The 134228-nt window shown below is 52.3% G+C and overlaps 10 protein-coding genes and 1 non-coding gene across 19 annotated transcripts in view; 4 read left to right on the top strand and 7 right to left on the bottom strand.

Annotated features, from left to right (window-relative positions):
* The window catches only part of Fbxl16 (F-box and leucine rich repeat protein 16), a 12325-nt gene extending 1406 nt beyond the window's left edge, over window positions 1-10919 (bottom strand). Inside the window, exons 1-6 of one of the 2 annotated variants that reach the window (XM_045161198.1) lie at window positions 10630-10919; window positions 3094-3740; window positions 1497-1843; window positions 1123-1207; window positions 746-809; window positions 1-442 (exon numbers count right to left, since the gene is read on the bottom strand). The exon at window positions 1-442 is cut by the window's left edge and continues 1406 nt beyond it. In XM_045161198.1, coding sequence (XP_045017133.1) covers window positions 294-442; window positions 746-809; window positions 1123-1207; window positions 1497-1843; window positions 3094-3726 — 1278 coding nt within the window. In that variant the 5' untranslated portion in view covers window positions 3727-3740; window positions 10630-10919 and the 3' untranslated portion in view covers window positions 1-293. Of the gene's footprint in view, window positions 443-745; window positions 810-1122; window positions 1208-1496; window positions 2006-3093; window positions 3741-10629 lie in introns of both variants that reach the window. The other variant, XM_004652130.2, reaches the window with a different exon arrangement.
* Window positions 10920-24642: 13723 nt separating this feature from the next.
* Window positions 24643-27148, top strand: Metrn (meteorin, glial cell differentiation regulator). The gene is made up of 4 exons (XM_045161773.1): window positions 24643-24740; window positions 25249-25649; window positions 26549-26608; window positions 26690-27148. The coding sequence occupies exons 1-4, from the start codon at window positions 24643-24645 to the stop codon at window positions 27004-27006; spliced, it is 876 nt and encodes a 291-aa protein (XP_045017708.1). The 3' UTR covers window positions 27007-27148.
* Window positions 27149-30144: 2996 nt separating this feature from the next.
* Window positions 30145-32901, top strand: Antkmt (adenine nucleotide translocase lysine methyltransferase). 2 transcript variants are annotated; one of them, XM_004652131.2, is made up of 5 exons: window positions 30159-31443; window positions 31997-32101; window positions 32184-32324; window positions 32443-32493; window positions 32653-32901. In XM_004652131.2, exons 1-5 carry the CDS (start codon window positions 31282-31284, stop codon window positions 32791-32793), a joined length of 600 nt encoding a protein of 199 aa, XP_004652188.1. In that variant the 5' UTR covers window positions 30159-31281; the 3' UTR covers window positions 32794-32901. The 2 variants fall into 2 exon arrangements, with proteins under 2 accessions (XP_045017674.1, XP_004652188.1); XM_045161739.1 differs by lacking the exon at window positions 32443-32493 and having other exon boundaries at window positions 30145-31443.
* Window positions 32902-32975: 74 nt separating this feature from the next.
* On the bottom strand, window positions 32976-36761 carry Ccdc78 (coiled-coil domain containing 78). Its single transcript, XM_045161314.1, has 12 exons — window positions 36702-36761; window positions 36394-36510; window positions 36222-36308; window positions 35662-35829; window positions 35468-35524; window positions 35278-35366; window positions 35080-35158; window positions 34872-34997; window positions 34372-34547; window positions 33377-33443; window positions 33205-33305; window positions 32976-33111 (listed from the first exon to the last, which is right to left on the bottom strand). The coding sequence occupies exons 1-12, from the start codon at window positions 36759-36761 to the stop codon at window positions 33000-33002; spliced, it is 1239 nt and encodes a 412-aa protein (XP_045017249.1). The 3' UTR covers window positions 32976-32999.
* A 2797-nt stretch (window positions 36762-39558) lies between these two features.
* Window positions 39559-48334, bottom strand: Ciao3 (cytosolic iron-sulfur assembly component 3). Of its 4 annotated transcripts, none has more exons than XM_004652133.2 (11): window positions 48248-48334; window positions 46459-46554; window positions 44823-44966; window positions 44408-44540; window positions 43702-43842; window positions 43213-43331; window positions 41908-42037; window positions 41375-41447; window positions 40902-41039; window positions 40338-40495; window positions 39559-40187 (listed from the first exon to the last, which is right to left on the bottom strand). In XM_004652133.2, the coding sequence occupies exons 1-11, from the start codon at window positions 48311-48313 to the stop codon at window positions 39949-39951; spliced, it is 1437 nt and encodes a 478-aa protein (XP_004652190.1). In that variant the 5' UTR covers window positions 48314-48334; the 3' UTR covers window positions 39559-39948. The 4 variants fall into 4 exon arrangements, with proteins under 4 accessions (XP_004652190.1, XP_044986241.1, XP_044986243.1 ...); XM_045130306.1 differs by having other exon boundaries at window positions 46468-46554; XM_045130308.1 differs by lacking the exon at window positions 40902-41039.
* Window positions 48335-75688: 27354 nt separating this feature from the next.
* LOC101599138 (mesothelin) lies at window positions 75689-81112 on the top strand. The gene is made up of 17 exons (XM_045130288.1): window positions 75689-75716; window positions 75832-75922; window positions 76496-76539; window positions 76882-76931; window positions 77266-77386; window positions 77921-78006; window positions 78133-78262; window positions 78345-78538; window positions 78775-78865; window positions 78949-79048; window positions 79293-79471; window positions 79572-79727; window positions 79831-79973; window positions 80049-80176; window positions 80402-80496; window positions 80739-80925; window positions 80999-81112. Exons 1-17 carry the CDS (start codon window positions 75693-75695, stop codon window positions 81100-81102), a joined length of 1923 nt encoding a protein of 640 aa, XP_044986223.1. The 5' UTR covers window positions 75689-75692; the 3' UTR covers window positions 81103-81112.
* Window positions 81113-82158: 1046 nt separating this feature from the next.
* Window positions 82159-92889, bottom strand: LOC101599432 (mesothelin-like protein). Its single transcript, XM_045161313.1, has 15 exons — window positions 92737-92889; window positions 92173-92293; window positions 90730-90850; window positions 87261-87346; window positions 86984-87110; window positions 86718-86908; window positions 86287-86377; window positions 85952-86093; window positions 84723-84910; window positions 84496-84651; window positions 84285-84412; window positions 83234-83364; window positions 83057-83151; window positions 82453-82702; window positions 82159-82358 (listed from the first exon to the last, which is right to left on the bottom strand). Exons 1-15 carry the CDS (start codon window positions 92771-92773, stop codon window positions 82159-82161), a joined length of 2064 nt encoding a protein of 687 aa, XP_045017248.1. The 5' UTR covers window positions 92774-92889.
* LOC123453383 lies at window positions 89622-89726 on the bottom strand. Its single transcript, XR_006632776.1, has one exon. It is a non-coding gene; the product is annotated as a U6 spliceosomal RNA (small nuclear RNA).
* Window positions 92890-98370: 5481 nt separating the features above from the next.
* On the bottom strand, window positions 98371-103265 carry Rpusd1 (RNA pseudouridine synthase domain containing 1). 3 transcript variants are annotated; one of them, XM_045161746.1, is made up of 6 exons: window positions 103214-103265; window positions 102429-102617; window positions 102170-102293; window positions 101866-101968; window positions 101621-101722; window positions 98371-99480 (listed from the first exon to the last, which is right to left on the bottom strand). In XM_045161746.1, exons 2-6 carry the CDS (start codon window positions 102608-102610, stop codon window positions 99077-99079), a joined length of 915 nt encoding a protein of 304 aa, XP_045017681.1. In that variant the 5' UTR covers window positions 102611-102617; window positions 103214-103265; the 3' UTR covers window positions 98371-99076. The 3 variants fall into 3 exon arrangements, with proteins under 3 accessions (XP_045017681.1, XP_004652191.1, XP_045017682.1); XM_004652134.2 differs by lacking the exon at window positions 103214-103265 and adding an exon at window positions 103063-103183; XM_045161747.1 differs by lacking the exon at window positions 103214-103265 and adding an exon at window positions 103063-103179 and having other exon boundaries at window positions 102170-102568.
* Window positions 103266-103563: 298 nt separating this feature from the next.
* Chtf18 (chromosome transmission fidelity factor 18) lies at window positions 103564-113531 on the top strand. Of its 2 annotated transcripts, none has more exons than XM_004652135.2 (22): window positions 103564-103700; window positions 103832-104011; window positions 104094-104241; window positions 104406-104574; window positions 105083-105175; window positions 105254-105306; window positions 105420-105558; window positions 105959-106168; window positions 106985-107082; window positions 107349-107472; window positions 107557-107708; window positions 107810-107903; window positions 108208-108306; window positions 108380-108510; window positions 109060-109207; window positions 110008-110232; window positions 110317-110466; window positions 110558-110688; window positions 111203-111347; window positions 111454-111582; window positions 111804-111861; window positions 111944-113531. In XM_004652135.2, exons 1-22 carry the CDS (start codon window positions 103610-103612, stop codon window positions 112078-112080), a joined length of 2904 nt encoding a protein of 967 aa, XP_004652192.2. In that variant the 5' UTR covers window positions 103564-103609; the 3' UTR covers window positions 112081-113531. The 2 variants fall into 2 exon arrangements, with proteins under 2 accessions (XP_004652192.2, XP_044986327.1); XM_045130392.1 differs by having other exon boundaries at window positions 103567-103700; window positions 103829-104011.
* On the bottom strand, window positions 112329-112677 carry Gng13 (G protein subunit gamma 13). Its single transcript, XM_004652136.2, has 2 exons — window positions 112556-112677; window positions 112329-112434 (listed from the first exon to the last, which is right to left on the bottom strand). The coding sequence occupies exons 1-2, from the start codon at window positions 112651-112653 to the stop codon at window positions 112329-112331; spliced, it is 204 nt and encodes a 67-aa protein (XP_004652193.1). The 5' UTR covers window positions 112654-112677.
* Window positions 113532-134228: the final 20697 nt, after the last annotated feature.

The raw sequence follows: 134228 nt of genomic DNA, 5'->3' as shown, positions 1-134228 counted from the left end.
GGCGGCTGTGGCATGGTGGAGGGCGGGCGTGCAGTGCGGGCACGAGGGGCATGCACAAAGTCCCCGGATGTGCGTGCGTGCGTGGGGCTGGCCCTTCCGCCCCTTGCCCCTGCGGGGACGAGGAGGCGCAGAGGGGCAGGGGAGGCACAGGGCGGGCGGGGCTTCCCTCAGCTCGCCCCACCTCTCACGCGGGGCGCGGGGCTCCGGCAAGGACGGAAGAGGGGCTCGGCGGCGCCCAAACATCCAGCTCAGAGCTTGGCCGGTTCCTGCGGCTGGGCTGAGGGAGCCCCGCGCTACTCAATGACGAGACAGCGCGGCAGGTGCTGCGAGAAGTACTTGAAGAGCTCCGGGGTGGCCCCAGGGCAGTTGGTCAGCTCCAGCTCCTCCAGTTCCTGCAGCTGCACCAGGCCCGATAGCCCCGTGGTGGTCAGTAGCGGGCAGCCTGCAAGCAGGTGGCAGCTATTCGAGGCGGGAAGGTAGGGCGGGGCAAGGGCAGCTTCCACGTGGGGCGCGGCGTGGCCTTGAGTGGGTTGGTTCTGCGCTGGATGTGAAGGGCTGGGGTCTGACAGGCTGGGCGGGGCCTGGTGCAAGACAGGACCCTAGGCTAGAGTTTGTGTTCTTCCAGCCTGTACCTGGGACACAGGGATCCAGCGGCAGGTAGGATTCTGCACAAGATACCCGAACCCGAACGGGGCTAGGTGAGCGTGGGGTCAGCACTGCCCAAGAGGCATGCAGGAGATCTCACCTGCCAGAGACAAGAGACGCAAACTCCTCATGGCCAAAAGGTGCTTCAGCCCGAAGTCCTGCACCTGGGCAGAAGTGGGGGAGGGGAGGGCGAGTTAACTCTCCACTTGTTAGGGACTTGGGGCCTCTAAAGGGGCAAAGGAGGTGGGGGTTCAAAACAGGTTTCTCAGTTCTCCTCAGAGCCAGGAAAGCGCTCTTGAGGGATTCGGGGCCCCTTCCAATTTCAGCTCCGGTTGGCTGCTGGACACAGGGGGCTCTCCGAGCCCTACGAGATCTGAGTGGAGCCAGGGACAGGTCAGAAACTGTTTGGACTGGTGCTTTCCCCTTACCACCCACTGTGACACCCCAATTCCCAGATCCCTGGAGGCATAGAGGTACCTGGCAGCACCATCGCAGGTAGAGGCTGCGGAGGGACGACATGGTGGACAGATAGCTGAGGCCAGTGTCCGTGATACGTACACACCTGTGGTTGCACCAGAAGGGAAGCTGCCCACCTTCAAATTGCCCTGCCCTATCCCCACCACAGCCCTTCCTGCAACAGCCCTGTCCTTCCCAGGGGCCACTCTGCCACCTGCCCTTCCACCCTGTGTTGGAGTTCTGCCCTTTCTCCGATCAGGCTGGTGCAGCTCAGGTTGTCATAGTCTCATCCCATCTGTCCCCTTCGCAGCCCTGCCCACCCTTGGAGCCTATGGCCCAGTGCCACCCCACTTTAAGGTACTATTTCCTGGAGACTCTGCCAGGCCCATGCGCACCTGTCAAGCACAAGCTCCTCCAGTCGGTGCAAGTCACAGGCCACATACTCCAGAGCCATGTCGGTGATGCGAGGACACCACGAGAGGTCGAGGCTGCGTAATTTGCGCAGATTCTCCGCTACAAGCTCTACGCCATCGTCAGTGACCTTGGAGCAGCCAGAGAGGCTGAGAGAGGTGAGGTTGGGCAGGCTGTGCACCACGTTGACCACTCCGTGGTTGGTGATCTCCCAGCAGGAGAGCAGGCGCAGGGTGTGGGTGCTGTGGCCCTGGCGCGCTGTGAAGTAGGCCAGCGCCGTGTCCGTCACGTGGTAGGCCTGAAGACTTAACTCAGCCAGGTTGGGCAGAAGCTGTGAGATGGCCGCAATAGCATCGTCAGCCACGTTGATACAGTCGCTCACACTCAGTGAGGTGATGCGTGCGCTGAGGCTGGACCACAGCCCAGCCTCGGTGAAATCATTGCAGCCTGACAGCTCCAGGCGCACCACTCCCTGCATCTGCTCCAACATCACCTGTGGGTGGTGTACAGGTCAGGGACCTGCTTAGGGGAGTTACCCCTGCCCTGACCCCATGCCCCTCCAACCAAGAGTGGTGAGGATTGCCTGTGTGGAATGCAAGAAGCTTTTGGGAGGCAGGAGGCAGTGGTCACTTGAGTATATTAAACTTAGGCTCACATGCATCAAAGCTGAACTCTGAGAAGTGCACTTATGCTGTTACACGTTACCAACATTCCAAAAGATGAGTACAGGGAACAGAAGACCCAGGAGCTGGGCCTGCCACAAAGCAAGTGCTTGGAGCAGTTGATTTGAATGTTAAGATTACAGTCCAAGCCAGGCGTGGTGGTACACGCCTTTAATCCCAGCACTCAGGAGGCAGAGGTAGGAGGATTGCTGTGAGTTTGAGGCCACCCTGAGACTACAGAGTGAAGTCCAGGTCAGCCTGAGCTAGAGACAGACCTTACCTCAAAAAAACAAATCCACACACACACAAACACACACAGAGAGTTCAGGTCCTGGGAGACAGAGCAGGCTGCCCAGCTGCTCCTCTGACCTATGTTCCTGAGAGACCCTTTCTAGCTGCCCATCACCTCCCTCCTTCCTCTAGCATTCTTCCTCCTACACAAGGCCAGATTCAGAGGCAGGCAGAACCCCACACATAATTGACTGCTCTGCCATCACTAACCTTGAAATTTGTAATCATCTTTGAACAAGGAACCTATGTTTTTCACCTTGTATTAGGTCCCTCAAACTATACACCCAGTTCTGCCCCCCATGCCATCCTTGCTACTGTGTGTGTGTGTGTGTGTGTGTGTGTGTGTGTGTGTGTGTTTGGGTCTTGCTCTAGCCCAGGCTAACATGGAATTCACTATGTAGTCTCAGGCTGTCTTCGAACTCACAGTGATCCTCCTACTTCTGTCTCCCAGTATTTTGAGTGCTAGGATTAAAGGTGTACACCTGGCCTTCGTACTCTTTTTTTTTTTTTTTTTTTTTTTATATCTGAGCTTTCTCTTGGGTCTCATATCCTCCCACATCCATATGACTGCTGCTTCTTGTCCCTGCCCCTCCATCTCTGTCCCCTCCTGGTCAGTTTGTGGACATACCTCTAGGCCGGCATCAGTGATGGTGGAGCGCTTGAGGCTCATGGCCTTAACCCCTTTCTTGGAAAGCGCATAGTTGTCAATGAACTCACAGATGTCCAAGTCGGAGACGCCAACTAAGCAGAAACCCTCAAAACCTCGAGCAGCAAAGCCCTGCAGGTTCACAAACTCCTTCTCACCCCCAGGCAGCACGTTGTACAGCTCCTTGGCATGCAGCACAGGCGTGAGGCCTGCCCAGAACTTGGGCTGGTAGAGCACACGCCGCCAGGCCTTGCACACCTGAGCTAACACACACTTCTCGCATGCTGAGAAGTACCAGAAGAGCCCATTGAGGATCTTCTCATCTGTGGCCAATGGTGGTCGCTCTGCTGGGGGTCCAGGCACTGGACCTGAGGTTGGTCCACTGGCTGGGGGGCATGGCCCCCCGGCCAGAGCAACCCGGGACAGTGGTGCAGCCAGGCTGGGAGGTGGAAGGGTGGGTGGGGGCGGTGGCTGGCAGGGACGGTTCTTGGCAGCAGGTGTGCCCTTGGTGATGCTGGCTGTGCCTAGGCCATTGGGCTGGCCAGGCAGCTTCACCAGACCATTTCGAGGCAAGCATGGAGGCTTGGGGTCGCCGTCGACACCCCGGCTCGACATCTTCCTTGCAAGTTCTGTAGATGGACCAGGAGGAGCAAGTGAGTTTGCTGGCCTCTGGGGAACTGGCTTCCTTCCCGACCCTAGGTATCTCCTCCAGTGTCACTCCAGGACCACCTAGCAGGAGTGCAGGCCTCTCCTCGACTACAGAGTGAGAGGCAGGCTGGCCACATCCACAGCACCCAGTGGCTCCCTGTCATATGCTCTGGCTTAGCTGTACTGCTCACAGGTACTTTCTGATGCTACAATTCCCACTTGACATGACAGAGTGTAGGTGGGGAGCTGAAGTCCTTGACTGCTTCTCTGCCTCTGCTCCTCTGATACTTATTGTTAGGGTGCACTCGGCAGGGCGGACCTGGGAAACTGAAGGAAAGGGCTTATATAGTCTCTGGCCCTTTCCTCACAGAGCACCAGCTACCTTTTGAGAGACACAACCAGCTCCCAAGTATCTCTATATCCATAATGGGTTCTGTGGCTAAACTGTCTTCCCACAGTTGACTGTAGTACCAGCACAGTGACATATGCTCTTTAATCCTCCATCCCACCCAATGAGGTTCTGTATCCAATGTTGTTCCCATCATCAAGGCAAGGAAGCAGAGGTCAAGGCCAGATGAATTGTTTGTCTAATGTCATGGCCAGTTCAGTGGCAGAACTGAAGTTCAGACCACAGCTGCTTGTTGAAAGAAGGCTAGAGTCACTCACCGACAAGGTGGGTCTGAACTACTACTCATCCCAGCCCTATTTAACCTCAGGGCAGTAAATGGGTGTCAGGGGGCACTTTGAATGGACATCATGGAGGGAAAGGGAGTTGGCCCCACTTTCAATGTGTGGTCTTGGCTAGTAGCTCCCCTTCTCCTCACCTTGAAACCTGGTAGCTGACGCCACCTACTCCCTCCAGTGGAGCAGGCAATCAGAGTGCATGACACGGAAGGACTTGAAGGGGAGAAGGAGGCTACTTCTCAGCCCCGGGGCAGAGGCAAGATTTGTCCTCCTGAGTATGTGGGTGAGTCCAGGACTGAGCTGGACCTACATGTAGGCCCCTGGCTTCTGGCCCTCCAATCTCAGGGGAGGAGCAAAAGTTGCTCACAGGCTCCCCTTCCTTTCTACCTGGTAGAGAGGGGCCATGTCCTCACCAGGAAACCTTGCAGAACACTTGAGGGGGTATCTAAGGAGGCTCCCAAGATCTGCCCAAGACTTGGGATAGGTACCGAATATGTAGACTCAGAAGAGAAGGACTCACGCCTCCTTTCCAGCTGGGGCCCCCTCCTGGAGCTGGGGGCTGAGGAAGCTCTGGCTGTCCATTCTCACAATCTGGCCTGATTTGAGGGAAGAGAGTAAGAGCCATGCAAGGGAGTTCTGTCCTCCTCTTTGCAACATTGTCTCATTGGCTTCTAAGTTCCACAAGATCCAGTCCTTGTGAGCATCCCACCTCTGGGGAGGGCAACAGACCTGTGCTGGGATTCTTTTTTTTTTTTTTTTTTTCTTTTTTCGAGGTAGAGTCTCATTCTGGTCCAGGCTGACCTGGAATTAACTCTGTCATCTCAGGGTGGCCTTGAACTCATGGCAATCCTCCTACCTCTGCCTCCCGAGTGCTGGGATTAAAGGCATGCGCCACCACGCCCGGCCTGTGCTGGGATTCTTATGACCAGCTTCGGGTCCAAAGGATGGCTACTTATCCTTGGCAGTCACAAACTCTCTTGACACTGGAAGTCCACCCAAGGCTATCAATACTCTCTCAATCTGCCCCTCCTCAAAGGTGTCATTTGATCCCTCGGTGGCAAGCCAGCTGCTCCCTGAAAGTGGTTTCCAGCCCTTGGCTGTCTCTTTGTGTGTTCAAGACCAGACAGTACAACAGTCTTGATAGCAACACTTGCTGAACACCTGCTGAGACAACTGCATATTTCAGGCTTATATTAAGCAGCCAGTCCTATGTGAGGGTGGCCTCTATGACTATCTCAGTCTTCAGACAAGGTACTTGAGTGTTCAAGGAGTTACAGTTTGTAGATCATGATGGGAGAGGTTTTAAATGGGGCTACCCCAGTTTCCTGAGGCTAGTATAGGGGAACCATTCAGGGACAACAGTATCTATGAGGGGTCAGTATGAGGCCCTTGACCACACTCATTACTGTCCCAGCGTCATAGTCCTGGGAGCTGTACTAAGCAAGGATGGAGAGGCAGACCTAGCCTGAATACCTTCCATGTCCCTGGACCCAAGTCCGCTATTTTCACTATCCTTCCGCAGCTAACCTATGGCCCAGATTGTTCAGGGCCTTGTGAGCAGCACCATGGACAGCGGCCGCGCTCGCTCTGGGACTTGCTTGGCATGCTGCACTGCCTGGCTCCAGCAAACCCAGCAGGGAGGGGCACAGAGGGTGGAGGAGAAGCCACCGGCTTGGCTAGGATCCGGAGGAGGCAGCGGAGGCGGTGCCAGGGGAGAAATAATCCAAGAGCTATGCCGATTTAGGCTGAGAATGCTCCCGGCAGCGGGTGTGCACGTGGAGTGCACAAGTTGGGGGGATGCACGTGGATGCCCCGGGCATCTACCATAATCCTCCTCCAGGGAAGCTCACATTAGCATGAGCCCATGGTCCCATCCCATGCCAGAGTCAGAGCCCAAAACAGGAAACATGGTGAGGGTAGCCCCTGGCTAACCCTCATTCCACCTTCCCCATCCAGGCCCTTGCCCTCAGTGAAAACTTGATCTCCACAGAGGCAACCCTGATGCTCCACAATTTTGTGCCCAGCTATCCCGGGGCACTGGTCTTCTGCGACTCCTCCTAATCCTGGCCTGATTAACCCAGCCATTTTTGAAGCCATGGTTCAAAAATGCAAACATGAGCTGGGCGTGGTGGCGCACACCTTTAATCCCAAAACTCAGGAGGAGATAGGAGGCTCACAGTAAGTTCAAGGCCACCCTGAGACTCCAGAGTGAATTCCAGGTCAGCATGAGCTAGAGTGAGATCCTACCCTGAAAAAAAAAATATTAGCCCAGTGTGGTAGCACACAGTAATTCCAGCACTTTGCAAGCAGAAGTAGGAGGATTGCTATGAGTTCCAGGGCAGCCTGAGACTACATAGTGAATTCCAGGTCAGCCTGGACTACAGAGTGAGACCCTGCTCAAGGAAAAAAAAATGCAAGCATTATCCCTGGGCTTGAGGTCTTCAGAGAAAGCTCAATGCACAGTGGGAAACTGAAATTTTCCTGCCAGGTAAGCAAAAGCTCCCTGAGGGGTCCAGTCAAGGGCCCTTTCACCTGGCCCTACCACCCCACTACACCATGACTCATGGTCTCATCCCAGGGGTTGAAGAGACAGGGTCTCCATGTAGCTGTGGTGGGATTTGTATTTTCAGCAGTCCTGCCTCCATTTCCCAAGTGCTAGGATTTCAGATATACATTGTTCTGTCTGGCTAGAGCCCCCCTTACGGATGCTGCAGCTCCTCTCTCCACTTAGGAAGGGAGTTGTATAGCCTGCCTGGAGTTGCCTTCCATGAAGGAAACAGGCATCTGCCAGGCTGCTTGTCCCCTCAAGAACTAACACTGGAAGAGAGGCCTTTGAGAAAGATGTCCGAGCTGGCATAACAACCGGCCTCAGGCCTGGCATGCTATATTATGGTCAATTTGGCATGGTTTTCTGGGAAGTTTCAGGGGGAGCTTGAAGTCCATGGGCCCTGTGGGGTAGGGAGAGACAGTGGCCATTTCTTCAGCCATTTTGTCTTCATCAACCAAAGCCTGGTCAAGGTGCCCCTAGGGAAAACTGACAGTGGTCTCTGTTGTCCCCATCAAACTCATTGTGGGTCTATGGAGCACAGTGGTTCCTAGAAAGACCCCAGAACTTGGTGACTTCCAGGATGACAGTCCACAGATGGTCGTGCAGGGCCACATGGACCTGCCTCTTCTTTGTATCCAATCACTAGACCCAGAAACACAAGTGGGTCTCACAATTTCCCCTCTAGCCCTGACCCCCTGCTCAAATAGTCCTGTTCATCATTCCTCCTCTCCCACCCATCTCTGCATGTGCACATCCCGGGCCCCTGCTTGCTCCATGAGCCTTCCCTTCCTCCACTCTCCAGCTGCTCATATGAGTGGTGCCTCCTCAGCTGGGATCCCTGGCTTTGGACAAACATCTCCAGGGTGTCTGTCACTCAGCACAGAGGTTTTCATCACTACCTCTCCCACGGGTCTAGAACCTTGTGAGGACATGTGGCATCACAGCTATATGGCCTCTGAGTACTGCTAAAAGAAAAGGGTGCAGCTTCCCGAGCCACAAGACGCTGGCTCAGTCGGGGGTGGGGTGTAGCTTAATCAAGAACTTAATCTCAAATGTGACTAATTATGGTCAATATTCCTAGAGAAAGAACTGAATTGGGCACTGAGGTACCAACACAGCAAGAGGAGACTCTTGATTTTTGCGGAATCTCTCTTCCCGAGCTTCTTGGCTAAGGAAGATGGCTCTCCATCCCCACAATCTGGCCTGGCCCTAGAGGAAGAAGACAGGATCCACCAAAAGAGTGGGAAGAGGGAGGCTTTGCACTGCTTCTCCCAGCACCGTCCCTCCCCGCTCCCCTATTCCTGGCTAGGCACAGGAAGCAAGGCATAGCAAGGGATCTTCCTGAACCTCCACAAAGCTGTGACTAACTTAAAGACCCTAGGGCTGTCTGATTCCCAGTGCCCAGACCAGGAACACGATCATGGTTCCTTGCTCCTGTGTCTTCTACTTTTTTGAGTACCCTGTGTCCTGTGATCAGGCTATTGGCCTGTGCCCATGGCCCTCACCCAGCAGAGTCCCTACTACAGTGCTGCTATCCTTTCAGAGGCTGCCAAACGCATACCAGTCAGTGTCCCATCCTTCACAGCTACCAGTCCAGGGGTCTTCTGCTCTGTCTTAGACATTCCCATCTCTGAGCACCAGGCAGGGATGGAAGCCAACTTAGATGTTAGGGGCCTTGGAGCTGGGCTAGGAGAGTGTAACCCAAACACTCACATGGGCCAAGTCAGCAGCGGCAGCCCCAGGGCCCATCATGACAACCAGCATAGCTGGGAATGGGGGCATACCACAGGCGGCATGTTCCATGACAGCCCTGTGACTCATGCATATCAACATCCCTGCCACTTCGCACATGTCAGCAACAGTGCTCCCTTCCCACCTCCAGCTAGAACTGCCTCTAAGGATGCAACAGGGGCTTTGGGATGGTGAGACCCTTAGCCCAGGGGTCATGTGGGCTTTGAGAAAGGCCCAAGTTGTTGCTTCAGTGGACTAAGGCCCTGTGACCAAGCTCAAGGCAGCTAGTCATGTGGCACTGGGCAGTGAACTCTGGGCTCTGGCTCATCAGCTTTCCCCCCGCCCCCTGGCTTGTTCCAGAGAACCTAGCTCTTCAAGGACTAGGCCCCTGTAAGCCTACATTGGGCAGCTGCTAAGAGAGGGAACATGGCCCACATACACCCTGTGCAGCTAGTCTAGCCATAGGCTACTCCAGGAACAGTGGTGGGGAATGTTCTGGACTACCCACTGCTCCCCATCCCAGGCTGCTTTGCTGCCACTCCCATCTATTCCTGTACTAGCTCTGGAACACGCAGCAGTGACTCCCACAGGTGGAGTTAGGGTCAGTGAGTTGTTGTGAAGTGCCAGGCAGCACCTCCTTCCTACACTTCTGGGATGTGACTGCCTCAGCTGCACGGGCTTCTGGGCTCAGGTCCCTCCCACCTCTCCTCAGTGAGAGACAGGATGTATTCAGGTGTCAGAAAGTGGGTATAAAGGAGAGGGGGCGAGCATGGAGGCTGCGGAGCCAGGTAGCAGGAAATAGGGCAGCTGAGTCCTGGGGTCCCTCAACATCGCTCATGTTTACAACCTCGAATTTCCCGCTCCGCCTAATGGCTCTCAGTCCAGCCCCGTGGCCACCTCTGGGGAGGGCAGATAGGTCCCATCAGGCCTCTACCCCGGTCTAGGCAGCCTCAGCACGTCAGGCTCTTATCCCAGCCCAGGCTAGGCTGCTGTCCAGCACTTCATCAAAGTGAGGACTGGAAGAGAGGGCCCTGTGTCCTAGATGAGCACCAGTGAGGCCTAGGTTGACCCTGGTCAGAGGGACCTGGGGGAAGATGGCAGTGAAGGAGAGGCCTCAGGGAAGGAGACAGGTGAAGCGGCATCTGCTTCTGAGAGGTCAGCTGCAAGCTTGGACTGGGAGGGGCTAGCAGGAGGGGATGCTGGGCCAGATCCAGGCCACAACAGTGCAGCCTTCTCCCCTGGGATGATGGGTAGGAGACCCTCCCCATGACCCAAAGTCCCAGAAGGACACAGAAACCCTGCCTAGCAACCTCAGGGTGCCCACTACCCATTCAAAGGTCCTCCTCTAAAACCAAGGACATGCCAGCCCACTCTCTTTGCCTCCCTGTGGGTGGCAGCTCTATACCAGCCCGTGACCAGAAGGTGTCCAGGGCTAACAGGCCACATACCCACATGGCTCCTCCCGTTAAACAGTATCAACACCTGTCACGTCGTCGGTCGGCCCAAAGCTCACAAGAACAGAATGGGGGTTGAGGGGGAAGAAACCCGGAGCCCAGCCAGTCGGCAGTGAGGAGGCTAGTGGCCTTGCAATTCCGCGTTAGGCACCGAGCTTCTGCTCTGTGGATCCGGTGGCACCGACCCACAGCCTGATCGCGTAGCCGGTGGCGAGCGAGGGGCCTGGCCAGCCCGGCCCGGTGGCCAGGGGATGAAGTGGGGAAGGGGCTGCCGTTACATAAGCCCTGCCCAGGCGGCGGCGGCGGCGGCGCAGTACCAAGCCCCCACCCCGCCCCTCCTCATTGTGGCCTGGGCCTCTGCGGTGGCTCGGCCTGCCCCCTCTCCTGCCCTGCCCTGCCCTGTCCTCCCCTGCCCGGCCCGACCCGCAGCCTGGCGGCGCGCGCACACCTTACCTCAACCCAGGCTCCTGGCTCATGCCACGCTGTCCACCCGGTAACCTCGCGTCATGGGGACCCGGAACGGGCGCCACCGAGCGCAGAGGCGGCGGAGGTGCTGGTCTGGCGGGCAGGGCCCGGCCGCGCCCCAGCCTGGCCGGGCCCCCTTGGCGGCGCCGGGAGCGGAGCTCCCCGGTGGGAGAGGATCTGCCGCCCTGAGCCTCCCACCGGGGAGGCTGAGGCTGTGCCCAGATAAATAAGGCCGCTTTGCAGGGAGCCGGGCGGGTACCTCCTCCCTCCCCGGTCCTCCTCCCCGCGCTCCTCCTCCGCGCTCCTCCCCGCGCTCCTCCACGGCCGCCCAGGCGTCGCGCCCTCGCGCGTTCCCGGCCTCGGGACCAATCCCGACTCGCCGACCGTGCGGGGGGCGACGAGGATGCCGAGTCCCGCCCCAGTCCGCGCAGCGCGCTCCGGGTGCGGCGCCGGCGGGCACGCGCCAGGCCCCGCGCGCTCCAGCACCCGGGGCGCCGCTGCCCGCACAATAACAACGCCGGCGGGCGGCGCGTCTGCAAGGACGCTCGAGGGCAGGGCAGCACAGTGCAGGGCGCGCGGGCGGCCGGGCAGCAGTCCGAAGCAGCCCACCCGCGCTAAGCGGTGGCGACCCCGAGTCCTGCGAGCCGAGGAGAACTCGGGGCCTAGGGCGCGAGCGGTTGGCGGCGGGGAGGGCTTCTAGGGTCCTATGGGCATGGGGAGGGGGGGGTCCCCGGCTCTGCGCGTCCTCGCTGGGGCTGCCACCTGCGGGGAGGAGAGGGAGGCCCGGGCCCGAGACAGCGGCTTGGTATGACCTCCATCCATTTCCCATTCCGCGGAGCCGGGGCCAGACTCCAGGGGCCCTCACATTCTGCGCGCTCCTGGTTCTGGCCGTGTTAAAGAGTCCCCCGCCTCGGCGCACACCTATAGAAACTTGCGAACAAGCGACTAAAAAAAGATCATCTCAAGAGGGTGTAATGATGGTGACCTCGGGAGGGTGGTGGCTCTTGAGAATGTCACAAACGAGCTGAGACACAACCCCCCCCCCCGCGCCCAAGGGTGAGGCAGGAGTGGTTCAAGCAGGGATGCGCGAAGGTTCTGAACCCTTGAGAAGCTTGGTGGCTTCCCTCTGGGATGGAGGAAGGTCAGGTGGTGGCAGCTGGTGATGTGGCCCAGGGCAGGTGGTTTGTGTAGAGGTCACGGCTCCTTAAGAAGCCAGGCCTCCCAGCAATCGCTGGGGAGCTAATAGTGTCCCATCCAGGGGTCTCTTGGGAGCAAGGATGTTGCAGTTACTTTCGCGTCGCTGGGACAAACTCCGGACCAGAAGTAGCTTACGGGAGGAAAGGGTTTATTTCAGGCTTACAGAATCCACCGGAAGCGCCGTCCTGGTTGAACAAGCGGGCTCACTTCCGTAGATCTGTAGCAGAGAGGCACCACCGACAAACACGAACAGCCAGAGCTCCAACTTGGCTCTCAACATAACCTGGTAGGGCTGGACTAAAAAGATCGAGCGTCCTCCCCACCCCACCCCGTGACACCTCCTCCAGCAGGCTGCTGGAGACTCAAGTTGCAAGCTTAATCTTGATCAAAAACACCGCAGGCTAACGGAGACATGCATTTACATTCAAACCACCACAAAGGACAACGACAAAAGGGACCAGGTGTCAGCAGGGTCTAGGAATAAGGGAGGAGCCAGAGGGTGGAGTGTCATCAAACAGGACCAGCTGGTGTTGGGAAGCTGGGCCAGCCGTGGGACTGTTGTGAGGCCTGGGGGTAACTGGGAAGGGAAGCCGAGAGAGCTGGGTTCTGGGTGGTTTTGACAGGTGGAGTGCTGTCCTTGTGGTGGCAGTGGGGGGCAGGGCTGGATCCGAATTGCCACAGCCTGAGGTCACAGGGCAACCATCTGTGAAGAAGCTAGGACTGGATAGTCTCACCATCTTGCCTACACAGTGATCAGTGATGATGGCCTGGTGTGGGACAGAGGCTTGTGAAGACTTCAGGGCAATGAGAGAGTACACATCCCCATCATTCAGTTATCCTGGGACAGGTGTTCTGTGAGTAGCAGGATGGGGCATCAGGCATAGGGTGCCATGCTAGGACATGTGTCCTGGCTCAGACCAGATGAAAACACACCCACGGGTGAAAGGTGGGCTTTGGGGATGCCTGAACATGGTATGGCCTTTGCAGAACTCAAATAATAGTGACCCTCAAAACAGGAGGCTGAAGTAGGAGGAGGCTGAGGTAGGAGGCTTAGAGGCCAGCATGGGGCTACAGAGTGAGTTCCAGGTCAGCCCAGGCTAAAAGAGCATTAGCAAATACAAACTATCTGCCTCACAAAAAGACCCCACCTGCTTCCTTTGTCTGTCATCCCATGAGGTTCAAATGCCTGTCTCCCTCCTCCAGGGTGAGAGCTTCCTTTTCATAGGTCTTTCCTCCCTTCTCCCTGCACTTGTTTTTTTCCCCAGAGCGCACAGGGTTCAGTTGACAAGCAGTTATGATACTGTCGCATGACTATTCACTCTGTTGTAGTATGCAAGGCCCTGGTGTTTGTGTCCTCTATCTACCAGGGAGGTGCCACACTTGCACTTGAATTACCTCTCTCACCTGGTCCCTCAACTGGTGTACCCTCCTGTCACATGTCCCTGAACGGCTCTGTTTGCCCCTCAAACTTTTTAAGAAACTTTCATTTCTATGCCCACCCCAACACCAAGCACCTCCTTTTTGTAGCCTGAACCCACAGCTCTGATGGTGCAGTTACAGTGGTCTGTTGGCTGACAGCAACCCCAGAAGGCCAGGGTGGTGCTCTTTCCCACACTGTGCCCTTGAGTGCACAGCACAGCACAGGCACTGCGCACATGTGATCGTGAGGGGGAAAGGGGGCCCATGAGAGGTTGCCACACTGTAATTCAGACCATTGTCCCTGGAGAATGGGCCCTCCTTCCTCTGGAAGATACCTTTTGAGAATAGTTTACACCCAGAGAAGTGACTCAGACAAGGTCCTACTAGCTTCTCAGAGGCCTGTAGTCTTATCTGGGGAATGTGCATATTGTCTAGGCCCGGCTCGGCCATGTTTCTTGCCTTGTCAGTCTCCAGGGACTGATGTAGAAGTAGATGTGCTGGGTGTGGTGACATCTGCCTTTAATCCAGCACTTGGGAGGCAGAACTTTTTTTTTTTTTAATTTTTTATTTATTTATTTATTTATTTATTTATTTATTTGAGAGCAACAGACAGAGAAGGAGGCAGAGAGAGAGAGAGAGAGAGAGAGAGAGAATGGGCGCGCCAGGGCTACCAGCCACTGCAAACGAACTCCAGACGCGTGCGCCCCCTTGTGCATCTGGCTAACGTGGGACCTGGGGAACCGAGCCTCGAACCGGGGTCCTTAGGCTTCACAGGCAAGCGCTTAACTGCTAAGCCATCTCTCCAGCCCAGGAGGAGGCAGAACTTTTGTGAGGATTGCTGTGAGTTCGAGGCCACCCTGGGACTAGATAGTGACTTCCAGGTCAGCCAGGTTTAGAGCAAGACCCTACCTTGAAAAACCGAAAAAAGAAAAAATAAAGTATATGTGCTCATACTTTCCCCTGGAACATCCTCACTCGAACACCCTCAACTGAAGTACCTCCTCCCTTGGATGGAACACCCCCAACCTGGAGTACCCTTACCTTGAGAACCATCATCTGGGGAACCCCTCATCTGGAACATTCTCACTTGGAGCACCCTTAACCTGAAATATCTTCCCCTGGAGTATCTGTCACCTGAAGCCCCCTTACCCTTACCTGGAATGCCCCCTTGCCTGGAGCATTTTTCACCTGGAGGACAGCATAGGGGCCTCAGCACCATCTCCCTGGGCCACCACAGCTCTGTGAAGTCCTTACACTCATGGACACTGTAGTCCTCACCTAGAGCACCTCCGCCATCAGCATCCTTGCCTTGATGCCTGAGTACAGAGGACTGACCCCAGGCCAGGCAGCTGGGGTCCGGCTCTGTAATCAGGAGGGGCACACTGAGAACAGAGGCTTCTGGCATTTATGGCTCAGAGACCAGACCTTGGAGGGCTGAGGGGGCATGTCACATCAGCAGGTGAAGGTCATCTGGCTCCCTAGGCCTGGGGTGCTGTCCCCAGATCTTCCCTTACTCTTGTCACAGGAGGTCCTCAGACATGTTCTTCAGAGGCTCTGGGGTGAGCTCTAGGATGTGTGTGCTGTTCAGACAGCATCAGCCTGTATGCTGGGTCAGTCTTCCCTAAATGGGACCTCAGGTAATTCTCATGGAGCTTACTGAGCCCTTGAGAAATGGACTCTAAGGGGAGTTGCCACAAAGCTCTCAGCACAGTACTGGTGGTGAGTATCCCTCTCCAAAGCAAAATGATTCACCTTGAATCAGATGGACATTCTGTTCTGCTGACCCCTTGTATCCCTTCCCCGCCTCTTCTTTCCTCTCTCCCCTCTCCCTCCTGTGCCTCTTCCTTCTCCCAACCCTGTCTCTGCCCAGAGGCTTGAGAGCCCTAGGGAGAAAGGTGGGGCATCAGGTGTCCAGCTGCCCTCATGGCTCCACAGCCGGAACCAGTGCCCACAGGCATGAGCACTTCAGAATTGTGGTGTCTCAGCTGTGGTGGTCCAGGGTAAGGATGCTGGGGCTCTACGTTGCCCGCAGCTCTGGCTCAGGCCTGGCCGGCCCCCTGTCAAGGCTGAGGATGACTCAGGCCCCAGCTGTCACCTCAGCAACACGCGTCGCCTAGTGATGGCGGTCTCCCAGCAACAGTAGTCTCTTAGCAATGGGATATTTTCCTGGCCCTGGCTGGAGCCAGCGGCTATTTTTAGCTCAGTTGCAAATCAATCAGCAACTGCATTTTGGGCTCCTTGGGAGATACAAGGTGTGTGTGGGGGGTGGGGGGTGGTAGCTTCTCAGCAAATGAGAAAACATGAAGACAGAGACCTCACTTCTGGGTGCCCTGAGGTGGGAGTGCAGAAGGTGGGTGGGGCTATGTCCCATTGGGTGTTCAGGAGCTTGAAGCTGCTTGGAAACTGGCCCCTAGGACCATGTCCTCGATGGGTCCCCACGCCCAAAGAGCTGACAGCTCAAACAGTCTCAGAACACACAAGTCTAAGTGGGTGCAGTGACCCAGAACACTGCTCATATTGTGCCACCGTAATGTATTACTGGGCCCCCTAGGGTACCTCCCTACCCCTTACAGCAATAGGAACTGTCTCCTCTGTTCCCAGCCCTGACTCCACCCTGGGGTGTGGCACTTTGCCTGGGTCAGCTTGGCAGTCCACATGGCCAGTCCTGGCTACAGGGGCTCTTGTGCCATGGGCTTAAATGGGGACACAAGAAAGGTAGGCTTCAGATCAGCTACATCTTCCCTTACTGAAACTGGCCCAGTTGGAGACTTGCCTGCCCCTCCTGGACTTTCTCACAGGTTCTGCAGGGAGAAGCTCACATGCATGTTCTGTCAATGGGGCTCAGGGACCAGCTTTTCCTTCTTCCACCATCCACCCTTTGTGGTTACGTTTGCTCACAGTTCTCTGGCTCTGGCACCTTTGGTTCCCTAACCAACTGTCTTTTCTAACAGTGTGAGGAGCCCAGCCAACCAGCCCTTGGCCTTGGTCAGGAGCGGTATTTGTCTGCCCCAGACCCATGACTTCCCCAGGCTCCCCCACAGAATGGCCTTCTGCCTGTGGGGGAGCTTCCTGTCAGTTATCAGCTCCCCTGCTGGATGATGCAGCTGTCTGTCCCCAGCTCCACTCAAGGCCCAGTTCACTGTGAATATACCCTCAGTGCCCTCAGCTTGCCATGACCTGTGTAAGGGGGGACAGCCATGGCCATAGGTGGGCAGGATGAGGGTAACACCCTGTGATGGTGACCAGGCCTCCATTGCTCTCTGATGCACCCTATGTGTCTCCATGTCCAAGGGTCTTCTGGGTAAAAAGAACAGGGACCAGGTCTCAGGATGAGCTCCCAGGCTGAACACTCCTTTAGGCAAAAGGGCTTCATAGCCCGGGTGTGGTGGTGCACACCTTTAATCTCAGCACTTGGGAGGCAGAGGTAGGAGGATCGCCATGAGTTCAAGGCCATCCTGAGACTACAGAGTAAATTCCAGGTCAGCCTGGGCTAGAGCAAGACCTTGCCTTGAAAAACCAAAAAAAAAAAAAAAAAAAAATTTTTAAAAAGGCTTCATGAGCTGGAGAGAACTTAGTGCTTACGGGGCTTGTCTGCGAAGCCTAAGGACCCACGTTTGGCTTCCAGGTTCCACGTAAGCCAGATGCACAAGGTGGTACAAGTGTGCAAGGTTGCACATACACACAAGGTGGTGCACACATCTGGAGTTTGGTTGCAGTGGCTGGAGGACCTGGTATACCAATTCTCTCTCTTTCTCTTTTATACACACACACACACGTCTTCAGGATGCTGCATGTCCTCTTGGCCAAAGCAGGCAGAACAGCAGATAATCATTCTAGTGTCTGCAGTCTTTCAGAAAATCACCACTCCCTAACCTCCTGAAGTATATTCTGAAGGAGGTTCTTGGGCTGAAAGATAGCTCAGTGGTTAAGGCACTCGCCTACAAAGCCTAAGAACCCATGTTTGATTCCCCAGCATCTACATAAAATCAGATGGACAGGATGGTGCGTGCATCTGGAATTCGTCTGAAGTGGCTAGAGGGCCCGGTGTGCCCATTTGGTGTGTGTGTAATAAATGGACAAATTAAAAAACAGAAGAAAATTAGCTGGGCATGGTGGTGCATGCCTTTAATTCCAACACTCTGAAAGCAGAGGTAGGTGGATCACAGTGAGTTCCAAGGCCACCCTGAGAGATTACAGAGTGAATTCCTGGTCAGCCTGGGCTAGAGTGAGACCCTACCTCAAAAAACCAAAAAGAAAAAAAAAAAAGAAAAACTGAAGAAGAAGAAGAGGGGGAGCTGAGAGAGTAAAGTTAGGGATACTCAAAGGAGCCCCAAACTGAGCATAGACAGTTGAGAGTTATCTGAGGTTCGAGATGCCATTTATCTATTTCATTCATTCTAGGTGTTTATTTATCACTTTTACCCAAGTATGTTGGGTCCTAGGTCCAGCCATGGCCTTCTGGGCTTTAACTATGAGCATTAGAACTCTGATTGCTAATGGCACTTAGGTGGCCTTTGTCCATGAAAATTGTAGGAAGCAGTGTCTGCCCAGGTCTTTGACATTGTTGTTGTGTAGCCAAGAGACAAAGCTGGGGTAGGGAAAATCTAGTATTGAGATATTTCAGGGCCAGCATATGACTTTTCCATACTAGGTCACCTCTTGGGACCCTTCTCACACCCAGGACTCTGGTTCTTTCTCTGGGAGAAAGCTGGGGTGGGAGGTTAGCATGTTTGAGGCTGGACAGCTGATACTAGATACCACCACTAGAGGGTGCTTGCAGCCCATTATCTACCCTAGTTTCTCCAGCTGCGGTGGCCACTGACCTAGGACCACTAGGTGGCCTCAGCACAGCTGTGGTGATTGATCCAGGTGTCCTGTGTGTGTCCTCTTGTGAATGCCTTGGTACCTGCTGTGCTCTCACCATGCTATGTCCAATTCCATTTGTATTTATTTATTTACTATGTGTGTACATTCCAAGGCACACGTGAGGAGATCAGAGGACAACTGAGGTACATATATGTCACCTTCTTTGAGATTGGATTTCTTGCAGCTACAGATGAACTGCCAGACTACAAAGGAACATCAGAATAGCTGGACCATGAGCTGCGGATTCTCCTGGCTCTGCCTTTGGTTGTCATAGGCACCTTGGGATCAGAGATGCTTGTGCCACTTTGCATCTGGCTTTATGTGGGTGCTAAAGACTTGAACCCAGGCTTGCAGGCTCTGCAAGCAAGCATCTTTAACTGTTGAGCCATCTCCCCAGGCCCTGTATTTATTTACTTATTTGCTGTTTCTTTTTGGAGGTAGGGTCTCATTGTAGCCCAGGATGACCTGGAATTCACTATGTAGTCTCAGGTTGACCTCCAACTCACAGCAATCCTCCTCCCCTCTGCCTCCTGAGTGCTGGCATTCCAGGACCTTCAGTCTGCTGCGAACAAACCCCAGATGCGTGCACTCCCTTGTGTGCATGTGTGACATTGCGTGCTTGTGTCACTGTGTGTCTGGCTACATGGGACCTGGAGATTTGAACAAGTTCTTAGCTTCACAGGAAAGCACCTTAACAGCTAAGCCATCTCTCCATCCCTTATTTATTTTTTGTTCCTCTTATTTATTATTTGAGAGAGAAAGAGAGAGAGAGAGAGAGAGAGAGAGAGAGAGGGAGAGAGAATAGGTATACCAGGGCCTCCAGCCATTGCAAATGAACTCCAGGCACATGTGCTACCTTGTGCATTTGGCTTACATGGGTCCTGGGTAATAGAAGCTGGGTCCTTAGCCTTTGTCGGTAAGTACCTTAACCACCAAACAATCTCTTTAGTCACTGTTTTAATTTTTTTTGTTTGTTTTTTCAAGGTAGGGTCTCACTCTAGTTCAGGCTGACCTGAAATTCACTATGTAGTTTCAGGGTGGTCTCAAACTCATGGCGATCCTCCTACCTCTGCCTCCTGAGTGCTGGGTTAAAGGTGTGCATGACCATACCTGGCTTCTGTTTTTCATTTTTTAAAGAAACCTTATTTATTTGCAAGCAAAGAGAGAGAGAAAAGAAACAGAGAGAATGGGTGTGCCAGGGCCTCTAGTCACTGCAAATGAAGTCCCGGTGCATGCGCCTGTGTGCATCTGGCTTTACCTGGGTACTGGGGAATCAAACCCAGATTGTTAGGCTTTGCAGGCAAGTACCTTAACCTCTAAGCCATCTCCCCAGCCCTGTTTTTCATTTTTTAAATCATCATCATCATTATTATTATTTTTTTTTGAGGTAGGCTCTCACTCTTGCTCAGGTTGACCTGATCCTCCTACCTCTGCTTCCATGCTCAGCTAAATCATTATGGAACCCAGGAAATAAAATCCATTATTAACATTACTGCACCACAGCTCAACTTGACCATTTTCAGATATGTGGTTCAACACTGTCTAGTACATTCCCGCTGTTGTGCAGCCCATCTGTATTGGCTGCTTTTCTAGGGTAGTGATAAAATACCCGACAAAAACAATTTAAAGAAGGAAAAGGGCCAGGCATGGTGGTGCATGCCTTTAACCCCAGCACTCAGGAGGCATAGGTAGGAGGATCACCATGTGTTCCAGGCCAGCCTGAGACTACATAGCGAATTCCAGGTCAGACTAGGCTAGAGTGATTCTTTACCTCAAAAACCCACAGAAAAGGGGGGTTTGTTTTGGCTCATGGATTAAAGGGTCACATTGCATTATGGGGGGAAAGACCTGTGGCTCACAGTACTTCTGTAGCTGGGAAGCAGAGAGGAGTGCTGGGACTCAGCCTGCTTTCTCCTTTGTTCCTTTTTTCTTCAGTCCAGAACCTCAGCGCATGGGATAGTGGTGCCCATATTCAGCGTGGCTTGCCATCTCAGTTAAATTCCTCCAGAAACATTATCACAGATACACCCAGGAATATATATCTTTTTATCTTCTCTAAATCTAGTCAAGTCAACAATGAAGATTAACTATCACAGGCCCACTTCTGTAAATTTTTATTTATTTTTATTTATGTATTTGAGAGTGATAGACAGAGAAAGAGGCAGATAGAGAGAGAAAGTGGGTGCGCCAGGGCCTCCAGTCACTGCAAACGAACTGCAGACATGTGTGCCCCTTGTGCATCTGGCTAACGTGGGTCCTGGGGAGTTGAGCCTTGAACCGAGGTCCTTAGGCTTCACAGGCAAGTGCTTACCCACTAGGCCATCTCTCCAGCCCCACTTCTGTCAATCTGATACTCAAACACATCATTTTTTTTTTTTTTTGAGGCAGGATCTCAGGCTAACCTTGCACTCATTTTGTAGTCCCAGGCTGGCCTCAAACTAACATCAATCCTCTTACCTTGGCCTCCCCAGTGCTGGGATTAAAGATGTGTACCACCATGCCCCTTTCTGAACACATCACTTATTTATTTTTTTTGTTTATCGAGATAGGGTCTCACTTCAGCTCAGCTGACCTGGAATTCACTATGTAGTCTCAGGGTGTCCTCAAACTCACAGCAATCCTCCTACCTCTGTCTCCTGAATGCTGGGATTAAAGGCATGTGCCACCATGGCCAGCTTAAATTTTTAAATTTAATTTAATTTATTACTTATTTAAGAGAAGGGAGAGAGAGGGTGGGAGAGAGAGAATGGCCATGGCAGGACCTCTAAGCCACTGCAAATGAACTCCAGATGCATGTGCCACTTTGTGCATATGGCTTTACAGGGTTACTGGGAAATTGAACTCAGGTGCTTAGGCTGTGCATGCAAGAACCTTAACGCCTGAGCCATCTCTCCAGCCCAACACATTGCTTTTACTTGTTTTATTTTTTCAAGTTATGGTCTCTCACTCTAGCCCTGGCTGGAATTCACTATGGAATCTCAGAGTGGCCTTGAACTCACAGAAATACTCCTACCTCTGCCTCCCAAGTGCTGGACTAAAGGTGTACGCTACTATACCTGGTTTCACATCACCTCTTTTTATGAAAGAGAAAAAGCACATGCGTGTGCATGCGAGAGAGGCACAGAGAGAGAGAATTGGTGCTCCAGAGCCTCTAGCCACTGCAATAGAACTCCAGATGCAAGTGCCACCTTGTGCACATGTGTGACCTTGTGTGCATGTATCACCTTGTGCATCTGGCTTACATGGTGTTGCAGTCAGGTTTGCACTGCTGGCAGAAAAAAACCTGACCAACAGCTGCTTGCAGAAAAAAGGGTTTACTTTGGCTTATAGACTCAAGGGGAAGCTCCATGATGGCAGGGGGAAACTATGGCATGAGTAGAGGGTAGACATCACCTAATGGCCAACATCAGGTAGACAACAGCAGCAGGACAGTGTGCCAAACACTGGTAAGGGGGAGCTGGCTGTAACACCCATATACCTGCTACCAATAATACACTGCCTCCAGGAGGCTTTAAATCCCAAATTGCCATCAGCTGGGGTCCTGGCAGTCAGAACACCGAAGTTTGTGGGGAACACCTGAATCAAACCACCACACATGGGTTTACAGAGTTGAACCTGGGTCCTTAGGCTTCGCAGGCAAGTGCCTTAACCACTAACCATCTCTCCAGGCCCAAACACATCACTTTTGATCATAACATTCCACCCTTGGTTTTCAAAGACTCGTTGTAATTTCATAATGCAAAATGCATTTAGTTCATCAGTAATGTTCCCTCTAGACCTCAACAGTTCTAATGTTGTTCAAAAGTCCTAAGTTGGGCTGGAGAGATGGCTCAGTGGTTAAAAACACTTGCTCCTAAAGCCTGCAGGCCCAGGTTCAATCCCCAGTATCCACATAAAGCAAGATGCACAAGATGGCACATGTGTCTGGAGTTTGCTTGCAGTGGCAGGAGGCCCTGGCACACCTGTACTCTCTCTTTCTGTATGCCTCTTTCTCTCTATCTCCCAAATAAATAAATAAAAATATTACAAAAAACCCAAACAGAATCTGGGGGCCGGAGAGATAGTACAGCAGTTAAGGTGCTTGCCTCCAAAGCCTAACCATTTGGGCTTGGTTCCCCAATACCCACATAAAGCCAGTTGCACAAAGGAGCACATTCATCTAGAGTTGGTTTCCAGTGGCCTAAGGCCCTGACACACCTATTCTCTATTCTCTTTTTCTCTGTTTGCAAATAAGTAAGTAAAAACACTAAAAAAAGAATCTAAAGTCTCTTTTTAAAAAAATTATTCATTTATTTGCAAACAGAGAAAGTATAGGCATATCAGGGCCTATTGCAACTGCAAATGAACTCCAGTGCTTATGTCACTTTGTGCATCTGGCTTTATGTGGTTACTTGGGAACTGAACTCAGGCCAGCACACTTTGAAAACAAGTGCCTTTAACTGCTGAGAAATCTCCAGCCCCTAAAGTCTCTTTTGTAGCTTCCCCCCCCCCCTAATTTTTCGAGGTAGGGTTTCACTCTAGCTTTGGCTGACCTGGAATCCACTATGTAGTCTCAGGGTGGCCTTGAACTCATGGCAATCCTTCTACCTCTGCTTCCCAAGTGCTGGGATTAAAGGCATGCACCACCACACCTGGCCACCTGGCCACCCGGCCGCCTGGCCTTTTCTTTTCTTTTTTAACTTATTTGCAAGCAGAGAGAGATAGAGAAAAGAGAGACAGACAGAGGGAGGGCCTCAGGTCACAGAAAACGACGTCCAGACACATGCGCCCACTTGTGCTTGTGTGTCTGGCCTACATGGGTCCTGGGGAATTGAACCTGGTCCTTTGACTTTGCAGGCAAACACCTTAACCACTAAGACATATTTCCTGTCCAACAGTTCTTCTTTTTTTTTTTTTTGGAAGTAGGGTTTTGCTCTAGCCCAGGCTGACCTGGAATTCACTATGAAGTCTCAGAGGCGATCCTTCTACCTTTGCCTCCCAAATGTTGGGATAAAAGGCATGCACTACCACGTCAAGCCCTAAAGTCTCTTTAACACTCTAGTAAGTCACTTAAGTAGAGCTCTTTCCACTTAAGCATGAAGGCCTCTTGGGTAGAAAAGCTCTACGTCCAACTCCCTACAATCCACATAAAAAGCTGGAGCTGCTGCTGTCTGGCTAAATGTGTATGCTTATCAAACTGCCCAGTAAGCACTTCTCTTAATGTTCATACCCTTATATTAATGCTACTCTCACTGTTGGTAGAGAATTTTCTTTTTTCAGATGGCAGTGACCTTGGGATGACTTAGAAGGCATCATGATGCTGGAAAGAAGTGACCAGAGTGCTCACTACTGCAATATCTCTGTCACACCTTCCAAGGCTCAGGGTCTGTTGCAGAAGACGTGGCAGAGGTGGCGGAAAGAATAGAATGTAAGCGCCAAAGGAAGGGTAGGACTCCTTACAATGTGCTCCCCCCAGACACAAAATGGCCTGGATATTCATGACCTCACAGTGCCTGACACTACCTACACAAGAGCATCATAATAGGAGGAAAAGATCATACTGTCAAAATAAAAGACTGAAAGGCGGAGGGGATATGATGGAGAATGCAGCTTCAAAAGGGAAAGTGGGGGGAGGGAGGGCATTGCCATGGAATTTTTTTTTTCTAAGGTAGGGTCTCACTCTAGCTCAGGCTGACCTGGAATTCACTATGTATTCTCAGGATGACCTCGAACTCTCAGCAATCCTCCTACCTCTGCCTCCAGAGTGCTGGGATTAAAGGCGTGCGCCACCACGCCTAGCTAAGGGATATTTTTTATAATCATTGAAGTTGTTAATAAAAAATAGAAGGGTAGGAGAGATGGCTTAGCGGTTAAGCACTTGCCTGTGAAGCCTAAGTACCCCGGTTCGAGGCCCGATTCCCCAGGATCCATGTAAACTAGTTGCATAAGGTGGTGCATGCATTGAATTCATTTACAGTGGCTGGAGGCCCTGGTGCACCCATCCTCTCTCTGTTGCTCTCGAATAAATGAATCAATGAAAATTTAAAAAAAAAAAAAAAAGCTGGAGCTGGGCTTGGTGACGCAAATCTTTAATCCCAGCACCTGGGGATTCGATTCCCCAGGACCCAGGTAAGCCAGAGGTGGCGCATTTCCCCTCCTCCTCCCCCTCCCCCTCCCCTCCCCTCCTCTCCCTCTCTCCCTCTCTCTCTTCTCTCTCTCTCAAATAAATAAAGAAAGATTGGCGACCCTCCCCTTCTCAGGTTCTAGCCCTAGCGGGTACTCCCGCCGCGCGCCCGCTCCGCCCCCACTAGGCCACTGAGATTGGCGGAAAGTTCAGGGCCCAGCGGCGATTGGCCAGAGAGCGGCGGCCCCGCCCCCGAGCCCGGCGCTCTGCGTGGGCCGCGCACAGTGGTGGTGGGCAGTGGGGACGCGCCGGGTCGGGCGGCGGCGCCCGGGGCTGCTCCCGCCGCCGCCCCGACCGGCCCGGGGCCGCAGCCCGAGGCGAGGTCCCACCTCGAGGCCCTGGCGCATCCCCGCACCATGCCGGCGGTAGCGCTGCTCTGCGCGCTCTGCTGCGGCCTCCTGGCTGGGTCTGCGCGCGCCGGCTACTCTGAGGACCGCTGCAGCTGGAGGGGCAGGTACTGCCCTGGGGGGGGGGGGGGGACTGAGCCTCTGCAGCTGGAAAGGCAGGGACTGTCCTGGGTGAGGGACTGAGCCCCTGCAGCTGGAGGGGCAGGGACTGTCCTGGGTGGGGGACTGAGCCCCTGCAGCTGGAGGGGCAGGGACTGTCCTGGGTGGGGGACTGAGCCCCTGCAGCTGGAGGGGCAGGGACTGTCCTGGGTGGGGGACTGAGCCCCTGCAGCTGGAGGGGCAGGGACTGTCCTGGGTGGGGGACTGAGCCCCTGCAGCTGAAGGGACAGGGACTGTCCTGGGGGGTACTGAGACCCTGCAGCTGGAGGGGCAGGGAGGGGTGGCTGTCACTCCCACCTTGGGCTGAGGGTACGTTCCCACCAGGAACTCTGGGAATAAGGACCTCAGCGTCCTGCAACTCCATAGGGTGGAGAGAGCTGTTGGTGGCGGCCGGGAAGGGAGTGTGTGGACTGGGGACATGGGCCACCCACCTCAGTGCCACTGTCCTGTCCCCAGCGGCCTGACCCAGGAGCCCGGCAGCGTGGGGCAGTTGACCCTAGCCTGCGCGGAGGGCGCAATCGAGTGGCTATACCCGGCGGGGGCGCTGCGCCTGACACTGGGCCGCCCTGACTTCGGAGCTCAGCCCAGCATTGCCTGTCTGCGGCCAGCGCGGCCCTTTGCTGGTGCCCAAGTCTTTGCGGAGCGAATGGGCGGTACTCTGGAGTTGCTTCTGGCTGAGGGCCCAGGACTGGCCGGGGGGCGCTGCGTGCGCTGGGTTCCCCGCGAGCGCAGGGCCCTCTTCCTGCAGGCCACACCACACCGCGATATCAGCAGGCGCGTGGCTGCCTTCCGCTTTGAGCTGCGAGAGGACTTACATCCAGAGCTCCCTCCCCAGGCCCATGGCTTCAGCGTGGATGGTGAGTGGCTGGGGATAGGAGGGAGTCACAGAATTCCTACCCAGGTCCGATAGAAATGAGCCTTGTCATTCCTATTCACAGTGTCATCCAGCTTGCCAGAGGCCACTCAGGTGGGGGTCATAGTGGCCACCAGGTCAGAGGAAAATGAACTGGAAATGCTCTTCCCTTCCTCTTTCCTTCTTCATAGTTCCTTCCTTCCTCCTCGGAGCTCACCTTAGGCAGGCAGAGAGAGGGTGAATGTAGAGGGGGAGACTCAACAGAGCAGCCTTGGACCTATAGTTTCTGAAAGGGAAATGATAGTCGGTGGGGAGGAGGGCAGAATCAAAGCCTGTGGCCAAAGCTGGCCAGGCCTCCCTGGCCTAGCGGTGACCTCCTTCCCCTCCCCCAGCCCACCCAACAAAAGTCCAGTGTGCCTCCCTGTCACCATGGAGACGCCTGCCCTGCCTCTCTGCAGGGCACCAGGCCCAGTGCTTTGCTCTTCTGGAGTTTGTGTAGCTTGACCCTGCAAGAGACCAGGCTCTCACTCTTTCGCTCTAGCTAGAGACCTCAGAGCTGGAGTACCCCAAAATGCCCTGCCACCCCTAGCTGAGTCCAGCAGGCAGCTCTGGGAAGTCATAAGAGGTTTTCCAGAAAAAAGAAAGAAAAAGAAAGAAAGGAAGGAAGGTTGATTCTCCAGTGCTGGTGTGAGTTTATCAGATGGGTGTGCACGAATGTGCACTGGGTGCTCAAGTATCCACCGCATAGGCATGTGCCTGCAGGGTGGCACCTGGCCTCTCCAAGTCTTCAGGCTGGGAAAAGGGTCTGGTTACCTGCTCTCCTGGCCCCTCTCCTGCGGGGAGGAGCTGTGGGCTGGGGCTAGGAGAGCTCAGGGCCTGACTGACCCCTGCCTTGCATGCCAGGTGCTTGCAGGCCTTGCAGTGACACTGAGCTCCTCCTGGCTGCATGCACCAGTGACTTTGGTAAGTGTCCCTGCTGTGTGGGACCCTGGAGCCTGCCTCCACACCCCTTGTATGCCCACTGTCCAATATGTTTCCTTGTAGTGATCCATGGGTCCATCCATGGGGTTGCTCATGACACAGAGCTGCAGGAGTCGATCATCACCGTGGTGGCCACCCGTGTCCTCCGCCAGACAATACCACTGTTCCCGGAGGGGAGCTTGGAGGGCCATGGCAAGGCCTCTGTTCGTACCCTGCTGCGCTGTGGTGTTCATCCTGGCCCGGGCTCTTTCCTCTTTATGGGGTGGAGTCGCTTTGGTGAAGCCTGGCTGGGCTGTGCTCCCCGTTTCCAGGAGTTCGGTCGTGTCTATACAGCTGCCCAAACTGCCCACCGCAATCCGTGTGAGGTCGTACTAGACTGAGGGCTGCAGGAGCAAGCCCCAGGTGAATCCCCCTGGGGTCAGGTGCTGGGGAAGGGCGGTGGGAAGGGAGTGGTCCAGATGGCATCTTAGTGTCCACTGCTAAGATGATAGGATACTCAATAAGAACATGGGTCACACCAGTCACTGTAGTCTTGGTCTTCTATGATATGCCCATCTCTGGACCTGCCTCACTTCACTTGGTCTTCCTTCTGCTGCCCTTCTGTCTTCTAAGCTTGTCTGACCTGCTGCACTAACTGACCAGTGGGCTTTGTTTGTTTTCAACTCCAGGGTGCTGCTGGGGCTCAGAGCAGCAGGAAATTCCCAAGTCAGAGATGATCAGGGTCTCTTAGGTGGTCTGGGGGCAGGGGCAGGCAAACAGATACCACATCCAGCTCTGAGCTGGGCCTGTAAGGGAGGGGGCTTGCTATCTGGCAGGGTGCCAGTCCCTTCCGTGGTGGTTGTGAGCCAGAGTCATCCTTGGCTTGGTCCCGCCCTTGGAAAAGAATGGGCCCCTCTGTCCAGCAGCCCCTGCAACATGGACGTGCTGAGCATTCAGACATGGCGGGCGCCTGAAGGGTGTGGGGGTCTTCACCGCGGGATCCCACTTGTTGTCCATTTCCGTTGGGAGGGATGCACAATAGGGTCTCTAAGGACTGTTTCCCGCCACTGGCCCCATTGTTGCTGTCCCTGCCTTCCTCCTGGGCCTCTCGTGCATAAAGGGTTAGTGAGGCTGCATGCAAAGCCCAGGGCCCTGAGGCTGGAAGCCCCTGAGAGAGGTGCGTGCTAGGGCCCTGAGACCCCAACTGAGCAGATTCCTGTCGTCTTCCCCTGTTGGCTCCTGGGAAAGACTGTTGGCTCCAGTGCTGGGAGTGGAGTCCCAGAAATGGTTCTCCATTCTTCTCTGCCCTCCCTTTCAGGGTTTTTATCCATTTCTAGGTCCAATGGACTCCTCACCTTTTGGGCACAAGATAGGATGGGAGGACAGGCTGTGCAGGGACCAGAGACATGGTCCCTTGTTCCTGACTGAGCCAGTGAAGGTCCCTGGTGGGTGCCACAGCCTGTGTGGACACTCTGGGTCACTCCAGTGGCTGCCCTCCTGTAGCGGTTGTCTTAAGCTGTATACGGGAGGGAGAGCATGCTGCTTTTACTTGGATTGCCTGCTTGTCAGGGAGCTGATAAGGGCAAGAAGAGACCACCTCTGGATAGCAGGCATCACCAATTCCTCCCATCATCTGCCACTTCCCTGGCTCTCCTGCCTCCTCTAATCTCCCTCACCTCAACATGGAGTGCTGAGAGCTCAGGCCCTCAGCAGCCAGGAGGGCAGGTGTCTTGGGGCAGCAGGAAAGCATGTGTGTGCCCAACCCATCCATTCACTTGGGTACTCCCTCTTACTGAGCTCAAGGCACATCCATTTTTGTTTTTGCTGTTCCTGGCATTCCCAGGACCCCTACCCTAGTATCCCCACAAGGGTCAGAACTCTTCCCATGCTTCACTCATCTTGGGGAGGTAGCTTTTCTCCATACAAATTCCTGAGGAAGGCTTTCCTACTGCGGCTGTATAGCACTCTTCCCTTTGGGACCTGCCCTGATTCGTTAGCCAGCTCCCCACAACCAGTACTCAGACCCACTAGGCCATACCCAGGCTCACCTCCTAGTACATCTGTCCTCAAACACTGGGCAGCTGCCTTGATCTCTTACTTCCTTTCTTTAGAAGACTTGAGCCTCCTACCTACACATCTTCCCAGAGAAGGCACTTGCTTTCAACTGGAGTGCTGTGCCTAAGACAGAAAGGACAGAGAAAAGTGGCTGTGACAACAGGTTCACATAAGCTCCACGTGCTCCCGGATTCTGGGGAGCAGAGTGCTTGGTGTGAAGCTAGTGTCAGGCAAAGATGCCAGAAGCCTTTCAGGTGCTCTGGGTCCTGGGAATACCAACAAGATCAGTAGAGACAAAAATAGGTGTGTCCAAGCAACCCTGCCTAGAGCAGTATGGAGGGGCACCCAGTCACAGTCCCCCAAGAGAAGGGATGGGTAGAGCAGAGCCTGTCTCTAGCACACACATACTTTCCTACTGCCCCAGGACACCTGTCCTTCAGGATGGTGAGGCAGGACCAAAGTGTTAAGGTGCTCTGCATCTGGGAGATGGGTTGATGGTCTTGGGTGTCCACTTTGGAAGTCATCATCATCTTTGCTGGGGATTTGAGTTGGGCCATGGATGGCTGAGGAGTGCTAGGCTAGTGTGTATGCACAGATAAGGTCCTGACATTCTTGGTTAAGTGTTTTTTAATGCTTTATATTTATTTGAAAGAGGCAGAGAGAAAGAATGGGCGCATCAGGGCCTCCAGCAGCTGGAAACAAACTCCATGCACCACCTTGTGCATCTGGCTTAATGTGGGTCCCAGGGAATTTAACCTGGGTCCTTTGGTTTTGCAGGCAAGTACCTTAACCACTAAGCTATATCTCCAGACCTTAAGGGTTTTTCTGCTTGTTTGTTTTTATTTTTTGAGGTAGGGTCTCATTCTAGCCCAGGCTGACCTGGAATTCACTATGTCGTCTCAGGGTGGCCTCGAATTTATGGTGATCCTCCTACCTTTGCCTCCTGAGTGCTGGGATTAAAGGCGTGCACCACCACGCCTGGCTCATTAAGTGTTTTTTTTTTAAATTTTTTTATTTATTAGATCAAGGCCACTCTGAGACGACATAGTGAATTCCAGGTCAGCCTGGGCTAGAATGAGACCCTACCTCAAAAAAAAAAAAAATATATATATATACATATACATACATACATACATATATAGAATGCTGGTTGTGGTGGCACATGCCTTTAATCCCAGCACTTGTGGGGCTGAAGTATGAGGATCATTATGAGTTCAAGGCCAGTCTGGTGCTATAGAATGAGTTCCAGGTCAGCCTGAGCTACAGTGAGACTGCACACGTTTAATCCCAGCAGTTAGGAGGCAGAGATAGGAGGTTCATTATGAGTTCGAGGCCACCCTGAGAGTACATAGTGAATTCCAGATGTCAACCTGAGACCTATCTTGAAAAACAAACAACAAAAAAATAGTATGCGCATGCCCGGGCCTCTTGTCACTGCAAATGAACTCCAGACATGTGTGTCACTTTATACATTTGGCTTTATATGGGTACTTGGGGAATCTGACCCAGGCCATCAGGCTTGGCAGGCAAACGCCTTTAACTTCTGAGCCGTCTCTTCAACCCAATGCTTAAACTTTTGCGATACTGGGGGCTTAAGTCCTTGTTCGTGCTAGGTAAACGCTCCATCACTGAGCCATACTTCCCCTGACATTCAAGGACAATTGTGTAGTCAGGACCCATCAACCTAACTCAAGGCTCTAGCTACCTCCACCCAGGGCTCCCCAAAAGGAACCCATCAACCCCCCTTTTTTTTCTGGAGAGGTAGCTATCTCCCAGGACTCCCTAAACTGCCTTCCACACCCACGCTGGGCCAGCTGCCAGCACCCAGCCACTCACCCGGCCCCCTCCCACTACACTAGAGTCAATGTCTGCCTCTAGCTGCGCTAAATCCTTCCCTGTAGAATCCCTCCTCCCCAAACCTCTAAATCCTTCCCTGTAGACCCTCCTCCCCAAACCTCTTCAGACCCCAGCGCATCCTCCTCTTCCTGCCTTGTCCTCGCTATGGGAAGGGCATCGTGGAACCGCTTCCGGAGTTTGGTATGATTCCAGGGAGCCTAGGTCAGCGGGACCCCCGTGAATGACTCTGCCATAGAGGGACCCTGTCTGTAACCTGGGGGTGCTGTCCCCTCCCTGGCGAGGCCTTTGAAGCCGGTTCCTTCGAGTGCACCCCATCTGCTTAAGGTGTGCACTCTGAAGGAGGAGCCTAAGGTCCACTCTTTGGGGATGTTAGCGCCGACTGGCTCCAGATAGCTGCCACAAAGTGAAGCCATGAAGCTGACCGCGGCAGATCCACGACAGGGCAAACCCTGCCAGGGGTCTGCACCTGAAGGTCCGGGTGTCGGTGGGTTGCCTAAGCCATCGCGACCAGGCGCCGCCACCCGGAACTCGCGTGAAGGCCTAGGCCGGGCTGAGCGGAAAAGAATGAGTGACGGACCAGCCACCTGAGCCCCGTGCCACTTCCGGCGCCGGCCCACAACCTCCGTCCTGAAACCTGCTGTCGCGGCGGCCTTAGTGGGAACGGGGCGGACCCGGCGCGGCGCAAGTCGGCGTCAGCGGCGGCCTCTAGTTCCAGACCGAGGGGCCTAGGCGCTGGACGACCCTGAATCACAAGCCCCGCACCCATGGAGCACGACGACCCCGGCGAAGCGTTGGCCGAGCTGCGCGAGCGGCGGCTGGGCGCGCTGGAACTCCTGCAGGCGGCCGCAGGCTCGGGGCTGGCCGTCTACGCCGTGTGGGCGCTCCTGCTGCAGCCCGGCTTCCGCCGCGTGCCCCTGCGGCTTCAGGTACCCGAGGAGCCGCGCCGGAACGCCACCGATGGTGCGGCGCTTGGGCTTGTGGGCGGGAGCAGGGATGGAGGCGGGAGCAGGGATGGTGCGGTGTCCGGCCTTTGGACGGGACCAGTTATGGAGGCGGGAGCAGGGATGGTGCGGTGTCTGGGTTTGTGGGTGGGACTTGGGCTGGGGTTGTTGGGTAGGACCAATAACGGTCCGAGACTTGGCTCGATGGGACCAAGGCAACTGGCTAGACCTGATGCGCCATGGGATCAATAATGGTGCCCGGCCTGAGTCAGTGGGCAGGACCTAGGTTTACTTGGCTGGGCAAAGCTTGCTGTGTGGAAGTGGCCCCTGTACGGCCAGGGGCGGGGCCTAGGTGTGACTGGAGAAGGGCAGTTTCTGCAATAAGCAGGGCAGCGGGTACCTCGTTGGTGTGGCAGGCAGGTTGCTGGTCAAGGAGAAAAGCCCAAGAGCTAAACAGTGTCCCCCACCTAGTGGGTTTAGGTGGCACCTTCGGGTGGACAATGGACTCTAGTCTCAGAACGTCGACTTCCCTGTCCAGGTGCCCTACATAGGCGCGAATGCACGGCAGGTTGAACATGTGTTATCTCTGCTACGAGGTCGCCCTGGAAAAATGGTGGATCTGGGCTCTGGCGACGGCAGGATCGTAAGACGTGTGTCTGTCTACTCTGTCCCTCCTATGGGCGCCCCTCCTCCACATCCGGGTCCTACACTCTCAGCTCCCACAGGTGTTAGCAGCCCATCAGTGTGGCCTCCGCCCCGCTGTGGGCTATGAGCTGAACCCGTGGCTCGTGGGGCTTGCACGACTGCACGCCTGGAGGGCTGGCTATGCGAGGAGCGTCTGCTATTACCGGGAAGATCTCTGGAAGGTAACCCAGGAGACTTCCATGCCTGATCTCTGAGTTTCTCATTTTGCCTTGACCAATATGACCCCTGGGTAAGCTGCAGTTACCTCATGTCCTCCATCCCTTACCCCACTTCCCACAGGTGAGCCTCAAGGACTGCTATAATGTGTCTGTGTTCCTGGCACCCAGCGTGGTAGGTCTAGAGTTTACTGTCTCACTAGGAGGTTGAGACCATACCCTTGCATGTTGGTTACACCGAGGCCCAGGATAGGTGCTGGGACCGTATGTGTTGGGTGGGGCAGCTGTGTCCTGCCTGCTCCAGTGCCCTTCTCCCTCTTGTTTTCGCACACAGCTCCCACTGCTAGAGGACAAGCTTCGCGCAGAGCTGCCTTCGGGTGCACGTGTGGTATCTGGACGCTTTCCCCTTCCCACCTGGCAGCCTGTGGCAGTGGTGGGCGAGGGCCTGGACCGAGTCTGGGCCTATGATGTTTAATCCTGGGGGTGCCCATCAAGGCCACTCCAGGACCCAGTTCTACCACTGTCCCTAGGACCCTTGTTTCACAGCCTGGCTGACTGGACACAATAAAGACTGTGACTCTGACTTTGTTTTGTGGAGAGATGATTCCATGGGGTGGGGGGTATGCTGACAACTCCATGCTGGCTATGAAGGGGTCGGCTCTCCATTGGCTGGAACATCTGCTAGCGGCTGCAGGTTCTTGGGCACTGGGGCTTTGTGGGAGGCATGGCCTCCACTTTGCAGAGGTTTTCTGCACCCACCACCTTCCTCAGCTTCAGGATTTCCTGCTTGTACCTGCTCATAATGACCATACAAAAGTGACCTGCATGGTAATGGGCTGACTTCCCTTTTGCCCAGGTCAGGGCTGTGGGGTCACACCCAGCCTACCTGCCCAGGTGCTGGTTGACATAGTCCTGCAGTTCAGAAACCTGCTGTTCAGCCATGGTGGCCCGGATCAGCAGCTGTGCACGCTCTCGTTCCAGCTCTGCCTGGTGAGGGTATGAGCCATAAGCCATGGCAGGGTGTTGGGAGGGGCCCCCTGCCAGGCCTTTCCTACTACCTGGGTGCTGTGGGAGAAATCTTGGAGTTTCTGCTGGATCTGTGTCCACGATGCACTGTCCAGGGCCCTGTGAGGGGAGGGCAGAAGGAAGGTCTCCAGGGAGGCTGGAGTTCCTGCTGGGTGGGTTTGGGATGGCCCTACTCAGGGTTTGGGAACATCTGCATGGAGCCCCCAGGCTAGCTCAGACACGGACCCAAGTCCACCAGTTGTTTGGGAGGTGCCCACTCTAGAACTTGCTCCTTGGATAGCTGGGAAAGTGGAGGTCCAGGGGCCAGGGCTGGCCAGGCCAGGCCACCAAGCAGTCAGCTCCTATCCCAAATTCAACCCTGTCCTCCAGGTATCACCAATCTGAGGGTAGCAAGACAGCCACTTCACTCTTCTATGATCACTACAGTCCCTGGCAGGAATTGGCCATGTTGTTTAGTGCAGTGACCAGAACCCTACCCAGTGGACAGCTGCTGGGATGAATTCTGTGCAGCTTCCTATTCTCTCAGCCTGACTCCTTTGAGATTTCCATACCCAGGGAGGGCATTCATGGTGGCTGTGATGAGCTCCCTGGGGAGGCTTCACCAGGTCCCTTCTCTGGACACAGGAGTAGGGTCCCATGTCTGCTGTGCTGTAAAATTACATGGTGGGATCCCCTGGTTGACTGAATAAGACTGATTGCTCAGAGGCTCCAAGGCTGCGTGTTACTGAGTTTGGGATGAGGCCTGGGTTCCAAGTTCTGGGGCCTGGGCTCCAAGGTAGTGGTGGGCAGTGTGGAGGGGGCATCTGGCTTCAGCCTCACCATATCTTGCAAAGATGGCTGAATTTGGTGGCCCAGTGCATGGATAGTGTTTTCAGGCTGGTGGCTGTTTGCAAAAGTAGCCCTGGGGGTGCCATATGCCCTTTGGGGATCTGCTCATGCCTGAGGATGTTCCTGCCACACACTAATCCACACTTCGGGTCACATGGGGCCATCCCATCCCAGATGTCTGGGTCAGGGCAGGGCCCACCTGCAGGTAGACAGCAGCAGTTCCTGCCTCTGGCTCAGATCTGCTAGGCGCTTGCGGTAGGCCCGGGCAGCCTGGGCCAACTGCTGCTCTCGGCTGTGGTGTGCTGCTCGGATGTCCTGCACAGTGGTCTCCAGGAATTTCCGAAGAGCTGCCTGACTTGTGCCACCAGTGGATTCCTGGAGAAAGGATGAAGGGCTGGGACCAAGTTAGGAGAGCTGGGTTTGAGAGCACTGGGTTGGAGCTGGGCAGAGCAGGCTTGGTTGCATTCAACCCCACCCCATACTCCTGCTGGCTGTACAGTGGGACTGGACCACAATGTCTCACGGTAGCCGTCTATGCTCCTCAGCATCCAGAGGCCTCTGTCTGCTGCCACAGGGCCTGGGAAGCTGCTCACCACCGTCTCCTGAGCATGGCGCACCCCTCACTGTAGCTGTCTATGCTCCTCAGCACCCAGAGGCCTCTGTCTATCTGCCACAGGGCCTGGGCAGCTAGCTGCTCACCACCATCTCCTGAGCACGGCGCCGCAGCCGCATGGCACACTCCTCACTGAGCCTCTTCAGTTGCAGCTGCAGCTGAGCATTTTCTGCCTCGGCCTGGCGCAGCTGGCCCTGGCAGGTGGAAAGTACCTAAAGGCACACGTGGAACCCTTGCTGAGCTTCTATGGGTCCCAGCCACAGGACAAAGCACGCAGGACAAGTAAAGCCTCACCATAGTTTGTACAGCCAGTTGCTGCCTAGCTGCTCTGGCTTCCTCTTGGGCTCCCTGCAGCTGCTGGCCAAGGGCTGCTCTGTGGGCACAGTGCAGGGTCAGCCAGACCAGGTGAGGGGTTCCCTCAGTTCCTTGAGGACTGCTCTGAGGGCCGGGCCCTGCTGGCCCCTCTTGGACCCAGGTGAGGCAGACACTCACATTCGTGTTTCCAGTGCCTGCTGCCTGGCCCCATGATGCTCCTGTACCCACTTCATTTCTCTCTGCAGCTGCTGCTGGCCTCCCGGCAACTGTGGGGCACACAAGGGCTGGCTGCATAAGACTTCTCAGCTCTGGGGTCTCCATCTCCACCCCAGGCTTGTAGATCCCTGTCCTAAGCAACTGCACTTACATTGCTCCCCGGCTTCAGTTGCTCGGGCTCGGGGGACAGTGCGTCCCTGCGCTGCACCTTCACAGACAGAAAGGCAGAGAGGGCTGAGGAGTGGGGAGCACTAGTCCATTTCACTGTGTTCCTGCGATCCTAGGCAGCTCCTTCCCTGGGCTCCACTGGCCCTACCCTGCCCAGCTCCTCTTGCTCATGGTAACCTGGAGTCTGCTGTGGTCAGCATATTCAGGTCCCTGGGCTTCTCCACTGTACTTTTGTACTGGTGCCCTGCGGTACCCCTGGTGGGTCTTTGCTTGGATTCTGTTTTCCTGGCTGGCATCATCTCCATGCAACTCCAGCTTCAGCACCCGGCTCTCCAGCTGAAAGACCTGTGGGCATCAAAGTGAGAAGGTGTACCTGTCTGCTGGGCCACCTAGAGAATGTAAGTATTCATCTGACCACATATATGGACACACTACACACGGGACAACCAGAGGCCTATAAACACCAGATGTGCATGAACCCAGGCACCTGGGTCCCTATGGCACTCGCCGAGTGCCCGTTCTCTGTCACTGTATGCACTCAGGCTGGTATACATGGGCTCACTCAGCTACTCCCCCCCTTTTTTTTGTTTTTTTTCAACAACTCAAAAATCTCTCTAGCCCAGACTGACCTGGAATTCACCATGTAGTCTCAGGGTGGCCCCGAACTCACAGCGATCCTCCTACCTCTGCCTCCTGAGTGCTGGGATTAAAGGTGTGCACCACCGCGCCCGGCTCACCTCCCTCTTTAGCTCAAAGACTTCAGCCTCGTGCTGCTCGTGCAGGCAGTGGGTTGCGATCTGAAGGTCAACTAGCTCCTTGGAGATCTGTGGTATCCAGGGAAAGAGACACTGCCTGTGGGAGCTCTGCGGGCTCTCTGCTGATGCCAGCACCCCGGGTGCCCACATCAACCTGCAGCTGTTGCTCCTCACTTAGCTCCAGGTCTAATGGAAGTCCTGTCTCCAGGCTGGTGGGCCAGGTTGGGTTTCCAGCGACTCCTGGCAGCCAGTCCCCAGCTCCTGGAACAATCTGGGGAGGCACCACCACCCCATGCTCAGGGAGGTCCCAGACCTAGGCTTTGGACCCCACTCTCATGGCACCATTCCAGCCCACAGATCCGAGGCAGCTCCTTTCCTGGGCAGACTGAGGAATCAGGGACCTCTAAAGGGAAAGGAAGGACTCAGAGCCCAGGGTGGGAACAGAGTCCTGGGAGGACTCACATTCTCCACAGCTTGAAGGGAAGCCCCACGTTTGGGGCCAGGAGCTGCTGCACACTCCATAGGGGATAAGAATTCTACCCCAGTGTTCCCTTGTCCCCTGGCCTAATAGTCGCTTGCTGGGTGGCTGTTGTTGGAAGTGGTGCCAGCGTTTCCAAGGCGTCTGTTGTTCTTAGCACTCCTTGAGCTGCCCACAAGGGCAAAGCAGATGAGTGGTTGGGAAGTGAAGAGAACTCTCAGCTCCTTCCATACATGGCGCCCCCTGCTTCCTATGCCCCATCTCCTCTTCTGGGAAATGCAGACCGCACTCTCTTTATCCCTGGCTCTATGGACCTCTCAGCATGAATGGCAGCAGCGGATACTGTTGTGGATCCGGAACTCATTAGACACCTTCTGCGTACCTGTTTCCGCCAAACTGAAATAGGCAGACGAGCAACAAGCTGGACACTCCCCGGCCCACGATCAGCCTGAGCAAAGGGGTACAATCAGAAACCGGGGGGTGGGGGGGGGACCTAGGGACCTAGTTCAGCCTGAGCCCTGGGAGAAAGGATTGACCATAGGTGACAGCCGGGCACTGGGTCAGAACATGCGCACCGTGCCCACGCGCGCTCCCCTCTTCCTCTTCTTCACGCTTCTGCCCCGGCCGGAAAATAGCGGCGTGCCCGGCCCACGCCCCGTGACCCGCGGTCCAAGGCTCAGCATCGTTGGTCCACCTTGTGTTCTCTACCGGCAGGTGAGGGGGCGGCAGGGAACAAGGCCCTGGGGGGTCCGGGTGAGGGGCGGGACCGGCTGAGCAGGCATGGTCTACCGAGGGTGGGCAGTCAGAAGGGACCCTGGGGCTGGAGAGATGGCTTAGCGGTTAAGCGCTTGCCTGTGAAGCCTAAGGACCCCAGTTCGAGGCTCGGTTCCCCAGGTCCCACGTTAGCCAGATGCACAAGGGGCGCACGCGTCTGGAGTTCGTTTGCAGTGGCTGGAAGCCCTGGCGCGCCCATTCTGTCTCTCTCCCTCTATCTGTCTTTCTCTCTGTCTGTCACTCTCAAATAAATAAATAAAAATTGAACAAAAAATATTAAAAAAAAAAAAAAAAAAGAAGGGACCCTGGAGTGGAGTGTTTGCAGCGTGACTCTGGGGAAGGCCCGGCTGCTCCGGGGGCGGGGCCTGAGGTGGGCGGGTGTCCCCAATGTGTGGGGCTGACCAGCATTGCTCGGTCCTGGAGAAAGGGTTCAGTAGGTTGGGGGCGGGTCTCTTTTGAAGAGAGGAAGCACTGGGCGGCCCAGGTCTGTGATCATGAAGGTCAAGGTCATCTGGTGCTTGAGGACGATGTATCGGGTCATCGAAGAGCGTACGTGGGTGCGCCCCCAGAGGGTGCCACCAAGGCGCCTCTGACCACGGGCTGCAGCAGATCTGCCCGTCTCTAATGTTATTTGACATTCACGATCCCTGCATGATCTTGGGGCTGCCCTGAGGATAGGGCTGTCTTTGCCCATCTGGTGCCAAAGTGTTCCAAACACACCTCGTGCTGCTCAGAGTCCTGGCACCCCAGTATATGATGGGACCGCTCTCCTGGACTTCTCTGTCACACTATTCTGTCCCCTCTAGCTGCTGGAGCTCCAGCCCCTGCTGGGGATGTCTCTGACCACTGTGCTGCCCACCTACCACTACTGAAGAACACTGTGGAGGAGCATCTAGTCACAAGGCTGACCCTCCCACTGCACTCATACTTGACCTTGCTCCAGCACATCCGTAGGCATGGAAACACGGAGCTGGTGCAGTTGTCCTTTGAGGCCACGCCTGGCAGGCACATGGGGAGGAGCTTTGTTTGGGTGAGTAGGCTCAGGGCAGAGAGGGCCAGAGCCCTCCCCTCCACTAGCACTCACAGGTCCATCTGCCCCTTGATCACAGTTTGGGATCATCTACATGGGATGTCTCTTGACACTGGGCTGTACCTCTGGCCACATGAACTGTAGATCCCTCCTTCACGCATGTTTAAGCTTCCGTGGCTCTCAGAAGCCCAGAAACAACAAAGACCTGTGTACGTTACGGAAGAGATGAGGGTGATGTGCTCACTATGCCTTCAACATTGAGTAATCTCCTCCTGAGGGTAGTGTGAGTATGGCTATGTCTTGAGCCTTCCTATGGGCAGGGCGCAAGCCGTAGCATTGGGGCAGCCTCCAGGGGTTGTGTGCACTGCCAGCCACAGGCTCCCTGCTGAGCAGGCTGAGGGCTGACCTGGCATCTGCAGGTCCTCCTTGGCAGTCATTTGAGTAGTTAGGAAGGTGTCTAGGGACCATCTACTGGAGTGAATTCTCTGATACCAGGGGAGGGAGTTCCTTAAGTGCCCTCTTACCATCTGCTGCCCTATTGGGCTCCACCCTCATGGGCAGCTAACCAGCCTGATTCCCCAGCATGCCCTCCCTTGCAAGAGAGCCCATGTGGGATTTACAGGCCAGGCAGCCCCAGTCCAGGTGTTGGAGGCACTCTGTTGGAAGCAGGCAAGCTTCTAGCTTGCCTTGGAGCCACTATAACCCCAAGCATGGGCTCTTCCGGCCCTGCAGTGAGCCTCTTGAGTGTACTACAGAAGTGAGTTCTGTGGGGAGTTTCCTGAACGTCTACACATCTCTTCTGACCTTGGGCTGGCTGGACCCTTGTGAAGGTGCTATACTGGACTCCCCTGTAGGGCTTGTCTAGCTGGCCACCCAGCCTTGGAGAACTAACAAGTGGTGACTTGCTCTGCTGCTCTTGGGAATGGACAAGCAGGACTTCTTGGGGCCTTGTGACCCCTGAAACATGGATGTCCAAGGGGCTCTGGATGACAAACAAAGCTCTGGAAGGCCTTAGTGCAGCTGACACACAGCAGATGTTTCCTGAGGTATCGGCCTGTCTTTATTAAGTGAGGCCAGGTGAGATACAAAAGTGGCAAGGACCAGCTGTGGAGCTAGGACCACCAGAAGGGTGTGGGACTAGGTGCAACAAGAAACACCTAGCTTCTAGGGAGCCAGGTGCTCCTTCTGCCAGGCAGTCTCCACACAGGGCAGACCCAGGCCTGAAATCTCTCTTCTGATACTGTAGCTTCAGGGGCACCCCAGAAGTGGTCTGAATCCCCCATACTCAGGCCAACAGTCAGACAGAGGAGGAGGTGTCCACAGCCCTAGGAAGAACTCCCAGGACCTGAGCTTACTGTTGACTTCCACATGGCCTTCCTTACAGTTCTGTTGCTGGCTCCGCGGTTCTCACAGACACTGGAGGCCTCCTACCACCTGATGCTGAGGCCTGAGCTGGCCTTCTCCACGGCATGGTACTGTGTGTGCAGCAGGCGGCTGACCCGCTCTGAACCTTTGCCCTGCAACCAGTACTGGTACAGCTCCTGGACCCCAGGTGTGTCCTCTGGTGCCTGGATCCTAACCATGCCATACAGTCTCTCCACCTCCTGGAAGAGCTCCCTGCCACTTGCATCTGTAGCTTTGAGCTGGCCTCCACCATTTAAGCAGCCTGTGGAAGAGCAGAAAGTGGGTATGGGTGTTCAAAGGTTGGCCTTCTGACCTCTGGTAGTGGGGAGGGGACATGCCCTTTTCCTACCCACCCAATTCTATCTAGCACTGACTGTCCTAGTAGAGCCCACGGTATGGTGCCAGGAGCTACCTGAGGGGCAAGCCATGACCTCCACATAATGGTAGGGACAGCGGCCTCGCTTCAGCTTCTGCACGAGGTTCTGGATGTTGCGGAAGCCGTAGGCCACAGCAAAGCGAAGCAGCACCTGGCCCTCCCTCTCCAGAGTCACTTCCTGGAAGTCCTTGTTCCTGGAGACAAAGATTGGATTTGTGTAGCTACACAGTGCTAGGCATGCCCACTCCCACCTGGCAGTGAAGGTCTGCTGGCGTTCAGGGCACCAGGAGGTGGTTCTGTCCTGTCCTGCTGAGACAGGAGAGGGTGACACCTCACCCTACCCTAGGCCTTCCTGACATGGGAACTGCTTTCCCAAGGCCAGTCTCAGGAACCTCAGCGCACAGCCATGCTAGGTGCCTGCAGGCCTATGTGTGCTGGCTTCTGGCTCAGGGTCTTGGCTAAGCGGAAGTCTGAGGCAAGTGCTCTGCTCTATTTGTTCACAGAATGAGGAGAGTCCCACTCACACCCAGGGCTGCAGAGTCCTCCCCCAAGTCCACCTGAGTGTTCACCCTACCCAGTGCTCCAGGCCACCCTGCTGACCTCAGAGGTCGGTACGTGACTTCATCCACATGAATCCCAAAGAGCTCTTGGGCTGCATGCCGGAACACATGGTCCAGGTAGCCCCCCGAGCCCCCACCCTGATGGCTGGTGGGCTCCTCAGCAGACACACTGCTGGACCTGGGGGAGGGGCAGGTCAGTGTAGAAGGCAGGGACTCAGGACAGCCAGGGTCTCTTACAATCATAGACATCAAGTACAATCTTGTGGTGGCCCTTGGGGCCTAGGTTTATCTGAGACACGTGTGTTACCACTGTGTCTTGGGGAGCTCAGATGGCCTCTAGATAAGGCTCATCTATGACTATAAATTCAGCCACTCTTGTGCACCAGCCAGGCTGTGGGGATGCCTGGAGTCAGAAGGCAGCCTGGGTGGGGAAGAGGGAGCAGCACATTGCACCACCCAACAGGCAAGCATCTGAGCGAAAATGCAGGTTCTCAGTCCCCACTGATGACTCACAGGCCATCCAGGGGTGCTGGCTCCAACTCTGAGAGTGAGACCCCTTCTTCCTCCAGCAGCCTGAAGACTTCCCCTGCAGCAGAAAAACCATACACACTCTAGCCGGTCTCAGAATGCCATGCTGTCTACAGCCCTGGTGGCTTGCAACCTGGCCCCAGAGGGTCACACCCATCACATCCCAGCTTGTAGAAGGATTGTGGTCCAGCTGTCCTCTGGAGACCCGTAAGAGGGTCACCTCATCCCTGTCTGGGGGCAGTGTAAAAGGAGCCTGGGCAATTGCCTCTTGAGTAGTTTATTTTCCTGTCTCCTAAGTGGGGGATTCAGGACACTTAACTCAAGCGGGGTAAAGGTGTGAGTCATAGGGTCTTGGAGTTGAGACCCTGCCCTAATCTCAGACTCACTTTGGAGTCAGCAAGAAGGTACTATTGACCACAGAACCCTGGGAGGCACAGAGAGAAGCCTCTACCATTCATGAGGCCCCAAGCGCTGAGCCCCGTGGGTAGCAGTGGCAGGGTCTTGTGGGGTGACCGCACCTGTTGTGAGGACACAGTCCACATCACGTGTCTGGTACTCCTGGTTGAAGAAGTCAGGTCTGGATGCTTCTAGCTTTTTGTCATAGCAGGGCATCACTGTTACATGGTAAACCTTGTCAGGGGTCAGGTGCTACAGAGAACATATGGCAGCTTGAGTCCCACCTGAGTAGCTCAGAAGTTGCTTTGCTATGGAAAGTGAGGCAAAATGTGGCTGCCAAGTATGACTTGGCCAGTGTGTGACTAGGGCTGTGCACCACCTTGTCCTCTTGAAGAATCTATGGATGTGTTGGTGATACCATAGGTCCCCTAGCTACAGCAGAGGAGACAAGCTTTGACTGCCTTTTCAAGAAAGGTCATAGTGGAGGATGAAACAGACTTGAGGCAATGTGGCTGTGGGCATGCACAGGGAACACAAACAGGGTTGATGTCCATGCCTGAGGCTTTGGGTACTACATGACTGCACTCCTCCCCATCCCTTCCCACTAAGGTGGCTTCAGCCTCAGACCAGGGGCTCACTGGACATGACCTCAGGTGGGAGCTGCACTGGGTGTCCTTGTTTACTCAGTACTCCATGGAAGGTACTCCTGGCCCTGGACTGACATTGGCCCCCATGCCCCCTAAACTTGGGACCTGGCTACCTCTAGACAAGTGCCTTTCTATCTGAACTGGGACCTCTGGTGACTGGCAAAAGATATGGCCTACCTGGGCGTGGTGGTGCACATCTTTAATTTCAGCACTTGGGAGGCAGAGGTAGGAGGATTACTGTGAGTTCAAGGCCACCCTGAAACTACACAGTAAATTCCAGGTCAGCCTGGACTAGAATGAAACCCTATCTCAAAAAACCAGGCCCGGAGGGATGGCTTAGTGGTTAAGGCGTTTGCCTGCAAAGCCATAGGACTCTGGTTCGATTCCCCAGAACCCACGTTAGCCAGATGCACAAGTGGGTGCACATGTCTGGGGTTTGTTTGCAGTGGCTAGAGGCCCTGGCACACCCATTCTAATTCTCATTCTTCATTCCCTCTCTCTCTCTCTTCCTCCCTCCCTCCCTCTTTCTCTGTCAAGTAAATAAATAAAATACCAAAAAAAAAAAAAAAAAAAAAAGCAAGAACAAAACAACAACAAAATATGGCCTGGGCAGTAGCAGGCCAGATGAGCAGGAGTGATAGGACAAGCTTGCTCAGTTGGCAGCCACCATCAAGCTGGCCACAGGTGATGGCTCAGTGGACTGGCCAGCAACCACCTCTGGCTCATCTCACAACCAGCTACTTCCCAGCATGCTGCTTGGGCATGGTTTAGAATTGTTACCTGCTGCTGGGCAAAGAAGTCCTTGACCAGGGCGCCCATGACCTGTTGTGGGGACCGGGCTGTGCTGACGTAGGGGAGAATGAAGCTGCCATGTGTCTTCTCAGCATAGCAGATCCAGCCTGAGCCAGCAAGAACAAACGGGTTGGTGTCGGGGGAGTGGGGCGCACAGGGCATGCCTGGGGGTGGCTCACAAACAGCCTCTCTGTGCTTGGCAGTGACATGACATTCTGGGGGTGGAATGACTCACAGGAAATTACCATGGCATTCAGCCTTCCCCTGTCATCACCGTCATGAGGAGTGCTGGAATTCGTTGATCACCAATTGCAGGTGACACCCAGGCCTCATGTACCTCGTTGGTGCCAACATCTTTAACCTGATCTGTTCCCTTCCCACCACCATCATTCCTGTTTTCCATGTCAAGCTGTTGGTATTATATTGAGTCTTAAGTTCACTTGAACTTGAATCTCACACCACCCATGCATCTCATACCTGGGCAGGCAGAAGTCAGCATGGGCAAGGTCTCTCTGGAGTTGGCCTCCTCTTGGGATCGGAATCGCCGCACAAACTCTTGCTGGTTCTCCAGGAGGCTGAAGTTCCTTGAGAAGGTGATGTCAAAGACGAAGTGTACCCCTGGAAGGTGACCAACAGTGAACATGTATCTTAGCCCCAACCACAGCACCAGGACACCTGAGCAGGTCACTGTGCAGCAACGCTGCCTACCATAGGGCTCTGCCCCAGAAATGGTCAGGTGACGCAGGGCTCTGCTGCAGTGGCACTACACTATGGCATTTCTTTTTCTGTTTTTGGTTTTTCTAGGGTTTCATGCTAGCCCAGGTTGTCCTAGAATTCACTATGTAGTCTCAGGCTGGTCTTAAACTCACAGTGATCCTCCTACCTCTGCCTCCCAAGTGCTGAGATTAAAGGCATGTACCACCATGCCCAGCAGACATTTCTTTTTTTAAAAATATTTTTGTCAGGCATGCCCATCTCTCTCTCTCTACTTGCAAATAAATAACTTAATTAAATATATAAAATTTAAAAAACAAAAAAAGTTAGACTTAAGGCTGAAGTCAGAAACAGGACAGAGTCCCCACTGTTCAGTTTAGGGTTACAAGTATTTTGGGGGTGGAAGGAGCCCCAACAACAGATGTTCTCATTTTGGAGCTGTGCTCTTCACCCAAGGCTCCACACCTACCTATCTTTTTGAAGAATGAAGTTAATTTCCTGGCAGTATCTGTGGGATCCAGCTGGAACCTGGCAGCCAGTGATGCTCTGGACTGGGGTGAGACAGAGACGACCACCAGCCGCTGCTGACCAGGTGTTGCCACCTACAAAGCAAGGAAGAGAATCCACTGGTTCTGTAGGCATCGTGTACATTCTTAGTGGCCAGTCTGGCATGGCCAGATGTTACTGGCTGACCACGGTCTGCCACACTGACACGCATTCAGAACCCAAAGTTCTCATAAGTACTCATAAGAAGTAACTCACTGAGAGCCACTGAGAGATCTTAAGATGGAGGAATCCCTGCAAGGCAGGTGGGTGAGTGGATCAGATGAGCAGCCTTTGACCAAACATGCCATAGGCTGGTGGGCTTGGTCTCTGCTGCTTACCTTATTGGCATCGAGAACCTTCCGCAGCTCCTCGTGGCTCTGCTGGGTGATAAGCACTGTCTCTGCTGAGGTGACACAGCCACTGCATGCCAGGCAGTCGTTCAGTGAGACCTTGGCCTTCTCTAGCTTCTGGGCCACTCCATCCTAAGAGGAGCAAGATCTGGAGCACAGTGTCCCTCTGTGGGACTTGGAGCTCCTGGTCTTCCATTCATACCTGGGAGCTCAGTAGGTTTATGTGCTACTCAGGTTCCACTTTTTTTTTTTTTCCATTACAGTGGCTTGAACGCTGGGCCTTGCCCATGCCAGGTGAACTAATGAGCTATATCCCCAGCCCTGACAGTTTTCAAATATTAAATAATTTTTAACAACGATTTACATACAGCCAGGCATGGTGGTGCACACCTTTAATCCCAGCACTCGGGAGGCAGAGGTAGGAGGACTGCTGTGAGTTTGAGGCCAGCCTGGAACTACACAGTGAGTTCCAGGTAAGCCTGGGCTACAGTGAGGCCCTGCCTCAAAAAAGCAAAGAAAATAATTATACAACCCTAGATGTTCATAATGGCATCAAGTTCTAACTTTTGGCACAAACTCAGATTGCACATTAGACTCAACAAGGCTGGCTTGCATTAAGTCAGTGCAGAAGCAGCAGACTCGCCTGGAGTGACTGCTGGTCCCCTACTGTGGGGACAGGCTGGAAAGGCAGAAGGAAGAGCCAAGACAATGAGAGACAAGAAGATGGGGGACAGGAGAGGAGGCTGGCCAGAAGTAGCAGATAGACTTGGTAGATCAGATCCAGGTCCTTATACTCAAACTGAGGCTTCCCGGACACTTTCAGTGGCTCTTACACAAAATGATCCCAGATTGAGCCCCTCACTTAACTAGAAAAGGAGGAGCCCAGGGCTGGAGAGTGGCTTAACGGTTAAAGTGCTTTCCTGCAAAGTCAAAGGACCCAGGTTTGATTCCCCAGGACCCATGTAAGACAGATGTGTAAGGTAGCACATGCATCTGGAGTTCGTTTGCAATGGCTGGAGGCCCTGGTACACCCATTTTCTATCTGTCTCTTCCTCCTTTCCTTCCCTCCCTCCCTATCTCTCTTCTCTCTCAAAAATATAAATAAGGGCTGGAGAGATGGCTTATCGGTTAAAGCATTTGCCTGTGAAGCCTACAGACCCAGGTTTTATTCTCCAGATCCCATGTAAGCCAGATGCACATGGTGGCTGGGCTTTGCAGTGGCTAGAGGCCCTGGCACACCCATCATCATGTTCTAGCTGTCTCTCATGCGTGCTTTCTTTCTCTCTGTCTCTATCTCAAATAAATAAATTATATATACACACACACATACTAGAAAAAAATTTTTAAAAAGGAGGGGCCCAAAATCTGAAAATCTTATACTTTATAACTGAGGGGAAAGGCAGGACCCACTATTTCTGCAGAAAGGAACCTTGCAGCACAAGTCCAGCTGGGCACCCATGCATCCTTCCAAGCCTCCAATGTTCAGTGAAGGTGATGAACAAGAGGACTGGTGGCATGTGGCATGTTTCAGGGTGACCACATCTGTGCCTGGATGAGGCACAGGAAGTGTTGTAGATTCCCCGCCCTGCCCCGCAGGACCATGTTGAACCCTCTGCTTCCTTACTGGGCTCACTTGGAAGTAACTCCCATCATCTTCAATTTGGATCTTGGCTAAGCTGCTTCCAGGTTTCTTATTCACCTTCACAGGCTTGATGCAATCCTATACCAGGAAGAAACCCAACAGTGGTGCATGCCTTTAATGCCAGTTCTAGGGTGGCTGAGGGAGGAGGATCATTGTGAATTCGAGGCCAGCCTGGGCTAGAGTGGCACCCTGCCTCAAAACAAAACAGGTTTTGTGAGGGGGAGTGGGACCTGAGGATGCCTCAGGGTTGGCTGGCTCCTGGCCACACAGTGTGATGCTCTACCCTGAGTTGCACACTCTAGGATGGAGACCACTTTCCTTCCACTGAAGCCATGCTGGGGTCTGTCTACCCACCCGGCTCTGCACCAGGCAAGGATTGCTAACATCAAAGTAACCTGCTCTGGAGCTGGACAGACGGCTTAGCAGTTAAGGCACTTGTCTGCAAAACCAAATGACCCAGATTAGACTCCCCAGGACCCATGTAAGCCAAACACACAAGGGGTGCACACACCTGGTGTTTGTGTGCAGTGGCTGGAGGCCCTGGCACGCTCATTCTCTCCCTCTACCTGCCTATTTCTGTATCTCTCTCTCTCAAATAAATAAATAAAAATATTTTTTTTTAAAAGTCACCTACTCTGTAAGTCTGGGTTAGCATGAAAGCCAGTGCTAACCACACATGGAGCTACTGTCTATAGAAACCCCAACCCTGACCTTTATCCTAAGTGCAACAATGCTCCACACAGGCCAGGATATTAATGGCCCTTCAGAGGAAGCCAGAGCTGGGTCGAATGCTTTCCTTGGAAACATGAGGAGACCACTCCCACCCGCTGCAAAGGAGGAAATTCCCCTTTTCTGTTTTTTTTTTTTTTTTGTGTGTGTGTGTGGGGGGGTATGTGTTCATGTTCATATGTATAAGGGTGTATGCGTGTGGAGACCAAGCCAACCTTGTATATCTCCCACTGGCCTTCACCTTATTTACTGAGACAGGGTTTCTAGCTGATCCAGTGCTCACCCATTCTGCGAGTCTAGCTGGCCAGCTTGCTCTAGGAATCCAACAGTCTCTGCTTCCCGAATGCTGGGATTACACATGCCTACCACCGCACACAACATCGACATGTGCGCTGGGGAGCCAACACAGGTCCTCAAGCTTCTCTCAGAACTGCTGTATGAAGCCATTCCCGCCGCCTCACCGCCGCCCTCCCCCAACATCTCTCATCAGTAATTGCTTTCAGAACCATGGTGGCCTTCCAGAAGATGGCCAGCACCAGAAAGCTGCAGGAGATGGCCCCAACTCATCCTATATGGTCAGCTCAGACACGGCACTAGGTCCTTTTCTCAAAGGCTGCTTGGGGTTCCTAAAAGGGCAAGCTCTGCTGTCTTCACTGGGCACATGTCAACCAGGTTTGACTACTGTGCTCCACATCGCACCTGCCTGGAGAGGGGCTGGCGCGGGGACAGGGGCCCAAGGGGACGTCCCACCCAAGGGTGCAGAGGTTGCCCAGGTCCAGTCATGTCCTCACGTCCCCAGGTGGGTGACACTATTAGGAGTTGTGGCAGCATGCCAACCTGTCCCCACTTTACCCCACTAGGCTGGGGGTGCAGTAATGCTGCTTGCCACTTCTGAACCCTCCCACAGGGCCTAGAAGTCACTTTAGGACATCTTGGGGTTGGGAGACACTACCTTCCCTGGGTTGGGAAGAAAACACAGGTTGGCAGAGGTTTCCCGCCACACCCAACCCTCCTTGTGCGCAACTGCCCCTGGCCGGCCCACCTGAGACGGCCCGATGAAATCATCCAGGTCCGTCAGCTGCAGCGCCCCGCTGAAGGGAGACGCCATGGCGGGCCGTGTTGCCGCAGGGCGCAGGGCAAAATGTCGTAAAACGACGCCAAAAGCTACGGCTGTTCCGCCACACTGCTGGAAAGCGCCCGTGTCAGCGCATGCGCACCTCACCCCACGGGCGTTCGACCGAGCGCGCGCCCCCTGTCGTCGATTTCGTGCACAGCGGCTCTCCTGCACAGACCTCCTGAAGACTCTCAAGACCAAATTTCCAAGTTTCAGTTTTTCCTGTCTCTTCTAGGTTGCAGTGCACAGGTAATACAGGAATTTCGGGTTCCTCCGCCAATGCACAGGTATGTCACGCTAATTTTGGGGTGTCCCAGGGCTCTCGACTTAACGAATTTAAAGAATTGAAATCCACAGATCTGGGGATAAAGTTCATAGGTTTTACTAGATGATAGATAGAACTCACGAGAAGGAAGGAATACAGAGCTAACGACCAAGAGGCATGAGCAGGGTTCCCGGAACACTGAGTTTAAGAGAAGGAAAGAAGAGAGAATCCAGAGAGGCCCTGCCCATGAGAAGTCAGGAACTGGGTAAAGCCCAGAATGTAGAGAGCTCCTGCCCATGAGAAGGTAAGAAGTGGGTAAAACCCAACCTAGAGACCCAAATTGAGGTCATTTGTAAGTTTTGATCAGGGAGCTTAGCTAACCAGCCACAATGCCAAGTTCAGGTTTAATCCTTCCAGGAATCTTAATCCTAGGAAATGGGAACTCCTTCCTTGAGAGGGACTCAGGTTGAGTTTAAGGAAAAACAGATCTAGGAACTCCTTTAGGTAGCAAGATATAGGAGAGGAGCTGGAAAGATGGCTTAGTGGTTAAGGTGCTTGCCTGTGAAGGACCCGTGTTCAATTCTCCAGATCCTACATTAGCCAGATGCACAAAGGTGAGGCAAGTGCAAGGTTGCACATGCCCACTAGGTGGCTTAGGCGTCTGGAGTTCAATTGCAGTGGCTGAGTCCCTGGCATGCCAATTCTCTCTCAAAATAAAAATAAAAAAAAAGACCAGGAGCTCTATCATCTGACCTCTAGCAAAGTGGAGACTGTAAGGGCAGACTCAAGAACATTTCCTGCTTTTATTTTTGGGAGTGGGGGAAGTTCCTGTTATCTGAAACTACCTCACAGGGGCAGACAAAGAGCTTGAAAAACGCACCTTCAGCTTCAGAGTTTAGTGGTTAGAGCAACTGGCTAGCGTGTGTGAGGCCCTGGGTCCAACCCCCAGCACACAAAAACAGAACTATATACTCATTCATTGCTCACCTGCCTGCCCTTGTGGACCCTCAGCACCCCAGCCCAACTCTGGAGCTTCCAGGCACTGTCTTGCTTTGTAGCTCAAGAACCCAGGACGGAGCTGGCCGTGGTGGCACATGCCTTTAATCCCAGCACTCGGGAGGCAGAGGTAGAAAAATTGCCGTGAGTTCGAGGGTTAGGGTCTATTATTTTAGAGGTTAGTCTGAGGAACTTTTAGAAAGCCCCAAAGAACTGTGATAAAGAGTACCCTGCTAGCCTGGCACAGTTGTTAACCTGTATGGCCACATCATGTACAGGTGCTTGTTTAATGAGGCACTGAGTCTGAAGCACACCCAGACCCTTCTGGGCCAGGCTGGAGGGCAATCCCAAATTCCCAAGGCCCAGCTGCCTTCCTCTCTTCCTGGCGCCCACCCTAATGTCCACAGCTTGTGCCTTCTCAGTGCTACCTACCTCAAAAAGCCAAAACAAAACAAAAGGTTTTGGACAGATTTTATACACATTGTGTATAAAATTCCATCCCACTCCATTGTCATTAATGCTACCAGACTGCTTATTAGAAATGGTTACAACTCAATTGTGTGACAATTAAAAATTATTAATAATAGCCAGATGTGGTGGTGCACGCCTTTAATCCCAGCACTCGGGAAGCAGAGGTAGGAGGATCGCCATGAGTTCAAGGCCACCCTGAGAATACATAGTGAATTCCAGGCCAGCCTGAGCTAGTGAGATCCTACCTCAAAAAAACAACAAAATTAATAATAATAAGAGAAATTCAGATAGTTCTTTTAGGCAGTTAGGGTGATTTGGTCCCTGAAAGTGTCTTTGCAGAGACATCAAAGTATGATCTGATTTCTTAGCTCTTTCTCAGATCTGTTTTTCCACAAACAACGTGGGCCCCTCCTGGGAGGGAGGTCTCTCCTAGGATTTAAATCTAGCCTGAACATTGTGCTTTTTAAAAAAATTTTTATTTATTTATTTATTTGAGAGTGACAGACACAGAGAGAAAAACAGATAGAGGGAGAGAGAGAGAGAATGGGCGCGCCAGGGCTTCCAGCCTCTGCAAATGAACTCCAGACGCATGCACCCCCTTGTGCATCTGGCTAACGTGGGACCTGGGGAACTGAGCCTCGAACCGGGGTCCTTAGGCTTCACAGGCAAGCGCTTAACCGCTAAGCCATCTCTCCAGCCCCCCTTTATTTTTTTTTTTTTGAGAGAGAGAGAGAGAGAAAGGGTAGCACTCTAGCCCAGGCTGACTGACCTGGAATTCACTATGTATTCTCAGAGTGGCCTCGAACTCATGGCGATCCTCCTACCTCTGCTTCCGGAGTGCTGGGATTAAAGGCGTGTGCCACCACGCCCAGCAAATTCTATGTTTTTTGAATTTTGTTTTTGAGACAGGTTGCCACTGTGTAGTCCAGCTTAGCCTTGAACTCTCTATTCCCCTGCCTCAGCCTCTTCAGCACTGGGATTAAGTTTCACCACACTTGGTGAATTTTATACATTAAGTGGGTGAATTGTTTGGATTTGTGTCTTGATAAAGCTGTTAAGGAAGGAGTGGGGAGACTCTGACCGAGGCCTGCAAGTCCTAGAGTGTGCTCCTGAGCTGCCGGCAGGCTGTGCAATGTGCTCTAGAGATGCAGTTTCTGTGAGTTGTCCCCTACGCTGGGGTGGGCTTTCTGCTGATGCAGCTGTCCTTGAGTCATCTATTGCCCCTATAAGCAACTCCTTACCCTGTTCTGTAAGTAAACCCAATAAACTCACTGGTTCACCAAATTGGTCTTGGTGTAATCCTTAAAAAAAAAAAAAAAAAAAAAGCTGGGTGTGGTGGCACACGCCTTTAATCCCAGCACTTGGAAGGCAGAGATAGGAGGATCACTGTGAGTTCAAGGCTACCCTGAGTATACATAGTTACATAGTGAATTCCAGGTCAGCCTGAGCTAGACCCTACCTCAAACAAACAAATAAAAAGAACTGCACACCTTTAATCCCAGCACTTGGGAGGCAGAGGTAGAAGGATTGCTCTGAGTTTGAGGCCACCCTGAGACTACATAGTGAATTCCAGGTCATCATGAGCTAGAGTAAGATCCTACATTGAAAGAAAAAAAAAAAGAGGGCTGGAGAGAAGGCATTTGCCTACGAAGCCCAAGGATCCAGGTTCAATTCCCCAGTACTCATATAAGTCAGATGCACAAAGTGGCACATATGTCTGGAGTTCATTTGCTGTGGCTAGAGGCCCTGGCATGCCCATTCTCTTTCTCTTGCTACCTCTTACACTCTTTCTTTCTCAAAATAAGTAAATGAAAAAAAATTTTTTTAAGGGTGCACCAGCCAGGCATAGTGGCAACCTGCCTTTAATCCTAGTACTTGGGAGGAGGCAGAGGTAGGAGGATTGCCATGAGTTCAAGGCCACCCTGAGACTACATAATGGATTCCAGGTCAGCGTGAGCTAGAGTAAGACCCTACCTCAAAAAGCCCCTCCCCAATAAAGGTGGAACTATAGTTGTAACCCCAGCATTTAGGAGGCTGAGGGGCTGAGGCAGGAAGTTGTTGTGAGTTCAAGGCCAGTCTGGGCTACATAGCAAGACCTTGTTTCAAAAAACAGTCAAACAGAAAGGAAGAAGGTAGAGCTAGAAGCCTGTAGCTCAGTGCAGCGCTTGGAGTGGCCCCAAACTCTTGTCTTAAGCTATAGGTCTGTAACCCCCACTTGAACAACAGAACAAGTTGGGTATTTCTTTTATTTTTCCTCCTCCTCTCTCCCTCTCTCTCTCTCTCCACACACACACACACACACACACACACACACACACACACACACACCTCCTGAGTGCTGGGATTAAAGGTGTTCACCACCATGCCTGTCTGAGGCTTGTAATTCTTACCCTCTCTGTATTTCTGTTCATCTCTCTCTCTCTCTGGTTGGTCAGTCCCTCAGGGTGTCTTTCATTAACTCATTTCCCTGCAGACTCTTACTCTGTGCAGATGTCGGGCCTCTGGATCCCTGAGCTCCTCTTTTCCAGTGGTTTCATCATCATCATTAGCAAATATTTACCATGTGCTTCCCCTGTGCAAGTCTCTAAGTCAGACTCTGGGAACGCCAGGTCTACACAGGTCAGAGAAGGGAAAGGAGGACATGGGGGCCAGTGGGGGACACTGAGAGAGGACAAGACCTCAAGACTGCTGTGTCTCTATTCTCCCATGTGGGCTCCCCATCACTTCCTTGGATGTACTGATGGGCTCACTTTGCCCACAGCTGTTCGCTTGCCCTTGGTGGCTGGGTAGCAGCTTCCTGTGACCCATATGGTGTGTGGTTTGCTTGTAGCTGAGTCCCTTCTCTGGGCTGTGCCAGCTTTACCCTGTGAAGGGATTGCTGTGTGCCAGTGTCTGGAGGCTGCTGTTACAAATGGGCACAAACTGGGTGCTTAGAATGATGGAAACCCAGAGTCATAGCTCTGGAGAGCAGACGTTTGACACGCAGGTCTGTGCAGAGCTGTGCACCCTCCTCAGGCTGCAGGAAGGGTCCTTGTCTCCTCATCCCAGTGGTTCCAGTTGCCCTGGACTTGTGGCTATGTGGCTCCAGCCCCTGTCTTTACAGACCATCTTTTCTTTCTTTCCTGCTTTCTCAATCTCTCTCTCTCCTTGTCAACTAAGGTCTCACTCTAGCTCAGGCTGACCTGGAACTCACTCTGTACTCCCAGGCTGGGCTCAAAAGCATAGCAGTCCTCCTACCTCTGGGTGCTGGGATTAAAGACATGTGCCGCCACACCAGTCCCCATAGTCTTTCTTTTCTTTTTTGAGCTAGAGTGAAACCCTACCTCAAAAGAACAAAAAACAACAACAACAAAATCAAATAGAAGGCCAGGTGTGGTGGTGCATGCTAGGATTAAAATCCCAGCACTGGGGAGGCAGAGGTAGAAGGATCACCATGAGTTCAAGGCCACCCTGAGACTACGTAGTGAATTCCAGGTCAGCCTGAACTAAAAAAAAAAAAAAAAAAAAAAAAAAAAAAAAGTGAGACCCTACCTTGAAAAACAAAAACAAAAACAAAACAAAACAAAAGCCAAGCATGATGGTGTATATCTGTCACCCCAGTGTTGAGGAAGACAGAAACAGAAGGATTTCTGGGGCTCACTGGCAACCAGCCTAACTGAATTGGTGAGCTCTAGGTTCAATGTCAGAAAGGTCTTGCCTCAAAAAGTAAGGTGGAGAGCAATAGAGAAGAACACTCTGTGTCAGGCTTTGACTTCCACATGAATGTGCACACATGTGCATGTACACCATATAGACATGCACCCACATGCATATACACATGTACACACACACACACAAAATATCAAAAGGAGTGATGGTGCAGTGGTTAAGGCATTTGCCTGCAAAGACTAATGACTTAGGTTTGATTCCCCAGGACCCATGTAAAGCCAGATGTACAAAGTGGCACATTCACCTGAAGTTTGTTTACAGTGGCTAGAGGCCCTGGTGTGACCATTCTCTCTCTGCCTGCTTCTTTCTCTCTTTCACTGTTTCTCAAATAAATGAAATGCAATGCAATGAAATGAAATAAAATGGGACTAGGCATGTCGGTGCCTGCCTTTAATCCTAACACTTGGTAGACTAAGGTAGGAAGTTCACCATGAGTTCTAGGTCAGCCTGGGGCTACAGAGTGAGTTCCAGGTCAGCCAGGGAGATAGTGAGACCCTATCTCAAAGAAACCCTCCAAAATAAAATGAAAATTTAAAAAATTAAAAAGAAAGACCCTAGGGGTGTAGTTCAATTGGTAGAGTGCCTGCCTAACCTGCACAAAGCCATGGGTTCTTTCTATCTATTGCCCAAACCCAGGTGTCATAGCTTATGCTCATAATTCCAGGCTTGAGAGGTGGAAGCAGGAGGATCAGAAATTCAAAATCATCTTTATTGCATAGCGAGTTCAAGGCCAACTTGGGCTACATGAGACCTTGTCTCAAGAAAAAAAGAGAAAGGATAAAAGACCCTGCGGGAGTGTTACCTGGGTGAGGGAAGATACAAAGGATGAGTAGGAGGAAATTTTGTTTCCTAAAATAAATTTTAACTTTTCTCAAATGTCTGATTTCAGTATTGCATTCTCCAGTGTTCTTGTGCTGTGTTATTGCAAGGCACCCACGCTACAGAATCAGAAAGGAGAAGTGGGGTTTAAACCTCTAAACCTGAGATGCTTCCTTTTCTCTTTTTATTTATTTGAGGGGAGAGAGAGAGAGAGAAAGAGAGAGAGGGAGGGAGGGAGGGAGAGAGGGAGAGAGAGAGAATGAGAATGGGCACACTAAGGCCTCCAGCCACTGCAAATGAACTCCAGACACATGTGCCACCTTGTGTGTCTGGCTTTACGTGGGTCCTGGGGAATTGAACTTGGGTCCTTCGACTTTGCAGGCAAGTGCCTTAACCACTAAGCCATCTCTCCAGCCCCCTTCCTCTTTTTCTTTTCTTTTTTTTTTTTTAAAAAAAAAACACAATTATTTATCTTTGTGTGTTTGGAGGGCTGTGCACCAGGGTTTCTTGCCACTGCAATGAACAGCAGAGCTTGTGTCACATGGGTGGCTTGGAAATTGAACCCCAGCTTGAAGACTTTGTAAGCAAGCATCTTGTACCACTGAGCCATCTTCCCAGCACTTCTGTGGCAGAAAAGCAGCTAGAAGTTGAACTGATTCACTGAGTTATTGTAAGAGTTAATTGCTGAGAAGCTAAATTTATCTTTGTCAGCAAATGGAAAAATCCCAAAGAGAAAACTGTCCAGGAAGGGCCCAGAGGGATGATAAGAAGGAAAAACAGGGGCTGGAGAGATGGCTTAAATAGTTAAGATGTTTGCCTATGAAGCCAAAGGACCCAGGTTAGGAACTACATAAATCATATGCACAAGGTAGCACATGCATCTGGAGTTCATTTACAGTGGTGCACTCATTTTCTCTCTCTCTCTCTCTCTCTCAAATAAATAAAAGAAAATATTTTTTTTAAAAAGAAGGAAAAGCCAGGTGTGGTGGCACTCACCTTTAATTCTAGCAAGACGCAGAGGTAGGAGGATCATCATGAGTTGCAGGCAGCACTGAGACTATATAGTGAATTCCAGGTCAGCCTGGGCTAGAGTGAAATCATACCTTAAAAAACAACAACAAAAAAAAGAAGGAAACACAGTTTAGGCTAAAACAAAGTAAAATGGAGTTCATTGTTAGGGTGGCCTGACAACAGAAATGATATACAAATTGCCATGTCTTGTTTGCTCACTTACCCCTCCCCTCAGCTATGAAATCAATAAGATGAAAATAAAATCTCAGGAAGGGGGTCAGAGCTTCTTTGGAGAGCTACCTCAAGCTCTTTTTTTTTTCCCCTGGGGAAATAAACTCCTCTTCTTTTACTCATACTGGCATTGGAGTGATCTTTCCAGAAAATTTCATCTTTTTTTGTTTTTTGGAGGTAGGATCTTGCTGTAGCCCAGGGTGACCTGGAACTCACTCATTAGTCCCAGGCTGGTCTCAAACTCAAGGCAACCTTCCCTCTATCTGTTTTTTTTCAAGGTAGGGTCTCACTGTAGCCCAGGCTGACCTGGAATTCACTCTGTAGTCTCAGGGTGGCCTTGAACTCAAGCAGTGATCCTCCTACTTGGATCTGGCCTCCCGAGTGCTGGGATTAAAGGTGTGAGCCACCATACTTGGCTAACCCTTCCTTTTATAAATTAATTATTGCAGGAGTTTGGTTACCAATGTCAATGCTGACTGCCCCAGTGAAAGTTGTGGGTGAATTGTCCCAGGTCCCTGATAGCTGTGGGGTCACCTCTCTCTGGATCCCCTCTTCACAGTTTGAGGTGTTGGCTTATGCAGGATGGGCCTTCACCACAGGTGTGTGTAATATAGTGCATCCAGGTGGCATCCTTCTCAATTGAGGGGGAAGCACCCTAAGATTTAGAGGGCTATTTGTAAGCGAATGCATTTTACTGTTAAAGGAAATTACTGTTGGGCAATAAGCATATCATTAGTGGCATAATTCACACCCAGCTTTGTCCCTCTGGGGCCAGTACATCTTGTGAACAGGTGGGCTCCCAGCAACGGTCCTGGGAGGCCCTGCCCAGGTCACAATTAGTGGCTAATGAGAGACCTGGGTGGCCTTTCAGCTAGAGCAGTAGCCTGGGTGGGATGGTCTATGTGCGCTGGTTTCCAGCCTCCCCACTGGATGGGGTGTCTGTTTAGGGACAGTGGTGACTGGGGCTTCAGCATAATTCCTCCCAGGGTTTTTTTTTTTTTTTTTTCTTGTTTTTTCAAGATAGGGTCTCACTCTAGCCCAGGCTTACCAGGAAGTATGCTGGGATTAAAGGCGTCGGTTCATTAGGCTTTGCAGACAAGCTCCATAACTGCTAAGCCCATATTTATTTATTTATTTGGCAGAGAGAGGGGGGGGGGAGAGGAAGGGGGGGGGAGAGAGAAAATGGACATGCCAGGACCTCTAGCCACTTGCAAACAAACTCTAGATGCATGTGCCACTTTGTGTATCTGGCTTTATGTGGGTACTGGGGAACCAAACCTGGGTCTTTAGTCTTTGCAGGCAAGCGCCTTAACTGCTGAGCCATCTCTCCAGCTCTTTCCAGGATTTTTTTTTTTTTTTTTTAAATTTGTGTGGTGTGTGTGAGCATGCATGCATGTGGAAGTTAGAGGACAACATCAAGGTATCTATTCTCCAACTTCTTTGAAATAGTCTCTTACCACTGCAAATGAATGTCAGACTAGCTGATCTATGAAGTTCAGATTCTTATGGCTATGCCTCCTGCTGTCATAAGCATGTTGGGATCGATCACAAAGGCATGCACTACTTTGCACGTAGCTTTATGTGGGGCTGGAAAATTGAACCAGGATCATCAGGCTTTATAAGAAAACACCTTCTGTGCTGAACCATCTTCCTAGCCCTCTGTTTTATTTATTTATTATTTATTTGAAAGTGATGGACGGAGAGAGAGAAAGAGGCAGATAGAGACAATGGGCGCGCCAGGGCCTCCTGCCACTGCAAACAAACTCCAGACACGTGTGCCCCCTTGTGCATCTGGCTAACGTGGGTCCTGGGGAATTGAGCCTCGAACTGGGGTCCTTAGGCTTCACAGGCAAGTGCTTAAGTGCTAAGTCATCTCTCCAGCCCTGTTTTTTTTTTTTAAATATTTTATTTTTATTTATTTATTTGAGAGAGGGAAAGAGGCACAGAAAGAGAGAGAGAGAGAGAGAGAGAGAGAGAGAGAGAAAGAGAGAGAGAGAGAATGGGTGTGCCAGGGCTTCCATCCACTGCAAATGAACTTTAGATGCATGTGCCAACTTTTGCACCTGGTTTACGTGAGTACTGGAGAATCAAACTGAGGTCCTTTGGCTTTGTAGACAAGTGCTTTAACCACTAAGCTATCTCTCCAGCCCCCACTTTTTTGTTTGTTTGTTTTTTAGGTAGGGTTTCACTCTAGCCCAGGCTACCTTGAAGTTCATTATGTAATTATGTAATAGTCTCAGTCTGGCCTCGAACTCAAAGTGATTCTCCTACCTCCTACCTGTGCCTCTTGAGTGCTGGGATTAAAGGTGTATACCACCATGCCTGGCTTCCTTTTTTTTTTTTTTTCCCCCAAGGTAGGATCTCACTCTAGCCCAGGCTGACTTGAATTCACTATGTAGTCTTAGGGTGGTCTCGAACTCACAGTGATCCTCCTATTTCTTCTTCCTGAGTGCTGAGACTAAAGGTATGTGCTACCATGTCAGGCCTGTTTTGCTTTTGAGACAGGGTCTCATGTAACCCAAGCTGGCCTGGAACTCATGGAAATCCTCCTGCCTCCGCTTCTTGAGTGCTGGGATTATAGACCTGTTCTACTATGCTCAGTACCCCTGGGCTCTACTGGTGTTCTGATGATGATGCCCTGCCTGACAGAGGCCCGTGAATGCTGTGGAAAGAGGCGTGGAGAACAGCTGGGAGTCTGAATGCAGCTCACCCCCCACTGCAGAGACTGGCAGGAGAGACCTGGGTGTCTGTTGTCACCACCTCCCCTTCTGCATGTGCTGAAGAGGCTGTGCAAGGAAGATGGGACATGGTGGGCAGAGGGACACCTCCAAGACCCACAGTAGAAAGAGCAGTGGATAGCCTGCTGAAAAGTGGCCACAGCCTGTGGGCAGCAGTACAATAGGTAGGAGGCCCTGGGGAGTTTGGGATCACCCTGCAGCCCTGCCACCACAAGGCACATCTCTCTCTCCCATGCATCGGAGAGGGTGTTTCCCAGGACTGGGACGCCAGTGGGATGTGTAGTAGCAGACCTCAAAGGCACAAGCAGTTCTCAAGTGTCTGTATTTGGCTGGGGAGCCTCATGGTGACTCCCACCTGCCTATCCTTATTTGGGCACTTGAAGCTTCTCCTGGGCTAGGTAACCTGAAACCTCTCCTCATATCCCTTCCATTCTTCCAAGGTTTCCTCTGTTGGGATGTAAGGTTGCAAGCTATAAGCCTTAGTGACATCAGGACAGCATGTTGAGGGAGTGGAGGAAGGGGGAAAGGAGGAAGTCTGCCCTTCACATTAGTCACAACTGCTCAGTAGCTGGGCTCAGTGTCGCACGCCTTTAATCCCAGCATTCAGAGGCAGAGCTAGGAGGATCTCTATGAGTTCGAAGCCAGCTTGGGACTACAAAATAAGTTCCAGATCAGCACTGGGCTAGAGTGAGACCCTACCTTGAAAAGAAACAAACAACAACAGAAAAGGCCTGGGCACTTTGTTCCACATGTCCACTGGAGGTCCCTGAGAGGGCATGAGAGCTAGGCCACTGGTGGCCACACTCAGCACACATCAGCCAAAAGTAGACCCAGAAACCCAGCCTTCCAGGGAGGGGAGGAGATGGCCACCGTGGGGCTGGTGCTGCTCCTGGAGCCCCTCGGTGGCAAAGAGGACCCCAGGGCACTTCTCGGTCCAGAGGCCCTCAGAAGCTGAGGCCTCCCTGCTTTTGAGGGGCAGTATTGAGAAACCAGAGCCAAAAGCAGAATCTTGGCTCACAGTACAGCTCCTGTCTAATGACAGGGTACATCCTGCCCAGAGCAACTGCTGCTGGCTCGAGCCTCCTGTGAGCCTCTGTGGGATTAGTATCAGGTGCATTACGACTAGCAAAGCACATGTGACTGTTCATCCATGCTCTTAGATGAGCTGGAAGTCACCGATGGGGAACAGATCTGGTCGTGTGGAAAAAAAATTCATGAACAAAATGTGGTCTGTCTTGTGTGTAGAATTACAACCTCAGAGCTGTTTTATGTCCTCAAATAGTGAGAAGGCCCCTGGGGCCAAACCTGGCACAGCACACAGGGAATGAAAGGTGCTCGCAAGAAGCTGAGTGGGCCTGTGGGTGCAGCGCTGCACAGAGGCCACAAAGGAAGGAGAGTCAGCCACACCCCACTCAGCACTCAGAACTCAGGCACGGTGTGCCTTCTACTTACACGTAGGAGTGTCCCACCACTGCTTTGGAATGTCAACTGCACTTACATGTATGCATCTGCCTTTTTTAAAAAAAATTAATTATTTTCAAGCACAGAGAGAGAGATAGAAGAGAGAGAGAGAGAGAGAGAGAGAGAATGGGCATGTTAGTGTGCCCCTTCTGCATCTGGCTTACATGGGTCCTGGGGAATCTAACCGAAGTCCTTTGGCTTTGCAGGCAAGCACTTTAACCGCTAAGCCATCTCTGCAGCCTCCCCTCCTTTTTTGTTTTGAATCTCTATCTCCACCCAGAAAGAAGCCCTGTCCCTAAACCCACCCTGTTCAGCTTTGAGCGAACCGCTGCCTGGTGCCCCTGGCTGCATTCTCTCTTGGATCTGGGCCTCTTGGTCTGCTCTTGTTATCTCCTGGGACTTCAACCCCTTCAGGTGGTAGAAATACCTTTCTCCTGTTTGACATCTGCCATCACTGCTGACTTGTCTACTGAAGAACTACCCTGGTAGGGCTAGGGAGAGGCTCACTGGGCAGAGTGCTTGTGAGGTCCCAAGTTTGGATCCCTGGTGCCCATGGAAAAGCTAGGTATGGTGGCACTGTGGCTTGCTGGCCAGTCTCAGCTATATACAGAGTTTGATGCCAGCCTGGGTTATATGAGACCCTGTCCAAATAAACAAACTTTTTTATACTCCTTACTGGTTCTTGCTTATGTAAGGGAATGTTTGTTTATTGTGGTAAGATATACATGGCATGAAACTCACCACCACTTTGAGCTTGGAAGATGGCTCAGTGGATAAAGAACTTGCTGTCCTCAGTTTGCTTGCAGAGTTCAGATCCCAAGAATGCACATAAAGCCAGATACTATCATGGGTGTCTGTAATCCCAGTGTGCCTACAAGTAGGGAGGCAGAGACAGGAAATTTTCCTGAAGCTCAAGCCAGCTAGCCTGACTAAAAACAATGGGAACAAGAGACTGTGCCTCAAACAAGATGGAAAATGAGGGCCAACACCTGAAGCTATCCTCTGATTTCCACATATGTGCTGTGGCACATGCTCCCACACATGAACACACATCATACACATGCACCAAAAAGAAATAACCCGCCACTTTGTGAAAATCTTTAACACCACTGAACTGTACATCTGAAAATGACCAATGTTGTGTAACTATCACCACCATCCATTTCTGGAAATTTTGTATCATCTCAAGTAGAAATTATGTACCCAGTAAACAGTAATTCTCTATAACCTCTCCCTGGCCTCTAGTGACTTCTATTATATTTTCTACCTCCGGATTTTTTCCTTTCTGGACATGTCATGTAAGTGGGGTCATGCGATACTTTTATTTCTGTAACTGGCTTCTTTTCCTGAGCACAATGTTTCAATGTTTACCTGAGGTGTAAGAAGAGCAGTCCTTCTCAAGGCTGAACAATGGCCTTTTGTACAGCATCCATCAGTGATGGACACTCAGGCTATTTCCTGAGTCCTTGAGATATAATTGCATTCACAATGCTTCAGTGTTATTAATTCTGGTGATGTTTCCCAATAACCAGCCTTTCATATTCTTCCTCTTCTTCTCCTCTCTTCTCTTCTCCTCTCCTCTTTCCCTTCCTTTCTCCTTCCCTTCTTCCCCCTCTTCCTCCCATCTGTCTGCTTCTATCTCTCAAATAAATAAAATATTTTAGAGGACTGGGGAAATGACATAGTGGTTACGGCATTTGTCTGCGATTCTCCAAGACCCACGTAAGCCAGATGCACAAGGGGGCACATACATCTGGAGTTTGTTTGCAGTGGCTGGAGGCCCTGGCATGCCCATTCTCTCTTTCTCCCTATCTGTCTCTTTCTCTGTAATAAATAATAAAATATTTTTTAAAATAAAATATTTAAAAAATAAAATTTAAAAACTCACGGTGGAGAGATGGCTTAGCAGTTAAGGCATTTGCCTAAAAAGCCAAAGGACCATGGCTCAGTTCCCCAGGACCCAAACACATAAGCCAGATGCACAAGGTGGTGCATGCGTCTGGAGTTCATTTGCAGTAGTTAGAGGCCCTGGCACACCCATTCTCTCTCTCTCTCCCTCCCTCCCTCCCTCTTTCTCTCTCAAATAAATAAATAAAAATATGTAAAAAATTTAAAAACTCACCTTTGGGCTTGGGAGATAGCTCAGCAGTTGAAAGTACTTCCTTGTGAAGACTGCTGGGCTGGATTCAGTTCCTCAGGACCCACTTGAATTCCTGCATCTGGAGTTCATTTGCAGTGGTAGGAGGCCCTGGAATCTCCATACTCTCTCTCCTTTTTTCTCGCTTTCTCTCTCTGCTCACAAATAAATAAATAAAAATATTAAAAAATGAGGGGCTGGAAAGATGGCTTAGCAGTTAAGGGGCTTGCCTACAAAGGCTAGAGACCCAGGTTCGATTCCCCAGGACCCACGTAAGCCAGATGCACAAGGTAGTGCATGTGTCTGGGGTATGTTTGCAGTGGCTGGACGCCCTGCCATGCCCATTCTGTCTGTATGCCTCTTCTTTCTCTCAAATAAATAAATAATATTTTTAAATATTTTAAGCCGGGTGGGTGGTCCATACCTTTAATTCCAGCACTTGGGAGGCAGAGGTAGGAGGATTGCCATGAGTTCAAGGCTACCCTGAACTACATAGTGAATTCCAGGTCAACCTGGGCTAGAGTGGAACCCTACCTTGAGAAGGCTAAATAAATAAATAAATAAATAAATAAATAAAATAAGAGAGATTGCTCAGTGGTTAAGGTGCTTGCCTGCGAAACCTAATGACCTGGGTTTGATTACCCAGTACCTACATAAAGCCAGATGCACAAAGTTGCACATGCATCTGGAGTTGGTTTGTGGTGGCTAGAGACCCTGGTATGCCCATTATATCTGTCTCTGTCTCTGACTCTCTCTCTGCTTGCAAATAAATAAAAAATACAGGCTGGGCTGGTTGTGGTGGCATACACCTTCATTCTGAGCACCCAGGTGGCCGAGGCAGGAGGATCTCTGTGAGTTTGAGGCCAACCTGAGATTGCATAGTGAATTCTAGGTCAGCCTGGTCTAGAGCAAGACCCTGCTTTGAAAAATCAAAATGATGATGATGATGATAATAATAATAATAATAATAAGCTTGGTGTGGTGGCACATGCCTTTAATTCCAGCACTTGTGAGGCAGAAGTAGGAGGATTGCTGTGGATTTGAGACCAGCCCAAGACTGCATAGTGAGTTACAGGTCAGCCTGGGCTAGAGTGAGACCATACCTCACAAACCAAACAAATGAAAATATATACATGCTGGGCATGGTGGTACATGCTCTCACTCTTGCTCTAGTCCAGGCTGGCCTGGAATTCACTATATAGTCTCAGGGTGGCCTCGAGCCCACAGCAATACTCCTACCTCTGCCTCCCAAGTGCTGGGATTAAAGGAGTTCACAACCATGCCTGGCTAATTTTGTCTTATTAAATGGTTTTTGGAAAAGGGGGGGGGGACTGGAGAGATGGCTTAGCTGTTAAGGTGCTTGACTACAAAGCCTAAGGACTGATGTTTGACTCCAGATCCCACATAAGCCAGACGCACAGTGATGTAAGCATGCAAGGTTGCACATGCCCACAAGGGGGTGCATGTGTCTGGAGTTTGATTGCAGTGGCTGGAGGCCCTATTGTACCAATTCTTTCTTTCTCTCTCACTTACACATAAGGAAAGGAAATCTATCTGGTCTTATGTGAAAACTTGTGAAATTCAAAATGTGGTGACCCTCAACAGTCTTGTTGGTACACCCTCAGGTCACTGGTAGCATACTGTGGCTCTGCTCCCATGCCACCAGGCAGAGTTTAAGTAGATTAACTCATTGCTTTCTGTGTCTGTCTAGTGTACACTGCAGCCACAGGAATGAAGTTTGTCCAGGCCACACGCTGCATTCTGTGTTTCAGGCCACCCTGAGATGACAGAGTGAATTCCAGGTCAGCCTGGCTAGAGTGAGACCCTACCTTGAAAAACCAAAACAAAACAAAACAATTAGATGGCTAGGGCTGGAGATGTGGCTCAGTGATGATGAGCATGGGGCTGGCAATGCTGCTCAATGGTCAGCACGTGCCCAGCGTGCAAGGGTCCTTGTGTCCATCCTCAGCAGATGGCAAAGCACTGTATTTATGATGCAGCCACACTGCAGCCGCAGTCATCACAGGAAATGTTCCCACCCCACCGGAAAGCTAGTCAGAAAAATTAGAAAATTTAAAATAGAACATATTATCATAGCAGAATATATTCACAAAAATAAAGAAAAGAAAACATGAAAATGAGGCTGCAACCCAATGCAGTCACAGAGTCTCATTTGTTAGTCAAACAAGGGAAGCCATCGACTGGTGGTGATTTAGTTCAATAGTGCTAGATTGCAGCAGCGGAGGAAGTAAGTTCAGAGGAAACAAATTTGTTGCTAAGAACAGTTCTGAATGTAAGAGCCAAAGGAAGGGGAGGGCTGCTTACAATGCTGTCTTCCAGACACAAAGTGGCCTTGATATTCATGACTTCACAGTGGCTGATACTACCTACACAAGATCTGCATAATAGGAGGAAAAAAATAGTTATGACGTCAAAATAGAAGAGAGACTAGTTGGAAAGAAGAAGGGATTCAGTGCAGAGGAGACTTGGGAAGGGAAAGAGGGAGGATGGTGGTGGGGATTGTGATCATGACATATTGTTTATGTTTATGAACATTGTCAAGAAAAAGTTTATTAAAAAAATAGCCAGAAGCCGGGCGTGATGGTACACGCCTTTAATCCCAGCACTCAGGAGGCAGAGGTAGAAGAATTGCTGTGAGTTCGAGGCCTCCCTGAGGCTCCATAGTGAATTCCAGGTCAGCCTGGGCTAGAGTGAGACCCTGCCTCGGAAAACCAACCAACCAACAAACAAAAAAATAGCCAGGCATGGTGGCTTACTCCTAATCCCAGCACTCAGGAGGCAGAGGTAGGAGGATTGTCATGAGTTCAAGGCCAGCCTGAGACTACATAGTGAATTTCAGTTAGAGTGAGGGTTTAACAAAAAGTAATGTTCAAACAGAAAAAGGAAAAAAAAATTAGTTCTGGAGAGGTCATGAGCCCTAGGAGAGTGACACCTGCTGTTGTCTGGCTAAATGCATATATTATGTCCATGAAACTGCTCTACAAGCGCTTTTTAAAATGTTTAAACCCTAGCCAGGCATGGTGGCACACACCCTTAGTCCCAGCACTTGAGAGGAAGAGGTAGGAGGATTGCCATCAAGGCCACCCTGAGACTACCTAGTGAAATCCAGGTGAGCTTGGGCTAGAGTGAGACCCTATCTTGAAAAAAAACAGAAGAAAAACCAACCTAAAATGTTTATACCCACATAGTAATGCAGGTCTCATGTCCACTCAGAGGACAGTTGGTTACCCACAGAGGCATGCCACTATTGCACCAATGTGTACTTTTTTTTTTTTTTTTTTTTTTTTGCACCAGTGTGTACTTCTTGACCGACTGGTTAATTTCACAATGGCCTGCTTTGTTTTGGGGACATCATGGGTATCCCTGGCCAACAGCTCACTGTGGGGGACAACCCAATTCTGGACCTGGGGATTTACTGGCCAGAGTCCATGATTTGATTTATTTATTTAGAGAGGGAGGGAGGCAAGCAGATAAGGAGAGAACTGGTGAACCAGGGCTTCCAGCCACTGCAAACAAACTCCAGATGCATGTGCCATCTTGTGGGCCTGGCTTATGTGGGTACTGAGGAATCATACCTGGGTCCTTAGGTTTCACAGGCAAGTACCTTAAGTTCATCTCTCTAGCCCTTAGAGTCCATGATTTTTGTTTACCTTCTGTCTGGACTGTCTCCCATTCCCCTTTATTGATGGTTATATTTTATAGAACCCTAGCTAAAGAGAGGGTTTCTTTTTTTTAATTTTTAAATTTTTATTAACATTTTCCATTATTATAAAAAAAATCCCATGGTAATTCCCTCCCTTCCCACCCCCACACTTTCCCCTTTGAAATTCCATTCCCCACCCCCACACTTTCCCCTTTGAAATTCCATTCTACATCATATTACCTCCCCATCACAATCATTGTACTTACATATATACAATATCAACCTATTAAGTACCCTCCTCCCTTCCTTTCTCTTCCCTTTATGTCTCCTTTTTAACTTACTGGCCTCTACTATCAAGTATTTTCCTTCTCAGGCAGAAGCCCAATCATCTGTAGCTAGGATCCACATATGAGAGAGAACATGTGGTGCTTGGCTTTCTGGGCCTGGATTACCTCGCTTAGTATAATCCTTTCCAGGTCCATCCATTTTTCTGCAAATTTCATAACTTCATTTTTCTTTACCACTGAGTAGAACTCCATTGTATAAATGTGCCACATCTTCATTATCCACTCATCAGTTGAGGGACATCTAGGCTGGTTCCATTTCCCAGCTATTATAAATTGAGCAGCAATAAACATGGTAGAGCACGTACTTCTAAGGAAATGAGATGAGTCCTTCGGATATATGCCTAGGAGTGCTATAGCTGGGTCATATGGTAGATCAATCTTTAGCTGTTTTAGGAACCTCCACACTGATTTCCACAATGGCTGGACCAGATTGCATTCCCACCAGCAGTGTAGAAAGGTTCCTAGAGAGAGGGTTTCTATGGAGCTGATTTACTTGAGGAATGAAATTACTATGGTTTATTATCTATACTTGTGGAAGCTATCAATAAGGGGTTTAAAAACACCTATATATCAATAAAGCCCCCAGGAAAACTAATGTGAGTGATTTGAAGCCATAGATGTGTTGAGTGCATAGCCACTGTTTGTTGGAGGAGACAGTACCTCCAGGTTAAGCTGGAAAGACAGTTGGAGGTAAGGTATGTTCAAGGTTGAGGAAACAAGTTTAGTAGAATCTAAGAGGAGCCCACTAACATGTTTCATCTAATGCTGGGAAGAGTGCATGAGGAGGAATGTAAGAGCCAAAGGAAGGGTAGGACTCCTTACAACATGCTCCTCCAGACAAAATGGCCTGGGTATCCATGACCTCGCAGTGCCTGACACTACCTACAGAAGACCATCGTAATAGGAGGAAAAGATCATGACATCAAAATAAGAGAGACTGATTGAGATGGGGAGGGAATATGATGAAGAATGGAGTTTCAAAGGGGAAAGTGGGCGGTTGGGGGAGAAGAGTATTACCATGGGATATTTTTTTATAATCATGGAAGTTGTTAACAAAAAAAATTTGAAAAGAAAAAAAACAGTGTGTGAGGAGTAGAAAAGGCCCAGGGGACAGATCTGCCAAGCCAAGATCCAGGAAGTGTTTATAGCCTGTGGTTTTTCATTGTGTTATTTTAAGACAACTTCCTTGTGAGAAGTACTTGAGTGTCTCCTGAGTTGTTGAACGGGTAGAGTAGGTTATCTTCTTCGCCATCCTTAGTTCTGAGACCTTTGTCAGAAGTCGTGGCTGAGTACACTGACTCCATGATTGGCTCTATGGGACTTCACAATGGCAGCAGTGTGCTGCAGTGACATCTCAATGGGAAGGACTGGCCTCAGCCTATGTTACCCAACACTGAATGCCTTTGGAATTCAATTTCTTCAAACTCAGTAATGCTTCTTGGGGCTGGAGGGATGGCTTACCAGTTAAGGCGCTTGCCTGCAAGGCCAAAGGACCCAGGTCTGATTCCCCAGGACCCACATAAGCCAAATGCACAAGGGGGCGCACACGTCTGGAGTTCATTTGCAGTGGCTGGAAGCCCTGGTGCACCCATTCTCTCTGTCTCTCTCTATCTTTCTCTGTCAAATAAATAAATAAATAAATAAATAAAAACAAAAATAAATAATGCTTCTTTTTTTCTGTTTTGATACAGGGTCTCACTGTGTAGCCCAGACTGGCTTTAAACTTACTATAAAGTTCAGGGTTAGCATCAAACTCTTGGCAATCATCTCGCCTCGGTTTCTCTGTTCTGGGGTTACAGTTATGAGTCATCACACCTGGTTTATAATATTTCTTAATGGATTCAACCTAAAATCACAAAGGAAAGCTTCAATTCCACAGGAGGCTTACACTGATGTTGTCATCATTTTAACAAGTAATGCTATTTTGTAATCACAATTAACATGCTTCATGTATGTGTAGATCTGAATAAGTAACCTCACCATTGATCTTTTATGATCTTGAAGGTAGGGGCATGGTTAGAAAGCCTGGAGAATCAGCCTGTATATGATATACACCAACAAAGCCATGTATTGCAGGAAGAGGTAAGCAAAGTTATCCAACACATATCTGAAAGAAAAAGAGAGAGATTGCTCTTTGCTATGGCACAGTGAAGGAGGGCTTGGTCACCTCCTTGGGCCCAGGCAAGGTGGGTGGTCCTGGCTAATAGTAACTGTTTTCATTTTTATTTTTTAAGAGAGAGAGAGAGAAAATTGGCATGCCAGGGCCTCAGCCACTACAATCAAACTCCAGATGCTTGTGCCACCTAGTAGGCATGTGTGACCTTGCACTTGCCTGGCTTATGTGGGATCTGGAGAGTCAAACATGGGTCCTTAGGCTTCGCAGGTAAGCATCTTAATGGCTAAGCCATCTCTGCATCCCTAATAGTAACTGTTTAGTGGGAAGAAGAGAAAATTCCCCTCCCCCTGCAGGAGGACCTGGGTCTGAGAGCAGAACCAAGAGAGAGGGATGACATTGGAGGTCCCCCTTCTCATGAGCCTATCTCATACTCTTTTTTTTTTTTTTTTTTTTTACAGGTAGGGTCTCACTCTATCCCAGGATGACCTGGAATTCACTATGTAGTCTCAGGGTGGCCTCCAACTCATGGCAGTCTTCCTAAGTGCTGGGATTAAAGGCATGTGCCACCACACCCCACTTCCCATTTTATATTCTGTCTCCACCAAGTCCACAATGCCAGATCTACTCTGTCATTGTCAGGAAACCAAACATTAATATCATCTTCTGCCTGCAATGGCTATAAGAGTTGTTCCTCTGAGACTTGAGTCTCTGAATTTAAAAAAAATGTGAAATATAGAGCTGGGTGTCTGGCTAAAAGTATATGCTGTGCTCACCAAACTGCCCAGTAAGCATGTCTCTTAATGTTCATATCCATATATTAGTGCTACTCTCATTTTTGGTTAGAGAACCTTCTCTTTTCAGATGGCAGTGACGTTGGGATGACTCAGAAGGCACCATGGTGCTGAGAAGAAGTGACAGAGGAGTGCTCAGCCCTGAAATATCTCAATCACACCTTCCATGGCTCAGGGTCCATTGCGGAAGAGGTGGCGGAAAGAATGTAAGAGCCAAAGGAAGGGTAGAACTCCTTACAACGTGCTCCTCCAGACACAAAATGGCCTGGATATCCATGACCTCACAGTACCTGACATTACCTACACAAGACTATCATAATAGGAAGAAAAGATCATGACATCAAAATAAAAGAAAGACTGATTGAGGGAGGAGGGCGTATGATGGAGAGTGGAGTTTCAAAGGGGAAAGTAGGGGAAAGGAGGGAATTACCATGGGTTATTGTTTACAATTATGGAAGTTGTCAATAAAAGTATATTTAAAAAAAAAAAACAAAAACAAAGCTGGGGCTGGAGAGATGGCTTAGCAGTTAAGGTGTTTGCCTGCAAAGCCAAAGGATCTTGGTTCGAATCCCCAGTTGCACAAGGTGGCACATGCATCTGGAGTTCATTTTCAGTGGCTGGAGGCCCTCTCTGTCTGCCTCTTTCTCTCTCTGTCTTTCAAATAAATAAATAAATAAGTAGGGTTAGGTGCATGCCTTTAATCGTAGTGCTCAGGAGGCCGAGGTAGGAGGATCGTTGTGAGTTTGAGGCTACCCTGAGACTACATAATGAACTCACAGTGATCCTTCTACCTTTGTCTTCTGAGTGCTGGGATTGAAGGCATGTGCCACCATGCCTGACAATTAATTTTTAAAAAATTTTAATGAGCTGGGAGGATGGCTCAGCAATTAAAGGCATTTGCTTACAAAGCCTTATGCCCTGGGTTCAATTCCCAGTAACCATGGAAAGCCAGATGTACAAAGTGGCTCATGCATCTGGATTTTGTTTGTAGCAGCAAGAGGTCATATATTCATATTCATTCTCTCTTGCTAATGAATAAATAAAATTTAAAAAACTAAAATAATAGAATTTAAAGTCATCCTCTGTTAAACAGTGAGCTGGACATTTGCCTGGGCTACCTGAGAGCTGGTCTTAAAAAAAAAATAGGGCTGGAGAGATGGTTTACTGGTTAAGGCACTTGCTGGCAAATCCAAAGGACCCAGGTTCAATTCCCCAGTACCCATGTAAGCCAGATGCACAACATAGTGGATACATCTAAATATTGTTTGTAGACACATCTGGAGTTCGTTCGCAGTGGCTAGAGGTCTTGGTGTGCCCATTCTCTCTCTCTCTGTATTCCTCTTTCTCTCTCAAATAAAATATTTTTAAAAAATAGGATCATGGTTTATTGTCCACAAATATGAAAGTTGTCAATAATTAAAAATAGAGCTGGGCATGGTGGTACAGGCCTTTAATCCCAGCACCCAGGAGGCAGAGGTAGGAGGATCATTGTGAGTTTGAGGCCACCTGAAACTACATATTGGTCAGCCAGGGCTAGAGCAAGACCCTACCTCAAAATAAATAAATAAATAAAAAAAATAAAAATAAAAATTGAAAAAAATTAAAATCCAAGAGAGAGAGAGAGAGAGAGAGATTACAAAATAAGTAAATAGTTGCTGGAGAGATGCTCAGTGAAGGCACTTGCTTGCAAAGCCTGAAAGCCCTGTTTCAATTCCCCAGTACCTATGTGAAGCCAGATATACAAAGTGGTACACATATATAAATGTTGTCTGTAGAGGCAAGAGGCCTTAATGCAACCATTTGCTCTCTCCCATTTTTTTATCTGCTTGAAAATAAATAAGTGAAAAATAAACATATTTTTAAAAATAGGGGCTGGAGAGATGGCTTAGCAGTTAAAGTATTTGCCTATGAAGCCAAGGACCCAGATTCAGTTCCCCAGTATCCACATAAAGCCAGATGCACCATGTTGCCCATGTGTCTGGAGTTCATTTGCAGTGTCTGGAGGCCCTGCTGCACCTATTTTATCTCCTCTCTCTCTGAAATAAAAATAAATCTTTAAAAAAATGCTAGGCACGGTAGTGCATGCCTTTATTCCCAGCACTTGGGAGACAGAGGTAGGAGGATAACTGAATACAAGATCCGCCTGAAAATACACAGTGAATTCTAGGTCAGCCTGGACTATAGCAAGACCTTACCTCGAGGAAAAAAAAAGAAAAGTGCTTGCTGGCTTGGGTTCAATTCTCCAACACCCATGTAAAAAGTCAGATGTAAGAGCTGGGTGTGGTCATGCATGCCTTTAATCCCAGCACTCAGGAGGCAGATATAGGAGGATTGCTGTGAGTTTGAGGGCACTTTGAGACTACATAGTAGATTCCAGGTCAGCCTGGGCCAGAGTGAGACCCTACCTTGGGGAAAAAAAAGCCACATGTAGCCAGGTGTGTTGATGAATGACTTTAATACTAGATAGAGGTAGGAGGATCGCTGTGAGTTCGAGGCCAGCCTGAAGCTACAGAGTGAGATCTGGGTCAGCTTGGGCTAGAATGAGACCCTACCTTGAAAAAAAATTAATCAAAAAAAATAATAAAACAAAAAAGCCAGTTATAAAAAGTGGTATATGTATCTGGTATGTGTTTGCAGTGGTGAGACCCTGGTATGCCCATACACACATGCACAGACACACACACACACACACACACACACACACACACACACACACACAAAGTTAAAATATTTTGCCACCACATGCCTTTAATCCCAGCATTCGGGAGGCAAAGGTAGGAGGATTACCATGAATTTGAGGCCAGTCTGAGACTACGTAGTGATTTCCAGGTCACTCTGAGCTAGGGTGAGAACCTACCTTGAAACACCAAAAGATAAATAAATAATAAATTAAAGTATTTAAAATTATTATATTTTGAATTTAATCAGTCAATAGTGTGTGCATTTGTATTTCACTATATTTTATACATATTTGGTTCAGTTCTTTTTAGTTGGTATTTATGAAAGGGATTTATTCTCGGAAGAACTTCTCTGTTGATTTTGTAAATCAATTCTTCCTGGCAACCTTTCTGAATTCTGAGTTGATTAGGGTTGGGTCCAACTGCATTAAGTAGAAACCTGCTCATGGAAAAAGGTCAGAGACAAGCACTATGTAAACTCATTTCCACAAACAGAAGCTTTGACAAGTGTGTGTGTGTGTGTGTGTGTGTGTGTGTGTGTGTGTGTATGAGAGAGAGAGAATGCATGCTGGGGAAGGAACCCAGGGCCCCATGTGTGTTAAGCACATCCTGTACCATTAAGCCACACCCTACCTCCTTGTTTAGGTGTTCAAAGCAGGGACAAATGCCATACTGGGAATTAGTGATCTCGTTATTTGAGTGTTGGAGGGGAAGTGAGCATTTTTGGCTCCACTAAGTGGAGATCTGTGGCCCAGAAGGACACCAGGGCATGGAGATGGCTCTACCTCACCTCTGGACACCCTCCAGGGCTCAGTGGGTTAAGTCCAGTGAGCCCAGAATTGTGGAGGTCCTTGTCCAGGTTTGGATATGTGTCCCAAGTTGCTCCTTACCTGTCCTTCCATGGCCACAGTGATGTCCACAGTGCTGGCTGAGATGGGAACATACTGGAAAGGAGCTACAGCCGTGCCAACCCTGCCTTGTCGTGGCTCTGGCGCTCTGCCTTATCAGCGTGGCCCTTGGGAAATAGGACAGTAAGAAGGAAGTCTAGGTCTGGTTTTACCACCCAGACCCACCAAGGCTGAGTGCAGCTCGACTCCTCTAGATGGTCCAAGCCTGGCCCCATGCCCATCTACGGCTCCACACACACATTCCCAGGGCATGAGAAGCTGCATTCCCAGCTGCCCTGGCCAAGTCTCATTTGTTCCTCTGACAGTCTGGGAAGCTGCCCAGTCTGTCCACACCCACTTTTCAGGTGAGGAAACTGAGGCAGAGGAGGTGAGTCCAGTCCTTTGCCCTGTCTTCCCAGCACACCATGGTCAGAGCTTGCTGCTGGGGATGCCCGTGGCCTGGAGACTGTGGTGGATATTAGGACTGTCCACCCAGGTGGCCAAAACTTGGGCAGGTAAGGCCCAGGCATCTCTCAGCAGCCAGCTGCTTTTCTGGAGCTAGTTTTTTACACAGACCATTGGTATTTGCCCAGAACTTACACAGGCCCACACCCTACTCCCCTACGCACATTGCACACTGACTGACTTCATTCCTACCCCATGAGACCTGGACAGAGGGCCGCCCCTCCCTGTCCTCCCCTTCCTCCAGAATCTGTGAGTGAAAACCTTGAGCCTGTGGCGCTGGTGGTGCCATGTTGAGCTAGCAAGAACCAGGGCTATCTCCGGCCGGGCTTTTCCTGGGTGCTAGGGGTAGGGCACTCAATTTGTTCCAAAAAGCAGCACAAAGCTGACATGGATCCCATGAGGATCATGGGGTGTGCCTGCTGTCTCAACATTTTCCATGAGGTCACAGTTCCTGTTGTAGGCTGTCTGGGACCAGTGTCTCAGTTCAGCAGGTTGGTGGCGGTGGGGGGAGGGGCAGGCTCTCATGACAAGGTTTCAGGTACTTTCTTGGGAACCATGTTTCCTGGGACCAACTCCAGTGTCCAGGCCCTACAGGGCCCGACAATGGCCTAGTTGCAGTGTGTGTGTAGGGGGATGGTATATGTCAATTGGCAGACATGCCCCAAAGTACATTGTGGGTAGGTGGGCATGCATCTCCAGCAGTGCTTCCTGGCAACAGCTGGTCCAGCCTGCTCTGGGTCAGAGCCGGGATGAGCCCAGCTGGTACTGAGAACTGCTAGGAGAGGAGCCAGTCAGCCCTGCCCACCATAGATGTCCTTTCCCTACTCCCTGTTGCCCAAGGGGGAATGTGTGCTGTCTTCAGAGGTCCCTTTTGCCCCTTGCCCCGACATGCAATGTAACCTTAGCTGGCCTCAGGGCATCTTTGTGCTTAGGCCGGGACCAGATAGATGACTGTGTTGAAGACCCATCCTTAGCCTTTGGTCTCACCCACCCTCACTGAAGCCAAACCTTGGCAAGGAATGTGGTCTGACTTCATTTCCTGTCACTTGACCTCAGGACCCAGGCTGGGCTGGGGGAAGGTTGTGCAGGTAGGCAAGGTGGGAGAGACAGACAGACTGAGCCTTCATCCTGTAACAGCTCAGTGGTCCAGCTGAGAGCTCTTGACTTGCCAAGAGAGCACGCAGGGAGAGCGGCCATTGCCCCCGCTGCAGTCTTGACCATTGCATTTCACACTCCACTTGGAAGAGCTTGTGATCTGAACAGACACCGAACCTACCTGGGGAGAAAGGGGGCATAGTTATTACCCTGGCAATAGGATAGGGCCGGCCTACCCTTGAGTTTCAGACGGGGTACAGCTTGTGCCTTGTACCTGAAAAGGGCCCGATATACATACAGCAGACACTCAGCAAGTATGCAGATGATACATGAACAGTGGGTGATTGGATAAACACTGGACATGGAGGACTTAGGGAGAGGGGACCCATCTGGGTGACTCAAACCCTGCCGCCTCCTCGAACCCACGGAGCCATGCTGATGGAACACGCCTGGGTGTTGTGGTTTCACACTCTGGCTTGGACTGAGCAGCACCACTGAGACTGAGACTTGTGGCTTCACAGCCCACAGTGTGTGTGTGTGGGGGGGGGTAAAAGATGCACATGCCAGGGCCCACAGCAGTCTGTAGAGACTAGAGTCTCAAGGAGCCCACAACAAGGATACTGGATCACACAAGGCTGGGCTGAGGGCTGAGAAGACCTCTGTGTTGAGGGTAAAGGGTAAAGACATCAGATCGCAGGAAGCCTTCCCTTATCCACTCCAGCCCTGTCCTCTGGTCTGGGTCCTAACTTCCGCCCATTCTCTCTGGTTGTTCTCGGCTACAGGAGCCTCCCTGCTTGGGGGACACAGAGCTCCCCAGAGATTCTCTGCTGCCTGGGCAGGCAGCTCTGTCCAGTGGGTATGGGTAGCCCAAATATGGGGGCATGACAGCCTCTCATTCTGAACCAAGGGGTCCCCACAGGGCTTGGCCAAGTTGAGCTGGTGTGTGGTGCCACCCGTGCCTAAGAAGACAGTTCTCCAGGAAGTGGATCCCACCCGTTCTGCCCACAGGACCCTTAAGTCCCACCCACAGGGTATATGGTGATCCCTTTCCATCTGTTGCCCCTGAACCAGCCGTGTCTGCACCTGAAGAGGGGTTCAGAAAAGCTGTGTCACCTTAAGGGGCCGGCAGGGGAGGGATACTCCCTGCATTGTCTATCTGGTAAGGCCCTGGGTCTGTAAAAAGCCACAATACTTGTAGCCTGGTGCCCCAGGGCTAGGGAGGGGTTCAACACAATCCCCAGCCTGAGCCACTGAATACCCCTGTCATAAATGGGGAAACTGAGGGCAACCTGAGCAGGAGGAAACTCTGCCTCTTTGCTCTAAGCTTCACAGTCTCATCCTGCCCTGTGAGGACAGCTGATGGACTCAGCTGGTTGCTGGGCCTCACAGCTAGGGGCCTAGTTGACTCAGACACAGCACCCCTCCCTGTAGGAGGGCTGGCTTTCCCAGGGGCAGGCTTGGCAAGCAATCAGTCTGGAGAGCTGGCCTGGCAGATGCTGCTGCAAGCGTCCACAGAGGTTTGAACAGAGCTCTTCATCACTCAAAGGCCCCTCAATACCCCCAGACAATGTGGGGTGGGGTGGAGTGGAGGAATGGGACAGGTGGAGACCTCAGAGTCATTATCCTCCACAGACCATGGTCTTGTCAAGAGCTCAGCCCTTGCTGGGGTCTCACAGAGGCCTCAGTCTCGGTGGAAGCCTTCTGCTGCTCCTCCTCAGCCTCGGTGAGTATGGGATGAGCTGGTCACTAGAGAGAGAAGCAAAGGCAGCCCGGGGTCTTGAGCACTGGGACCTTGGTTAGACGTTCTACCTGCCCCATGATCCTTGACCCCTAGAGCCATAGCCAGGTCGCCTGAGCCCTTGTGGGGTCATGGAGGAGTGTCTGACCACCCTGGAAGATACCTGAGGTACTGGCTCCCTGCCTGAGGCAGACTCCTGTGTCTGGGGGGCGGTGGGCTATGACTTTATGGGGTGTGAAAGCACTAACGCTTTCTATACCTGGTGGGGTTTGGCCAGGACTGGGCCTAGCTTTTTGTTTTGTGTTTGTTATTATTGTTGTTTTGTTTGCTTTTTGTGGTATCGTCTCACTCTAGCCCAGGCTGACCTGGAACTCACTCTGTAGTCCCAGGCTGGCCTCGAACTCACAATGATCTTCCTACCTCTGCCTTCTGAGTAATGACATTAAAGGTGTGCACCACCACGTCTAGCTTTAGCCCAACTTTTTATCCTTTTCCTTCCCAGAGCTGGGGTACACTGAGTTCCCATCCTCTCCTCAACCTGTGCCCTCTGCTCCACAGGGTGGCTGCTACCTCGGAGGGCCCAGACTGCAGAGACAAGGCAGGTGAGAGCCTGTGGGTGCAATGGAAGTGTTTTCTGGCCCTGGGTGGAGGTCCAGCCTGCGCTACAGACTTCTCTCTCCCCCAAGTATCAGCTCTGAGTACCAGTTTTCAAAGGCAGATGCTAACAAAGCTGATGCTGGGCCCGGTGTGCAGCAAAGCCCACACTGCCACTGGGCCCTGGATGAGCTGGGTTAGGAAGAGTGAGGCCCCTGGGTGCAAGTCATGGGCTCTGGAAGCAGCTGGACTCTAGCAGTACGTGGATCTTGAAGCAGCTCCCCTCCAGCTAAGGAGGGGCTTGAGAAGTACCTCCCTGGGGACGCTGTCAGCTAGGCCTTGTTCCCTAGGAGTCTGGATTCCTCCGTGCAGTACTAGCCAGCACCCGTGACTTTGCCAGGTGGGTCTAGGGTTCTATAACCTTCAAGGACCTTCTAGGGTCCTTGTGGACTGGATGACCAGGTACCAGCCACTGGTGTTCCTGAGCCTTCATCTTCCAATGTCTTCCCTGCCTGCTCCTGTGTCCTACTTGGTATCTCTGCCCCCTGTCTGTCTGTATGTCTCTGCTTTGCTAGCTTAGAGCTGGGCGAAGGGACTGTGCTCCAGGGGACAGTGACCCCTTCTCCTCCAAGGTGCCATGTGTTCCAGGGAGATTGCAAAGGGAATGGGGTCTCAGGGAGGGGAGGCGCCACAGGAGGGGCGGTCCCAGGTGCATACTCCCAGCTCTCTCCCAGCCTCCCCCCAGGCCTCTTTCTTGGCCTCACATGTCGGGAGGTGTCTGGCCTGAAAACAGAGCATGTCCAGGAGCTGGCCAGGGCCGTGGGGCAAAAGAACATCACGCTCCAGGTAGATCAGGTCAGTACCACCACTGGAGTCCTTGGGTGGGTTGGGGGAGGCACATCGCTGAACGGGAAGTTGGTGACTGGCCTCCGAGACCCACCCTGACGCAACTGCTCAGTTCCATCTCCACTCAGGGTTTTCTCGGGCTGGTGGATCCCTCCCTCATCCCACCTAAACTGGCCACATAAACTGATCATTAAGTGTGTGTCCCCATTGAGAACCAGCTTTCTGGGAGTCCGAATACCTTCCTCCTGGATCTGCTGCCCTTTCTTAAGTCTGAGATGAGATCTTGTGCCAGCTAAACATGTCAATCATAGCATAGCTTAGGGAGGGAGCAAGGGCTGCGGGCCTGCCTAGGACCAAGGCAGATTTGTCATTGTCTTCAAGATGGCTCTTGAGGCAGCAGGACATTCATGCCACAGGCTGTGTGGTCAGAGTCAGAGGCTAGCAGCACGTGCGGTGTGGGGTGGGATAGACAGGGTGTCCCTGGCCATCCTTGGGGGCTGTGGCCCAGAACTCTCTGAGCTGGACATCTTGGTCTCCTGGCAGCTGCGCTGTCTGGCACACCATCTCCCCAAGCATCTCACCCCTGCGGACCTGGACGCCTTCCCACCAGACTTGTTGCTGTTCCTCAGGTAGGCCTTGAGTCAGGAGCTTGACCTCACTCTCCCAGCCCTAGACAAAGTGCAGGGACTGGGTGGCTATGCCAGGGCAGTCTTTGGGGAAAGGGTACAGTGGTCACATAAACCCTGTCTCCACAGCCCAGCTGCATTCCCAGGGACCCAGGCCTGCACCCACTTCTTCTCCCTGGTCTCAAAGGCCAACGTGGACATGCTTCCTCAGAAAGTTCTGGAGCGCCAGCGGCTGCTGGCTGCAGCTCTGGCCTGCCGGGTACAGAAAGGGCCAGATGGATGTAGGGTGGCAAGGGGCTTACTGATCTTCCCAAGGTGCTGAGGCTGGGCTGTGTGTTCAGGGTGTGCGTGGGTCTCGAGTGAGCAAGGAGGATGTGCAGGCTCTGGGAAGCCTGGCCTGTGATCTACCTGGGAGCTTTGTGGCCGAATCTGCAGAAGCCCTGCTCCCCTGGCTGGCAGGCTGCCAGGGGCCTCTGGACCAGTACCAACAGGAAGCAGCCAGGGAGGCTCTGCGGGGTGGAGGGCCTCCCTATGGGTGAGTGGAGGGAGACGTAAGCACATGAGCAGCCGTGTGTGAGGGTACCCATGGCCATACTGGGTGGTCTAGGGTCAGCCACTCCCTGCTGTATCCTGTCAGACGTTATCCCTTAGGAGGCTACATTCCATGGCCTTTCTGCAGAGGCAGGGCTTGACTCAGCTCTGCTTGGGGGTCTGCTTTCTGTCTGGGGCTGTAGTTGGGGGTTCCTGAACTAGGCCCCTGTGTCTGGACAGCCCCCCATCGAGGTGGACAGTCTCTACCCTAGATGCTCTACAGGGCCTGCTGGTTGTATTGGACCAGCCCATTGTTCACAGCATCCCTAAGGTAAGGCCCTGTCCCCCCCACCCCCCAGCCTGACTTCCAAGCTACTGGGCCACATGGTTCAGCCTGCCCTGCTCTGTCTTCAGGGAGTCATAGCTGCTTGGCTGCAACGCATCTCCAGGAATCCTTCATGGCTGGGGCCCGAGCTGACGGCCATGCTCCCGAGGTTCAGGCGGGATGTGGAAAGTGAGCCCAGAACTAGACTCATAGGGCATCACTGGGGTTGAGGGAACTAGTGTTGTAGGGTTCACCTGCTTCCACCTGTGGCCCTTCCTGCCTCCTTAGCATGTTCAGTCATAAGTTCATGGGGTGGACACAGTCACCCCATTTTACCAGTGGGTAAACTGAAGTGCAAAGTGTCTTGGTAGGGGTGGGAAGAAGGAGACCCTGAGAGAAGTATGCTGCCCTTAACCCCTCCTTGCTCCCTCAGAGAGTGCCTGCCCTCCAGGGCAGAAGGCTCACAAGGTGGATGAAGAACTTGTCTACTATGAGATCTGGGAGCTGGAGGCCTGCGTGGACGGTGCTATGCTGGCCAACCACATGGACCTCGTGAATGTGCTTCCCTTTACCTATGAGCAGCTGAGCATCTTTAAGCGCATACTGGACAAGGTAGTCCAAGGCAGGCTCCCACTGGGCCACCATACCACGGACTGACTTTCCCCAGTTGTCCAGGGAGTCTCTATGGCCCTCACAGTCACTTCCCCTGCAGACCTACCCGCAAGGCTACCCTGAGACCCTGATCCGGAACCTCGGCTCCTTCTCTAGCTACATCAACCCTGAGGACATCGACAAGTGGAACGTGACCTCACCAGAGACAGTGAAAGCTCTGCTCACAGCCATCAAAGGACAAAAGAGGGATGCTCAGGTGACACTTTCCTGAGGAGACACATGCACAGCCTGAGGTTGTGTGGGCTGGTAGGAGGGGCACATCTCCCAGCCCAGGATACTTCAGCAGCCACCTTCCACAGATGGCCAGTCTGATGACCCGCTACCTGCTGGGAGGGGGCCAGCTGGACCAGGACATCCTGGCTATGCTGGCTGACGTCCCTGCCACCTATCTGTGTGACCTTAGCCTGGAGCGGCTGAGGTCCATGCCTCTCCATGTCATGTGGTGAGTTCTGGGTCCGCCGCAGGATTGGGTGATCCTCCTGTGCTCTCCACTCATTGCCTCACACTGCACCCTCAGGCTGGTGGGGCCCCAGGATCTGAACAACTGCAGCCAGAAGAGCCTGGATGTCCTCTATCCCAAGGCCCAGGTAGCCTTCCAGAATGTGAGCATGCAGGAATACTTTGGGAGGATCCGGCCCTTCCTGGGTGAGTCAAGACACGCATACAGGGTGGGCACAGCTGGGGGCACCATAGACTGCTCCCGCAGTCATACCAAAGTCCTGACACTGGTGACTCCTGTCTCCCCCTCCTCCTGGGCCCCAGCAGCCCAGGCAGAGCAGGGCCTGGGTATTCTTTAGGAAGAAGGGAATCTGTAAAGGTGGTGACCTGCAGTCAGAGCATGGGACTGGGTTGTGTTCTCACTCCCTGCAGGGGGAGCCTCCACGGAGGACCTACGTGCCCTCAGTCAGCAGAACTTTAGCATGGACCTGGCCACATTCAAGAAGCTGCAGGTTGATGCCTTGGCGGTAGGTGGGGGCGGAGCCTCACAAGGGAGCATGGTGCGGGGGCCTTGTCTCCACCGCAGGGGTCCTCCTGAGGGATGGGGCCACGCATGGACCAGAGAGTGAGGGGCTGGAAGGGGCGTGGGGGGCGCAGTTGAGCTGTGGCTGGCTGGCCTGGGCTGGTCTGCAGGGTCTGAGGTTTGCCCACCTCCGAGCCTGAAGCCTCCAGGCCTGTAGACCCTGACGGCTGCTGCATGCACTGGCAGCGGCTGACAGTGCCTGAGGTGCAGAAACTTCTGGGGCCACACATGGCAGACCTGAAGGCCGAGGAAGAGAAGAGCCCTGTGAAGGACTGGCTCCTCCGACAGCGGCAGGAAGATCTGGACAGGTTGGAGCTGGGGCTCCACGGTGGCATTCCTAATGGCTACCTTGTCCTGGACCTCAACTTCCGAGGTAGGCCAGTCCTCCTGGGGCCGATTGGGGGGGGGATGGAGGCAGGGATCTGAGTCGCCCTTTCTCCCTGCAGAGGCCTTCTCCAGGGGAGCCCCCCTCCTTGCACCGGAACCTGCACTTGCGTGGGTCCTGGCTCTGCTCCTGGCCTTGACTCTGAGTGGAGCCCATCACTGCTGAGGTTCCTGGCCCCAGCCCTTTATAGTGGGACAGAAGCATGCCCCGGTGGTCACTGTCCAACTTCAAGGGCACTTGAGTATAATAAATGGTGGATGTGCCCCTTGAGACATGCCCTGTGGTGTTCCCAGGCCCAGGTGAGAGGCTGTGACTTTGACCTTGCCTGTGGCCCCATAAATATGGTTCCATGTGTTAGGCCCTCCCATTGTCTTGGCAAGGGGATGGAGAGGTGGGCCTCCAGGCATTGGAGACCTTTTGTGAGTGTGTACATGTGAGACGCAAAAGTCTGTGTATACAGCGCGCACGTGTCTGAGACCTTGTGTGTGTGACACAAAAGTCTGTGTATTTAGGGTGTGTGTGTAGCTGTGCGTACCTTGTAGGCCGGAGGAGGAGCACCATGGGTGTCCGCTTTCATTCTTCCACTTTATTTCCTTGAGGCTTTCAGTGAACTGGAAAATGCTGGGGTTTTTTGGTCACACTAGCTGACCAGTGAGCCCCAGCAATCTTCTTGTCTCTGCCTTCCTCAGCGCTGGGGTTACAGGCATGTGTGGCCACACTTGACCTTTTTACATAGGTGCTAAGGATTTAACTCAGGTGCCCATGCTTGCAAGGCAAGCACTTTACCAGCTGAACTACCTTCCCAGCCCCCCAGTGAGGCCTTTCTGACATCAGAGCTAGTGTTCCCAAGGTGGTATTCTAGTCCTAGAGGAAGTGTGTGGGAGGCCTGCAGTCTAGGCACTGGCTAAGGTATGAGGAGTCTGCCCCTAGCAAAGACAGACTGCACAATAGCCTTGTGCTTTTTTTAGATCTACCACTGAGGACAGTGACATTGAAGTACCTACCACTAGGCCTCATTTGTCCTGGTATGGTCCAGAAGGCTTGGGCCTTGTCTGCCCTATGGACCTTCCCTTGCAGCTGGGCAGGTCACAGCTCATCACTGGCTAAGGTCCTGGGAGCTGAGACATATGGCAAGTTCAGCTTCATAGGACAGGGTACACACAGTAAGCAGATCCCCTGCCTGGGCCCCACATCTTGACTTGGGCAGGCATCCAGCTCCACCTAGCAGCTCCGTCTCTCCTGTATCTGATGCCCATGGGCCCGATCACCCTGATGTAGTGCTGGTGGCAGTGTCCAGGGTCCTGGCACCTTCTGAGCAGTGCCCACTGGTCCTGATGGTGCCTGACACAGCAGCAGCCACAAGAGGCTGGAAGGCAGAGCCACAGTGAGTGGCAGGTACCCCAGGTGGACAGGTGGGCTGCCTGCAGATGGAACAGGGAGGGGACCCATCAGCCATATGGTTTGCAGACAGAGGGTCTGGGCAGATGAGGAAGAGCAAGGGGGCACAGATTGTACCTGAGGCAGGGGCTGCTGTGCCAATCCCTGACATGCCTGAGGTATGGGCCAGATGGGGTGTTCGGCGGGTGGTGCTGGGGGGCCCACTGGTTGTGCTGGCCTGGGTGGGGCTGGTGTCCAGGCCCAGCTCATCCAGGGCAGACCTGTTGAGACTGCGCAGCCAGGACCTGATGGTTGGGTGGCTTCGGGCCTTCTGTAGGTCTCCCACATTCTGGCCCAACAGATTTGTCACACTACCCACACTCAAGTTCTGTAAGGGAAGCAGGGTGAGGATGGGACAAGGGTTCCCCCAGGGAGCAGCTGGCTAAGCAGTGATTTCCCAGGACTAAGTAGGACTGAGTAGGCCCAGAGCCAGCCCAGAGGAGCCATGCGGCCGTGCTATCTGACTCCTCTGGCGTCAGTTGTGTGGACCTGGGACCTGGAGCCCTCAGATTGGCTGGCCCGGCCCTGCCTACTCACCACAGACCCGGCCATGAGGGTGCATGCCAGTAATCCCAGCACTCAGGAGACTGAGGCAGGAGAGTGGGTTCCGGGCCAGACTGGGCTGTAGAGGGAGACTGTCTCAAACCAAACAAAACAGAGCAGGGGCATTCCGAGGGCCTACCTGAAGCACGAGGGGATTGAGGTTGGTGAATGTGTCAATATCCATAGAGACGTTGGCCTGCGCCAGGTGTCGCAGTTCCTCTAAGGGTGCCCCGCCTGGGGGAAGGCAGTGGTGAGAGAGGGCAGGGCAGGGGTGGGGAAATTGGGGGGGGGGGCTGCGATGCAGGGTGGGGCTCACCAAGGTAGGGGCGCATGAAGCGGTAGTAGGCACCCGTGGTTCTGTTGCAGCAGAAGGCCTCGCGAGCCTTCGCGAAAAGTACATTCTTCCGACTCTGAGGGCAGGAGGAGATGTCCAAGGCCCCTGCCAGCCTGGGGGCGTGTGGGACAAGACAGGTGAGCAGGTGAGCAGGCTCGAAGCTCCCTGACCTGGACAACTGGGCATGGCCTCCTCCTCCTGAACCGCAGGCCTCCTCTTGCCCTGTATACTGGTTTGAAGTATGATCCCAAAACTCATCCTTCTGGCACCTCAGAAAGTGACCTTATTTGGAAGTAGAGTGTTGGCAGGTGAAATCAGAGTAAAAGATGAAAAGCTAAACTGGATTAGGTTGGCCATAAATTTAGTCCCTAGTGTCCTGTGAAGAATGGAATTTGAAGCCGGGCGCGGTGGCGCATGCCCTTAATCCCAGCACTTGGGAGGCAGAGGCAGGAGGATCACTGTGAGTTCGAGGCCACCCTGAGACTGCAGGGTGAATTCTAGGTCACCCTGGGCTAGAGCAAGACCCTGCCTCAAAAAACTGAAAAAAAAAAAAAGGAATTTGAAGCTGGACATGGTAGTGCACGCCTTTAATCTTAGTACTTTAGAGGTGGAGGTAGGAGGATTGCTGTGAGTTTGAGGCCAACCTGGGACTACAGAGTGAATTATAGGTCAGCCTGGGCTACAGTGAGGCCCTACCTTGAAAAAAAAACAAGAAATTTGTACACAGACATACTCTGTAAAGATGGAGTCAGAACTGCAGAATGTATATGCAGGCCAAGGGGCACCAAAGCTTGTTGGCCATACCAGGAACTGTGAGGGTGGGAAGGACCTTTCAGTGGGACTCAAAGAGGCCTGGCCTAGTTGAGACCTTAACTTTGCACTTCTAGCCTCCAAAAGTTCTAGGGAATAAATTCCTCCTTTTACATCTTTCAGTTTGTAGTACTTTCTTATGGTGGTCCTGAAACACCAATAACCTCCTAGACAGGTTTCCCCTGTGGCCCTTGCCAGGGTCCTGGCTGGCTGAGAAGCTTACCGGAACTCAGAGGGCTGGATGGTCTGGATCTGCTGAGGGCTCATCCAGCAGATGCGAGAGCCCCCAATGGCCACCAGCAGGGCACCAGTGACCTTGCCTCTGTGGTCCAGGAACTTCTGTAGGACTGCCTGGAAGCAGGGCTGGGGTCAGCTGGGCTGGGTAAACCAGATGGGGCAGCTTCAATCCCATTTCCTGGCCCTGACACTCTCACCTCTGTCTGGTTCTCCAGAGCCACATCAGAGGCCAACAGGGCCACCACTGTGTCCCCAGTGGTGATATTCCACTGGTCTATCTCAGCGCCTGAGTATAGGTAGACTAGAGAGGTGATGAGGCGCAGCTGGTCTTCTGGAATGCCATGCGGGTAGATCTGAGGCAGGCAGTCAGGATCAGTTATTGCCAAGCGCCCCAACCGCCCTCCCATGTTTCCCATCCACACACCTGAGCTAACTTGGTTTTGATGACACGCTGGCATTCGGCTGGCAGCGGGTGCTGCAGCAGAGGGTTCAGGTTGGCTCTGAGCACACGGGTGCTCAGGCAGGACTCCAGCTGGGTACAGTCATAGTGTACCAGGAAGAGGTCGTCATGCAGTGTGGCTGCCGTAATGTTGCCACGGATGCAAGATCCCCCTGCAGGGTGTGGCAAAGACCAGGCTGGCCTGAGCTGAGCACTGTTGCTGGCTGTGAGATCCACCTTTGACCCTGGTCTCTGCTTTTTCCGTTTGCTTTATGGGCATCAGGATCTTGCTAGGTAACCCAAGCTGGCCTCAAACTTGAGATTCTCCTGCCTGGCCTACAGGCATGTGTCACATGGCTAGCCACAACTTCTACTTTTTTCTTTTCTTTTCTTATATTTTTACTTATCTCTTTGAGAGGAGAAAGAGGCAGAGAGTGAGAGAGAGAGAGAGAGAAAGAGAAAGAGAGAGAATGGGTGTGCCAGGGCCTCTAGCCACTGTAAACGAACTCTAGATGTGTGCGCCTCCTTGTGCATCTGGCTTACGTGGGTCCTGGGGAATTGAACCGAGGTCCTTTGGCTTTGTAGGCAAGTGCCTTAACTGCTAACCCATCTCTCCAGCCCGTCTTTTTTTTTTTTTTTTGCATGTGTAGTATGTGTGCATGTTGTGCATGTTTATGTAGGCACACATATGTGCATGTGTGTGGAGGACAGAGCTGACATTGGAATCATCAAGAACTCACCACAAAGCCAGGTGTGGTGGCGCACGCCTTTACTCCCAGCACTCGGGAGGCAGAGGTAGGAGAATTGCCATGAGTTCGAGGCCACCCTGAGACTCCATAGTGAATTCCAGGTCAGCCTGGGATAGAGTGAGACCCTACCTAGGAAAACTTAAAAAAAAAAAAAAAAAAAAAAAAAGAACTCACCAAAGCAGCTAGACTTGCTAGCCAGCTTGCCCTGGGATCCTTCTATCTTGCTTCCCCAGTGCACTGATTATAGGAACAAACCACCATACCCAGCTTGGGTCTGGGGTCCAAACCTTGTTCCTCATGCTTGCACAGCACCATTTTACCCACTGAGCCATGTCCCCATCCCTGCCAACCTCTTATCTTGACCAGGCCTTCATTTCAGCATACCACTCGGCCCACACCAGGCCAAGGTGGAGAGTCCAGACTGGAGGAGGCCTGGCATCTCTAGCCTACAGTGCCCACACTCACCTGTGCCCCGCTTGGGCCTCAATGACGCTGAGTTAGCCTTGGACTCCAGGAAGCTTGTGACGAAACGCCTGGCATCACACTGGCTGAGTTGGCCCTCTCGGCAGGCGGCCACCATACTGCAGAAGAGGTCCAGGCCCACAGCCTGGCCGGGAAGGCGTGTCCATTCCACATAAGAGGGAGAGTGGACTTGGCCCCTCCTCCTGCCTCACAGACCCCATGTGCTGTGACAGGAATACTTAGGGCCACCACTCAAGGCTCAGAGTGGCCATGAGACAACCCATGGTACTGGATGGCTAGTGGTGCCCACAGCCAGCCCCACCCTGGCACCCTCCTACCTCTTCTACCTTCTCCCACAGGTTGGGACTGATGTAGGTGGCCAGAGTTCCCAGGGCCTGCAGCCCCTCCAGATTCCAGGAGCCAGGAGGCCTGATACATAGGAAGGGGTGCTATGTTGGGGTCTGACATGTCACCCCACACCCATGGAGATGACAGGGTAGATCAACACCTGTGGGCTCAGCCCTGTGATGGTGTCCACACTGGCCTGTCCTGTGGTGGACACCCAGCTGATAGGCAGACCCTCAATCCTGTGCCCTAGAGCCTTCCTGGTCAGAGTGGGTCTGAGGGCTGGAGTCAGAAGTCAGAGATGAGCAAGAGGTCAGATGTCACTGACCTCTTGGACCCAAGTTCCAGGCTGCCTGTCATCTTATTTCAAGGAGGGAAGGCCCCCAGCCCCTTCTCACCCTAGCCCTTGTAACTCCCCACCCACCCAAGCTGTGTCCTCCCGCTAGCCAGCAGGGTGTTGAGGGCGGCCCTTTGGGTGGCACTCAGCTGCGGGCAGCGCAACAGGTTCTGCAGCACGGAGGGGTCTGCCGTCACAATCCTGGATGCGTCCATGTCACATACCAAGATCCCGAGGAGCCCCAAGTCCGAGGCACTGAGCTGCTGGCGTGGCCCCCCCTGCAGGGACGGCAGGTCAGCACTGAGCAGGAGGTCCATCCCCAGCACACATTGTGTCCCATTCAAAGCACCTACCAGGCAGGCCAAGGCTGTGTGCTGCAGGGCGATCCTCTGGTCGGGCAGGTTGGCCAGCAGCCCCGTGTCTCCCTGGGCAGCGTGCTGCATGAAGGCGCGGCAGTTGGATTCCTTCACCTGGCTCAGACTGCAGGCCGGTGGGGGCACATCAGGGAGGCAGTGCTGGGCCTCCCACTAGCCTTCCCAGGGTCTCTAGGGTGTCTGAAACCAGAGGCGGCGCCCAGCCATGGCTGGCAGGCACCTGAGTGAGCGAGGGGCCACGGTGCCCGGCACTCACTTGTAGAAGAGCAGGAGGCTGGGTGGGTGGAGTGCGAAGTCTTCTTGGAGGCTGAGCCGTGCTGCGAGGTTGGCCAGACAGCTGAGCTGGGCAGGAGGGGCAGCAGGTCACATTCTGTCCAGTGTGAACTGACACTGCCCAGCTCCTCCCCTCTCAATAGAAGGTGTACTTAAGGGAGTAATTAGACACATGTGTGAGAAAACACTGCAACAACATGGAAAGAGATGAGAAGTCAGGGGGAAGAAACATGCCTGAGAGAATAATCCTAATAGATAGGAATGGACTAATTATAATTGAAATATGGAGACTTTTAGATTAGATTTATATTCATTTGTGTGCAGCAGTTTACAATGTTCACCTAACAGGAGACAGCTTTGTAAATATTAAAGTGGGTCAACTTTGCCAGGCAAATAAATGTTTTTTCTCCCCTCCCTTCCACCCACCCTTCCTCCTTTCTTCCCCTCCCTTCCCTCCCTCCTTCCTTCCTTCCTTCCTTCCTTCCTTCCTTCCTTCCTTCCTCCTTCCTCCTCCCTCCCACCCTCCCCCCACCTCTCATTATGCAGCCCAGTCTGGTCTCAAACTCAAGATACTCCTGCCTCAGCCTCATGAGTGCTGGGATCACAGGCAGGAGTCATTACACCTGGCTTGTTTTTATTTCTTTAGTAGGTTTTGACCTATTTAGATGTTTTGCCCTTTTCTCACATGGATTTTGGCCGAATTCTGCCTTTCAGGGAAATGGTCTATTTCACCTCAGCTGTCACACTTACATGCATAGATAAATGGTCCCTTTTTGTCTGTGAGATATGTAGCAATGGCCCTCATTCATTTCAACTATTTCTGTCTTATCAGATTTTGGTTTTGTTGATTTCCTGTTTTTAGTTTCATTGGTTTTTCTCCTTTTTTTTTTTTTTTTCTATATAGAGTCTTGCTCTAGCCTAGGCTGACCTGGAATTCACTATGGAGTCTCAGGGTGGCCTTGAACTCATGGTGATCCTCCTACCTCTGCCTTCTGAGTGCTGGGACTAAAGGTGTGTGCCACCATGCCTGGCTTCAGGGTGGTTTTGAACTCATGGTGATCCTTCTACCTCTGCCTCTCAAGTGCTGAGATTAAAGGTGTGCACCACCATGCCCTGTAGTTTTCACGTTTGTATTTCTTGTCTTCTCCAATTTCCTGATAGGGAGTTACATGGTTAATTTCAGATCTTTCTCTTTTCTAATACATACATTCATGGCTGCCAGTGGCTGCTTTCACTGAATCCTACAAATTTTGATACATTGTTTCTTCTTTTCCTTAGCATCTCACCCTAGGGCCCCAGATGGCCTCAAACTCCTACTCCTCCTGCCTCAGCCTCCTGAAGGCTGGGATTACAGGCATCCAACACCATATCTGGCTATATTTTCATTTTCATTTAGTTCAAGACATTTACAGAGAATTGTCTTGACAGTGTGGGAACACAAGCCTGCAATCCCAGCACTTGGGAGATTGGAGACAGGAGGACCAGGAGTTCAAGATCATTGTCAGCTACATAATAAATTTGAGGCTAGCCTGTGGGATACATGAAGACCCTGCCTCAAAAATTCCCTAAAACATACAAACCAAAGCTTTGAGACGTCTTTGGCCCTAAGTATTACCTTCAAGTATTTGAGCCCATTGTGGCCCAAGCAGTGGGGAGGATTTCTAAGCTGTATGATTTGGTAAGGTGTGTCTTAAGGTCTCTGGGTTTGGGTGAGAAGTGAGAAAAGCATGTTCTGCTGTTGGATGAGGTCATCTGTGTGGGTCAGTTCCATACTCTAGATGGTGGAGCTGTTAGATTCTCTTCTGTGTCACATCTTCCTGCTGTGGCATCTGACTTAATCTGATGGGCAGTGTAGATGTCCCAGCTATCACTGGGTTCATCCCTTTCTCTAGTTCTTTTTTTTTTTTTGCAGGGTCTTACTCTAACCCAGGCTGACCTGGAACTCACTCTTTAGCTGACGCTGGCCGTGAACTCATAGCAGTCCTCCTGCAGCATCTTGAGTTCTGGGATGAAAGGCATGAGCCACCACACCTGGCTGTCTCCTTCTAGTTGTGTTCATGTGGTTTACACCTTGATGCGGTTGTTATGAACACATATGAAGGGACTGCTTTATGACTTCTTTGAGAATTGCCGTTTATCATTATGTAATCCACCCCCTTTTATACATATATATATATATATATATATATATTATTTTTATATATATTATATATTATATATATATATATATATATATATATATATATATATATATATATATATAATTTTTGTTAATTGCAGACATACTTAGTATGTAAACAACACATGTTGGTACCATCCTTTCTCTCATCCCTTCCCCTTTTCCAAAAATATGGAGTGCTTCATGAGTTTGCATATCATCCTTTTGCAGGGGCCTTGCTAATCTTCTCTGTATTGTTCCAATTTTAGTATATGTGCTGCTAAAGTGAACATCCTCCTCCTTTTGTTTGTTTTGGTTTTTTGAGGTAGGTGCTTGCTGTAGCCCAGGCTGACCTGGAATTCACTCTGTAGTCCCAGAGCGACCTCGAACTCATGGTGATCCTCCTACCTCTGCCTCCCAAATTCTGGGATTAAAGGAGTGAGCCACCATATCTGGAGTAATTCCCCCCTCTTTAAATTTTTTTTTTTTAAAGAGCATTTCTATGTAGTCTAAGCTTGCTTGCAACTCTATCTACTTGCCTCTGCCTCGCATGTACTGAGATTATAGGCTCTGGCTCTTTTTCTTTTCTTTTTGTTTTTTTGAGGTAGGGTCTCAGGCTGACCTGAAATTTACTCTGTAATCTCAGTCTGGCTTTGAACTCACAATGACCTACCTCTCTGCTTCCCGACTGCTGGGACTAAAGGTGTGCACCACCATGCCTGGCTCTATTTTTTTTTTTTTTTTTTAACTGGGGAAGCTGATTTCTGGTCATCTGTAGGGCTGGTTGAGTTCAGTTGGCCTCTCACAGTCTTACAGCCCTGGTTGGGGAGACAAGCTAATGGGCTACAAGAGGCTCTGAGGTGGAGGACCCATCTGTCTCAAAGGGGCGCCACACTAAGGAGAAGCAGAGGCAGGCAGATAAGCTCTCTACCACACCAGGGACACAAGGCAGAAATGCCTGTAAGAAAACTGGCTGAACTGTCCTAGAGTTGATAGATGTGTGCTTCCCAGAGGGGAAGAGCCCTCTTCAGAAGAGCTGGGCTTCTTGGAACAGTGGGGCCTCTGAAGAGATGTGTTCTAGATGGTTTTGAAGGTGGTAGGATGACGTGGAGACAATCCTCTGCTTCCAAGGAATAGGGTCTCATGCCCCTGCTGGCCTGCCTCTGGCTGAGCCTCACCCCAGCCTGCTGGGGCCACACTCCAAATCCCTGTGAACTGCCTCTCCACCTGCAGGTCCTTCTCCAGGAGCCTGGCTTCCCTCTAGGCCTACACTCTCTGCCACCATAGCACTTACCTGCCAAGCTTTGAGTGGGACCTGCAGCAAGGCCAGACTCCTTATCAGAGACGAGAGCTGTTCCCGGGGCAGCCGGCTGGCTGGCTGGCACCAGAAGTCTTGAAGGAGGGAGATGTTGACCCTGGGTAGAGGTAGTAAGCAATTAGGGGCCCAGAGGGGCAGCCCTGAGGAGAAAGGCGAAGGCTACATGATGAGATAAGGGGAGCATAGACTGAAGAAACTCAGCTGCCTCCTAAAATGGGGTGTGGTGAGAGGCAGGAAATTCCTGGAGTAGGAAAGACTCTCTTCCTCTTCTCTTCTCTTCTCCCCTGCCCCCTTCTCTTCTCTTCTCTTCTCTTCTCTTCTCTTCTCTTCTCTTCTCCCCTGCCCCCTTCTCTTCTCTCTTCTCTTCTTTCTCTTCTCCTCTCCCTCTTCTCTTCCTTTCCTTTCCTTTCCTTTCCTTTCCTTTCCTTTCCTTTCCTTTCCTTTCCTTTCCTTTCCTTTTTCTTCCTTCCCCTTTTCCTTTCCTTTTTCCCCTTCTTCCTCTGCTGGGGCCAGACTGTCAGATAAGTGGGGATGCTATCCAGAAGGGGCCCTGCCATTGCTCTTGGGTCTCAGGTTCAGCTGATTTTGAGCTCAGACTTGAACTAGCCCTGCTGGCTGCTGGGAGGTAAACTGCTGGTGACCACAGGTGAAGCCATCTCCCCAGCCTTTCTCAGGATGTGGCTTATAAAATCCATTGATGGTGCGTGTAGGGTTTCAGGTGCTATTAACATGGCTTGGCTGACCTTGGTGTCTTGTCTGACAGGTTAACTCATTAATGGATAGGCCCATCACTCCAGGGAATGGAGGAACGGCCAAGCTCAGATCTGAGACCCCTGGATAGTGCAAAGAAATGACTGAGTTAAAATGATTTGGAGCTGGGTGTGGAGGCACATGCCTTTAATCCCAGTACTCAGGAGGCAAAGGTAGGAGGATCACTGGGTTCAAGGCCAGCCTGAGACTACATAGTGAATTCCAGGTCAGCCTGGACTAGAGTGAGATCCTACCTCAAAAAACCAAAATAAAATAAAATAAAAGGATTTGGGGATTAATGGTGGTCTTGGGATCTGTGGGCCTGGCACTACCACTGAGAGGACATGGCCTGGAGCCCCAAGGGGAGACTTCAGGGGACCCTTGCTGAGGTCACAGGTGTCTGATGGTCAAGACCTCTCCTATGCCTGGCCACACTCTTGATGATGGCTGGGGACTTGAACATGGGATGTAATTGCCACAACCCTGAGGTTCAGGGAGTGGCCCTGAAGTCAGGTCAGGTATTCTATGTCTCAGAGGTGGGAAGCAGTTTCTTTACATTCAGACCCTGGACCATTAGTAGCCTCAGGACCCTTCTTTCTGCTCCCCTCTCTGTCCTGCTACAAACCAACCACAGAAAACACTTAATTTATGGGGGGGGGGCACACTCACGCAGCCCATGAGTCAGATCCACTGGTGTTCAGCTTTCCCTTGGGGAGGCCATCGGTGTGAGGATCAGAACAGGGGACAGTGAGGGGAAGGAGGAGAGCGAGACCCAGGCTTGCCAGGCCACCTGAAAAAGAGCGGCAGTGTGGGAGTGACAGGGGCTCCTTGTGACCTCCCCCTTAGCCACAGCCCCCTCCTTGAGTGGAAGAACCTGCAGGAGGTTTGTGGAGTCATGGGGGCTCCTGTGCATATACATTTGGGCTTGTCTGTAGTGTTTTTGGTGGCACATACACATGTCCACCACTGGCATACATGTATTGTTGTGCACGTTTGTGCAAACTCCTCCCTCCAGCCAAATGTCACCTAGCTGTGGCTTTGTCCTTACACTCTGAACCCTGAGACCACAAGCACAGGACCAGAGGGATCGGCCCTGCCTTCCCCCCAGCCCCTTAGCCCCTGCAGTGGGGGATAGTGGGACCTCCCAGCAGTATGAGGGGTCCACTGAGGGGGGCCGCTGCCCAAACCCTTCCAAGTGCTCAGGGCACCCCTTCTGCAGAGGTGTTGTCTCACCCAATCTGGTTGAGTAGTGTCGGTGACTGCTGGTCATCCTTTGGTGTTGCGGGCAGTGGAGCACAGAGGCCGAGGGCAGCGGATCCAGGCCTGGCTGGAGAGGAGGGCGAGGCTGACACCGGCTGCTCTTGACTCACACAGAAGGAGACATGCAGCATCTCGCAGCGTGCCTGGTCCTGCCTGGGGAGGGAAACATCCCCACAAACAAGCATCATGATGAAAGGGAGCGGCAGGGGCAGGCAGCCAGTGTACTCAGCCTTTCTTATCACCAGTTGGGCCCCAGGGACCCATTGGTGCAGAATCTCCAATTAGCACATCTCACAAACAGTAAGTCACACAGACAGCAGAGGAGAGGTGCCCCCATACTCTGTGGCCCAGGTCAGAGATGCCAGCTCTGTCACTGAGACCAGGGTCCTGGAGGAAAGGAGAGGGCCTGGCCAGTCCTGCTGGTCTTCCTTGGGCCACTGGCCCAGGCATGTGTATAATCTGATGGAGTTTGGGCTTCCTTGGCTACCTGACTCTATATGGCTCAGGAGTCCCACCCCATGCAGGGGGCAAAATAGAGACTCTCATGGGCTAGGCCAGTGATGTCCAGCAGCCCACAGCACTGTGGCCTGGCTAGTGACCTCACTCCTACTAGCCCTCACCTGAGCAAGAACACTGCAGTAGCAAGGGTGCTGTGCTGTCAGCCTTGGGGGCAAAGCTGCTCCTGGCCACACAGCCACTGGATCTGGTAGACCAGGCACTGCAGACGCCAGCAGTCCAGAGCTTGTCAGTCCACGCAGCCGAGCTCCAGGACGCAAAGATGGTGTGGGTTAGCGGTGTCTAGGTCTCCATTCACCTGCATACCAGGTTCAGCAATGGCCCTGCCTAGTTAGTCCAGTCTTGTAGTTACACCTGCCAGGCAGGCCTGCAGGGAGGAGCCTGGGCTTAGCCAGGTGACGTTTGTATCAGCCCTGTGGGCCTCAGGCACAGCAGGCACCTGCTTCCCAGCCCCTGCGGGGCGCTCAGGCTGAGCTCAGGGTTGGCAGACACCCAGCACACACCCTTCCCTTGGGAGCCCAGGCTCAGGATGTGTGTGTGAGAGGGGGCAGCCCGTGTTCACATGTGCCGGTGTCTGGGTGTACACAGATGTATCTCAGTCCACATGGTCTGTACATCCCAGAGCTCACACACATGTGTATGTGGGTATCCCCGTGCGGGCTATTAGACACACTCGGAAAATATGGTGGCCATTTTCAGGGTGCGGCCACACAGAACTAGGCACGTATGCTGCGCACATGCGCGTGTGCTTGGAGGCAGAGTGAGCTTGTAGAGAGGCACAGCCTGGACACCTGCCTCCCGGCCCCTAAATGTGCTCAGGCCCTGACAGCTGCCATCAGGTTCTCAGGAACATGACCACTTTTGTCCCTGGGGCCAGGATAGTGTTTCTATAAGGCAGGCTTGAAAGGGGGGCAGGCCGGAAGTGAGGCTACAGCAAGGACTTGCAGAGAAGCATCTCCTGGCCTGAAATGGTGGAGCCTTGCTGACTTCTGCCACTGGCATTGGCTGTGGCCTATCTGCAGCTCTTATCTTACTATTATTATTTTGTTTTTCAAGGTAGGGTCTCGCTCTAGCCTAGGTTGACCTGGAATTCACTATGCCGTGTCAGGGTGGCCTCGAACACTTGGCAATCCTCCTGCCTCTGCCTCCCGAGTGCTGGGATAAAAGGCATGTGCCACCACGTCTGACTTGCAGGTGTCATCTTAGAAGAGGCTGTGGAAGACAGGAGGGCTCCAGGGCTCAGGTCTCTGAGGCGTGGGTTCAGTGCTGCATAACCCCCACCTATACCCAGGGTATCAGGTACCCAGGGAGCTGGCTCCATGGCTCTGAAACGTGTCAATTTGTGATGGTTGTGGCCTTTGGAGGCGGAGTCTTGCTGGAGGGGGGTGTCACTGGGACTGGGCCTTGGGGCTTATTAGTCCAGCCCACTGCGTGTTAAAAGCTAGCTCACTCTTGCTGCTCTTCCCAGATGATGTGACGAGATGTGCTTAGCTGGCTGCTTTGTAATGCTTCCCACACCCCATGAGGAAACTTCCCCTGGAAACTGTAAGCCTGAATAAACCCTTTCCTCCACAAGCTGCTTCCGATCAGGTGTTTAGTCCTAGCAATGAGAAGGTAATTGCAACAGAGCCCCATGGGAAACACAAGGTGAAGACCTTATGGGAGTGGAGTTGTGATGGCCTGCCTGTTCTAGAGTCATGTCCAGCTCAGGATGGGTCTTTCTGGGCCCATGGGCCTCCAGTGGTGACAGCATACCTGGACAGAGCTGCTCCAACAGCCACCCTTGGCAGTGATGAGGGGCAGTGAGGCCCAGTGGCCCCCAGTCTGGAGGAACAGGATTCTGGGGGCAGGTTTGGGGGAGGGTCCCAGCAAAGAGAACAATTCCAGCCTTAGCCCTAGCTCTGGTCCCTGAGGTCAAGGCCAGGCTATCAATGGCATCAACTGGAGCCTGGCAGAGCCTGTGACATGAGGAGGCATCCTTCTGCTACTACCAGTGGCCTGTCCTTTGGGAGATGGGCTGAATTCTGGAGACAGAAGTGTTGTGCACTGTTTGTGACCATGGGATCTGCTGGCAGCTCCAGAACCCTGGCGTTGGGGTTAGGGGTGGGGTGGCCTTGGTGCTGGACACTGCGTCACTCCCTGCTCTAGCAAGGCCACATGGGGGACACTGGAGGTGGTTCTTCCTGCTATGAGGGCTGTATATTTTTTTCATTTTTTTTTGAGATAGGGACTCACTCTAGCCCAGGATAATCTAGAATTTGCCATGTAGTCTCAGGCTGGCCTCGAACTCACAGTAATTCTCCTACCTCTGCCTCCCAGCTCATTTTATTTTATTTTTTGTTTTTTCAAGGTAGGGTCTCTCTGTAGCCCAGACTGACCTGGAAGTCACTATGTAGTCTCAGGGTGGTCTTGAATTCATGGCACTCCTCCTACCTCTGTCTCCAAAGTGCTGGACTAAAGGTGTGTGCCATCACGCTTGGCTTATTTTTTTTTTTTTATGAGACAGGGAGAGGGAAGGCACACCAGGGCCTTCAGCCACTGCAACTGAACTCCAGACGCGTGTGCCATCTTTTGCACATGTGCGACCTTGCATGCTTGCATCACGTGTGGGATCTGGAGAATCAAACATGGGTCCTTGGGCTTCACAGGCAAGCATGGTATCCACTAAGCCATCTCTCCAGCTCTGTTTTTTTTTTTTTTTTTGTTGTTGTTGTTTGTTTTTTTGAGGTAGGGTCTCACTCTAGCCCAGGCTGATCTGGAATCACTATGTACTCTCAGGTTGGCCTCAAACTCACAGTGATCCTCCTACCTCTGCCTCCTGAGTGCTGGGATTAAAGGTGTGTGCCACCACGCCCAGCTTCCAGCTCTATTTTCTTTTTCTTTAATGAGAGAGAGTGAGCATGTGCATGTGTAAGAGTAATTTTTAAAATTTTGTTTTGAGACAGGGTTTCATGTATCCCAGACTGGTTTCTAATTCACTATGTAACTGAGGCTAACTTTGAACTTCTGATCCTTGAGTGCTGGCATTATAGGCACACACCACCATGTTCAGTTTTTGTATGTCATACTGCAAACAGAATCCAGGGATTTGTGCATGCTAGGCCAGCACTTTGAGGCAATGGCTTTGTTTTGAAAATGGTTCCTCATTCAGCCGCTGCCTTGAGGAGCATGCAGGAGTTCTCCTTTCCCCCTTCAGCACATGCCTGAGAAGTCTTGAGATAGCCCTGCCTGGGCCTGGCAAGATTGGCCCCTGAGGGCCATCAAAGTGTGAGGATGCCTTAGCCCCAGCACCTGTGGTTCTAGCCCAGTGGAGCTAGTATGTTAGGATCCAGACAAGGGATGCCATTCAGTGCCCAGCAGTGCCCTCGTGTGGCAGTAGCAGGCAGATTGCAGCTGAGCCATGGGCATGAGCTACATAAGTGGGTATACCCCTGGTGCCTGGGTCTGCAGACTCTCTTTTTAGTGCCACTCTGGCCAAGCATGTGCTGGGTGAGGGGCCCAACTCGTTGCTATTCAAAGTGAGACTGAGAAAACAGAAACGGAAACAGACTTCCATATGAGAAGGTACAGAAGTGAGGGGTGGTCAGCAGAGGGTGGGGTCATCAGGCAAAAGGCTGAGAAGAGAGGGCAGGCCCTGAGGTGGGGGCCCGGCCTCTCAAGATCCACTCTGGGCAGACAGGGAAACTAAGGCATAGGAAATGGCAAATGGACTCAGGGCCTTGTGGAAATGACTCCCACAGGGTCTCCATGGAATCCAAGTAGGTAGTGGCCTCTGCTCTATCTCACCATGGCTGCTGTAGTTAGTCCAGCCCAGGGTTGAGGGATGCCTAGGAGATGTACTGATAGGGGGAGAGGCCTGGCAGGAGACAGGGCATGGCTGGTGGCCTCAGAGGGGTTGCTGGCTGAGTGGAGCCCCTCACTCACTCTTGGACTCTTGGCAGACCAGGCTGCAAGCTGATGATAGTGGCTCTTATCAGAGACCCTGGGTAACAGCATGCTGATAAATTTTGTTTGTTTGTTTCTTCGAGGTAGGGTTTCACTCTAGCTCAGGCTGACCTGGAATTCACTATGTACTCTCAGAATGGCCTCAAACTCACAACGATCCTCCTACTTCTCCCTCCCAAGTATTCTTTTTGAGTTTTTAAAAATTATTTTATACATTTGACAGAGAGGGGGGGTGAGGGAGAGGGAGGGAGGGAGAGAATGGGCGCACCAGGGCCTCCAGCCACTGCAAACAAACTCCAGATGCATGTGCCCTCATGCATATCTGGTTAATGTGGGTCCTAGGAAATCAAACCTGGGTCCTTTGGCTTTTCAGGCAAACGTTTGCCTTAACTACTAAGCTATTCCTCCAGCCTTCTTTTTGAGTTTTTAAAAAATATTTTAATTATTTATTTGAGAGAAAGACTGAGCAGGAAAGAGAGAGAGAGAGAGAGAGAGAGAGAGAGAGAGAGAGAGAGAGAGAGAGAGAGAGAGAATGGGTGTGTCTGGGCCTCCAGCCATTGCAAACAAACTCCAGAAGCATGTGCCACCTTGTGCATCTCGTTTATGTGGGGCCTGGGGAATTGAACCAGGGCCCTTTGGCTTTGCAAGCAAGCACCTTAACTGCTAAGCCATCTCTCCAGTCCCCCTACCCCCTTTTTTTATTTTTTGAGGTAGGGTTTCACTCTAGCCCAGGCTGAATGCTGACATTTTTTTTTTTGTTTTTGTTTTTGTTTTTTTGAGGTAAGGTCTCACTCTAGCCCAGGCTGACCTGGAATTTACTATGTAGTCTCAGGATGGCCTCAAACTCATGGTGATCCTATCTCTGCCACCCAAGTGCTGGGATTAAAGGCATGCACCACCACACCTGGCAAATGCTGAACTTCTGACTGGAAGGAACCCTCTGGGGACTGGGTGCATGACCCACTTTTGCCCCCAGCAAACCCCCAAGCCCTCATTGCAAGTTGCTCACTGCTTGTGGAGAGGGGCAGGGCAGGGTAACTGCCAAGGCCTCAAGGTCTATAGTGGGTCTTTCTGGGCAGCCTTGGGGCAGAGATATCCATGTGCAGAGAGAGGGCTAGGGAAGACACTCATGGTCACTCTCAGGACTGGTCATTAAACATTTATTTGTAATCTGAACCACAGCTACAGCGAGGGTGGTGTGGCTGTGTCTGGGGTCAGCAGGTGAGGCCCAGTGGGTTCCTAGGTTAGAACCCAAAGACTGACATTGACATTTCATGGCTGGGTGGGAGCCAGACAGGTGGCAACATGGCAGGAGCTGCAGCCAGGAGCCACACAGCAGAAGCAGCATCCGTGCCCGGCCTGGAGGGATGGGTGTGTGAGGAGGGCACTGCTATGGATGTGCACTAGATGCAGGTCCCTAAAGAGTTCATCAAAGGCAAAGGCACGAGGCAGTGGGAAGCAGCAAGAGGCAGGCTGGAGGCCGCATGAGACAGAGTCCAGCCAGCTAGAGAGTTACAGGGTCAGAGTGGGTCAAAGAGCTCACATTGCAGGACCCGAGTGGGTCTGGGCCAAGGCCAGGATAGCCTCTCCCAGCCCCTATGTGGGGCCCAGGAGGAGCCTAGCTCCTAGCTTTGCCCCTCTCAGCAGGGGGGCACCTTGGGCAAGCCTGGGGTGGAGCTCTGGAGGCAGAAAGCTGTTTTAGAAGGACGAGTGTCAATTTCTTCTAGAGGATACCAGGAGCAAGCACTGTCTTCCAGGCATCTGTCCCACAGCCTAAGTGCCCTGTCTTCTAGCAATCACAGTTGCCTGTCTGCTGAGTCCAGCAGCCCTCACTGTCCAAGCTCAAAGGCTTTCAGTTGTCTGGCTCCAGTGTCCACTCTGACAGCCACTGCAGGCATGAAGCTCGCTGTGCCGCAGTCTCCGGAGGGGGCCGGCCTGGCCCAGGTAAGGGTGTAGAGGGGCTGCAGGGCCTATGCCCCTCTGCTGTGGGATCAGGATCAGTCCGCAGGGCCTCCACAAGCTTGTCAAGTGGCTGCACCAGGGTGTGGGGGCTCCAGCAAGCATCCAGGGCGGGCAGGAAAGGGTCAGGTGTACAGGCCTCCACACACTCAGCCTGGGTGGGGACGCGTAGGTAGAAGGCATGCAGCATCATGCGGAAGGGCTGGTCCTCCTGGTCCTTGGCCTGACCGTAAGTAAGGTCCCCCACAACAGGGTGGCCCAGGGCACTGCAGTGCACACGTAACTGGTGAGTCCGGCCTGTGGGGTCAGGGGTGCACGGTCAGGCTGGGATCAGCCACTCAAGGCCACATACCCACCTGGCTCTCACCACCTCCAGTAAGTTCCCTGCCGTGGTCTTATGGCAGCCCTTTGATATTGTTTTAGCATTTAGGATTGAACCCAGGGCCCTGTGTGTGCTGAGCAAACACTCTGCAATCAGGCTACATCTCCAGCCCTCTTTTTTACTTATTATTATTTTTTAGTTTTTTGAGGTAGGGTTTCACTCTAGCTCAGGCTGGCCTGGAATTCACTATGTAGTCTCAGGGTGGCCTTGAACTCATGGCGATCCTCTTACCTCTGCCTCCCAAGTGCTGGGATTAAAGGTGTGTGCCACCATGCCTGGCTTTTACTTATTATTTTAAGAAAAGGGTGGGCTGGAAAGATGGTTTAGTGGTTAAGGCACTTGCCTGTGAAGCCTAAAGGACCCAGGTTAGATTCCCCAGAACTTGTGTAAGCCAGATGCACCAAGTGGCACATACATCTGGAGTTCGTTTGCAGTTGCTTGAGGCTCTGGTGTGCTCATTTTCTCTTCCTCCCTCTCTCAAATAAATAAATAAAAATAAAAATATTTTTAAAAAGTCTCACTAAGTTATCCAAGCTAGCTTGAACTTGCTCTGTATAGCTTAGGCAGGCCTTAAACTTTTTCTTCTTCAATTTTATTTTGAGATAGGGTTTCACTTAGGCCTGGGCTGACCTGGAATTCACTCTGTAGCCTCAGGCTGGCATCAAACTCACAGCAATCCTACCTCAGCTTCCCCAGTGCTGGGATTAAAGACAGGTACCATCACACCTGGCTTTCTTCAATTTCTCATTTTTTTTTTATTGAGGTAGGGTCTCACTGTAGCCCAAGCTGATCTGGAACTCACTCTGAAGTCCCAGACTGGCCTTGAGCTCACAGCAATCCTCCTACCTCTGCCTCCCAAGTGCTGGGATTAAAGGCGTGCACCACCACACCTGATAAAACTTCTACTTCAGTTTTTTTTTGGGGGGGTTTTCCGAGATAGGGTCTCACTCTAGCTCAGGCTGACATGGAATTCACTATGTAGTCTCAGGCTGGCCTCTAACTCATGGCGCTCCTCCTACCTCTGCCTCTCGAGTGCTGGGATTAAAGGCGTGAGCACCATGCCCAGCTTACTTCAATTTTGTTTATTGATAATTTTATACACATCATATAGTGTATTTTGATTCTGATCTCCCCATTACCTTCTTTGGCTCCCTCCTCCCTGTCCCCTTCACTGAAGTCCTTCCCAACTAGCACCTCTTCTAAGTTGATGTCTTTTGTGTACATGCATGTGTATGTGGGCGTGCATGTGTATGTGTGCGTATTTAGGTGACCCATTGCAAGCCCCAACAGATAGGTCTTTATTTTCTTGTAATGTGAGAGAACAAGAGAAAGAGTGAGCAACAGAGAATTGGCACACCAGGGCCTCCAGCCACTGCAGTTGAGCTCTAGACATGTGCACCCCTTGTGTACACGTGCGACCTTGCACACTTGTAGCACTGTGCATCTGGCTTATGTGGAACCTGAAGAGCCAAACATGAGCCCTCAGGTTTCACAGGTAAGTACCTTAACTGCTAAGCCATCTCTCTTGGCCCCCACTGAGTTTAATTAGAGTTGCCTGCAAGACCATACTTGAGAGAAGATTTGCCAGACCATGTATGATTTACTAGTCACTATACCATTGCAGAAAATTGCTCCTGATCCCCTGAAATCATTAATGGTCAATAATTCCTCAGAGAAAGATGGGGCCTCATGCCATCCACCATCATCCATGACAGAATATTGTCAAAGCCTTAAACTTTCAATCCTCTTACCTCAACTTCTTGAGTAGCTAGGATTATAGACCTGCACCACCAGGCCTGGCATGGCATCTACTTGGGCTGGAACTCTTCTTGTCCCTTGCTAAAGTTACATGTTTGTGGCTCAGGACAAAAGTGCTGTAGAGTTGCTGCTGGTGGGGGCAGAGCCAGGGTGGCCCTTGGTCTGGCTGGTGAACTCAAGTCAACCAGGGTGCAGAGAGGAGCTCTGCTCAGAATCTGGGTGGCCAAGTAAGGCCCTGCCACCTCTACCTTAGGGCTCTCTTTTGCATGACTCCGCCCTGCCCTGCCCTGGACACACCTGTGAGTGGTTTCAGCAGCACCTTGGACACAGGGTCTCCAGCATACAGCCCATGTTCCAGGACCAGCAGCTCTGTCAGACTTGGCTTTGGGTTTTCACAACCTGGATGCAGAAGCACGTGTAAGGGATTGGCTAGGTCAGCCCTGGGACCCCAGCCAATCCAAATCCACACCTGTCTGTGCTGGTATCATGCATGCAAGATCTATGCTGGAGGCGTGCCCACAACCCCACCCCGATCACTGTACCCTGTGTGCCCTCAATGCACATAGTGTGAGTCCGCCCCTCTGTGCTGTTCCTGCCAATGGCATAGCTGATGGTCACCTGGCTTTCCTGGATATGACCCCGGACCTGACAGGGAAAGACATCACATATAATTAATAGGGCCAGACTGCCACCTCTGGGAAGCATATGCTTGAGTTCCAAGTGGCTATGTGGGCCTGGCAGGGAGCTTGGGTTGGAAGGGCCTGCTGAGGTGGACTAGGAGCCTCCAGTCCCCGCACTGCACCTAAGAAAGTGGCCTGAGCACTTCAGGGCCTGTCTGGGACTTACCAGTGCTAGGTAGGCTTTAGTGACACGACGCTCCTTGAAGCATCTGTAAGCGTTGCCTGCAGCTGCCTTGTTCAGGGCCACACACAGCGCCCCACTTGTGGAGAAATCCAGCTGGTGGCAGAACCTGGGGAGGGGTGGAGGAGCAGCAGTGGGTGGACCCTATCCTATTCTGGCCTTCAAGGCAGAAGGTAAAGTCCAGTGATTGAGCAGCTTCCCTCTGAAGGACACTGCCAGGAGACTCTGAGTGAGTACTGTGTACCTGAACCCATAGCAGGTGTCAGGGTCAGCCAGCTCTGGGAAGCGATGTCGAAGCTGCTTCTGTAGGGTCAGGGTCTCACGCCAGGTCTTGCTATCGATGCGTAGGTCCCAGTGCTTGTTCACCACCAGGAAGTCACTGCTCTGGTACACGATGGACAGATTCTCCATGCTGCCAGGTTCCATGGCAGGGCTGCACAGAGGCAGGAGTGAGTTCCAGGGATGGAGGGCTCCTTACTCCAGGGTTCTCAGTCTGCAGCCACCCATCCTGAATCTCAGGCACTGTGCAGACTTACTGCGTGCGCGCACCTGCTGGAGCCCTTAATTACAGAGGGCAAGCACGGGGGTGTTGGCTGGGGTGTGGGGGTCTGGTCAAGGACAGGGCAATCTGCCTTCTCCAAGAGGCTCAAAGCAAAGGAGCTCTACCCGCTCCTGATCTGGGATCTACAGCCTCGCTGTCCAGCTCCCTCCCTCACACTTCCCGCTAGTTTATGGACTTTTCCCCAAGTAGACAAGTAACGAGGACAGGGGCTGCTGAGTCCCGGGCTACCCAGGACTGCGGGTGCTCCCCGCCCTGCCTTCCACCGTGTGACTGGGGGCAGATCCCATCTTTGAGCTCCGCTCTCTTCAGGACCTACCTGCAGCCGGGCCTAGGGGCCGATGCCACTGAATCCCAGCACGAGAGCCAACCCCGCGACCCCGGGCTCGCAGAGCCTGGACCCCTAGAGCCAGGTCTTGGCCTGGGTGGCGCGCGCAGCCCCGCCTCCACCCCGCCCACGAGCAATGCACCTCGGACAGACGGCTGTGCAGGCCAATGTAGAGCGTCCTAGGCCGACCGCGAAAGAGTGGCTCCGCCCCCTCCAGCCGGCCTGCACGCGTAGACCCACCCTCGCTCCGCTCCATCCCCGCCACGCCGGCCAATGGAGAGCACCCTCGGCTGACTGCTTCCACCACTCAGTGCTGACTCCGCCCCTTCCGGGTAGCCTGCACGTGAATCCCCGCCCACCTCGCTGACCAATGGCGAGCGCCTCTGGGCATTCCGGGTCGCTGATTGGCGGCGCTAGGACGCTCGCGGGGCGAGCTGCGCGCCGGGACTGCAGCGCGGGAGGCTTGCAGCGCGCGGGCGGTGGGTCCGGTGGCGGGTGGCGGGCAGCGGGCGGGTAGCCTGCCGGCTTGTTGTCGGCTATGGAGGACTACGAGGAGGAGCTGTACGGCATTGAGGACGACTTCCACAACCAGTTCGCGGCCGAGCTCGAGGTGTTGGCCGAGCTGGAAGGTGGGCGCCTGTTTTGGGGCGCGGCGAGATAGCGGCCTCCCATGCGGTAGTCCGGGAGGGCTGTGCGGAGGACGTGGGGGCGCCGAGGTCGCATCCTACCACGGACGGCTGCTGTGTCTTTCCATCAGCAGGGACTCCGGCCCTGCCGCCCTCCGGGAGCCCGCAGCTCCCTGCAAGCCGGCGCCAGCTGACCTTCGAGGAGGCTATCACTGGCGGAGATGTCGTCCCGCTCCCCCTTCCCTCTGGGTGTCCAGGGAACGGCAGCCACAGTGTCAGGAAGACTGCTCCTAGGGATGATCCCTTGCCCCTCAGTATGTCCGAGATGGGTCCAGGGCGCTGAGGGTGGAGGAAGGCTGAGGACTGGCCTCCTCTTCCCTGCATCTTTCTCCGCAGCCCCTAGGAGCAAACGACCCCGGCTGGAGGTGGTGAAGAGGCTGAATTTCGAGCCAGAGATGGAGGAGGCTCTGTTTCTGGACTCCCATCTAGGGAGCATCACTCCCCCGCTGAGTCCTGAGGTCCCCTCTGAGCTTTGGGAGGCTGGGTGTGTGGTTTGAGGCACCCTGTTCCACTATACCGGTCTAAGGGGGTCTTAGAAGGTTGCCTGCCCCTGGATGAGACTCTAGGAGAGTGGGCCTATAGGAGGGCTGGGGCATGAGGGGTCCAGCCACCTCATCAAGAGTGACTGGAAGCACTTCTCCCTCACAGGCCCCTGGACGCTGCTGTTGACAAGGGTACAACACAGGCTGTGCCAGGCCTTCGTAATCCTGTCCTGAGACGGCCCCCTGTCTTGGAAGATTACATCAATGTGACATCCACAGGTGGAGACCGGGCCTTTCTGGTGTTGCATGCTGACCCCACAGGGACTGGGGTGCAGGTGGGTGCTGTGTGACCACAAAAATGGGTCTGGCCTTGGTAGGTATATCCAGGAAGGGTCCCCTCATGTTAGTGGGCCTTTCAGCTAGCTTGGCAGGTGGGTTCCACCAGTCTGAGTGGCCGGATGTGCACATCTACATCCACGCAGCCCAGTGTTGGCAAGAGTGGTACTGCTTTAGGTCTGGCCTTAGAGGGCAGCCTTCCAGTGCCACCCTGCCCTCAGCTGTTTGCCTTTAGTCCTCTTCTCCTCTCATCTTTAAGTTGTACTCGGTTGGGCTTGACCCATCTGGTTCTTAGGGAAGCCCTCTTCGTTTTTTCTTTGTCCTTTGTCCTTTTTCCTTTTTTTTTTTGGTGGCATGGGGGCCCCTCTTCTGACCTTCCTGCCTAGATAGGGTTTATTTTCCTTAGTTATCTATTTCCCTCAACCATCTTCTGTGGGGGAGGGCTTTGTGGGTGGCCCAATGACCAAGGAGGGGTAAAGAGATGACAGTTACCTTCCTTCCACCCAGAATCCTCTTCCAGATGTCCAGTGGAGAAGCTGTGGCCAGCTGAACCTGCTGGGTGTACCCTTCACCGTCCTGAAGGAGCATGTTGACAGTGAGGTAGGGTCCATGGAGTTGGACTTTGTGCAGGGGGGTGGTTAGTTGAAGCCATCCTGACTAGCCTGTCCCATTGTATAGCGACGGCACCGTGTGCTTCAGGAGGCCCAGCAGCTCTCAGACACTCTGCACAGGTGACTTGTGTGCCCTGCCCATCTTGCGACTTCTTGGATTGACCCTGTGGGGTATGTGGTGGGCAGGGTCACTGTGGCTCCTATTCATCAGCTCAGGGCACGATTCTCTGCAGTCTCAGGTCTGAGCAGGAGGAGGCGCTGCCTGTAGGGAACCCCAGCGAGGAACAGGCCCACAGCCAAGACACCGTACAGCACTGCCTCTGGGTGGATGAGTTTGCCCCCCAGCACTACACGGAGCTCCTCAGTGATGATGTGAGCTCTTATTTTCACTCAGTACCATTGGCTTCTCTGTCAGCACAGGGAAGCTGGGACCTAGCTCATCTTGGTGTCACTAGTCCACTGGGTGCTCAGGATGCTGATTGGCTCTGTGGAGTGGGTGTTAGGGGAAACTGAGTCAGCTGGCTTATTGCTTGCTGCTCATTCTGTGGAGTGGGCTGAAGGTCTGGGATTTCCTAGCCTTTCCTCATTCTCAGCAGCTGCTGCTGAGCTGTGCTGAAGCAGCACAGAGGATCCAGAGTCTGGGCCAGAACCATGGGGATGGATGTCTTGGTGGGGCTGTTGCCCACTGACAGCTGAATGGGGCCTTTAGTGGTCCTGCCTGCATGGACATGTGGGTGGGCAGTGGCCCTCTTCATAAGCTCTCTTTCTGCAGTTCACCAATCGCTGCCTCCTCAAGTGGCTGAAGCTGTGGGACCTCGTGGTGTTTGGCCACGAGAAGCCTGCCCGGAAGCCCAGACCTGGTACAGAGGCAGCTCGGGTTGGGAAGGAGGCTGCAGCCCCTGGCAAGTGGAAAAGCTATGAGCAAGTATTGGAGGAGATGCTGGAGGCTGAGCTGGACCCCAGCCGGCGGCCCCGGCAGAAGGTGAGCAGCAAGTGGCCTGCTATGGACGCCTCAACCTGAGGCGTTGTGCTCTAGGGTCCTTGAGGCACACTTAGCTCTTCTGCAGGCTGGGAGTGTGATGATGTCAGGGCCAGTGTTGTGAGTTTTCACTTGAGTCCATTCTCCTAAGGGTTTTGGGAGAGTCAGCACTTTTTGAAGGCCTCTACCTCACCAGCATAGTCTAGTGAGTGGTGGGTGGATCCTAGTGAGCCTGTCAGCTCTGCATGTAACTTAATTCTTTTTTTTTTTTTTTTTTTTTTTTTTTGAGGTAGGGTCTCACTCTGGTCCAGGCTGACCTGGAATTAACTCTGTCATCTCAGGGTGGCCTTGAACTCATGGCAATCCTCCTACCTCTGCCTCCCGAGTGCTGGGATTAAAGGCGTGCGCCACCACGCCCGGCATGTAACTTAATTCTTGCAAGGTTTTCTCTCTGAGAATGCTGGGTGTTCTTAATTTTTTTTTAAAATTTTTATGTGTTTGAGAGGATGGGGCAGAATATGGGCACTATAGGGCCTCCAGCCATTGCAAATGAACGCCAGGCGCATGTGCCACCTTGTGCATCTGGCTTATGTGGGTCCTAGAGAATTGAATCTGGGTCCTTTGGCTTTGTGGGTTAAGTGCCTTAACCACTAAGCCACCCCTCAAGCTTTGGATGTTGTTTGATGGTTTGCATGGGGGCAGGGGTGAGATCAGCCTTGTGTACAGATTTCTAACTCCTGGCTGCTGGGCAGGAGCTGGCCAGGGACTCCTCGGAGGCTTGAGTGGTCAGCAGCTCATTGTCCTCAACCTTGGCTTCAGGTAGCACTGCTGTGTGGCCCCCCCGGACTGGGTAAGACCACACTGGCACATGTGGTCGCACGGCATGCAGGGTACTGTGTGGTGGAGATGAATGCAAGGTGAGTGGAGGGGAAGGTCTTTTTCTGGGGGTCTTGTCTCATGTACCTGGGGTATAGCTCCGAGACGATGGTTGGAGGAGTTCTGACGTGTGGGACTTGGAGCCTGGATACTTGGGCAGAGGGTGGGATGTTGTCCTTCAGGCCTTTCTGGGGTCGATGGTGGCCATGTTCAGTGGGGGCCCACAAACATGGATGGATGGTGCCCTAATGCTGCTTTATGGGGTGCTGGCTGTCACTCAGCAACTCTTCTCTCGGCCTTGTTGCAGTGATGACCGCAGCCCTGAGGCCTTCCGCACGCGTATTGAGGCCGCCACGCAGATGGAGTCGGTGCTGGGCGCGGGTGGGAGGCCCAACTGTTTGATCATTGATGAGATTGATGGGGCCCCCACGGTGGGCTTCCCTGATGCCCGGGTGGGTGGGTGGGGCACAGAGCACTGGGCCTTGCTCACTGTGCCCTTCTGTGTCTCCCTGAAGGCCGCCATCAGTGTTCTCTTGAACATCTTGAATCGCAAGGGTCTGCAAGAGGCTGACCCAGAAGGGCCAGCTGTGCTTGTGGGTGGGGCCCGGCGGCGCAGGGCCGAGGGGGGACTTCTGACAAGGCCTATCATCTGTATCTGCAATGACCAGTGAGTGGGGTAGAGGGTGGGGCTAGCCCTGGGTGGGAGTGTCTTCCAGCCTGGCTCCTGTGGCTGTCCTTGCTGTGGCCACTGCAGGTTCCTTCCCGCAGGTTCACGCCATCTCTGCGGCAGTTGAAGCAGCAGGCCTTCCTCCTCCATGTCCCTCCGACTCTACCCTCCAGGCTGGTGCAGCGGCTCCAGGAGGTTAGCAGAACCGGGTGGGGGTTCGCTTCCAGTGGGGAGGCGGGACTCCTTGGTCTTGGACTCCCTTCCCATGTCTCCTTCCCTCCCTCTAGTGCCCTGGTTCTCTGTGATCAGACGCCTGTGTGGTGGTCTGCTGTCAGGCCAGGGTGTGCTCTGGTCCTAGGGCCTTCACTATCTAGCCATGTACGTGACAGGGGCTGCTCACCTCTATCCAGAGAACTGGGCTGCTGGCCACATGGTGGGCACCACTGGCCATGTGCCCCCTTGGCAGTGGTGGGCACTTCAGTGCTAGGTTTGCCCCTAGATTTCCCTGCGGCAGGGCATGCAAGCTGACCCGGGTGCCCTAGCTGCCCTCTGTGAGAAAACCGATAATGACATCCGTGCCTGCATCAACACCCTACAGGTGAGCTGGTGACCTAGGTGGAGGGTAGGCTGGGCTGGGCTGGGTCAATCTGCTCACTCCATTCTCTGTCCAGTTCCTTTATGGGCGAGGCCGGCGGGAGCTGAGTGTGCGGGATGTGCAGACTGCCCATGTTGGTCTGAAGGACCAGCGCAAGGGTCTCTTCTCTGTGTGGCAGGAGGTCTTCCAGTTGCCTCGGGCTCAGAGGTAGGTGGTGTGAGCTGATCAGCCTCAGTCCTGATGTTCATTGTGCCTAGAGCCCTCGTATGTGCAGACCTGCACCATCTTTAGGGACAGTGACCTGGCCTTCCAGGCCCTGCTTTGGCCTTTCCTCCCATCCCCCTGTACCCATTCATGGCCTTCAGAAGCTGCCTGGATGTCCTAGGATGCACACAGTGCTGCTGGGGCTCATGGGTACAGCTCTGCCTGGCCTCACGTGTGCCCTCAGGTGGGCAGGGAGCAGTCCTGTCTACCCCGACTTAGGCTTGATGCCCAGAGTCTTCTGAGTCTGTGGGTTGTTTCCATATTGGGTCCTCAGGGTGTCCTTCCCTGACCCTCCTTGGTGAGTCCCAGCATCGTCTTCTCGGGACCTGGGCCTCTGCTTCAGGGAGTCTCCCAGCACGCTCAGGGCAGTGAAAACCCAGCGCTCAGGCCAGCCGAGGCCCTGCCCAGAACTCACAGGGTGTGTTTGGAATGGGCGGGGCACCCTTGCCTTCAGCTGAACTTGGTCTCAGTCTTGGGACCCTCTATCTGCAGGCGACTTGTGGGCCAGGACCCAACCCTTCCAGCTCATGCTGTCCTACTCAGTGACAGGGACAAAGGCTCTCTGACCCTGGCCTCTCAACGCTTCTACCACATCCTGCGTGTCACCACTTCTGCAGGCGAGCATGAGAAGGTGGTCCAGGTACCTGTCCCTCCCTCTGTTCACCTGGCCCTCCTGCACTAAGGAGATTAGATGGTGAACAGGTGATGCTCTGGATAGGGACCAAAATGGGGAGTGTGGGTGGGTGGGTGGAAGGAGCCGGGGCAGGAGAGGAACTAAAGGAGCAAGGTTGGAGGAAACAGCAGGGAGGCACAGGGCATCTGAGGATAGACTATGGGCTGCAGTTTGAGAGCCACCTGCGGATGGGGCTGAGGTCCACATGGGGGCCCAGAGTGACTAGATTCTAGAGGTAGGGTACACATGAGGTGGAGAGCAGGTGGGGTGTAGTTTGAGTTGGGACAAATGGCAGAGGTGGCCTGCCTCCACACTCCCCCCACCAACCAGGCTCTGCCTAAGCCACCTCCCAACCGTAAGCAGCTTTGGATTAGCGATTGGGAATCCATGACCGATCCGGAAATTCAGCGTGGAGGGGCAGGGCTGTGCAGCCAGTGGGGACAGGGTTCCCACGTGGGGGGAGCTGAGGGCTGCCATGCTGTAGATTCTGGGGATAGTTTCCTTGTCACTTCATGGAGGGGCTGGGGGGGGGGCATGTGGGCTCCTGGGAGCAAGCAGATGGACTATTCTGCCCCTCAGATCGACATAAGATGAGTGTGGGCAGCTCAGGGTGGACCCTCCCTGGGACTGGCAACCAACCCAACCCCTACATGCTGGACTTAGCAGGGCAGGGCTTAGCAGCGGAGGGAAGGGTTCTGTGGCTGGTGCTTATGCTGTGGGTGGGTGATACCCTTTGCAGGAGTTCAGGGTTTACATACTACTTACAGGGCCTGTTTGACAACTTCCTGCGCCTGCGGCTGCGGGACTCCAGTTTGGGCACTGTGTGCTGTGCCCTCGACTGGCTGGCCTTTGATGACCTGCTGGAGCAGGCGGCCCACCACAGCCAGAGCTTCCAGCTTCTCCGCTACCTGCCCTTCCTGCCAGCGGCCTTCCACGTGCTCTTCGCCTCCAGCCACGTGCCCCGGATTTCCTTCCCCAGCAGCCAGCAGGAGGTGTGCTTCCCCCTCCAACACCGTGCCCAGGGCCTGGCCCCAGCGCGGTCTGCTCACCTGGGCCTGCCTTACTCTGTGCCTTAGGCCCAGACCCGGATGAATCACACTAGGAACCAGATCCAGATGCTAGTGTCGGGCATGGCACCAGCCACCCGTAGCCATGCCACACCCCAGGCCCTTGTTCTAGACACCCTCTGCCTGCTCCTCGAGGTCCTTGCGCCCAAGCTGCGCCCTGTGAGTATCGGGCTTGAAGAGGGTAGGACTTGTGTTTGGGACAGCCTCTGGCCTTGCTCCGACTCCCTCCATGCTCCACTCCCACCCCCAGGTGAGCACACAGCTGTACAGTGCCCGTGAGAAGCAGCAGCTGTCCAGCCTCGTGGGGACCATGCTGGCCTACAGTCTCACCTACCACCAGGAGCGCACACCTGATGGCCAGTACCTCTATAAGCTAGAGCCGTGAGTCTCCCAGCACCTAGGGCAGGGAGAGCCCTGGGAGCTGTAATGTGGGTGCCAATAGCAGCGTGGTGTTAGTGAGGTGTTCAGGGAGTGGTCAGCTCCAGCTTAGCCCTCACTCAGACATGGGTGGTACTACATTGGGGCCCAACTTTCAGTTCAGGGCTCATCTAGCCTCAGTGTCCTTCACAAAGTGGGTGGGCCTGTGTGTGTCTGCTGCTTCTAGAACTGTAGTGTAGCATAGCAGCAGCAACCCTGTCATCTGCTGTCCCAGTGAGTGCACCAGTGTCCAGGGCCTGTTGTCTCTGCCTATTGTCTTACTTCCTACGCCCTGGGAAGTTCCTTGTCATCCTCGCTTGTGTTGGGGGAGCTGAAGCTTGAGGCAGTCAGTCCCCCCGGCACAAGGCTGGAGTGTGGCAGTGTAGGGATCCCATCTGCTCTTGTTCTTGAGTTCCGCATGGGGTTGATGCCACAGGCTGATGGGTACCCTGGTGTCTTGTCTCATCCATCTGAGCAGGAACGTGGAACAGGTCTGCCGCTTCCCTGAGCTTCCTGCCCGCAAACCCCTCACCTACCAGGCCAAGCAGCTCATTGCCCGGGAGATTGAAGTGGAGAAGATGCGGCGGGCAGAGGCTTTGGCCTGGGCTAGAAGTGGCCCTCAGGTGAGCCTGTCCAGAGTGCTGGGACAAAGGGAGCCAGGATGACAGTTCTTGGAATAGATACTGTCGGTAGACTGGCCTTGACCAACCAGTGCTTACCACACTTCAGGTGGACCAGAGTCCTGTAGGGCCTGAAAATGTGGGAGACAGTGGGAATAAAGGGATAAGGCCACCTGCCCCACGCAACCATGAGCAAAGGCTGGAACACATCATGAAGAGAGCAGCTGTGGAGGAGCAGGTGAGGTGGCCTGCTGAGTAGAAAATGGGGCTGGCTCCAACGACCCACTTGGTCCAGTTCCTTGATGTTCAGTCCCACTCCTTGATTAGATATTGGGTTGGGAAAGGTTCCCCTGGTCCTGGGCTTGCTCAGAGGCACTCGAGGCTTCTGCCCCATGAGGAAGGCCTAGGTGTCCCCCACCCATCCACTCCAACAGCCTAATGGCCCCTTTTCCCTGCCAGCCTGAAAGGGACTTCTTTGGACGTGTGCTTGTCAAGAGAGTGGCAGTCCCAAGCCCAGGTGTGTGAGGGTCATGGAAGGAGGGGAAGAGGGGGCAGGGCCGTGGGTTAAGGTCTGCTAAGCTGTAATCTTGTCATCACAGAGGCTGAAGCCCCCAAGAAGGACACAGCTGAGTGGCACATGGGCGTGGCTGTGGGCAGAAGTGAGGTGTGGTTCCGGTTCAATGAGGGTGTCTCCAATGCTGTGCGACGCAATGTGTACATCAAGGACCTGCTGTAGCCTCACTGCCCTGACACCAGGTTGCTGGCTGCCATGGAACTTATAAGCACTGATACCAGCTGGGCGTGGGGGCACACACCTTTAATCCCAGCACTCAGAAAGCAGAGATAGGCGGATCACTATGAGTTCAAGGTCAGCCTGGACTAGAGTGAGACCCTACCTCGAAAAACAAAAAAACAAAAACAAACAAAACGCACAGATACCAAGAGAAGTCTTTATGAAGTTGCACCTTACACATGGAGATGGGGTCACAGAATGGAGCACTTGGCCTTCTCCACCCAAGGGTTATTCTTCATCAAGTCAGGGTTCAGGAAGGGGTCCTTGGGGATCCCATCCTCGATCCACTTGAGGAGCCTATGAATGGGGGCTGCAGTGAGTGCTGACCTCTTCTGTCATTTGCCCACCAAAGCTGGAGATTCTGGCCCCCTCAACCAGTGAAGGGGCAGGCAAATAACACATCAGAGGGGCCACTCACTCAGGGATGGTCTTGGAGGACATCTCTCTCTTGAAGGCCAGTTGGTACTTAAGACTTTCTACCTCTTTCTTCATCTGGGGGACATCCCACTCCTCCATGGCATCGGGGCCTTCGGAAGTAGCCAGCCTGAGGCTGCCGGACAGTGGAAGAGGCAAGAGTTGGGTCTATAGTCATTTCCCAGGACAGTAAGGGTTCTACCTGCTACCCAAGGGCGATTACCCCTGGTCCCCCACCACCCATCTGCCCTTCCTGAGGTCCACAGTGGTAGTGCTGGGAACTACAAGGCCCTGCTAATGAGGCCTACTGGGCTTCCCCTGCCCGGTGGGGCTGATTAGCTGCAAAGCAAACTTCATACTTGGCACTTTGGATCTCATGACCCAGCCTAGCTAGGAAGATACCCCCCCCTCATTCCCACCCTGTCCCTGGCTACAGCAGTCTCCTACTCTCTGGGGCCCACTTCCAACTTGGAGCCACCCCACAGAGGCTGGATGCTGCCTGACCCTGGGTGCCTCTTTTGCATGGGCAGAGACTAGGTTCAACCTGGAGCCTGGAGGATTTGGCTGCAATTTGCATCTGGTGAGGTGGGATATGTCCCTAGAATCTGGGGACAGAGGCTTCCCAGCAAGCCCAGGACTTGGGGTGTGGGTAGCCTCCTGGGGCCAGTGTTTGACAAGCACCAGTCACCAACCTGTCAATTGGAGGAGAGCCAGTTGGGGGTAGCCGGGGTGGTCACCTCTTGCTCCACCCAGGTTTCACACCCCAACCCCACTTCCTTGACCTTGGGAGGTTGTCTAGCAACCTATGGAGTGCTAGCCTTCCAACATGAAGTTGCTTGCCCTTACCCTAGGCAGGGTCCAGGGCCTGGTGGTGCTAACCCTAGAGGGGCCGATGTCAAAGACCTCCCCACCTCCCAAGGACCCCAGATGCCCACCCTGGCAAGACTCCTTCTCTGACTATGCGTGAACAGCCACGTGGGTCGAGTAGCTGTGGCTCCTTGTGCGTGGGACCACCCGGGGTTGGGGATGTCGCTCGCCGCTGCCTGTGCCCGCTGAGCCTGGGCCAGGAGCACACAGGCACCTGCAGGCAGGCGGCGCGCACAGCGCCGGACCGGCACGGCCCAATAGGGCGCCGCGGTGCTACCCCGGCTCTGCGTAGCAGGGGTCGCTCTGGCTGCCGCCCTGCCCTTCCCCGCCCATGGGGCTTGCAGACAGCTTTTCTGGTCCCAGGAACTGGGGTTGGCATAAAGGACCCCACCTGGGCAAGTCTGAGTCCCGGGCCTGTTTCCTGTCACTACAAGGGTCTTGTTCATGGGACTTACTTTGGAAGGTGATGGCCGAGAGAGAGAGAGACGACAAAGTCCGTGGGATGTATGAAGTGAGGCTGGGCTGGCCAGGGCAGTGGAGCCTGGACATGCGTCCCGCCCACTCCTGCCACCTGGGGCCCTGGCACCGCCTTCACAGGGCCGAGCCCGTCCCAGGAGCCACTCCCCCCCACCCTCCGCACGCCGCCACTGCTCTGCCAGCCTTAGCTAGTCTCCCCATGGGGCTGACTTGCCGCTATGGGACTCATCGAATCCAAGTCATCAACAGGGCTGAGTGGGTCTCTGAACTGTAATGATATCAGGGTCCTAAAGGGCTGAATCAAGTTCCAGCCCGAGACTCCCATGGTCTGGAGCTTCCAGTGCTCCCAGAGAGCTCCCCCGCCCCCCCACCCCCCAGCTGTGGTCTCCATCTCACTGGCTACAGGTGATCCTCAGTGGTGTCTATGATGGGAGTGCCTTGTGGGTCAGCGGGCTTGCCCCATAGGGCTTAGGACATGATCCACTAAGGAACTGATTTCTGTGGGGTGCCCCCTTCCCCATTCTCAGGCAATTTCTCAAAACGGGGCAGCCACTCTTCAGTCTTCCCTGAGTTGAAATTGATTTGAAAATCATGCCCACCCATGGGTACTACAGAACCTGCCACCTTGGAAGGTGAGGCTGGCTGGCCTTTAAGGGCTCTGAGGAGGCAGAACCCTTTCTTCATCTAAGCACTCCTCAGAGAGGCTGAGGTGGACAGCAGTCCTGCCTGCATCTCCCAGGACCCACTTGCATCTTCCTTAGGCTCACTCCTGATGTCACACGCACCCGGAGGCCTGGGGGAGCTGCATCCCTGAGGAGCACCTGATGACACACGTGGAAGGCTGAATTCTAAGCAGCAGCAGCCACCTCTGGGGGAGAAGCAAAGACAGGCTGGAGCCTTGCAAAGCTTGGACTCCATGGAGGGGCCCGCCCTTTGCAGGTGATCTGGACACTGTAGATTGGGCGTCTGTTGACTGTTCATTTGGCCCCACCTGGATAGTATGGGTCAGAGAGATGATCTTCGTGGTCCCCCATCCCCGCTACCTAGCCTGCCCAGGAGAGATGGCCCATAGGAAACCCTAGTGTTCAACAGATGGGTGGGAAGTGGTGTCCCTTGGCTTCCAGGACCCCCAGGTACTCAGCAGGCTTTCCTGATCTGAGCAGTGAAATGGGGTCACCACGCCTCCTGGGCCCTGATGTGCGTTGACATGGCTGAATCTCTAACTGGGGCATGCCAGGAGCTGAGGATTAGTTGATGTGGATTTTGGGGGTGGGAAGCTTAAGGCTAAGGGTGTCAGGCCTCAGGACAGATGGCCACCCCTTCCCCCACGCGGGCCCCTGTGTGCTTGTGACTTGATGTGTACCCCACTTTGGCTGGTTGGGGATCTCCTTATGTCTAGAGCAATTGAGAATGGGGCCACCCACCCCAAAGGCTCTACTTCCAGAGGACCCAAAGGTACCTACCTACCTGTATTCACTGGGACCAGGGTTTCTGACCTGAGGCTCCAGTAGGGACATGTTGAGTTCCAGAGCCTAGGAGGATGGGCACTGGGCCCAGTGTGCCTTGGTGCCTCCTAACCCAGCACTGAAGTGCTGGACTCAGGCTTTGTACATAGTTAACCCATGTGAATCAACTGAGTGCGCTCAAGATATGAATTCTGGTGTGACTAGGCTCCAGCTCCGGGGCCAGCCAGGTCTAGGCTTCTCTTGAACCCGTGAGTCCCTCCAGGATAAAGCAGAGACCCCACATGTGCCCCCACAACCTTAGAATTGGAGCCTTTAAATATCTAGGCTCAATCTCCTTAAACAGGAGTCAGTTTTGGGCATCTGAAATCCCCCCTCCCCTTGGCATTAGGCCACACCCTGGCCTGCTTAGACTGTTCTTGAGGGCTTTCAAGAAAAATCATTAGCTGGGTGTGGTGATACATGCCTTTAATCCCAGCACTCGGGAGGCAGAGTTCCAAGGCCACCCTGAGAAATTGCATAGTGAATTCCAGCCTGGGGTAGAGTGAGACTCTACCTTGAAAAACAACAAAAAGAAAAAGAAGAAATGGCAGTGTCAGGGCTGGAAAGATGTCTCAGTGATTAAAGGGTTAGCCTGACAGCCTGTGTTTGGTTCCCAGTATCTACACAAAGCCACATGCACAAAGTGATACATGCATCTGGAGTTCATGTGAAGGAGCAAGAGGTGACCCTGGTACACCTATTCTCATTCTCTCTTTGCTTGCTAATATATCTTTTAAAGTATATCTTAAAAAAAAAAAAAAAGAATGGCAGTGTCTCCTGTTGACCTGTGGATGTGAGCAGCTGTCCCAGGTGCTGTATGAAATTAGGCCACTAACTGGGTCGCTGGGTGAGCACACCCAGGACTCCTTGCACTGGCCTAGAAATGGTCTCCCAGGCTCTAGAGCGTCTGATGAGTACGGAGACCCTGTCCCTGCCCAGCCAAGTCTGTGCTAACCTCTCTGGGTGGCAGGGGAGGGGGAGGGGACCCTGTAGACAGGGACTGTGGCCCTTCCAGGTGTGGTCATGTTGGGCTGTTCGCATTATCTTTGGTTTCATGTCTCCAGAGAGTCTAGAAACAGCCCCCCAAACCCACTGAGTTTTTCTAGATGAGAAAATGGGGAGGGGCCACCTGAGAAGGCTGCATCTTCCCCAATGCCTGGCAGGGATGAGGCCAGGTTCCAGCATGGCTTCACTCGAACCCCCCCCCCCACACACACACAAAGAAAAACAAAGGTGAGAGGGTGGGGGGCATATGGGAGCCCCAGAGTGGAAATGACCCACCTGGTTCCCTGTGGGGAGTTGTCTGCCCTATATGGGACAATGTCCTTCCACCTGTGTCTGGGATTGGCTTGGTTGGGAGGCCTGTATTCCAGGGTGAACAGCTATAGCATTTGCTTGCACACTGGCACTCAGGTACAACTGAGGGACCCATTGAGGGGGTGGTGGTGAGTGGACACACCCTAGTCCAGAAGTGTGAGGCCCAGGCTTGGTCATGTAGGCCCCCTCCCTGATGTGATGGCCCATGCTTGCCTGTCTGTTTATGAAGTATCAGACTGATCAGGAGACACGACCCCGGATATTGTATTTGCAAGGAAGTGGCCCTACCCAGGTGACTTCAGGCTGGTCATTGCGTGAACTGTAAACTGAGGCAGGAGTGGAATGTGTTCTGTACAAGGGATATGAGATCTTTCTCAAGGCTAAGTATGAACCTTAATCTGTCCTGCTTAGAGACCATAGCCAGCTTTAGAACAGCCCAGGGACGCTCCAACTCCTCCTCCATGTGGGCACAATTTATGTGGGAAGACTTGCCCTATCAGGGGCCCATCTCAGATATTTCCACTGCTGCCCAGGGGCTCGTGCACATGCTGTGGCCTTTGCCTTGCTTTCCCAGCACAGCTTCATGCAGAAGCCTGGGGCGCACAGCCAACCCAGCGCAGCTAGCTGGGCTAGCGGAGCGTGGCCCAGCGAATGGAACGTGGCCAGTGGGTGGACGGGCGGGTGGCCGCCCTTCGGACACGGCCACACTGCCCAACTTAGACCCTCCACACCACCTCCTAGGTGGACACCACACGCATGGTGGATGTCAGAGGGAAGCTGCCATTGCGGCTCGGCAGATGTCCCTTGGCACCTTGGTTCCCTGCTTCAGAAGAGCGGAGGTGGCCTAAGTTGACCTGCGACCACCGCATGATCGGCATTAGGCTGCCAGCGCTTACTTCCAACTTGGAGGTGATTTCCAGTTTGGAAGCACAAAGGCCTGGCTTGCAAAGTGGATTACCTCGCACAGGCCTCTCAGATGGGTGCACAGACTGCCATGTTGGAGTTGGGCTTGGTGTTAAAACTAGTCATTATCTGATTAGCCGAAACTACATTTTATGGGACACAGTGCCATGGCCAAGAGTCATTTCCATTGCTCTAAGTTCACTGCATCTTAGGAGTGTGACACTCTTTAAAGGCTAGGTGTGCAGGTAACAGTGGACATTTGGGGAGAATGTCTGTATGTGGTCCAGGTCCTGACCCTGTAATTTTTTTTTATTGACAACTTCCATAATTGTAAACAATATCCCATGGTAAATTCCCTCCCCCCCCCCCACTTCCCCCTTTGAAATTCCACTCTCCATCAAATCCCCTCCCTCTCTTAATCAGTCTCTCTTAAGGTCTCACTCTAGCCCAGGCTGACCTGGAATTCACTCTGTAGTCTCTGGGCGGTTTCAAACTAATGGAGAGCCTCCTACCTCTGCCTCCCAAGTGCTGGGATTAAAGGTGTGCACTACCACAACCAGCAAGTTTCTCTTTTATTTTGATGTCATGATCTTTTCTTCCTATTATGATGGTCTTGTATAGGTAGTGTCAGGCACTGTGGGGTCATGGATATTCAGGCCATTTTGTGTCTAGGGGAAGCATGTTGTAAGAATCCTACCCTACCTTTGGCTCTTACATTCTTTCTGCCACCTCTTCCACAATGTACCCTGAACCTTAGATAGATAAAGATATTTCAGTGCTGAGCACTCCTCTCTGACCCTGTTAATTTTGTTAAGTCAGCCTTGGAGAACAGCAAGTCCCTTCCCCTTCATGGTGGTCTGGTGCTTGTGGCTCCTGGGTAGGCTTGAGGCTGAGACCAGGATCATAGAGTAAATCTGGGATGGCATTTGTCTGTGGATAGAGTAGAACACTGTCTGCACCAGGTCAGTGTGGGGCCATGCGGAAGACCCACACTATCACTCAAAACCATGTCCAACCTTTGCAGGGCTAATGAGACAGCAGCCAAGTTCATGGGGTGCTTATCAGCTGGAAGTGGGCTGCATGGGCATTTGCCTTCTCTCCTGATCTCCATGAAGGCCAAATAAACAGCGTGGCTGGTCCAAATGACTCTGCCCTGCAGGACCGTGGTCCAAAACAGTGACCACACACAATTCTTGTGTTTTTAAAATATTTTTGTTGTTTATTTTTATTTATTTGAGAGCGACAGACAGAGAGAGAGGAGAGTGGATGCGCCAGGGCTTCTAGCCACTGCAAATGAACTCCAGACGTGTGCGCCCCCTTGTGCATCTGGCTAATGTGGGCCCTGGGGAATCGAGCCTTGAACTGGGGTCCTTAGGCTTCACAGGCAAGCACTTAACCGTTAAGCCATTTCTCCAGCCTACAATTCTTTTTTTTTTTTTTTACAATTCTTGTTTAATACAAAGAAATGACCACCTTGCTTTTGGTTCTTTGTTTTAGCTTTCCTCAGCCCCACTCTGTCTATAAAATCAGTTTCCCTTCCCCAGCTCATCAGTGCACTCCTATTTTATGTAATAACGTGTTGGCTAACTCCAGGCTTGAAAATAATAGACAAGAAAGAACTTCGAATGAATTGTGCTGTAGTTTCCCTTTTTTTTTTTTTTTCTTTTTTTTGGCTTGTTTTGAGACAGGGTCTCACTCTAGCTCAGGCTGACCTGGAATTCACTCTGTAGTCTCAGGCTGGCCTCAAACTCATGGCAATCCTCCTACCTCTGCCTCTTGAGGGCTGGGATTAAAGGTGTGCACCACCACACCTGACTGTGGTTTCATTTTTTTACAGTGGCATACCCACAGAGCTAGTCAATGATGCCATGGCTGTGGGATCCCAGCTGGCTCTGCCACTTGCTAGCTAGGTCATATGGTCTACCTCCTGATCTGCCTGCTTATCAGGATGGGTGGGAACACAAGTTGTCCAGAGGATCAAGTGAGGAGCTTGTATGTGCTTATAAGGTTGACATCATTAAACTGATATTAGTGTAGATGATACATTCAGTGTGGATGGAATGTTAAACTAGGGATTATGTGATTCTGAATGGGATTTTCCTATTGCCCAGAAACTGTAGGTAAGGCTCAGAAGTGAAAAGAGAGGGTACTCCCACAACCTGAGCTGAGTCTTTGTGGGCCATGGAGAGCGTTGCCTTCATTCTGTAAAGAAACCGGTGCTTGGAGGCTCTCAGTGCTGTGTGCTCTCCCTGCGGTTACTTATAGTTTGTCCTTTCGGGTATTGCCAAGAAACCCGACACCTTCAGGTGCTGCAGTTCCCCCAAGATGGACACTGTGAGGTGGGGGTGCTGTGAGGCCATAAGACCAGGGCGAGGAGAAATGGACTGAAAGGGCCGGGTGGGGCAGCTAGCCTCCTTATGGATGGAAAAGCTACCGACCTAACCCATGAGTTATAGTTTGTGGGTATGTCAACCTTGTTACTATGAGGAAATACCTAAGATAAACAAATGAAAAGGGGCTCTTTCAAATAAGTGAATAAATAAAATAGTTTTTGAAAAAAGGGGGTTGGAAGAATCGCTTAGCAGTTAAGGTGCTTGCCTGTGAAGCCTAAGGATCCAGATTCTATTCCCCAATACCCACATTAAGCCAGGTGTACAAGGTGGTGCATGAGTCTGGAGTTCATTTGCAGTGGCTAGAGGTCCTTGCATGCCCATTCTCTCTATCTGCCTCTCTCTCTCTCAAATAAATGAAGAAATAAATAAAATATTTTTTTTTAAAGAAGAAAATACTTATTTTTGACTCATGGTTTCAGAGGTTCCAAGATGTGGTCTCTTGTCCCATTGCTGAGGGCTTGTGTTGAGACAGAGCACTGAGGCAGCAGGGGCCACAAAGCTGATCACATCATGGTGACTGGCAAGCAGGGAATGAGAGAGGCCCTGAAGCAAGATACACCCTCATATCACCCCAGCGACCCACCCCCGGTGTCCACCACTTCCCAATAATACCACCAGTAGTTATGAATCTGTCAGTTGTGTGGGCTGTGGGTCCTCTGAGAAGGACAACTATTGTCATTTTTATCAGAGCAGCTGAGACTACTTGGAAGAGACTCCTGAGATTGGGCCTGGGATGGGGAGGGTCATGAGCCAAGCTATTTGCAATGACGCATGGCCTTTGGAGAAGATGGGAGCATGCAGGAATAGAAGGTCAAGGGGGTGGAGTATCTACTGCTGTTTTTATCAGAAGCAGCTATGGCTGCTCACGAACAATATTCAAGATTGGGCTTGTTGATGTTCCTTCATAGGAGGAGGAGATGAGTGGGGTCATCAACCCTTGCCTGAGAGCTGCCCCCATGTCTGCTGTATGCAATGGTGCACAGGGTCTTGTGGTCTCAGAGGAAGAGAGAGTAAGCAAAAGGCAGAAGATCAAGGGGCAGAGAATTCCACCTGTGCAGACATGGCGGGGCTGTCATCCATGCTGGGATAAGACCTTTCAATGCTGTGGCAGCGTCTCCGTGCCCATGCTCTGTAAGGAAGTCCATTTAACTCATTGGTTCAACACAGTGAGCTCTGATGGAAGCAGCTTTCAGTCTGCCAGGGTGCCCTGCTTGTGGGAGCACGTGTTCCCTGGCTGCTCCTCATAGAAAAGCTCAAGCAGCACTTGGTGCCCGAACAAAGACGAGTTTGGAAAGAGGGATCGCATGGCCCCTGATTTGGATAAGAGAGTGTACAACTAAGGAACTATTTGAGGGGGGGAGTCACCTGTGTGTGTGTGGGGGGAGATCCAGTATGGCATCCGTCTCCATGTGTGGTGCAGTCACGGGCCTTCTTGCCATGGTGGCAGTTGCGTGGGCCCTGCTGTGGGTGGTGAGATATGTAATTAAGGCTAGGGCATCTGGAGGTGTATCATGGTGGCGGGGGGATCCCAGGGTGACAGTCTTTCTATAAGTGGTATGAGGTAATGCATCTGCTCGATGAGTGGCGTCCACTGTGTAAGTGCAGGCATGACCACTAGGTGACGCTGCAGGTCTAGTTCTGGAAGGTTCTATGCCTATAAGTGTGGGTACAAGCCCAGCCCTCACTCTGGTCTCAGGAGCTGCTTAACAATACTGAAAGTTTTTAAGATCCTGAGATGTGGGTCATCTTGGTGGGTATTTCACCTATTACATAAGACAAGAGAGAATGTTTTAAAAATACTTTCCAACACTTAAAATAGCGGTAAATCCATGGCAAGGAATATAACATCGTGTGTGTATGTTAAGTGGGAGGATGGGGTGAAGGCCAGAGTACAACCTAAGGTGTTCCTCAGATTCTGACCACCTTCTTAATGGGTTTTTAAAAATATATATTGAAATTTAAAAAATGTTTATCAGAGAGAATGAGAGAATAAATTTATTTATTTGAGAGAGAAAGAGACAGAGACAGAGACATTGGGTGTGCTAGGGTCTTCAGCCACTGCAAACGAACTCCAGACACATGTGCCACCTTGTACAGCTGGCTTATACAGGTCCCGAGGAATTTAACCTGGGGCCTTTGGCTTTGGCTGGGTGGGTGGGGGGGAGGTTGAGGTAGGGTCTCTAGCCCAGGCTGACCTAGAATTCACTCTGTAGTCTTAAGGTGGCCTTGAACTCATAGTGACCCTCCTACCTCTGCCTCCCAAGTACTGTTTTGTGTGTGTATTTTTCTAATACAGTTTCTTCCTTGGCCTAGAGCTTGACTTATTAGGTTAAACTGGCTGGCTAGCCAGCAAGCCCCAGGGATATATATACGCTTGTGTGTCTCCCTGCTGCCCCATACTGGGATCACAAACCAGTGCTACCAGCCCCATAGGCTTTTTCTATGTGGGTTCTGCGGCTTGCACTCAGGTCCTCATGCTTGCAAGGCGAGCACTTTACCAATGGAGCCATCTCCCCTGCCCCAGAAATATGACATTCTAATGAAAACAGTGACCTTTCCTGTAAAGGATTCCACAGGAGGGAAACCGCTTTGTGTAGACCTCTTCACAAGCAATAGGGGGCTCTCCTATCTGCTTCTCCTTTGTAGTCACACAGCTTCTAGAACATTCCACCAATACCCAGAGTGGACTGGAGACCACTGTTTCCTGGTGACCCCCTGGAAGGTGCTTGGGACTCACCTGAGGGCCATAGTCCTAACCCTGTACACAGAAGACCATCCTACAGGCTTGACAATGTATTTTCCACTCCTTGGTTGAGAACAAGAGCCAGGTATAACTATTAAATGTCTTCTTGGAGAGGTGAGCTTGAGGGATCCCTATTTATTTATTTAGGTTTTTCAAGATAGGGTCTCGCTCTAGCCCAAGCTGACCTGGCATTCACTATGTAGTCTCAGGGTGGCCTCGAACCCATAATGATCCTCCTACCTCTGCTTCCTGAGTGCTGGGATTAAAGGTGTGCACCACCATACCTGGCAGGAACCCTATTTATAATCATCCTTTCTCTGAGAGCAAGCAAGTGCTCCTGCTCTTCCATCTTGCTAAGGTCCAGGTCTGGGATCAAAAGTGAGGATGTGTCCAGAAACCTTTAGAGGTACCTGCAGGCAGTGTCTGTTCTCTTCCACACCTCTTTCTCATCCTTTGGTTTATGTGGCCATCTGGTTATTAAGTCTGTCTGAGATCTGGGTCTCCATACTGCTTTGGCCTGTGGTACAATGAAACAAGACCCCTGGAGCCCAGTGAGCATCCATGAATCATGTCCTGGGGACACGGCACAGAAGTCTCATTTGATCTAATGACCCACTGTTTACCTCTCCCCTCCCTTTTTTTTTTTTTTTTTTCCTCAATGGAAATTTTTACCGAGAATGAGTAGGGTTATGGGACATGGAAAAGCATGACATGAGCCTGGCGTGGTGGCGCATGCCTTTAATCCCAGCACTTGGGAGGCAGAGGTAGGAGGATTGCCATGAGTTTGAGGCCACCCTGAAACAACATAGTTAATTCCAGGTCAGCCTAAGCTAGAGCAAGACCCTACCTCGAAAAACAAAACAACACCAACAACAACAAAAAAGAGTGATATAAGAGCCCGATACTCTTTTTTTTTTTTTTTTAATTTTTATTTATTTATTTGAGAGCGACAGACACAGAGAGAAAGACAGATAGAGGGAGAGAGAGAGAATGGGTGCACCAGGGCTTCCAGCCTCTGCAAACGAACTCCAGACGCGTGCGCCCCCTTGTGCATCTGGCTCACGTGGGACCTGGGGAACCGAGCCTCGAACCGGGGTCCTTAGGCTTCACAGGCAAGCGCTTAACCGCTAAGCCATCTCTCCAGCCCGAGCCCGGTACTCTTTAACCAGTGTCTCCACAAGGAGATTCCTTGTACACGCCAAGAGAGGTCACACCTGTGGTATCACTGTGGCTGCAGGCCACCCTTCTACCTGTGAGTGGGTGTCCGCAGCACAGACACCTGCTGCCTGTCATCCCTGTGTTGGCCAGTCAGGTTCTAGGACCTTTGGTTTCTTCCTTACTGTATGTGAAAATCAGAGTTCTCTCAGGGTCTTGTTTTTGAGAGAGAAAAAGGCAGAGGGGGTGGGAGAGGGAGAGAGATATTGAGAGAGAATGGGTGCACCAGGGCCTGCAGCCACTGCAAATGAATTCCAGGTGCATGTGTCCCCTTGTGCATCTGGCTTACGTGGGTCCTGGAGAGTTGAACTAGGAAACTTTGGCTTTGCAGGCAAATACTTTAACCGGTAAGCAATCCTCCAGCCCTTTTTCACACTTTCAAATGCACGAAGTTCATAGATCATGGCTGACTCCTTCCCAATTCCCAGGTTCCATCATTCTAAATCACTGAGCCCCTTCCTCGTTTCCGCTTGTCTTCAGTGACACAGGCATCTAGACCTCTGCTTGCACAGACCGATAGCTCCTGTCTCTCCTCATTGCTTTCTAGATTGTTCGTTCCAGCTTTGATGTCCCCCATGATCCAGAATAATCTAGAACTCACTTTATGTTAGTCTTCGTGGTCTTGCCTGCAGTGTCTACTTCCATTTTTTCTGGATTATGATTAGTGGAAACCTGCTTGTGTCACTTTCTTCCTTCTTAGACTCAGTTTCCTGGCACTGACGCTCAGTGTGGACAGCATTCTGTTCTCCCACAGAGGCTGCCTGCTGAAAATCCCATCCCATCTTTGGATGTGAGCTGTGGCTGCATCCTCAAGGCCTGGACACACCCTCTGGCCAGTCTCTGGCAGGGTGTCTGGGGTTAGAGTTGGGGTCAGGACACTGAGAGTATGGTCCATGGCTTCTGAGGCTCTTACAATCCCACCTTTATTGGTCCCCTCCATTCAGGGGCATTCCTGCCAGTCTGGTTTAGACCCTTACCTTCAGGTCTTTCTGCAGAGCAGTGTTCCGCAGGGGCCTTGTCCCAGCCACAGGGGTTACTTTTGTGTGTTTTGCTCCTCAGTGTCCCAAATGAGACTTGGAGGACCCCAATTCTGCTGTTCAAGCTCAAAGCCAAGCTGGGTGTGGTGTCACGCATCTTTAATCCTAGAACTCAGGAGGCAGAGTTAGGAGGATCACTGTGAGTTCGAGGCCAGCCTAGGCTAGAATGAACCCTACATCACCTGGGAGACATAGCAGGATGTGGTTGGACAGGGTGGTTGGTGGAGGCTGGCTTCTGTTGCCCTTGGTGTCTAGGTATACAGAGGCATGCAGCTAGCGTTGCAGATAGACCAGGAGGAGGAGGGGCAGGGTATGGAGGACTGGAGCCTCCTATCTCCTCCCTATGTGCTCCTCATCTCTTCCTCCACAGGAGATGTGGTAGAAGAAAGCTGTGTCCTCCATGGAAAACAGGTTTTGTGTCCTCAGTGAGTGCTGATGGAGTCTGCTGGCTTTCAACAAGCATCACTAATGAGCCTGCATCCTTCAGACTGGGCTGATTGATAGACAGTTTCGCGCTCACCGTGTGCGAGCTCCACATAACCTGGCAGAATGCAGCTGTTTCTTGCTCCTTTGATGAAGGCACCCCGTGCCCCTTCTTTTCTGTGGGTTCCCAGGTTTCTGCAGACCCCTGGCCCTGCTGCCTCCTAGTTGAGGCTTCAGCTAGAGTGGGAAAGAACTGGCCCTGCTCCCTGGGAATTGAACTTTTGTGGTTCTTCTTTTGAAAAGCAAACCAAATGTTGCATTGCGCCAGTCTGTCTGGATTCTGTCAGCTGTGGACGAATAGCCAGACGTTCCTGCAGCAACACCCACGCACCCCACCTCCTTCCCCAGCTGTGCAGACCTTGGCCACCTTAACTGCACTGGAGTGCAGAATTCTGGACAAGAAACAGGCAGGTCTGGAGAGATGGCTTAGCGGTTAAGGTGCTTGCTTAAGAAACCTAAGGACCCATGTTAAACTCCCTTGATCCCACGTAAGTCAGATGCACAAGGTGACACAAGCTCAAAGGTCACACATGTGTACAAGGTGGTGCATGCGTCTGGAGGTTTGATTACATTGGCTGGAGGCCCTGGTGCACCAATTCTCTCTCTCTCTTTCTCTTGCTCTCACTTTTGCTCTCTGTCATATAAAGAAAGGCCAGTCTGTTGGGCTTGCCTTAAACAAAAAGAAAAGAGAAAAGGAAAAAACCAAAGCAAGGTGGCTGCTGATGGAGTGGAGAGCACTTGCCATGCCAGGGGCCCGCACACACTCTCTGAGGGAGACAGCCCGCCCTGTTTGTATACTCACTTGCTCCCTTAGCTCCCAGCTGTGGGACCTGACAATACTGTGCCCCAGTTTCTTAATTTGTGAACTGGAGCCAGTGTCTCCTACTTCATAGAGCAGAAGGGTTACATCAATTGGCACCAAGCGTCATGTGTCAGCCACAGATGATGTTGGCACCAGTGATCTATGGCAGTATTGGTGATGGTGGATGGGGTCAGTGGTGATTGATTGTGGTGTTTTTTTCATCTTCAGTTTGACTTAGAATCGCCTAGGAGACACAGTTCTGGACATGTTTATGAAAGTGTTTCCAGGAGAGGATAACTGAGTTGGGAAAATTCACCTTGAGTGTGGGTAGCACCATCCCATGGGCTCTGTCCATGACTGGGTACAGAGGAGGAGTCCAGCTGTGTGCTTCTCTTGGCCATGATTCCTGACTGCCCAGATGTGAGCCTGCGGCCTCACACCTCTGCTGCCACAGCTACTAGCTGCCTGGCTGCCATGGCTTTCCACTATGATGGACTGTATCTCCTCAGACAATGAGCCAAAGTAAGCCTCTCCTCCCTCAAGTGGCTTTTTGCTGGGTGTTTGGTCACAATTGAGAAAAGTAGCTATTACAGCGATGATAATGATGATGGTAAAGGTGGTGGTGGTGAGAGTGATGATGAGAAAGAATGATGGCAGGGGGCCTGGAGAAGATGGCCTAGCGGTGAAGGCGTTTGCCTACAAAGCCAAAGGACTCCGTTCGATTCCCCAGGACCCATCTAAGCCAGATGCACCAGGTGGCTCATGCACCTGGAGCTCATTTGCAATGGCTGGAGGCCCTGGCATGCCATTCTTTCTTTTTCTCTCTCTACCTCTTTCTCTCTCGCAAATAAATAAATATATATTTAAATATATTTTTCTGTCACCTTTGTAGTATTTTTTAAATATTTATTTATTTATTTGAGAAAGAGAGGGAGGGAGAGAGAAAGAGACACAGAGAGAATGGGCCTGCCAGGGCCTCCAGCCATTGCAAATGAACTCCAGACGCACATGTCACCTTGTGCATGAGGTTTACGTGGGTCCTGGGGAGTTGGACCTGGGTCCTCTGGCTTTGCAGGCAAATGCCTTAACCATTGAGCCATCTCTCCAGCCCAGTAAAATATATTTAAAAAAAACGATGGCAGGGCTGGAGAGATGGCTCAGTAGTTAAGGTGCTTGCCTTCAAAGCCTAACAACTCGGGTTCGATTCCCCTCTACCCACGTCAAGCCAGGTCCATAAAGTGGCACATGCATTTGGAGTTTTTGGCAATGGCTAGATGCCAGGTGCTCCCATTCTCTCTCTCTCTCTCTCTGTTTGCAAACAAATAAATAATTTAAAAAAATGATTGTGATGCCAGGTGTGGTGGTGCACTTGAGAGGTAAAGGTAGGAGGATCACCATGAGTTAGAGGCCAGCCTGAGACTACGTAGTGGATTCCAGGATAGCATGGACTAGAGTGAGATCCTACCTCAAAAAAAAAGTTGTGGTCTGGGGTGATGCCTCAGGTTAAAGTCGCTTGTTTGCAAAGCCTGCTGCTGGCCCAGGGCTCAGTTCCTATGTAAAGCTGGAGGCTAAAAGGGGATGCAAACATCTGGTGTTTGTTTACAGCAGCAAATGCTTCTCTGAGCCTTGGTATGAGGACCATGTGGAGCAATCAAGATACAATTAACTGGACAGTTTCCTCTCAAGGGTGATCATGGGGACATGCAGGGTGGCCAAGCAGTTTGCCCTTCAGCAGGTGTATATACTCTTCCCCCTGACCTTGGAAAGTTGGAGTAAGAAGCCAGAAGGCATCGGGAAGCCCTAAGGCAGGAAGATAGTCCCACTGGGGCATTGGCTATGTCCCAAGCTGTGCAAATGGTGAGTCAGCAAGTTACTTATTTAAAAATGTCTTAAAAATATTTTATTTCGGGCTGGAGAGATTGCTTAGTAGCTAATGTGTTTGCCTGCAAAGCCAAAGGACCCAGGTTTGATTCCCCAGGATCTACGTAAGCCAGATGCAAAAGGGGCACATGCATCTGGAATTAGTTTGCAGTGGCTGGAGGCCCTGGTGTGCCCATTCTCTCTCTGTCTGTCTCTCTTCTCTCTTGCTCTCTACTTGCAAATAAGTAAAAATTGAAAATAAAATTAAAAATTTTTATTTATAGCTAGGCATGGTGGCACAAGCTTTTAATCCCGGCACTAAGGAGACAGGTAGGAGAAGCACTGTGAGTTCAAGGCCACCCTGAGACTACGTAGTGAATTCCAGGTCAGCCTGGACTAGAGTGAAACTACCCCAAAAAACCAAAAATAATATTTTATTTATTTATTTGAGAGAGAGAGGCAGATAGAGAAAGTACAGGCACGCCAGGGCTTCTGCCACTACAAACAAACTTCCAGATACCTGCACCACTTTGTACACCTGGTTTGGGTACTGGGGAATTGAACCTGGGCAATCAGGCTTTGTATTCAAGAGCCTTTAACCACTGAGCAATCTCTCTAGTCCAGCAAGCCACTCCACCTCCTCCTTCTACTTTTAAAATTTATTTGCAAGGCGACAAACGTATAAGACTGGGTATGGGTACATCAGGCCTCTTGCTGTGGCAGATGAACTCTAGGGGAAGGAGGAGGAGGGGAGAAGGAGGAGTGAGCAAGAGGGAGAAGAAGGAGGGGAAAGGAGAAGAGGAAGGGGAGGAGGAGATGGAGATGGAGGAGGAGGAGCAGGGGAAAGAGGAGGAAGGGTAAGGAGGAGGGAGAGGAGGGGAAAGGAGGAGGAGGAGGGGGAAGAAGAAGGGGGAGATGGGAGCAGGAGAAGGAGAAGGGGGAGGAGGAGGAGGAAGGGGAGACAAGATGGAGATGGAGGAAGAGGAAGAGGAGGACATAGAGATTGAGGAGAAGGAGATGGAGATGGAAGAAGAGGAAGAGGAGGAGATAGAGATTGAGGAGAAGGAGATGGAGATGGAGGAAGAGGAAGAGGAGGAGATAGAGATTTTGGAGGAGATGGAGATGGAGGAGGAGATAGAGGATGAGATGGAGATGAAGGAGTTGGAGGAGATGGAGGAAGGAATAGAGATGGAGGAGGAGGGCTGGAGAGATGGCTTAGCGGTCAAGGTGTTTGCCTGCAAAGCCAGAGGACCTAGGTTCGACTCCCAGGACCTATTTACGCCAGATGCACAAGGTGGTGCATATGTCTGGACTTCATTTGCAGTGGCTGAAGCCCCTGGTGCATCCATTCTCTCTCTCCTCTCTCTTTCTCTCAAATAAATAAGTAGAAATATAATATTTTTTTTTAAAAGAAAACATAGCCGGGCATGATGGTACATGCCTTTAATCCTAGCACTTGGGAGGCAGAGGTAGGAGGATCACCATGAGTTCAAGGCCACCCTGAGACTACATAGTGAATTCCAGGTCAGCCTGGACTAGAGTAAGACCCTACCTCGAAAAAAAAGGAAAGAAAAAAGAAAACTCATTTGTCTGAGACCTTTGGACATTTCATAATTCCATGCCGCTGGGTGTGTCTAGGCAGCTGAAAGGAAAGTGTTATGGATAATTTAACTGCTTTCTTAGTGCTGGCTTAAAACGATGCTGCCAAAACGCTTTGGAATGTTTTTGGGGCCACAGGCTTGAAGGACACTGGTCAAAGCCCCTGCAGGTAGAGAGCTACATTCACTGGTCTTTGACCTACAGCTCATCCTTGGGTCGGGGGTGGCTTGGCTGTGCAGACCCTCTGTTCAACATCCACCTTCTCTGGAGGTTGGCCTATAGGCTGTGGAGCAGTGACCAAATGCGTATCAACCTCAGGGGGCCTGCTGGAGTCTGGGCCTGGCCGAGGAGGGCCTTGGCATTGGGTAAGCCATGGACACTAGAATGGCCAGGTGTCCCACCTGAGCCCAGAGCTCCACTCTCTAAGGTGCTGCTGGCCACATGCAGGTTCTGAGAGTTTTCTGGCAGTGTGAGTGGGGGTGAGGCGGGGTTAGGGTGGCACACAGATGCCTTAAGTCATGAGCCACTCACCAGAGAAAAATAGCACAAAAGCAGTGACAACAGGTAGTTGGATGACAGGCCTGAGCCACCAACCCTGGCAATGTCTGACTTTTAAAGATTTATTTTTACTTATTTATTAGAGACAGGGGAATGGGCACATCAGGGCCTCTAGCCACCGAAAACGAATTCCAAAAGCATGTGCCACCATGTGCATCTGGCTACCATGGGTTCTGGGGAATCAACCCTGGGTTCTTAAGGCTTCGCAGGCATGTGCCTTAACCACTAAGCCATCTATCCAGCCTCAATGTCTGACTTTTAAAATGACAAAAATGTCATGTCCATTTCAAATGTTAGTGAGCCAAGCACGAGAGGTGTTCTGCAGGGACAACAGCTTGGCTTGGAGAGGACAGGATGGTGAGATGAAGTATTAGGGTTTCAAGAAAGTCCTTGAACCCCAAACGCTAGGTTCATGTCTACTTCTAGCCAAAGAATTGGATAAAATAAGACAGAAGGATAATCATGAAATTATTATATTTATTGAGATAAGTCTAGAATTAAGGGAAGGAAAATGAATATACCCACCTGGTCTGAGAGGCCTGTCCCCTTGCACACATATGTTTATAACCTTATTGGGGTGAGTTTCACCTGGCTCAGGTGAACCAGACAGACATCTGATTGGGCTAGAGGAAGAGGCTAGCCATGATGCCAAGTTCTGGGGTCTCAGCTTGACTAACCACAATGTCAGGGTTATCTGTGAATTCTAGAAAAAGACCTCCCTCCCAGGGAGGAGCTCAGGTGTGGAAGAACAAGTCTAAGTGAAGGGGGTACAGTTAGGGTGACTGGACCCCTGAAGGAGGTAAAAAGGGCAGGAAAGTTTACACTTGCTAGAAATCAAAGATGTTCTGATTTCTTATATCTTGCCTAGTTCAGACCTGTTTTCCCACAAACAACCAGGACCCTTCCTGGGAAGGAGGTCTTTTATGGGATTTAAACATTGTGGTTGGTCAAGTTCAGCCCCTGGAACTTGGTGTCAGGGCTAGCCTTTTCCTGAGACAGCCCCTGGCCCTAACCAGCCAGCTGTCCCTCTGGTTCACCTGAGCCTACCACCATAAGGTCATAAATCCCTTTGCAAGGGGAGGGCAGGGTCTCTGATCACTTGGTAATTTCCAGCTGTGGGTGACCCTTGGCTGGGTCTGGGCTGGCTCAGACCAGGCTAAGGCCCAGGCCCAGCGGGAGCCCCTAGCCTTTACTCTCCACATGGTTCTTTATCTCCTCCAGCTCCCCACATGGCAGGAGCTCCTTGAACTTTCTTTTCTCTTTTCTTTCCATGCTTTTTTTTTTTTTTTTTTTTTTTTGGTTATTCAAGGTAGTGTTTCACTCTAGTCTAGGCTGACCTGGAATTCACTCTGTATTCTCAGGGTGGCCTTGAACTCACAGCAATCCTCCTACCTCTGCCTCCCGAGTGCTGGGATTAAAGACATGCGCCACCATGCCCGGCTCTTTCCATGCTTTTTTCCAAGCCTTCCACATGAGGTCTGTAGCCACATGGGTGACGTTCCTTGGCTCTGTACTTCCCTCAATAAATATAACTTAATAATCTTCTTAGTCTTTCCCCCCCCCCCGAGGTAGGGTTTCACTCTAGTTCAGGCTGACCTGGAATTCTCAGGGTGGCCTCAAACTCACAGTGATCCTCCTACTTCTGCCTCCTGAGTGCTGGGATTGAAGGCATGTGCCACCACGCCCAGCTGTTTTTATTCAATTCTTTGACTAAAACTAGAAATGATCCTATAGTTTGGGGTTCAAGGACTTTCCTGGGCCCCTAATACCCCCTTACATAGGGAGCTAGGCAAGAGATAAGAAGTCAGATCATCCTTTGATCTCTAGTAAGTGCAGCCCTTCCTGCCTTCTTACTTTCAGGGGTTACGCTACCTAACTTCCTAACAAAGCAACCTGACTCCTCTTCAGTGGGATATATATATCTGTATGCAAGTATGTGTGAAGTGGCTCTGGGGGTGTGCAGATGGGTGAGTCTCATGCCAGGTACTTGGTATGATTTCCTCCCACCTGCCCTTGGGGCCTAGGGTCACCATGCCACCTTTCTCCCGTCTTCCCATTATGAGCAATAAACATCCGGGATCCCTGCCTGCAGGCCATGCTGGGAGCTCTGTGTGACCCTCAGGATATCACCATACTTTGCCTGTGCTCTGCATTTCCCAGAATAGAGAGGAATGGGTCTGGCACTTAGGTGTCTATGCTGTGGTGGCAAGGCCTGGTCCCAAGCTGTGATCCTGGGCTGGGCCTGCCTAAAGCAGCTATCGTTTTTTGCTTTTGCAGGGTCTTCTGAGATCCTGCAGGTGGAAGACAGTGGCAAGTTGAGGTCTTGTGTCCCTTTCTGCCTTTATAGCTTCAGGGATGTGGAGCTAAAGGTACCTGACCTGCGAGACTAAGACAGATGCTGGGGTTGCTCTGTCCCCTCTAGAAGGGACCCGGAGACTGTTCCAGCAGGCTCTTGGCCCCATCCACATCCCTGTGGAGGGGGTGTGTGAAGTTCTGTCCTCTGTCTCCACTGTCCAGAGGTGATAGTTTGCCACACACAGGGACAGATTTGGGTGCTGTTGGCTAGGAAAAGGGACAGGTGGGATGCTAGCCCATGCCCCAAGGCTAGGCATGCAATGCTATCCCCACGGCTATCCCCTTCAGCCCACTGAAGCTGTGGCCTTCCTAGCAAGGTGACTTGGGAATGTAGAGATGGCAAGCCTGTTTTCTTCTCTGAAGATAGAGAGGAGGAGAGTTTCCTGAGCGCTAGTAATTCCTCTGTGGGTGGTCAGGCAGACTGGCCTCAGGCCTCCAGTCACTCAGTGGAGGCCTGAGGCTGGCTGAGAACTGTGAGGTGGACATGGCTGATACCTGACACTTGAGGCTTATAAGTGGTGAGGCCAGAAAGGGGGCGTCAATGGCAGCATAAGCATGCTTAATGACACTGAACTTGGTGAAGGGGGGCAGCATGAATGGGACACATGATGAGGTGGTCATCTTTTGCTTGTCACCAACACAGTCTGGCTTCCTGAAAAAGCCTATATTCCTCACAGCCTGGAGACCATGATCACTAGGCTGTCAAGGCGCCTCCCTGGGCAGCTCAGGCATGCAGACGCAGGTCGGGTAGGACAAGAGGGAAAATACAGGGTGAGAGCCCAGTGTTGTGCCCCTGTCATGTTGTGTCCTCGGCTTCTTAAAAGGCAAAGTCTGTCCCAGGGTTCCGCAGCTGATTGGGGTGGGAGAGCCCCCAAACATAGGGGAATCAAAGGCCATACTCAGCATAGGATGTGAAGGGCTCTGTGGAGTCAAATGAAACAAAGAGCAGGAGATGGGGTTTGGAAGATGCTGCACCAACAAGGCCTCTGTCCCCAGCCTTTGATCACAGCAGGGGAGCCCCTTGGAACAGGCTCAGGAGACTTCCTGCCTGTTTGGCGGAGTAGCTATTGGTGCTCTGCTGAGGTGAAATTTTCATATTCAGTTTTTTTAAAGTGAATAATGCTGTGGAGATTGGTACATTCGTGGCTGGCTATGAAGCCACCACTTCTGTCTAGTTCTGGACCATCGTCATCCCTTCCCCTAAGGAAACTGTTTCCACTAACAGGTACTCTGTCTCCTGCCTCAGCTCCTGGCACTCAGCAACCTACATTGTGATTGCTCAATGTAAGTAGAGTGACATGACACGGGCCCTTGCATATCTGGCTTTCATGCAGTGTAGTTTGTAGACTCCTCCAGGTTGTAGCAAGGGTCAGTGTCACTTTAAAAAAAAATTATTTATTTATTTGAGAGGGCAGGGGAGAAGAGGCAGAGGGAAAGACAGAATGGGTGCACCAGGGCCTCCAGCCACTGAAAATGAACTCCAGATGCATGTACCACCTTGTGCATTTGGCTTATGTGGGTACTGGGGAATTGAACCTGGGTCCTTAGGCTTCACAGCCAAGT

Source organism: Jaculus jaculus, chromosome 11, assembly GCF_020740685.1.
Source record: "Jaculus jaculus isolate mJacJac1 chromosome 11, mJacJac1.mat.Y.cur, whole genome shotgun sequence".
Lineage (NCBI taxonomy): Eukaryota > Metazoa > Chordata > Mammalia > Rodentia > Dipodidae > Jaculus > Jaculus jaculus.
Note: the sequence above shows the minus strand (reverse complement) of the source record. Positions and strands in the feature narration are given on the sequence as shown.

Coding starts and splice junctions, on each gene's coding strand:
- Metrn (XM_045161773.1), top strand. CDS start 24,643: ATGCCGGCGGTAGCGCTGCTCTGCGCGCTCTGCTGCGGCCTCCTGGCT. Junction 24,741..25,248: donor CGCTGCAGCTGGAGGGGCAG/GTACTGCCCTGG, acceptor TCCTGTCCCCAG/CGGCCTGACCCAGGAGCCCG. Junction 25,650..26,548: donor CCATGGCTTCAGCGTGGATG/GTGAGTGGCTGG, acceptor CTTGCATGCCAG/GTGCTTGCAGGCCTTGCAGT.
- Antkmt (XM_004652131.2), top strand. CDS start 31,282: ATGGAGCACGACGACCCCGGCGAAGCGTTGGCCGAGCTGCGCGAGCGG. Junction 32,102..32,183: donor GCTCTGGCGACGGCAGGATC/GTAAGACGTGTG, acceptor CAGCTCCCACAG/GTGTTAGCAGCCCATCAGTG. Junction 32,494..32,652: donor TGTTCCTGGCACCCAGCGTG/GTAGGTCTAGAG, acceptor TTTCGCACACAG/CTCCCACTGCTAGAGGACAA.
- Ccdc78 (XM_045161314.1), bottom strand. CDS start 36,761: ATGGAGTGTGCAGCAGCTCCTGGCCCCAAACGTGGGGCTTCCCTTCAA. Junction 34,548..34,871: donor GCCGTGCTCAGGAGATGGTG/GTGAGCAGCTAG, acceptor TCCTTTCTCCAG/GAATCCACTGGTGGCACAAG. Junction 33,444..34,371: donor CTGCTGCTGTCTACCTGCAG/GTGGGCCCTGCC, acceptor CTCCCCTCACAG/GGCCCTGGACAGTGCATCGT.
- Ciao3 (XM_004652133.2), bottom strand. CDS start 48,313: ATGGCGTCTCCCTTCAGCGGGGCGCTGCAGCTGACGGACCTGGATGAT. Junction 43,332..43,701: donor GCTGACTTCTGCCTGCCCAG/GTATGAGATGCA, acceptor TTGCTGGCTCAG/GCTGGATCTGCTATGCTGAG. Junction 40,188..40,337: donor GGTCATGGCTTGCCCCTCAG/GTAGCTCCTGGC, acceptor GCTCTTCCACAG/GCTGCTTAAATGGTGGAGGC.
- LOC101599138 (XM_045130288.1), top strand. CDS start 75,693: ATGCTGCTGCAAGCGTCCACAGAG. Junction 78,866..78,948: donor TTGTTCACAGCATCCCTAAG/GTAAGGCCCTGT, acceptor CTCTGTCTTCAG/GGAGTCATAGCTGCTTGGCT. Junction 80,926..80,998: donor CCTGGACCTCAACTTCCGAG/GTAGGCCAGTCC, acceptor TTCTCCCTGCAG/AGGCCTTCTCCAGGGGAGCC.
- LOC101599432 (XM_045161313.1), bottom strand. CDS start 92,773: ATGACCAGCAGTCACCGACACTACTCAACCAGATTGG. Junction 87,347..90,729: donor TCCCACTCAAAGCTTGGCAG/GTAAGTGCTATG, acceptor CCTCCTGCCCAG/CTCAGCTGTCTGGCCAACCT. Junction 83,365..84,284: donor ATCCAGCCCTCTGAGTTCCG/GTAAGCTTCTCA, acceptor ACACGCCCCCAG/GCTGGCAGGGGCCTTGGACA.
- Rpusd1 (XM_045161746.1), bottom strand. CDS start 102,610: ATGGAACCTGGCAGCATGGAGAATCTGTCCATCGTGTACCAGAGCAGT. Junction 102,294..102,428: donor GACACCTGCTATGGGTTCAG/GTACACAGTACT, acceptor ACCCCTCCCCAG/GTTCTGCCACCAGCTGGATT. Junction 101,723..101,865: donor GTGCATTGAGGGCACACAGG/GTACAGTGATCG, acceptor TTCTGCATCCAG/GTTGTGAAAACCCAAAGCCA.
- Chtf18 (XM_045130392.1), top strand. CDS start 103,610: ATGGAGGACTACGAGGAGGAGCTGTACGGCATTGAGGACGACTTCCAC. Junction 110,233..110,316: donor TCCCCAGCAGCCAGCAGGAG/GTGTGCTTCCCC, acceptor TCTGTGCCTTAG/GCCCAGACCCGGATGAATCA. Junction 110,467..110,557: donor TTGCGCCCAAGCTGCGCCCT/GTGAGTATCGGG, acceptor TCCCACCCCCAG/GTGAGCACACAGCTGTACAG.
- Gng13 (XM_004652136.2), bottom strand. CDS start 112,653: ATGGAGGAGTGGGATGTCCCCCAGATGAAGAAAGAGGTAGAAAGTCTT. Junction 112,435..112,555: donor TCCTCCAAGACCATCCCTGA/GTGAGTGGCCCC, acceptor CCCCATTCATAG/GCTCCTCAAGTGGATCGAGG.